Source organism: Nansenia antarctica (genome assembly GCF_963989245.1).
Source record: "Nansenia antarctica genome assembly, chromosome: 2".
NCBI classification, from domain to species: domain Eukaryota; kingdom Metazoa; phylum Chordata; class Actinopteri; order Argentiniformes; family Microstomatidae; genus Nansenia; species Nansenia antarctica.
In genome coordinates, this window is record NC_137675.1 from 80,356,861 (window position 1) to 80,501,039 (window position 144,179).

The window sequence follows — 144,179 nt, forward strand, 5'->3', positions numbered from 1 at the left end:
CCCTAAACTATTCTTTAAAAGCTAATATTATTCCAAAAATATATGAAAATACAAAGTGGTTCTCAAGTAGATTATTACAAAGTGCTCATCCCCTTTTCAAAAAGAGATTATTTCCCTTTCTACAGATCCCTCCATCTATGTTTGCCCTAATTGAGAATAAAATTACGGGAATCTCCAGCTTCCTGAAGGATGCCTTGAAGAACTGGCTGGTTCCAATTCTATCCACCTGAGGGCCGAGATGATATTCTTCAGCAAATAATATGGTTCAATTCCAATATTCTAATTCAGAGAAAACCATTTTACTGGAAACACATGTTTGAAAAAAATATTGTATTTATAAAAGACTTACCGTATTAGATGAAGATGGAAGGATTATGACCCATAAGCAATTTGCTAAGACATATGGTAGCATTTGCCCCATCCAAGACTATAATCAGTTGACTGCAGCCCTCCCCCCAAATGGAGGAAAATAATCAATAATGACACCCGAAATATAATTGTCTGCCACCCACACATAAAAAATTGGAAATGGCTAAAAGGGATTAAAATAAATAAACCAATCTATAATTTTTACACAACCTCAAAAGAGTTAGTGGCCATCCCATATCGATTACACAGATTCAGATTCAGATTCAGATAACGTTTATTGCCATTATGCATACACATATAGGAATTTGCTTCGACATTACAGTAAGTGCGTTTATACTTTTTTCACGTGTCAAAAAACAGGACAACACAGGACAGACAACAGTGCATAGGATAGTGCAATATAAAGTAAAGTGCAGTGCAGAGTTTTTACAGTGAGTCCAGTGCATATTCAGTCCTGGGCAGACTTGGGGGCGGGGGGGAGGGGGAAGCCAGAGTCATTTATCAGCCTGGCGGCTGAGGGGTAGAAACTGAGCCTGTGGCGGGCCTTCAGTGCCTTAGGCAGCCGCAACCTTCTTCCAGAGGGAAGCAGGGTGAGGAGGCCGTGGCCGGGGTGGAAGGGGTCTGCCATGATCTTCCTTGCCCTCCTCAGAGCCCTGGTGTCATGCAGGGAGTTGAGGGAGGGCAAGGGACAGCCGATCACCCTCTCTGCTGAACGTAACACCCGCTGCAACTTGGCCTTGTCCTTGGTCGTTGCAGCAGGGAACCAGGTGATGATGGAGTGGGTGAGGATGGACTCTATGATGGCCGTGTAAAACTGGACCATCATGGACCTCGGCAGCCTGAGTTTCCTCAGCTGCCGGAGGAAGAACATCCTCTTCTGGGCCTTCTTCGTGAGGGCCTCGGTGTTCCGCTCCCACTTGAGGTCCCGGGAGATGGTCATGCCTAGAAAGCGGCATGACTCCACGGAGGCCACCGGGGTACCTCCCAGCGTGATGGGAGGGGGCAGGGCTGCTTTCCTACGGAAGTCCACCACCATCTCCACTGTTTTCAGAGCATTGAGCTCCAGATTGTTTAAACTGCACCAGCTCTGCAGCCCCTCGATCTCACCCCTGTAGGCAGATTCGTCCCCCCCGGAGATGAGGCCCACCAGGGTGGTGTCGTCTGCAAACTTCAGGAGCTTGACCGAGGGGTGGCGGGAGACACAGCTGTTGGTATAAAGGGAGAATAGTGCTGGAGACAGGACGCAGCCCTGCGGGGAGCCCGTGCTGGTGGACCTGGAGCTGGAAATGCTCTTCCCCAGCTTCACCCGCTGAGACCTGTCAGTCAGGAAGTCCGTGATCCACCTGCAGGTGGAGTCCGGCACAATACATGGGAGAACCTGTTTGATTGTCCACTCCCATGGTACCAAGTTTTCAATCTCATTTATAAAACAACTGTCAATTCCCACATAAGATATTTTCAATTCAAGTTAATTTATAATTATTTAGCAACAAAAAAAAATGTTACATATCTGGGGCCTAGAAGAAACTAACCTATGTAGGTTCTGTGACGAGGAAATTGAATCCTCCCCCCATCTATTTTGGTATTGTCCTTGTGTAGCCTTATTTTGGACACAAGTACAAAAGCTTTATTCCAATAAAAATAAAACTCTTAAGTTGGACCTTGTGAAGGTTTTAATTGGTGATCTTGACGAGGAAAATAAAATGATAAATAATAAAACCATTTTATTAGGTAAAATATTTATATTCAAAACACAAAAAAAAGAATCCCTAAATATAAGTAGATTTAAAGAACTCCTTAAGCACAACTTTATTATAGAAACATACATTGCTGAAAAGAATGGAAATATGGAACAGCATTTGTGTGGGTGGGGCGCAGTCTCTATTGGAGAGGTCCTTGATATGTTCGCTTGACCTCGGTCGGAGTGCTATGTCGGGGACCTACATTTGTAAAAAAAAGTGTTGTTTGTTGTTGATTATGTTATTGATTATCTGGTGGTGTTTAAGGTAGTTATTATTATTATTATTATTATTATTATTATTATTATCCTTGTTTTATCCACTGTTGTCCTCCTACTCTAGTACTCCTGTCCTGAGGATGAGTCACAGTAGCACCCATCACCTGACAAATGTCCCTGTGGCCCTGTTCCTGCCTGTTTTAAATTTAAAATACATTGTTCTAGTTTAGCTATTTGGAAGTAAGAGATTATGTAAGAGTTAATGTGTGCTTGGTTTTAATACATGAATGTATTGTAAATGTACAATTTTGGAATGCAATTGCAAATTTCGCAAATGTTTAATATTGATATACTTTAGCTTTATTGTTTCATTCTTACTTGGCAGATTATAATAGTAAAAAAGGTATTAAGGTATTAAAGTGATAGGAAGTCACGTGACCTGCAGAAGAGATGGCTGCTTAGCGCGCTCGCTCCTGCCCTATTTCCCTTATTTCTTTTGAAACTACTCATAGTAAACTTTTATTTAATAATTCTGATACAGTAAATGTTATTTAACAACTGATAGCTCAAAATGCCGCACACAAGAAAGTCCAAGCCATCCTCTCCTGACCCAGAATCTTCTCAAGACGAAGTGGAGACAAACGAGCTAGCGAACATGCTGAGTAAGGCTATGGCGGACCAACGTCTTTTCATTGAAAACCAATTCTCTGGTATGAACGGCAAACTTGATGCAATCAAGACCGACCTAGCTAACTGTACAAAAGACGTGCAGAAACTCCGCGGTGAATGCACTGAACTTCGCAAAAAGATGGAGAAAGCTGAGGAAACTACAGTTGATAACAAGGCTAACCTCGAAGCTAAACTAGCTGATTTAGAGGATCGTAGCCAACGTGACAACATACGCATTATGGGAATACCTGAGGGAAACGAGGGTTCCAACGCGGTCCAATACATCACCTCCAATCTTCCCAAATGGTTCCCCAACTTGAGCGGAGAGACGTTAGAAGTCATGAGGGCACATCGTCTCCCTCTTCCCCGTAATGCCAATGCCAATGGCTCACGGACCCTCATTTGCAAGATGTTACGATTCACAGACCGCGACAGGATCCTCAAAGCTGCCCGGCTGACACCGCTCAACCTCGGCGAGAGGAGCATCCGCTTCTCCGCTGACTACAGCCAACACACCATCGCTCGGTGCCGACTCTTCTCTACTGCCATGGACATCGCGAAGAGGCGAGGGTTCCAATCTTTCCTCCTTTATCCGGCCAGGCTTAAAGTGATCCACGGTTCCCATCAGCGTGTCTTCGACTCGCATGCCGAAGCAGAGGACTTCCTCAACGCACAGAAGCCATTGGAGGCTGGGGACTGAACGCAACTTGGTGATCGTTCTCGCACACGCAGGAGTACAGGTTGGATGGTTGGTGTTAAACCACTGAGTGCTTGGTCATTTCTATTTAATTAGGCTAGTTATCCTTTTTTATTTTTTTTTTATTTCACTAACTGCCACATGTCAGGACATACGAAAGGGTAGTGTTAAAATTGCTTATGTTTCAAATCCCTGATTAGGTTGCTGAGTTAACATTACCATTAGGCCAATATAGCCTACTTGATGGTGATTTAAAGGACCGAAAATACAGCAATTATTAAGCCTATCATAGAAAATTATGCATCAGAATAATATAGTTGTTTTTTTATGGGATAGTTACCCAATACTGCCTATGTAGGCAACTGTTTTGGTTAAGGGAACGGGCTAGGTGACTGTGTTTATAGCCCCCGTTCTCAGCGTCAGGTGTCTAATCTTTTTTGGCGATATGGGGAATATGTTTGTATATTTTCTTTTTTCTTTTTCTTGTCACACGTTATTTGGTGGCATTTCTGGGTATTTTGGCGATATGGGTGGGGGGTGTTATAGTTCTTCTTGTTCTCACTATATTGATGTTCATTACAATGTACTGTCTTTGTTTACCAGACCCACAGGTCTACTCCTGTTGTTCATTTCTAGGGAGTGGGTAATTCCTACTGTTGCCCCTCTTTCTACACAGCCCAACTCTCATCTAGTATGACAAGTCTTCAAATAGCCAGCTGGAATGTGAATGGTTTAAATGGCTCGATCAAACGTGCGGCATGTCTAGATTACCTCTATAGGAAGAAGGTTGATATAGCATTTGTACAGGAGTCACATCTTAAAGCAGCTGATGTACGTCGTTTTGCTAACAGACACTACTGTATAGCAGCGTCGGCTTCATATAATTCCAAATCCCGTGGTTCTCTTATTGTAACAAAACGCTCCCTATCTATAAATGTCCTGGAGAAGTCTGGCAGTGCTGATGGGCGGGTCTCACTGATCAAAACCCCTCCTGCCTACACACAGACCCCGGGATCCACCCAGGCTGAGGAATCCAGTCTGGACATTGTCAGAGGCCTGACCGCACCTTCCTTTAGTCCTCCACAATCCCGCCATGCCGTGCCCGAGGCGGTGGAGGCCACACTCAAATTGGAGATTCAGATTCAGGGGCCGGTCACCCACCCCACCACCGCAGCCTCCCAGGCTCCTGACACCACCACCACCACCACCCTCCTCTCTGCGTCTCCTATGGCCTCTCAGCCCAGCAACCCGCAGTCAACCGGCATCAGGGACGCCGACAGGTCTGGTATGGTGAAGAGTACGCCAGAGAGCTGGGGATCTCCTTCGACCTCCTGTGGAACGTGAAGAGCTCCTCCAAACAGGTGAGCGGGGGGTCCCAGGCGTTCTCCTGCTCTCTGTGTCCGTTCTCCTACACCTCCCAGACGTTCCTCCACAAGCATGTGAAGAGATGCCACCATGAGGAGTACGTCAGACTGCTGAGGACAGGAGTGATCAGACCAGAGACGTCTTCCAGAGGCCCACAACCTCCCCCCACCACCACAGACACCCCCCTCGCTCCTTCCAGAGGCCCACACTGGAGAGAAGGCTTTTCACTGCTCCCAGTGTGGTAAGAACAGGGTTCGAGTTATGTGGGAGCCAATGGGAGCTGAGCTCCCATAAAGAAGGTCTGAGCTCCCATGATGTTACGGTCTCCTCCCTCCACTGCTGTCTTGTTCTGATTGTGTTGCAGGATGGCAGTGGGGAGAGGAGGCCTGATTGGCTGATGTAGCACACCTGTACCTATTTAGGTTGTGCATTGGGGATCAGTATCTCTCTCTCTCTCTCTCTCCATACAGGTTATCCTTTTTGTTACTCCTTTGTTAGTGGCAACCTTTTGTTCCTTAGTTTACACCTTACAACATTCCACATTACAGATCACTCACCCACACCCTACACAACTGATAAACTGACTATCACATCTCATTTCTCCATTACTTATATACTTTAGTTGTTAATAAAAGAATGATTTACCTTTACCCTCGACTTGTCTGCCTATTTTGTCACTTTCTCTGAGCCGGGTTAGTGACAAATGGGGGCTCGTCCGTCGGATTTAGTTGTTGTAGGACCTTTTGTTGTAGTTTGGTTAGCGCTCTTTGTTTCATTGTTTGATAGTTTCAGTGATTTGGGATTCTTTGGTAGGTTCTTTGTTAAATTGTTTGGTTTGTTGGTTCTTCGGTAGGTTCTTTGTTAAGCGCTAAACATTTGGGAGATAAGTTGGGTATGGTTTTGTTGATGCTGTGGCATCTTAGTTAACTTTCTGTTGTGATTTGTGCCAACAGTTATTTGTGTTTGTTTGTGTGCTGGGGGAGAGAGAGGACTACGGTTTGTCTCCAGCCACTTGCCCAGGCTAGAGACGCCATTTGCTCTGCTATCTGTTGGGACACCTAGGTAGGAGTGTGGTTGTTCCTTGTGCAGTGGTGAGAGATTTAGGAGCTGATGCCTTCTACCCCATGTTAGGCATAGCGGCGTATTTCCTTTGGGGAGTGCGTTGGGCTTTTGTTGTTTTTTTTATTATTTTTGTGTGGTAACCGTGGCTAGAGCAGTGGTCTCGGGGGCATCGCCGTAGCACGGGGGAGTGCGCCAGCGTGCTGGTTACTTGTTCCGTGTTAGCGGTATTGAGTGCGTAATTACCCACCACGAAGCCACACGAAGACTACGAAGACTAGGGTTGAGCTATCTAGGATTTGGGGAAGCTCCGTTGAATATCTCCATTGCTGCGCTCGGTGCGACTGCGACTGCTACTGTTTTGTGTGCTTCAACAGGTGGGGAGGCATTTGTTGTTATAGTAGTTACGTGCACATTAATCATGGCTTCTATTGTCGAAGAGTTCATGCAGAAACCATCAGTGGAGTTGTTAGAGAGATGTAGTAAGGACCAACTTTTGAAAATCGCGGATCTCCATAAGATTGAAATAAGTAAAACTGTTAGCCGTCTCAAGGAGACTTTAAGAACGGTCGTGATGGATAATCTGATTCAAGCTGGTATCCTGGAGGAATCTCTAACCCTTACGCCTGTCCCAACTCCCGTGAGTAGTAATTTGACTTTTGACCAACAGAAGGAGTTGTTGTTGTTGCAGCAAGAGCATGAGAAAAGCAGGCAAGAGCATGAGAAAAGTTTAGAAAATGCTAAATTAGAATTACAGTGGGAGCATCTTAAGTTAATTAAAGAGGGAAAAAATGTCGGGAGTTTTTCTCTCTATGATCCCGACCCCGCTAGGGAACGTGTGGGTCACCATTTTGATATTTCTACTAACCTAAAGCTTGTGCCTAAGTTCAATGAGCGAGACCTTGACTAGTTTTTTTTACTATTTGAGCGAGTGGCTGAGGTTAGACGTTGGTCTGATTCAGACCGCATCTTGCTCCTACAGAGCGTGATTACGGGTGGAGCCCAGGAGGCCTACTCTGCTCTAAGTAGGACTGACTGTAGGGACTATTCTTTAGTTAAAACTGCAATTTTGCGTGCTTATCAATTGGTTCCGGAAGCGTACCGCCAACGTTTTAGAACTGCAAAGCGGCGTAACGAGCAATCTCATGTTGATTTTGTCCGTAAGTTGACGCTACAGTTTGATCGGTGGTGCTCTGCCTCATATGTTACCAGCTATGAGGAGTTGTGTCAGTTAATTGTGTTAGAGCAGTTCAGAGATTCTGTTCCTGAGCACCTTGCTGTATATCTTGGTGAACGCGAGGTGTGTACAGCTTCTGAGGCAGCAGTGTTAGCTGATAAGTTTGTTTTAACGCACAACGGCAGGTTGGGGGAGCTACGTGCTCGTGACTGGGACCGCAGTGAGAGGCGGAGCTCATCTGGGTTTCGTCCTGTTAGTTTTGAGGCAAGGAATGAGACCCCGTCCTTTAAATTTGATAGAGGCTCACAAGGAAGAGGAGCCTGTCGCTACTGCCGGGGGGGAGGTCACTGGAAGAATGAGTGTCCTGTCCTTCAGGGCAAAACCAGGTTTTTTTCTGGTCCTGAGGTAAAAACGGTTGGGCTAGCAGTTACTGAAGATGCTTGGTCTACCCCCAGTTTGTCTTGTGTGCAGCCAGATGAGAAATCTCTGGTTGTTTCAAATTATGCACCTTTCATTACTAATGGTTTTGTGTCTATCCTTGGGAGTGGGGAAAAGGTTCCAGTTAGGATATTGCGTGACACTGGTGCGTCTGAATCTTTTGTCCTGAAATCTGCCCTGCCATTTTCCCAGCTATCTGATACAGGTGACAGTGTCTTGATTAGGGGAATTGGACTTAACACCTTGTCAGTCCCGTTGCATAAGATTGACCTCTTTTCAGACCTGGTACAGGGTGAAGTTGTTGTGGGGGTGCGGCCGTTGCTGCCTGTTAAAGGTGTGGAGGTTATTTTGGGGAATAATTTAGCGGGTGGACGCGTCTGGGGTGACATATCCCCACCGTTAGTTGTGAAACAGTGTTTCCCTGAGGTGGTTCCATCCTGTGCTGTGACACGTGCGCTGAGCCGTGCAAATGCTGTTCCTACACCTGACCCTGAAAAAAGGGTTACAAGCAAGGCGTGTGACCTTTTGTCAAAATGTCCTAGTGTAGTTACTCGAGATGACCTGGTGATGAAGCAGAGAGCTGACCCTGTTCTTAAAGTTCTATTTGAACAGCTTCTTACTGATGACGAGGTTGTTGCGGGTTACTACCTTGAGGATCAGCTGTTGGTGAGGAAGGGGGTTCCTAAAGGAGATTGTTCTATGGGTGATCCATTTGTTCAAATTGTTATTCCTCACTCTTTACGTGTGGAGGTGCCCAGCTCTCCTCCTGGTCCTGTGGTGGCAGCGCAGGAAGGTGGGGGTGTAGCTGGCCTTGGTTGTGTTTTTGTGGGAAGACTGATTAGATCGGAGTCTCTTGCTGACCTGCTGCTGTCTGGACTTTTGGAGCTGGTAGAATATGTGTTGACCTGGCAGCTCTTCTATTGGTTTTTATTTGATGGTGGCGGAGGCTTTTTCTGTTCTTTGAACCAGGGGGTTGTGGTTACATTCTTGTTTGACCCTGGTTGAGAGAGTGGTTATGGTTACCACATTTTTGATTTTTGATTTTGCCTGGTCATCAGCCTCTCCCTTTTTGTATCCTTCCCCTGGCTCTCTTCACCCTCTTAGGCTATGTCCACACCAATACGTTTTTTTGATAAACGTTTTTTGTATATAAAAATATCACCTTCCAGACGAGCACGTTTATAAAATATCTGCATCCAGATGCATACGTATGAACGCAATATAAACGCTGTCATTGAGCATTCCACACCAGTAGTCGGCGATATAATTTTAACCCCATAGCTCTGCTGGCCAATCAGACGCCAGGAAAAGCTAAAGCGGTTCTTCCGCGTTACATCCGCGAAATACAAAATTCCAATCGTAAACAACATGCCGCCTCTGGGAGCAAAGGAGTCGTTCATTTGGACAGACAGTGAAGTAGAAGTATTGTTGAGTTTAACTATTGAGTACAAAGTACAAAAAACATATGCAACCATTGACTGGGAGTCTTGCCATTTTCGCAGTGTTTGAAACTTTTTGTTGGACAGCTCCTATATTTGTAAATCCGTCAAGATGACATTTTATTTATTTTCTTACAATATTTTGTATGCACTGCAACATTACCCAGTGAAAAAACAAAATAAACATTCTTTATTGTACCTTTGAATTGTATGTCGTAATTATTATGTCGCAAATAATAAACAAAAATGTCTTCACTTACAGAAACAAGGGTGTGTAATAATCTACTGTGGCTCTCTACATTGTCTTTCTCTTATGCACCTCTCCTAGTAAGTAATGGCAAAAGCCCCCAAAAAGAATAGCAATGAACAATTTACATAAACACAGAACAGGACTTCTGTATAATATCTTCACTTACAGAAAAGACTAATCTAATGTTCTCTTAAGTGTCTTTCTCCTATGCAACTGTCCTAGTAAGTGTCATAGTGTTGTAGTGTAGTACTGATGTAATGTAGTGTTGTAATGTAGCGTTGCAGTGTAGTGTTGTATTGTATTGTAATGTAGTGAAGTGATGTACTGATTGACAGTGCATCTGTCTAGTGTAGGTCTGGCACTATGTGCAGTAGGAGGTTCTAATGTGAAGTCAGATGTTCTCCATGTCCATTTGTTGGTGTCGGTGGTAGTAGAGGAGCAACAGTACATTTTGCTGTAAAAGCCCAATCAAGCTCAATAGCTTCTGCAGCACGAACGCAACAACCCTGTAAGGCGCCGTTGTTGTTGGCTGGGTTAGCGCATGCGGGTTACAGACAACAGCTGCCTGCGCATCATCTACGCGCATGATGACGCGACGAATACAAAACACTCGTCTATCTCGTCCAGACGTCCAAAAAATATACAGCGTTTTTTAAGGATCTTCACTCTGGCAGGCGTTTTTAAACATCTTCGTTTTCAGAGGGCAAAAACTCGTTTGCGTCTGGACGAACCCCCCAAAACGAATAGAAAAATCCACGTTTGTCAAAAAAACGTATAGGTGTGGACAGGGCCTTAATCTGCTTCCATAGGCCGTGGTTGCTGAGGTGTGCGGTGTGGCCTGGGGGGGGGTGCTGTTGTGGTGAGTAGGTTGGTGGCTATGGGGATACCTTTATTTCGTAAATTTGAAGTTAATATTTAGAAATTATTTTGGGTCCTTTTTAGTCCCCAAATTTTATGGGGGGGGGTGTTACGGTCTCCTCCCTCCACTGCTGTCTTGTTCTGATTGTGTTGCAGGATGGCAGTGGGGAGAGGAGGCCTGATTGGCTGATGTAGCACACCTGTACTTATTTAGGTTGTGCATTGGGGATCAGTATCTCTCTCTCTCTCTCTCCATACAGGTTATCCTTTTTGTTACTCCTTTGTTAGTGGCAACCTTTTGTTCCTTAGTTTACACCTTACAACATTCCACATTACAGATCACTCACCCACACCCTACACAACTGATAAACTGACTATCACATCACATTTCTTCTTTACTTATAGTCTTTAGTTATTAATAAAAGAATAATTTACCTTTACCCTCGACTTGTCTCCCTATGTTGTCACTTTCTCTGAGCCGGGTTAGTGACACATGAAAGCAGTCAAATCATACATCTGTGGGGGTCGCTAATAATACATTACCACAACCATTATTTGATCAAAAATGTCAATGTAACCCAGGCAAACCTGCAGGTCTGTGGGGAGAGTCCTGGGCCTCTGTGCCTCCAGAGTGGAGCTCACTCTCACACCCAGCAAGATCTCTCTCATGGGAGCCTCACTTCTCTTCACACATGTGGCACGGCTACACAAGCTCTGACTGAATCAGAGCATGGCAGTGAAACTGGCCAGACTGGTAACAGGGACATGGAGAGGCAGCGCTTCATTGACAATCCACAAGCTCTCCTTAGTCCTAAAGAGCCCCCAGCCACCAGAGAGAGAGTTGTCCAGGGTTGTGAGTAGTGTGGCCTCCCTGCTGAGACTCTGCACAGTGCAGTGTCTGGACCTGACTGGGTGCTGCCTCCCTGGTCACTCTCTCTTCACCCTCCTTGGTCACCAAGGTCCTCTGACTTTGAAATTGTCTTCTGAGACAGAGAAGCTGTTGCTTGTAGTCATATACGAAGCACAAGACCAGGACCTGACTCAGTCGTTCCTGGAGAAGGTTGGTGGAGACCTGACCTCCTGCACTCTGGACTGGAAGGTCCTCCTCTACCTGCTGCAGTGTTCAACCCTCGACATCACTGTGGACCTCAGGAAGAACAGGCTTCTCGAGAAAGACATTACAGCCGGCCTACACGGTCAACAGAATCATTGACTGCCGGAAGGTGGGTAGGGGCCTCCAATTTCTGGTGGACTGGGAGGGTTATGGGCCTGAGGAGCGTACCTGGGTGCCTCGGCGGGATATACTGGATCCGAGCCTCATTACGGACTTTCGCCGGCTCCATCCCGAGGCACCCGGGTGAACTTCTGGTGCCGTTCGTCGGGGGGGGGGGCACTGTTACGAGGGGGGTCAGCGAGGATCACTCCCCAACGCCTCTGCTGGTTGAAGAGCGACATTACTCCAGCCCTGGACTAATTACGTTATGATTGTCACCTGTGAGTGTTTGTCTGTGTATTTAGGTGTGTCCCATTTCCTTGTTCCCTTGTCAGTTGTTCATGTTTGTTGACGTGATGAGAACCCTTGCATGTCATATGGAAAATACCGTGTCTGCTATTTTGACTCTGTCCGTTCTGTCCTGGAGGACTTAATTTACCTGTCGCTATTCCCAGGTATAGTGATTGTATTTAGTGTTTGTTATTTTCTTTGTATTTGCATTATTCTTGCGGTTAGCTGATGGAGCCTTGCTTGCTCCCCTTTACTTTTGGTTCTATATCCTTGCCCTGTTGTGACTGTTCATTGCCGCTCAGCAAAGAGAAACTTATTTTATCACTGTCTCGACCTCCTTTCATCCGAGCTGCACCGCACATGGGTCCAACACCATTCTACCTCTAGAACTTTATACCAAAACGTAACACCTGTTCCTGCCTCCGGACTGTTTTAAATTTAAAATACATTGTTCTAGTTTAGCTATTTGGAAGTAAGAGATTATGTAAGAGTTAATGTGTGCTTGGTTTTAATACATGAATGTATTGTAAATGTACAATTTTGGAATGCAATTGCAAATTTCGCAAATGTTTAATATTGATATACTTTAGCTTTATTGTTTCATTCTTACTTGGCAGATTATAATAGTAAAAAAGGTATTAAGGTATTAAAGTGATCTTACAGGATTTTTGTATATTTTCAGCCGCTAGTTAAATGAGCGCTCAGGGGCCAAAACGGGTCTGTGTGATAGAGAGCTGGGGATCTCCTTCGACCTCCTGTGGGACGTGAAGAGCTCCTCCAAACAGGTGAGCGGGGGGTCCCAGGCGTTCTCCTGCTCTCTGTGCCCGTTCTCCTACACCTCCCAGACGTTCCTCCACAAGCATGTGAAGAGATGCCACCATGAGGAGTACGTCAGACTGCTGAGGACAGGAGTGATCAGACCAGAGACGTCTTCCAGAGGCCCACAACCTCCCCCCACCACCACAGACACCCCCCTCGCTCCTTCCAGAGGCCCACAACCGCCCCCCACCACCTCAGACGCCCCCCAACCGCAAACAGAGACACAGACAAACCTGGACCTCACCACTGTGATCTGTGTGGGAGGGGCTTCACTACAAAGGGTAGTCTCAACAGACACCAGCCGGACCCGACACCATCAACCTCGGGCATGAACACACACCCGGGGCGGGAGCCTGAGGGACCGACCCAGGGTCTCCTACACGGAAGAGGAGGTACCGAAGGATGACCACTACCTCTACTGTGAGGAGTGCCAAGACTTCTTCCTTGAGGAGTGTGAGGTGCACGGCCCGCCCCCCTGGGGGCTGCAGACAGGGCCAGGCTCACCCTGCCCCCTGGCCTGGAGGTGAGGACCTCAGGCATCCCTGGAGCCGGCCTGGGGGTGTTCAGCTCTGGACCCAGCCTGGCTGTAGGAACACACTATGGCCCTTATGAAGGAGAGCTGATTGACCCGGAGCTGGCTGTGAAGAGTGGATACTCCTGGCTGATCTATAAGACCAACAAACCAAGAACGCCCAGTTCATAATCATCTCATGTAGACACAGGGATGACTATATTGATGCCAGGAGAGAGACCCACTCAAATTGGATGAGGTATGTGAACTGTGCCCGTACAGAGCAGGAGCAGAACTTGGTGGCGTTCCAGTGTAGAGGAACCATCATGTACCGCTGCTGTCAGCCTGTGGCTGCTGGGCAGGAGCTGCTGGTCTGGTATGGTGAAGAGTACGCCAGAGAGTTGGGTTGTGTAACTGGCCTGGGTGGGGGGGGGTGTAACTGGCCTGGGTGGGTGGGTGTGTGGGTTGTGTAACTGGCCTGGGTGTGTGGGTGTGTAACTAGCTTGGCTGGGTGGGTGTGTGGGTGTGTAACTGACCCAGTTTGAACCGGAGACCTCATGGATGCAGACGTCATACCAAGACGAGCCCATCCATGTAGTATGAGGTCTATATCTGAGCCATGAATTCCAAATCACACCGCTGTGGGTGGATGTGTGTGGGTGGGTGTGTATTTGTAAAGAATACTTAGCAGGAGTAGAGGGCCATTTCAATATGTTCTCTTTTGCATGGTATAGGCTGTCAGTTGTATAACTGCTTGAAATGATGATTCTTTTTTCTCTGACCAAGGATGCCCTTGAATTATCTGAGGATCATAAAGAGTTTCCCTGACAACGGTGATAACAGTATTCAGATGGAGAGGTAATCATATCAAATCACACTTGTTTTAGGGAGTCATTGCATTTATTCCTGATGCATACATGCGTTTAGAATACATTGATATTTTGTCATTGTTGATAATGCAGCACTGTCTTTTGTTAGTGAATTCTGTGTTTTCTTTCCTGTGTTTTTCCCCCTGTGTTTTGTATTTTAGGGTAGCAGTTCAGATATCTCGGAGGTCTGAGCAGGCAAATGTTTAATATTGATATACTTTAGCTTTATTGTTTCATTCTTACTTGGCAGATTATAATAGTAAAAAAGGTATTAAGGTATTAAAGTGATCTTACAGGATTTTTGTATATTTTCAGCCGCTAGTTAAATGAGCGCTCAGGGGCCAAAACGGGTCTGTGTGATAGAGCTGGGGATCTCCTTCGACCTCCTGTGGGACGTGAAGAGCTCCTCCAAACAGGTGAGCGGGGGGTCCCAGGCGTTCTCCTGCTCTCTGTGTCCGTTCTCCTACACCTCCCAGACGTTCCTCCACAAGCATGTGAAGAGATGCCACCATGAGGAGTACGTCAGACTGCTGAGGACAGGAGTGATCAGACCAGAGACGTCTTCCAGAGGCCCACAACCTCCCCCCACCACCACAGACACCCCCCTCGCTCCTTCCAGAGGCCCACAACCGCCCCCCACCACCTCAGACACCCCCCTGCCCCCCAACCGCAAACAGAGACAGACAAACCTGGACCTCACCACTGTGATCTGTGTGGGAGGGGCTTCACTACAAAGGGTAGTCTCAACAGACACCATCAACCTCGGGCATGAACACACACCCGGGGCGGGAGTCTGAGGGACCGACCCAGGGTCTCCTACACGGAACAGGAGGTACCGAAGGATGACCACTACCTCTACTGTGAGGAGTGCCAAGACTTCTTCCTTGAGGAGTGTGAGGTGCACGGCCCGCCCCCCTGGGGGCTGCAGACAGGGCCAGGCTCACCCTGCCCCCTGGCCTGGAGGTGAGGACCTCAGGCATCCCTGGAGCCGGCCTGGGGGTGTTCAGCTCTGGACCCAGCCTGGCTGTAGGAACACACTATGGCCCTTATGAAGGAGAGCTGACTGACCCGGAGCTGGCTGTGAAGAGTGGATACTCCTGGCTGATCTATAAGACCAACAAACCAAGAACGCCCAGTTCATAATCATCTCATGTAGACACAGGGATGACTATATTGATGCCAGGAGAGAGACCCACTCAAATTGGATGAGGTATGTGAACTGTGCCCGTACAGAGCAGGAGCAGAACTTGGTGGCGTTCCAGTATAGAGGAACCATCATGGACCGCTGCTGTCAGCCTGTGGCTGCTGGGCAGGAGCTGCTGGTCTGGTATGGTGAAGAGTACGCCAGAGAGTTGGGTTGTGTAACTGGCCTGGGTGGGGGGGGGGTGTAACTGGCCTGGGTGGGTGGGTGTGTGGGTTGTGTAACTGGCCTGGGTGTGTGGGTGTGTAACTAGCTTGGCTGGGTGGGTGTGTGGGTGTGTAACTGACCCAGTTTGAACCGGAGACCTCATGGATGCAGACGTCATACCAAGACGAGCCCATCCATGTAGTATGAGGTCTATATCTGAGCCATGAATTCCAAATCACACCGCTGTGGGTGGATGTGTGTGGGTGGGTGTGTATTTGTAAAGAATACTTAGCAGGAGTAGAGGGCCATTTCAATATGTTCTCTTTTGCATGGTATAGGCTGTCAGTTGTATAACTGCTTGAAATGATGATTCTTTTTTCTCTGACCAAGGATGCCCTTGAATTATCTGAGGATCATAACGAGTTTCCCTGACAACGGTGATAACAGTATTCAGATGGAGAGGTAATCATATCAAATCACACTTGTTTTAGGGAGTCATTGCATTTATTCTTGATGCATACATGCGTTTAGAATACATTGATATTTTGTCATTGTTGATAATGCAGCACTGTCTTTTGTTAGTGAATTCTGTGTTTTCTTTCCTGTGTTTTTTTCCCTGTGTTTTGTATTTTAGGGTAGCAGTTCATAGGGAATATTGCACTACGGTCATATATTTAGGTGCACGCACCGGAAACGGAATTGTATAGACTACTGTTATAATGTGTACACCTGCATTCGCCCTGCTCAGGACTTGTTTGATTATTGTCATTTTGCAGAGTTATTTCATTAAAGAAGCAAATGAACAAATGGAATATCGTTCTTATTTATAATCAAACAACGTGATGCAGTCAAGCAGACAAACCAACAAAGAAGACGCATGTATCCGCGAACGACTCACACGGACATCGGCAAATAACGCCACCCGGGAATCTGAATACGGACATGTCGTCAAAGAATAGAACTGGTAATTAACAGAATATTTTTTGGGGGGAGTAGCTGTACTAATGGCACCTGTAATAGTGGATTGCCCGATCGAGGGCTGTGACTATGTAGCCAGACATGAAGAGGCAGCAGTGGTAGTGGCCATGCTGAACATACATGCAACAACACACACTGCAGTCCCCAGAGCGCCGAGCAGTAACAGTAAAATGGAGAAACTCAGGCGCCCCTCTATAGCACTGGCCGGGACGGCAGAGACTTGGTCATACTTTGTAACCCGCTGGAGTGAATACAAGAGGGGCACTAAGCTGGTCGGACCCGACATCGTCACACAGCTCCTAGAGTGCTGCTAGGAGGATCTGAGGAAAGACCTCACTCGCGCTGCAGGCAGAAGCCTGGTAGACAGCGATGAGAGAGAGGTCCTCGCGGCCATGAAGGCGCTCGCCGTCCGTGCGGAAAACACCATGGTGGCTCGGGTGGCCCTATCTAACATGCGACAGGGACATGAGGAGCCCATCCGATCATTCCACGCCCGCTTGAAGGGGCAGGCAGACACATGCAAGTATGAGATGGACTGCACTAAGGCGGGGTGTGATCAAATCAACAACTTCAGAGGAAATACTACGTGACGTGATCGCCCGCGGCATCGCGGACCAAGAAATACAGCTCGACCTGCTTGGCGAAAAGAACCAGGACATGCCATTAAAGGACATGATAGAGTATATCGAAGCCAAGGAGTCCGGGAAACGCTCAGCATCGCGCCTACTCGACCCTCAGAGCACAGACATGATCAGTAGTTCATATAGGCGAGGGAAACGGCAGGACCTTCGCACCAAAGGGGCCGCCAGGTGGGAGACACCGAAGGCCAAGCCTGACGGAGCATGCGTTTACTGCGGCGGGATGGGCCACGGAAAAACGCCCATATGGCGCACCAGACGTGACGAGTGCCCCGGCTATGGCAAGACATGCCGGAAATGTAGCCGCCAGAATCACCTTGAGAAGGTCTGCCTGGGTAGCCGGCCGGCCAAACCCCCACCTGAGAAGACAGATGTGGTGGGCGACGAGCAGGCGGCAGCCTTCGTCGAGCTGTGCACGCTCACCGTGGCCAGCGCGGATGACAAGCTACACACACTTCCCCTCGCTCACCACCTATACGACGATATGTGTGACAAGTGGATGAAGCGTACATCCAACCCGCCGCCTTACATCAACCTCTCCCTCACCGTCGAACGTGAGGATTACAGAGCACTGGGATTTGACCTCCTGAAACGCACCCGCGCAGTGACCCTGCCTGCCATGGCCGACACGGGCTGCCTGATCGGTATCAAGGTCGCCCAACACATGGGGTTGAGTACGGAGGACCTCATTCCCGTATCCATGACCATGAGGGCGGCGAACAACGAGGGAATTCGAATTCTTGGTGCCGCGGTGGTCAGGTTCGCCGGTGACAGCAACGACGCTCGGAGGTTGGAGACACGCCAAATTGCATACGTGACGGACACTTCAGACCGCATATTCTTCTCCCGCTCAGCCTGCGTGGATCTGGGCATGATCTCTGACAGGTTCCCAACACTTGGGGAGGTGAATCTGGCGGCCTCAGAACTATGTGACTGCCCACGGCGTGCAGAGCCGCCAGCCAAATCAACCACGCTCCCCATGCCGGCGACCGAAGCTAACAGGGAAGCTCTACGCGAGCACTTACTCAAAACGTACGCCCAGAGCACATTCAATACGTGCCCTCACCAGCCCCTACCGAGGATGTCAGGCCCGCCGCTCCGTCTCATGCTTGATGAGAATGCGACACCAGTTGCCCATCACACCCCCATCCCCGTGGCCATACACTGGCAGGATGAGGTGAAGGCAGGCCTCGACCAGGACGTTCGCCTTGGCGTGTTAGAGGAGGTACCCGTCGGTACACCGGTGACGTGGTGTCACCGCATGGTGATCTGTGCCAAGAAGAACGGCAAACCACGCCGCACAGTCGACTTCCAAGCACTCAACAAGCATGCGTTCCGCGAAACCCACCACACACAGTCCCCTTTCCACCAGGCGAGACGTGTACCCAGCGGGAAACGCAAGACTGTGTTCGACGCGTGGAACGGTTATCACAGCGTCCCACTGCACGACGATGACCGCCACAAGACGACATTCATCACTCCATGGGGGCGCTACCGGTACCGTTCAGCCCCGCAAGGGTATATGGCGTCGGGAGACGGTTACTCACGAAGGTACGACGAAGTGGTTGCAGACATCGGCAGCAAGACCAAATGCGTGGATGACACACTGCTGTGGGCTGACACGATCGAGGAGAGTTACTTCCAGGCAATACAATGGCTGGATGTATGCGGCCGGAACGGAATCATCCTCAACCCGGAGAAGTTCGTCTTCGGCGCATCCACGGTGGACTTTGCAGGCTTCACGATCACCATGAACGACGTACGGCCATGCAGCCGCTATCTGGAGGCGATCCACGACTTCCCACGTCCACGCAATATCACTGACATCAGGTCATGGTTTGGACTGGTCAACCAAGTGGCCTACGCCTTCAGTATGGCTGAACGTATGCAGCCGTTCCGGAAGCTCCTGCAGAGTGGGGCACGCTTCGAATGGTCCCCGGAGTTGAAGGACATATTCTGCGAGTCGAAGGACACGATCGTCCAGGAGATCGAGCGTGGTGTGCGCATCTTTGATAAGGCCAAGCCGACGTGCCTCGCCACAGACTGGTCGAAGGAGGGCATTGGGTTCTGGTTGTTTCAGAAGCACTGCCGGTGCATGCCAGTCAGGCCCTTCTGCTGCACTGATGGATGGAAGATAACCCTGGTCGGCAGCAGGTTCACACATGCAGCGGAATCCAGATACGCACCTGTAGAGGGTGAGGCCCTCGCAGTCGCAGACGCCTTGGACAAGGCGCGCTACTTTGTGCTGGGCTGCAAGGACTTGATCATAGCGGTTGACCACAAGCCGCTGCTGAAACTCCTTACAGACAGAGCACTCGACGACGTACCCAACCCCCGCCTCAGGAACCTCAAGGAGAAGACCCTGCGTTATCGCTTCCGCATCGTACATGTCCCGGGCATGAAGAACAAGGCGGCGGATGCCATGTCACGCAGGCCGGTCGGCACCTCTCGACCACCGCTCATGAACCTTCCGGACGACAGCGCTGCCGCAGTGACCTACCTCTCGCCCAGCACGCACACTGACATCCTGTCTCTCCTACGCCAAACTGAGCCGGAGGACAGCGACGACATCGAGGATGGTGACCTGGCATGGTGCGCCGCGGGGCTGGAGTCATTGCGATCAGTGACATGGGACCGCGTCAGGGATGCCACCAGCAGTGACAGCGATATGCGTACGTTGGAGGAGATGGCGGTGGACGGCTTTCCCGAATCAAGGATCGGGATGCCAGTGACAATTCGTGGCTTCCACCAATACCGTGACCACATTACATCCACTGACGGGGTGGTCTTGTTCAAGGACAGGGTGGTCATACCGCCCTCACTCCGCGTTGAGGTACTGAGTGCCCTACACGCTGCCCACCAGGGCGTCTCGATGATGACCGCCCGCGCGGAGTCCTCTGTGTTCTGGCCAGGCATGTCAGCCGACATCAGCGCCGCTCGGAACAACTGCGAGCACTGCCACCGGATGGCGCCTTCACAACCTGGGGCACCGCCGACCCCGCCCATCCCGGCCGTTTACCCCTTCCAGGCGGTGTGCTCAGACTTTTTCATGCACAGAGGTGTACACTACCTCGTGACGGTGGACCGTTACTCGAACTGGCCGATCGTCTCGAGGTCATCGGGTGGCGCTCTCGACCTGATAAGCCACTTACGTCGCGCCTTCGCGACATACGGGACACCTGAGGAGCTCTCATCGGACGGGGGGCCTGAGTTCACCTCCGCCGAGACCAGGTCTTTCCTGCGCAGATGGGGGGTCCACCATCGCCTCTCATCAGTGGCTTTCCCCCACAGCAACTGCCGTGCAGAGATAGGAGTGAAAACGATGAAACGGCTGATCACTGACAACACTGGCCCGAAGGGTGAACTCGACACTGACGCCGTGCAGAGGGCGATACTGCAGTACCGCAACACGCCTGACCCGGACACCAAGATTTCCCCAGCGATGTGTGTGTTCGGCCGCCCGATACGCGATTTCATCCCGATCGCCCCCGGAAAATACAGGCCTCATGAAACTTGGCGTGAGACACTGACAGCGAGGGAGGAGGCCCTCCGCAAACGCCATATCCGCACAGCGGGCACCTGGGCGGAGCACACTAAACGCCTTCCGCCGCTCGTAGTTGGGGATTTGGTCCGTGTACAGAACCAGACAGGACCCCACCCCAACAAATGGGACAGGACGGGCTGCGTCGTGGAGGTGCGTCAGCACGATCAATACGTGATCAAGATTGACGGCTCGGGCAGGATCACACTTCGGTACAGGAGATTCCTGCGCAAGTTCTACCCGGTTCGCAATGACCAGCTTCCGCCCCGATCGATCTATGATGATCTGGCGATCCGCATCGCCAGGCCGGCGCCTATTGTTGCGCCGCGGCTGCCTGACCCCACAAGCGGCCCTGGAATACCCGTATCGGAGCCTGGGTCCGCCCCGCCGCTGGCGCTGCCATCAGCGGGCTCTCCCCGGCGTGGGACACACCCCACATCCGCCTCGCCTGTGACACCAGCTCGAGACTCGCCAGGGTGTGCCGTCCCCCAGATGTCGCTGCCGGCCCCTGGGGCCACAGTGGTCTCTTCCCCGCCAGTCCCGGTCACGTCGCTGCCGCCGCCGCCGTCAGGCCTACGCCGGTCCGCTAGGGCGACCTGCGTGCCTGCCTGGCACAGAGACTTTTCCATGGGTTGACATTACTAGGTTATATGGGCGTTGTGTTGTGTTGTGCACTTTGCTTGTTGATTCGTGATTTGTACGGACACTTGAGTTATTCTCTTCTTATAGGCTTGTTGTTGTTTCAGCCTTTATTGTTGTCGTGTTAAAGGCTCGGGGGGAGATAGGGAATATTGCACTACGGTCATATATTTAGGTGCACGCACCGGAAACGGAATTGGATAGACTACTGTTATAATGTGTACACCTGCATTCGCCCTGCTCAGGACTTGTTTGATTATTGTCATTTTGCAGAGTTATTTCATTAAAGAAGCAAATGAACAAATGGAATATCGTTCTTATTTAGTTCAGATATCTCGGAGGTCTGAGCAGACAAATGTTTAATATTGATATACTTTAGCTTTATTGTTTCATTCTTACTTGGCAGATTATAATAGTAAAAAAGGTATTAAGGTATTAAAATGATCTTACAGGATTTTTGTATATTTTCAGCCGCTAGTTAAATGAGCGCTCAGGGGCCAAAACGGGTCTGTGTGATAGAGAGCTGGGGATCTCCTTCGACCTCCTGTGGGACGTGAAGAGCTCCTCCAAACAGGTGAGCGGGGGGTTCCAGGCGTTCTCCTGCTCTCTGTGTCCGTTCTCCTACACCTCCCAGACGTTCCTCCACAAGCATGTGAAGAGATGCCACCATGAGGAGTACGTCAGACTGCTGAGGACAGGAGTGATCAGACCAGAGACGTCTTCCAGAGGCCCACAACCTCCCCCCACCACCACAGACACCCCCCTCGCTCCTTCCAGTGGCCCACAACCGCCCCCCACCACCTCAGACACCCCCCTGCCCCCCAACCGCAAACAGAGACACAGACAAACCTGGACCTCACCACTGTGATCTGTGTGGGAGGGGCTTCACTACAAAGGGTAGTCTCAACAGACACCAGCCGGACCCGACACCATCAACCTCGGGCATGAACACACACCCGGGGCGGGAGCCTGAGGGACCGACCCAGGGTCTCCTACACGGAACAGGAGGTACCGAAGGATGACCACTACCTCTACTGTGAGGAGTGCCAAGACTTCTTCCTTGAGGAGTGTGAGGTGCACGGCCCGCCCCCCTGGGGGCTGCAGACAGGGCCAGGCTCACCCTGCCCCCTGGCCTGGAGGTGAGGACCTCAGGCATCCCTGGAGCCGGCCTGGGGGTGTTCAGCTCTGGACCCAGCCTGGCTGTAGGAACACACTATGGCCCTTATGAAGCAGAGCTGACTAACCCGGAGCTGGCTGTGAAGAGTGGATACTCCTGGCTGATCTATAAGACCAACAAACCAAGAACGCCCAGTTCATAATCATCTCATGTAGACACAGGGATGACTATATTGATGCCAGGAGAGAGACCCACTCAAATTGGATGAGGTATGTGAACTGTGCCCGTACAGAGCAGGAGCAGAACTTGGTGGCGTTCCAGTATAGAGGAACCATCATGGACCGCTGCTGTCAGCCTGTGGCTGCTGGGCAGGAGCTGCTGGTCTGGTATGGTGAAGAGTACGCCAGAGAGTTGGGTTGTGTAACTGGCCTGGGTGGGGGGGGGGTGTAACTGGCCTGGGTAGGGGGGGTGTAACTGGCCTGGGTGGGTGGGTGTGTGGGTTGTGTAACTGGCCTGGGTGTGTGGGTGTGTAACTAGCTTGGCTGGGTGGGTGTGTAACTGACCCAGTTTGAACCGGAGACCTCATGGATGCAGACGTCATACCAAGATGAGCCCATCCATGTAGTACTACCATGTAGTATTACCATGGTCCATCCCAAAGTATGTAGACAATGTCACAATAACCCGGTTTTGTCAGGCATGTTCACAAGCAGGGCTGTGATTATGCAGCTTGTCTCTAACCCGGTCCTTTACCCTTACTTACAGACCAGCTCGCGAGACACGCTCTTGCTTTGATTACTTAATGTGTGTATTTTACATTTTATTGAATTGTATTTTTAAGGCAAGATTTTGTTATCATAATTTGTATTGCACACCTGCCAAAGAGAGAGTGTGTCTCCCTGGATAAATAAAGGTTCAACAAAAGAAAATACATTTAAAAACAAAAAACTGTTTTGTTTGCACTGCTTTAATTCCAAGCAAAGTGAATATGTGCCAAATATAATCCCTACGATGCCAAACAAAGTATTTCATGATGTTGTTATAACAACATGGTTATAACAACACGGTTATAACATGTCATGTAGGCCTTTTCAACAACATAAGCCCTGCTGTAGTGTTTGAAATATTATTTACCTGCCTCCACTTTGATCATTAATTAAACCACACACTAGCACATACACATGTACACACACATGTACACACACACACACACACACACACACACACACACACACACACACACACACACACTACTACACACTCCTGGCTGATCTATAAGACCAACAAACCAAGAACGCCCAGTTCATAATCATCTCATGTAGACACAGGGATGACTATATTGATGCCAGGAGAGAGACCCACTCAAATTGGATGAGGTATGTGAACTGTGCCCGTACAGAGCAGGAGCAGAACTTGGTGGCGTTCCAGTATAGAGGAACCATCATGTACCGCTGCTGTCAGCCTGTGGCTGCCAGGGACGCGGGAAGGGGGGTGCTGAGGGTGCTGCAGCACCCCCTAGCGGCAGGCAGAAGGAGCTCCTCCTGCCTGAATTTTAAAAATAAAAATATTATTCAAACAATAATTTAAAACAATATAATAACTATTGTTGCTTTTGGGAATAAAAATAAATGTGTTTTTTGTAATAAATGTAAAAATGTGTTTGTTAGTTTTAATGTTAGTGATCACATGGTCATATCTTGCTAGGGACTTGACATCCGAGTTAGCTAACTATCAGGTGCAGGTGCAACTTGGCGCAAAAACGAATCTCTGAGTTCTTTAGCAAAAATGCTAAATCAGCCAGAACAATTGAAGTGGAGTTGGAAGAAGATGCTGATGCAGGGGCAGGGCCTTCTTCCACTTTGCCCACAGACAGACCACCACCAGGCTGTTACCCCATCCAGTGTAGCAGCAGGACCTAGCAGGTCTGAGGCTTACGTTAGCCCTAGCCAACACAGACCAGGAGGAGACCAGGTGGTCCCGCCACCGCCACCCCCACCCCCGTTTGACGAGCCGTGTCTGGCTGTAGGAACACACTATGGCCCTTATGAAGGAGAGCTGACTGACCCGGAGCTGGCTGTGAAGAGTGGATACTCCTGGCTGATCTATAAGACCAACAAACCAAGTACGCCCAGTTCATAATCATCTCATGTAGACACAGGGATGACTATATTGATGACATCAAGGAGGCGCTTGGTAGAAAAATGTCCTGTGAGTCCTTGTTTATTGACCTTTCTAAAGCGTTCGATACTGTGGACCATCCTCTGCTACTTGGATCCTTGTCGAGGGCCGGCCTTGGATCCAATGCTATTGGGTGGTTCCAGAGTTATCCATCCCAGAGAACTCAGAAGGTTAAATATGGACATTTCTTGTCGGACCCCGTCTTCATCACAATAGGTGTTCCCCAAGGCTCTGTCCTGGGACCCTTACTTTTCTTGCTGTATATTAACAACATCTGTGACAACTTCAGCTTCTGCAAATACCATCTATATGCAGATGATACCGTTATCTATTCTTGCGCTGCCTCTGCTGAGGAAGCCCTCTCCAACTTGCAGGCAGACTTCAATGCCCTTCAACATGCTTTGTTTGGACTTAAACTCTGCCTCAACTCCTCAAAGACAAAGGCAATGTCTTTCACCTCCGGGAGGAAAAAGGCCAGTGCCTTTTGTTCTCCAGTCACTACACTGGATGGCATCGCTATACAGCCCGTCGACCACTACAAATACTTAGGCATTTGGCTTGACTCTCACCTCAACTTCAAACATCATGTTGATCTTCTCGCCATAAAGCTTAAGCGTACAGTGGGCTTCCTGTATAGATTTAAATCTTGCTTTTCCTTGGCTTCCAGAAAACGTCTCGTCTCCGCCCTTTTCCTTTCACAATTGGATTATGGTGATACAGTATATAGGTTTGCTTCTCTGTCCACTTTATCCAAGCTAGACCCCCTGTATCATTCGGTTCTAAGATACATCACCAATAGTGCCTTCAGGACCCATCACTGTACACTGTATAGTCTGGTTGGATGGCCATCTCTTTCTGTCAGAAGGCTCCAACACTGGTACACTCTTCTGTTTAAAATCATCTCTGGCTTCTTACCGAATTATCTGCGCCTGAAGTTCATCCCTATACCGAGTGGCTCGGGTCTCAGGTCTCGTAGATGGCTACAATACAAGGTGCCACTTATCATGAACAATGTTGGAAGGGCAAGCTTGTCTTATTATGGCCCTTGGTCTTGGAATGACCTACAGACTACTTTTAAATTAGAGGCCCTTATTTCCATAAGTATCTTCAAGCGTAGATTAAAGGATGTGGTCACCGCTCGCTGTACCTGCTTTGGTTAGACTTCTCAATGTTTTAATCACCTTGTAAATACCCCTACCATTGTTTGTCTATTGTATTGTTGCCACTGTCTTATGTCCTGTCTTGTTATCTGAACTGTTTTTTAAGCTACTATTTTGACCCTGTCTTGGCCAGGTCTCTCTTGTAAAAGGTTTTAATCTCAATGTGACTTCCTGGTCAAATAAAGGTAAAAAAAAAAAAAAGCCAACTGTATGTTGTAAGTAGCAACAAACGGCCAGTAAAAGAAAGTTGACCAAACAAACGTATGAAACGATAATGATGGGTCTTATCTACACAACATTTCGGATGGAGGTATTATTAGGCAGTGTAAACTTTCCACCTAGGACATAGCCTATAAGGCCTAACTAACATTAGGTGTCACCAAAGTTTTACATGAAAAATGTAACTGTTTTATTGATAACCAGGATAGCCTTTGATGGATCACATCAAGCTTTTAAGATTCCAACAAAAGGAAGTCCTCCACTGAGGAGCCAGAGACTGAGGAAAACAAAGCTAAGAAGAAGAAGAAGGATAGATGAGCTTCCGGTATGATGTAAGGTAGTACTGCGATCAGCTCTGTCCCATTTCTTTTTGGTAAAAATGAACTAATAAGGCTAACTCATCAACCTGGATGATTTAATAGAAATAGAAAATTACATTGACACAGCCTATATGGCCCTCAAGGAAGAACGGCAAGACAAAAGACTCCGTGATCAATTGTCTTCAACAAGTGATTCAGACAAGACGCGTCCGCTGGCCAAACACTCAATCATGGACGGCGTATTCACAGTAGAAGACAGGGATCGCCTTGCCAAAATAGAATCCCAACTTAAAAAACTGGACAAGTTAGACATGCTCGACTTGCTAATATCTGAACTCGAGGCTTTGAAGGTGGCAACAGAATTTAATAACAATTTGATCATGGAGTTGAAACAAACAAACACCGAGCTCCAGAAGGACGTAAAATCACTCAAATGCATCTCAACTACACTGCAGGCTGAAAACAAACAACTAAACGCTGCAATCCTCGATCTCAAGTGTAGGAGTATGCGAGAGAATATCGTAATTACTGGAGTGAAGGAAGATGAGTCGGAGGATTATGCAAAAACAGAAGACAAGGTTCAGAAGTTTCTTAAACACAATCTGAAAATGTCTGATGAATTGGTGGCGAAGATCAACTTCCAACGAGCACATCGCTTTGGCAAATGGTTGTCATTGTTGTGTGTCTAGTGTCCTATAACATGTCTGATGAACCTAGTGCTAGCTTAGGGTCTTAGGCACTTTTTTGTACTTTTAATACATTGTTGATTGAATCGCATGCAACATTTAGGTACATGTTTGCAATCTGTTTTGCACTTAACCCTCACAAATCCACGTGTATCAAAGACATTGTCATCATAATATGGGCATCTCAAGCACTGCATGACCTTGTTTTGCAGGGGTAGTGGTGGTCTAGTGGATAGTGAGTTGGACTTGTGATCGGAAGGTTGTGAGTTCAAATCCCGCCTGAAACCACACCACTACTAGTGTGCCCTTGAGTAAGGCACTTAGCCCTCAGTTACTCCAGGGGGAATGTCCCTGTAATTCGTAATTGTAAGTCGCTTTGGATAAAGGCGTCTGCTAAATGGCAAAATTAATTAAAACATTTAAAATTAATTAATTAATTAATTAAATTAAAAAGATTCCATCTAAGCCAAGGCCAATAGTTGCCAGGCTAACTCATTTCAAAATGAAGACGGCGATTCTGGAAAGAGGGCGCGAATTGAAAGGTACCCCATTCTCAGTAAATGATCAATACCCTCCCGAGGTAATGTCGAGACGACGCACTCTATTTCCAATCCAGAAAGATCTACACGCAAAGGGTATGAAAACTAAACTGGTGGTCGACAAGCTATATGTCAATGTGACGATCCACACTGGTACCACCAGTGGGCGCCATACATCTGTTGTCCTGTTGACCTTCTCTTTTGGTTCCAGATGGGCACAGGTGGAGGTGATCATCCTGATTGTCCCAGGAACTTTAAGAGGGGGTCAAATTGATGGACTCGTTCTCTTCCTGGTCAACCAGCAGCCTTTTTTGTTGTTACTATTTACTTTAAACATTATTTCCATTTAACATATTATTCTTTAATAAATCTCCTATTATTGTTACCCATGTGTCGTCTCCCTTTTTGTCACCTTGTCCTGAGCCAGGCAAGCGTAACAAATTGGGGGCTCGTCCGGGATTGAATTTGGTGAGCAATATTCTCTCCCTTTTCATAGTTGATATTCGGGATTGGATTGTTGGATTTGTCCAACTCTATATTGGGAGACCGCATGGTTATTGTTTATAGTTATTGGGTTTTGGTTGGATTGGATGTAATGTATTGTTTAGTATATTTGGTACGTTGGTTTGGGTGCTGGTGACGAGGGGGAGCTGGCCGTCCGACTGTGCTGACAAGGACGTAACTCTTGGTATTGGCTGTGATCTTCGGCTGGAGTTTGGTGAGTGCTGTGTTCTATGCAAAGCAGAGAAGGATAGGTAGGGCGGGTGGTTTAGATACCATCAGAGCTATACGTGAACCCCCGTGCTAGGAGTAGAAGCGCTTAACGCTTGTTTATTGTTTTCGTTTGTTATTTTTGGTGTGTTGAACGCGGGGGCGCCACCAGGCATTTGCTTGGTGGAAGAGTTGCATGTGAACGCACTGAAGACTAGCTGAGTGGTTAGTCAGTCATTACTGAGTTAGATGCGGGGCAGCTCTTACGAAGTATGTTAGTTACTTTTCTGTTTTGTATGTGTGCACAGTTACTCGTTTTAAATGGGCTGAAGATTATGGCTGATATGGGAGTAGTTTATAGGAGGAGTTTGTAATAGGAGGGGAGATTCCCGTTTGTTAGGGTTGGTTAATATTGGTTATTTGATTATATTGAGTTATGGATATTTTTGAGGAGTTTGTGGCAGCTCCGTCGGTCGATGGATTGTTACAGTTAACGAAGGAACAACTGTGGAAGGTTGTGGAACATTATGAGGTTAAGCTTGAGGTGGTGAAAGGCCGAGCAAAGAAACAGGACGTAGTAGAGGCTTTACAGACTACGTTAATTAATAGGGGCATACTAAAGGGTAAATTGTCTGTCCCTAAAATACCCGTTGGGGTTGCATCTGGGTCCACTGAGTTAACATTTGATCAACAGAAGGAATTGTTAGCATTACAGATGGAATCACAGACGCGAGAGCGTGAATTTCAGATGCAAGAGCGTGAATTTCAGACGCGAGAGCAGACGCGAGAGCGTGAGTTTCAGGCACAAGAGCGTGCGAGGGACAGGGAATTGGAGTTTGAAAAATTGGCTCATGAACGGGAGCGCCTTAGGTTGATTGCTGAGGGAAAGTTATCTGACGGTGGAGGTGGCGATTCGAGTAATTCTAAGAGGGATAATATGACTGTCATGGTTAGACTGTTGCCAAAGTTTAATGAAAAAGATCCTGATATATTCTTTTCACTGTTTGAGAGTGTTGCCGACGATAGGGACTGGTCTACTTCAGACCGCACCGCATTACTACAGAGTGTGCTTATTGGCCGAGCTCAGGAAGCTTATATTGCTCTTAATGGTAGAGAGAGGAAAGATTATGATACAGTTAAGGCCGCTATCCTTAGGGCTTATGAACTTGTTCCTGAAGCTTACAGACAGCGGTTTAGACAATGGAAGAAACATGACAAACAAACTCATGTTGAGGTTGTAAGAGAACTAACCAGCCATTTCAATCGTTGGTGCGTGGCGGTAGAGGTGAATACTCTGGAGGATCTGTCAAATTTGATTATTTTGGAACAGTTTAAAACCATTGTCCCTGATCGCATTGCCACTTATGTAAATGAACACAAGGTAAAAACAGCAGATCAAGCCGCGGTGTTGGCAGATGAATTTGTACTGACTAATAAGAGTCAGTTTGGTGAACATCGTTTTCGTAGCGAGGGGAGCCGTAGACATAATCCGAACGTGACTGACCTATTGGTAAATCGTACACAATTCCCTAACGAAGGTCCTGGTTATTCTGTCCCCTTTTCAAAGTCGGAGCATGGCAGTCAGAGTAGAGTAGATCCTAACTCGACATGCAATTATTGCCTTGAGAAGGGTCACTGGAAACAGGAGTGTCCTGTCCTAAAAGGAAAGAAAACCTACAGTGGGAAGGGGGGCTCTGTTAGACCGTTGGCTCTTGCAGTGCATGCTTGTGGGGCAGCAGCAAGAGTGTCTGGGGTTGCCGAGGGGTCTCCCTTTAAACCAGGGGTGATGGCATCCTCAGTATCCAGCCCACCTGCGGCTACTGAGTTGGCAGTGGCACTACAGGGCTCTGTCTCCATACAGATTAGCGAGGAGGATCCTGATTTTGGTCCGTTTATTACTACAGGTTTCGTTTCTCTGGTGGGTAGCCCACAGAAAGTGCCTGTCCAGATACTTCGTGATACAGGGGCTTCAGAATCTTTTATATTGGAATCGGTTTTAACATTCTCTCAGGAGTCAAGTGTGGGGACCAGCGTTTTGATTAGAGGGATGGGGATGCAGACTTTGTCTGTCCCCTTGCATGAAATTGAGCTTTACTCTGATCTGGTCCAGGGGGTAGTAACTATTGGTGTTCGACCCTCTCTGCCTGTGGTGGGTGTGGCAGTCATTTTAGGAAATAACCTGGCTGGAGGAAGAGTGTGGAGTGATGTGCCCCCACCTCTGGTTGTTAGTTCTGGGTTTACACGGCCAACAGGACCCGACCTAAGTGTGAAGGAGTTTCCTGAGGTTTTTACTGCCTGCGCCATGACTCGTGCTATGAGTTGCATGGACCCTAAAATTGATGATGGTAAAGAGTCTGATAAGTTCACTCCTGACAGTTCTGTTTCTCAGTTTCCTGATCTTCCGCCGCCTTTGTCTCGGAGTGAGTTGATTTTAGCCCAACAGGAGGATCCTGGGCTGAAGCTACTGCTCAGTGGGATTCAGCCTAAGGATGAGCTGGAGAGCTCTGAAAGTGGTTGTTTTCTCTTGGAGGATGTGTTGGTTCGTCAATGGCTTCCTCATAATGATTGTTCTGTGAGTGACCCAGTTTTCCAGGAAAAATTTACTGGTCCTTACTCTGTTGTACGACAGGGGTCTCCATCTCCATCCACTCCTGTGGTGGCAGCAGGGTGGGAGGAGGATGTGAGTGGGCCTGGAGACGGTGTTTTGCGTCCTCGGCTCAAGACCATGAGACATTGGCTGATTTATGTGATATTGTTTGAGTACTGTTTGGTTTCTGTTTGGCACTGGTTTGGGCTCTGCAGCACTTTGATGTTTATGTGGGAGGGGGGGGTCCCATCTAGTGGTCGTTTGTTCAGATCATAACCCCCTGACCTTTTTGCATTCTTTGCAGAGTCCGAGCCAGCGCCTTACCAGGTGAATCAATGCTGCCGGTCTAAAAATCTTGTCTTTAATCTCTCTTTCTCTTGCTCCTCCCTCCTTAAATAGAGCTTTTCCAGGTACCAGGAATTGCTGGAGGGTGGGCAGGTTGTAGGGGAGGTTGGGATTTGACGATTAGGCTGTGTGGCAGAGATCACCGTTTTCTTTGGCATAAATTATTGTTATTATTTGTATTTTTGATTAATCTCGTTAAGTTATGCGTTAATCTGGGAAACAGATTTGCAGAGGCCTTTTTGGTAGGCCTCTGTTTTAAGGGGGGGGATGTGACGATCCACACTGGTACCACCAGTGGGCGCCATACATCTGTTGTCCTGTTGACCTTCTCTTTTGGTTCCAGATGGGCACAGGTGGAGGTGATCATCCTGATTGTCCCAGGAACTTTAAGAGGGGGTCAAATTGATGGACTCGTTCTCTTCCTGGTCAACCAGCAGCCTTTTTGGTTGTTGTTACTATTTACTTTAAACATTATTTCCATTTAACATATTATTCTTTAATAAATCTCCTATTATTGTTACCCATGTGTCGTCTCCCTTTTTGTCACCTTGTCCTGAGCCAGGCAAGCGTAACAGTCAACAATCAACTCCATCGAGACCCCAGCATCAACTGGTTATAGTGAGAAACCTCTGTTCCTAGCCAACTGTAAGTTGTAAGTAGCAACAAACGGCCAGTAAAAGAAAGTTGACCAAACAAACGTATGAAACGATAATGATGGGTCTTATCTACACAACATTTCGGATGGAGGTATTATTAGGCAGTGTAAACTTTCCACCTAGGACATAGCCTATAAGGCCTAACTAACATTAGGTGTCACCAAAGTTTTACATGAAAAATGTAACTGTTTTATTGATAACCAGGATAGCCTTTGATGGATCACATCAAGCTTTTAAGATTCCAACAAAAGGAAGTCCTCCACTGAGGAGCCAGAGACTGAGGAAAACAAAGCTAAGAAGAAGAAGAGCCTGGAGCAGTTTGTGTACAGAGTGAAGGTCATGCTCACCCTCAACCACTGCCAGGACGCCTTCTGACTGGGCAACCTGAAGAACAGGGACCTGAAGGGTGAGGAGATCCTCTCTCAGCAGCCACAGGGCAGCGATGAAGAGGAGGAAGGCTCACAGCTGCCTCAGGATCAGGAGGAGGAGGCTCATGAGAGTGAATCTGGGGGGAGGAGGAATGACACCAGGGAGGAAGAGGAGGAAGATGAAGTTGTCACAGATGACTCTGATGACTAGTACAGCGTTGGAGAGGACTGTGGACTTTTCTCTCTAAGTCCTCATGGTCACAAGTTTTTCATGTTTTGCTAAATGAGAGCAATGTTGTCACTTTGTTTGTGAAACGTTTTCTAAAAGTGTTGCTGGTCTCGTTCCTTGGGGATTAATAAACTGAAACTTTTGTTGAGTTATCTTGAGCCTTTATGTAAACGAGTCTTGTTCCCATCGGCCTCGAGGCTGCAGGTATGATGGAGATATTGATATGATATTGATATGATATAGATCTGTATAGCAGAGCACGTTGTTCTTCATCCATCCACTAAAAGGATGGTTTCGACCTGTCTGTTTTTTTGTTCTTTGTTATTCATGTAAAAAAAGAAAAGAAAAAGAAAAGGTTTTTGCTGTTGCAGCTCGACAGCGCTAGAATCTTAAAACTGCTATCTATACCAAACTCTATTGAGAAAGCATTTTTTGTAAATAAATAGCTTTCCTATCCTATATAACATCGGGACCTCGTTCCGCCGAATCCGACGCCGGGAGGCTGAGTCGGGATTACCAGCGTTATTAGTTAGCTACCGCGGCTAACCAGCTAGCCACCTTTACACTTTTTAAACGGGCTTTTTTCTATTGAAAACTAAACTGGTGGTCGACAAGCTATATGTCAACAATCAACTCCATCGAGACCCCAGCATCAACTGGTTATAGTGAGAAACCTCTGTTCCTAGCCAACTGTAAGTTGTAAGTAGCAACAAACGGCCAGTAAAAGAAAGTTGACCAAACAAACGTATGAAACGATAATGATGGGTCTTATCTACATAACATTTCGGATGGAGGTATTATTAGGCAGTGTAAACTTTCCACCTAGGACATAGCCTATAAGGCCTAACTAACATTAGGTGTCACCAAAGTTTTACATGAAAAATGTAACTGTTTTATTGATAACCAGGATAGCCTTTGATGGATCACATCAAGCTTTTAAGATTCCAACAAAAGGAAGTCCTCCACTGAGGAGCCAGAGACTGAGGAAAACAAAGCTAAGAAGAAGAAGAGCCTGGAGCAGTTTGTGTACAGAGTGAAGGTCATGCTCACCCTCAACCACTGCCAGGACGCCTTCTGGCTGGGCAACCTGAAGAACAGGGACCTGAAGGGTGAGGAGATCCTCTCTCAGCAGCCACAGGGCAGCGATGAAGAGGAGGAAGGCTCACAGCTGCCTCAGGATCAGGAGGAGGAGGCTCATGAGTGAATCTGGGGGGAGGAGGAATGACACCAGGGAGGAAGAGGAGGAAGATGAAGTTGTCACAGATGACTCTGATGACTAGTACAGCGTTGGAGAGGACTGTGGACTTTTCTCTCTAAGTCCTCATGGTCACAAGTTTTTCATGTTTTGCTAAATGAGAGCAATGTTGTCACTTTGTTTGTGAAACGTTTTCTAAAAGTGTTGCTGGTCTCGTTCCTTGGGGATTAATAAACTGAAACTTTTGTTGAGTTATCTTGAGCCTTTATGTAAACGAGTCTTGTTCCCATCGGCCTCGAGGCTGCAGGTATGATGGAGATATTGATATGATATAGATCTGTATAGCAGAGCACGTTGTTCTTCGGTGAAATTAACAGAAGGTTCTCAAAACCAAACTGCTTAATAATGAAAGGCATACAGGCCCTACATCCTAAAAGCCATACCTTCCTGCAGGATGACCAGGTATTTGGCTTAAGTGAAACATATGGATGTGACCGTGAAGATCTTACTCATCAGCTTCACCAAGCTAGGAGAATTTTGAAAATTAAGGCAGAGAGTGGGGCTGTACAGTTGACAAGCACTTTAGACTTAACTGTGTTTTTAGAGCAATACCCAGAAGTTTTTCATGAGCTTTTCAGACTTTGCAAAATAGCTGTAACCCTTCCAGTCAGCAGCGCTGGCTGTGAGCGGAGCTTTTCAGCTCTAAAGCTCATTAAAAATCATTTGTGGACAACCATGCTAGACAGCAGGTGTAGCCATTTAGGTGTGCTAAGCATTGAATCAAGACGAGCTAAGGCATTGAACATGGATGACTTTATAAAAGTGTTTGCAAGCAAACACAAGAACAGGCGAATTAACCTGTTTTGAGTCAGTGCAATGTATGCACAGTGTACTGGTATTGTTAACATTCAAAAACATGTTGATTCTATTTCTGGACAAAAACTGCAAAAAAAAAAAAAAAGAAAATTGGAATATCACCTAACATACGTACGTAGGCCGATACACGTTACATTTTACAACATCTATTTATCAAATTAATAAATGAAATGAAAAAGTACATGTACTGTATATGTTAGTTTTTTTCTTTGCAGTTTTTGTCCAGAAATAGAATCAACATGTTTTTTAATGTTAACAATACCAGTACACTGGTATGTACTGGTATTGTTATCCAGTACACTTCAGTAGATGTGGCTTTGAATTTCTCGTAATCTGATTTCATTATTTGCCAAAACCAAGTTTACAATGGCAGCTTCCTGTACCCCGGTGAACATTTGGCATTTTTCCCCCACAGTAGAGTAAATTGTACAGGAAACTTGAAACTTTACAGTTAAGAGAAGCAATTAGAAAAAATTATAAGAAAAAGAAAGGAGAGGCAGCTATGTTAATGTAACATATGTTTAAGAATTATTGTTTTTCCTTGTACCTGTACAGTGTTTTTTGTTTTGTTTTGTGTTACAATTGGAGTGCCTGCATGTTATAGTGTACAAAATGTGCTGGTTTGTTTAAAGAATAAAAAACATACGAGTTTAATATTACATTTGTATGGAGCCACTCTGTTGTGTTGTGATTGGTAGCACTGGGACTTTTAAACAGGGATTGTAATTTTAGGGTGTGTTCTCACTAGAACATTTGCTTCACTTGGAATCAGAGTTTAGGATAAAATTCGCTTTGCTCTGCGTTGTTCGGAGCTGTGAGAACGCGCATTCGAAGTCACTCCCGGAGCAAACAACCAACACATGCTCCGGCGCTTGAAAAGGGTGGTTTCGCTCCGGTTAGAAACGACGCATCGAGGCTGTCCATAGGAAAACAACAGCGCATGCGTGTTGATCTGGATAAGAAAATTGTGCCACCCATGCATAACAAGGTGCCCCACCTGGGCCACCCCAGTGAAAAAGGTCTGGACACGCCACTGCACACAAGGTGCTTTTAAAGTGCAAAACTCACTCCACACACACCACACACTCAATGTGTAAGAGAGTCTCAACATTTGGAGAGACTTCATTTCCCCTCCCCCAACCATGTGCAAAGGCAATTTGTTTGTACAAAATTATTTGTGCAAACTACTGACAGGAATAATTAATGTAAAAGGTAGATATGGGTTCTGTCCCAACCTCTGTGATTTGAAGAAACACACAAGGTGCTTTTAAAGTGCAAAACTCACTCCACACACACCACACACTCAATGTGTAAGAGAGTCTCAACATTTGGAGACTTCATTTCCCCTCCCCCAACCATGTGCAAAGGCAATTTGTTTGTACAAAATTATTTGTGCAAACTACTGACAGGAATATTTAATTTAAAAGGTAGATATGGGTTCTGTCCCAACCTATCAAGAATGTTTTTAAAAAAAAGTCAAGCAAGACTGATATCATAAAAGGCTTAAAAGAAAGAAAAAGCTCCAACGTTCACAGCACACTGTGCCTTCATCAGAGAGAAATGAAGATTGAACCAGGAAGAGGAAGTTTAAATAGAAAAAGGAAAGGGAGAAGTTCAAAAAAAGGGAGGGGGGGGGAATCCACACCTGAAAACCAAGTAGTGACTAATTATAGCGTGATTTTGTCTAATAGAGTGGGGAAATGAAATGATAAGTGTGATTTGAAGAAACACACAAGGTGCTTTTAAAGTGCAAAACTCACTCCACACACACCACACTCAATGTGTAAGAGTCTCAACATTTGGAGAGACTTAATTTCCCCTCCCCCAACCATGTGCAAAGGCAATTTGTTTGTACAAAATGATTTGTGCAAAATACTGACAGGAATAATTAATTTAAAAGGTAGATATGGGTTCTGTCCCAACCTCTGTGATTTGAAGAAACACACAAGGTGCTTTTAAAGTGCAAAACTCACTCCACACACACCACACACTCAATGTGTAAGAGAGTCTCAACATTTGGAGAGACTTCATTTCCCCTCCCCCAACCATGTGCAAAGGCAATTTGTTTGTACAAAATTATTTGTGCAAACTACTGACAGGAATAATTAATTTAAAAGGTAGATATGGGTTCTGTCCCAACCTCTGTGATTTGAAGAAACACACAAGGTGCTTTTAAAGTGCAAAACTCACTCCACACACACAATGTGTAAGAGCGTCTCAACATTTGGAGACTTCATTTCCCCTCCCCCAACCATGTGCAAAGGCAATTTGTTTGTACACAATTATTTGTGCAAACTACTGACAGGAATAATTAATTTAAAAGGTAGATATGGGTTCTGTCCCAACCTATCAAGAATGTTTTTTTTTAAAAGTCAAGCAAGACTGATATCATAAAAGGCTTAAAAGAAAGAAAAAGCTCCAACGTTCACAGCACACTGTGCCTTCATCAGAGAGAATTGAAGATTGAACCAGGAAGAGGAAGTTTAAATAGAAAAAGGAAAGGGAGGAGTTCAAAAAAAGGGAGGGGGGGGAATCCACACCTGAAAACCAAGTAGCGACTAATTATAGCGTGATTTTGTCTAATAGAGTGGGGAAATGAAATGATAAGTGTGATTTGAAGAAACACACAAGGTGCTTTTAAAGTGCAAAACTCACTCCACACACACCACACTCAATGTGTAAGAGAGTCTCAACATTTGGAGAGACTTAATTTCCCCTCCCCCAACCATGTGCAAAGGCAATTTGTTTGTACAAAATTATTTGTGCAAACTACTGACAGGAATAATTAATTTAAAAGGTAGATATGGGTTCTGTCCCAACCTCTGTGATTTGAAGAAACACACACGGTGCTTTTAAAGTGCAAAACTCACTCCACACACACCACACACTCAATGTGTAAGAGAGTCTCAACATTTGGAGACTTCATTTCCCCTCCCCCAACCATGTGCAAAGGCAATTTGTTTGTACAAAATTATTTGTGCAAACTACTGACAGGGATAATTAATTTAAAAGGTAGATATGGGTTCTGTCCCAACCTATCAAGAATGTTAAAAAAAAAAAAAAAAAAGTCAAGCAAGACTGATATCATAAAAGGCTTAAAAGAAAGAAAAAATATACGGCGAATATACAGCGTTTTTAAACATCTTCGTTTTCAGAGGGCAAAAACTCGTTTGCGTCTGGACGAACCCCCCAAAACGAATATAAAAATCCACGTTTATCAAAAAAACTTATAGATGTGGACAGGGCCTGACAGCAGCCGTTTCGGTAAAGCTGTGCGTAAAGTACTAACTTTTGGTGAATTTTTGAGGATTTTACGGACACATGCACCACAATCAAGTAAAATAAACAACCAAATGTGTTTTTGTCTACGTTTTATTGTCACTAATATGAAAGAAAACATGTTTAGGAGGCAAAAGAGCACCTCATCTCAAAATCGAACGGAAAAAGGGAAAATTGCAGAGGGAGCCAGACTGTCAGTGGGGGATGGATGACGGGCTGATTACTAAAGACCTAAAAGGGACCGATGTGTACATCAACGAGGACTATCCAGATGCTGTTCGCCAAAAACGCAAAGAACTCATACCAGCGATGAAGGCTGCACGTGGGAGAGGAGAAATAGCATTCCTGCGCTATGATAAACTCATCGTCCACCCTGCATCCCGACACTCAAGCAAAGGAGCGGGAGGCAAAGACGAAAACGCAGCCAAGTTTGAAGGTTCGTAACTCAAACATCTCAGGCCTACTGGGCCTGCGATGATGTTAGATTCATTTTAGGTTACTGCTTAATATCATGGACTTGAACTCTTTAAATCTTCCAAACAAAGGCTTGGTGATTGCACATGTGAATATATGTAGTATCAAGAACAAGACTCATGAATTGAACTGCCTAGTGCAAGGTAATACCATTCACATACTGGCATTGTCTGAGACTCACCTTGACTCTTCCATTCAAGACTCGGCGGTATCATTAGAGGGTTACTCTCTGTTCAGGAGGGACAGAGACAAATATGGAGGGGGAGTGGCTATTTACATACAAAGTCATCTTCCTTCAAAATTGTGTGTGGAATTTATGTGTAATAATGTAGAAGCACTGTGGGTTCAAGTACATCTACCCCACTTGAAACCAATATTGGTGGGCTGCTGCTACAGGCCCCCTGGAGCACACTCTCAGTATTTGAATGATGTATGTGATATGATTGACAGAGTTGCTGATACAAAGAGTGAAATTTACTTGCTTGGAGACATGAATGTTGACTGGCTAGCTAGTAACTGCTCCTTGAAGAATAAGTTGTCATCACTAATTAGTGCTTGTAATTTGTCACAAATAGTCTCTATGCCAACAAGAATCTTTACCAATCATGCAGGATATACTTCTTCAACATGCATTGATCATATTTACACCAATGTCTCTGAGCACTGTTCAAAGCCAGTTTCTTTGCCAGTAGGATTCAGTGATCATAACATGGTTGCTACTGCAAGAAAATCAAAGATTCCAAAAGCAAGCCCTAAAATTGTTTTCAAAAGGACATACAAAAGTTTTAATGAAGACAATTTCATACATGATGTTGGAAATTTAGATTGGAATGATGTGTACACTGCTGATGACCCAGAGATTTCTTTAAATGTTTTCATGAATGTTTTTATGGAACTAGTTAATAGACATGCCCCCATGAAAAAGTTCACAGTGAAATCCAGAACTGCCCCTTGGATTGATGAGGGTATGAAATGTTTAATGAAACAAAGGGATGAAGCTAAAAGGGTGTCAGTAAAATCTTGTTTACTAGATGACAGACTAAATTATTGTAGATTGAGAAATCTGGTAACTAAATTGAACAAAACCAAAAAGAAGGAATATTATAAGCAAAGAATAAGTGATGTTAGACATGATGGTAAACAACTTTGGAACACTCTGAATGAAATCATGGGAAGAAGGAAAAATGGGTGTGCTTCATTTGTTGAAGCCAATGGGATGTTCCTAACAAAACCACTAGATATTGCTAATTACTTTAATAATTTTTTTGTAAGTAAAACTGACAAATTGAGACAGAACATGTGCTGCACCAATTCCAACACTTGTAAACTAATAAGCAACGAAATAATGAAGGGTAAGAACTGTTCATTTGAATTTCAATGTGTTGACACTGAGGAGGTTAGGAAGTTGCTGGAGTCCCTCCCTGCTTATGGTTCGGCGGGTACTGACAACCTAGACAGTAAGATATTGAAGATAGCCGCTAATCACATTTCTGGGCCTATAGGTCATATATTAAATAGATGTATATTAAGTGGAATGTGTCCTGGATTGTGGAAAGAGGGTAAAATTATACCACTGCTAAAGGATAGTAGAACAACTTTCAGTGGACCTAACAGTCGTCCTATAAGTATTCTTCCTGTACTCAGCAAAGTCATGGAAAGGATTATTTATGTTCAGATTCAGGACTATTTCACGTCAAATGGACTAACCACCAAATACCAACATGCGTACAGGCAAGGCCATTCTACCTCAACTGCGCTCACACAGATGACCGATGACTGGTTAGGAGAAATTGATAACTCAAAGGTAGTGGCTGCAGTGTTGCTAGACTTCAGTGCTGCTTTTGACGTCATTGATCATGAGCTGTTAATTAGAAAGCTCACGTGTTACAGGTTCACACCTCCTGCCATTACCCTAATTAAAAGCTATCTCTTTGCAAGAACACAGAGAGTGTACTATAATGGCAGCTTATCGAATAGTAGCAAATTAGCTTGTGGTGTGCCTCAAGGAAGTTGTCTTGGACCACTCCTCTTCTCTATTTTCACTAATGATTTGCCTTATGCTATAAAAAGTTATTGTATTGTGATGTATGCCGATGACTCTACAATTTATTATGCAGCAAATACGTATAACGAACTCAATCAAGTTCTTTCAGAAGAATTAGAAATGGTGCATGAATGGATTACATTGAACAAGCTTGTTTTGAATATATCCAATACTCAGAGTATTGTTTTTGGGTCTAGGCACAAACTGGCTTCTATGCCTAAATTGAATCTATATATAGCCAAGGAACCCATCGAACAAGTGAAGAAAGTAAAGTTACTTGGTTTGGTCATTGATAACAACCTGTCATGGTCAGAGCATATAAACAGAATCATTCAGAAAATGGGTGTTGGCATTCACATCACAAGACAATGTGCACCATATGTACCATCTCATATCCTGGAACAAGTCTGTAGATCACTAGTTTTAACTCACCTGGATTACTGCTCAGTGGTGTGGGCCTCGGCCTCAAAAACAGAACTATCTAGATTACAAGTAGCTCAGAACAGGGCTGCTAGGCTCGTTCTGGGTTGCTCTTCTAGAACTAGCATTCATAAAATGCAGTCTAGCCTATCGTGGCTTAATGTGGAGAAAAGGCTAGCCTCAGGCACAGTGACATTTCTTAGCAATACACTGCGAACACACAAACCTGAGTTCCTGCAAGATCACATAGTATTTTGTAATACTGTTCATAGCCATAATACCAGGAAGGCCGGCAATGGTGACATTATGAAAGCCCACCCAAGAACAATTTTTTTGAAAAGAACAGTGCTTTATAGAGCTAGTACAATTTGGAATGGATTACCTCTTGATATCCGCCAAGAAAAAAGTAAAAGGTTATTCAAAAAGAGACTGAAGAGGCACCTATTAAGTGGCTGATGACAGGTAGCTGTTTTATTTCACTTTGTTTATTTTGGTTGATTCCTTTTTTCATAGAAGAGATGACTGCGTTAGGATCATGTCTTTATAGGTCTTTATATTTTAATGGATTAATAATATTTGCCCTTTTTGTAAATTTTTATTTATTTTAGTTTATTTTGTTGTATTTACTACTGTATCGGGGGGATAGTGTGTGGATGTCGCGGAGGGTCACGCATTGTCCCTTTAATGTATTATATGTTGTATTAATGTATTAGGTGTTTGTCTGTTGATTATATGTGGACCCCAGGAAGATTAGCAAACTGCTACGGCATAAGCTAATGGGGATCCTTTTAAATAAACAAATAAACAAATTACGGACAGGTGTCAGTGATCAGACTCGTTATCCTGCTGGTCTATTTAACCTGTGTGTGTTTGTTCCCCCGGGAGAGTGAAGGAGACGGGGGAAACCTGCTTAGGTGTTGGAGAGAGACAGAGAGAACGAGAGAGAGCTGTACTTGTTCTTTATTATTTAGAAAAGACTCGCTCAGCACGTCAGTGACGTTGCTGAGCCGTGCTGTACGCCAATTAAAAACATATTTACAGCCGTTCCTCTGTGCCTAGAGACTCCTACAACAACTGAGTTGATTCAGTGAAGTCCAATGCCAGTTGAGCATCATTGAACTTATAGTAACATGACATCAATTCTACTTCTGAGTAAAACCTGCCAAGAAAGATGGCTCATTAAAATGTTTGAGATTTCTTCTCAAGGCCACATGAGATTTGTTATTTTCTAAGCGAATGCTTCTGATACCCACCTAATTCAAAATACGAAATAAACCTAATTCAAATACTCCACTGGCTACAATTTTGTCAACTTTATTGCTGAAAATCAGATCAATCAATCAACACTTTGAGCTGTCCTTGAAATCAGGCCTAGTGGGTCTCAACTAACAATTGAGGTTCGGTTTAGGTTCCCATGAACATCTGAGATTGAATTAAACTAATTTAAGTTAAAATCACCAGTTATAATAAGCTCATCGCCTGTATATTGGGCAAGTAGATCCCCAAGTGCTTCAACAGAATCCTTTCCAGCAGATGGAGAACAAACAAGATAGCCTGATAAGGCAATATCAGTGTCAGATATACTGATTCTTTTGAGCCATGATTCACTCGAAACAAGAATATCTGGGTCGGTTTGTAGTACAAATATTTAAACCTGATCTAACTTTTGATATAAATGTCACGAGATGAAACGGGACCTAATAATAGGATGGGAAGTTCGCAGGCATGTTGATTAGACACAGCTGAAGTGGGTTAGCTGATGAGCGAACTAGTCATGGGATTGGCTGTTGTACCCTTTAAAAAAAAACTGGGTTTAGGTGAGGGGAAAAGGATTACGTGTGTTGATGTGAATGGACTGTTGGTGATGTTCGTGAGGCGTGAACTGTGAGTGAGTGAGTGTGAGTGAGTGGCTAGTATTAGTGCCACACTAACCAGTGTTACGACCCCATATGTGTTCTAGTGGATACGGGGTGTAACAATTAAATAAAACCGGGGGGACAAGAATCAGAGGAGAAGGGAAATAAAATAAACAAGATGTATTGTACAAAGGTAACACAAACAGGTTTCCGTGAAACTCTTACCTGAAAACTACTCTATAAAAAAGGAGAGTGAATGAATCTACACTATTAATAATAAAGAATAAAGTAAATTAACAGGCCTTGTGGCAATCTAATCTAAGTAACCAATCAAATACAACTAAGACTAAACGACTATGAACCTAAGATTAATAAACACAAAGTACAAAACTAGGATACAAAACTACAGCTGTAACTAACAAAAGAAACCAACACAAAACAACTATAAAGTTGTTGTCTGGCCCACTGGCACCAACTGAGTGTCTCTCCCAGGCTTGTATCCTCCCTCCACCCTTGATTGAGGATTGAGTAGTGATGGCGAGATCAGTGGTGTACCGCAAAATCCCGAGGCCCACCCGCAAGGTGGCGCCGGGGGCCCTTTCGCAACGGAGGTTAACTCAAACGGATGTTGCGGTACATTTATTTTAAGGCTGCATATAGCCTACTACAGCATAGACCGTTAGTTAACCCTAACCCTACTACAGCATAGATAGACCCTATGGTTGGCCTGGACAGCTATCAGCTACAGCGCGCTGCCCGTTTGTTCAGAATGACACTGTGTGTGTGACTGTGCGGACATATCCATACACAAACGGCAATAAGAACAGACCGACAGGCTACACACCCCCCCCGAGTTAATTTGATTCATAGATTAATACATATCTCTAATACTATCAAATAATAGACCATTCTTTACTTAGAGATGACTCCATAGACCCTGACACTGGAGTGCAGCTGTTATGTGTATTGAGATTATAATGTAGACTGTGTGGAGAATGAATGGACTTTATTGTAAGAAGGAGTCCTTGAAATGTTCTCAAAACATTCACACAAGAGACGTTCACTTCAGAACCCCAACTCAAATGTAAAAGTGCTACAGATTTATTATTTTATACAGATTTAGTTTGTTGATGAAATCAATTCACACATGGATTATAACAGACTAAAAGTGGATTATAATTATAATATTATAGTATAACACACTTTACATCTCTTCTCTTCTTGTTGTTGTTCTTCTGTGTTATGCTGGACTTCCTGTACCTCTGCCTCCTCTCCTCCCTTCACTGTTACCAAGGTTCTTACCTTTAACAAAGACCAAAACGTCCTCCTCCTGACATTAGTTTGTGCGAAGTCCTTCACTATGTAACATAGTATAGTTTGTTAAATCCATTTGACGTGCGCGCAGGCTTTCAATGCTGAGAATCGCTAGTCTGGAGGGTGTGTCCTGGGACATGGTGCTTCTCAGATAGCTTTTGATAATTTTTAGTTTTGAAAACGATCTCTCGGCCGGGTCAGCCTGCATGCCAGCTGCAGTAACACTGTCCTCCACAGCGGTGCAACAGGTGCATCCACGACGTTCGTCCCTGACCCAGTGCTAATACCATCCCTGCCCGCGTTAGTCGCAGAAGCTGCATTGAGTCGGTTTGTGAGAAAATATTAAATTTTGTTACAGTTTCACTGCATTTTGTTACATTTTATATTGCTCTTGCCGTTTTTGCGCACCACTGAGGTACTTTCGCTTGCTAATTTTTCTGCAGGGTCTTCTGTCTCGCTGCCTAATTTTTTTTCTAATCTAATAAAAAAGTTTGTATTGTAGTGCCGAGAGACTGGAGTCGGAGGCGGCGTATCAAATGACAAAGCTAAACGTTTAATGAAGAACATGAACGATTGTCAACAACACACTCAAGCAGTAACTGAATAAACAACTCGGGTACCACGCACTTAACTGTCCGTGCGGAACAATACTCCCAACCCACCGTGGGTGAATTATGTCAACCCACCACAGTATCCAATGTTAGGGCCCCCCCCCCGCGGTGCGTCGCTTGCGGGCCCGTCTCCTACGCCACTGTTCATTCCTCAAAAGCCAAGTCAATGAAAGTGTCAGTGTCATCAAAATGAAAAGTCCTGACACCATTGTTTATGAACAAGATAGTCAAATGGCTTTGTCATGTTTTCATTATGACAGTTCACTCTGTAAGTGTTTTCCAATGCAAAAAAGTCAAATCTTGGTGACACTACCTGAAAATGCTCAAGACAGTACTATACACTATTTGCACAGCCATTTGAAATCTACAGTGGGTTACACATTACTGTATTTAGTGAGGTAAATGAGTACAAGACACTGAATACGTATGTTTCACATTTTTACTGCATATGCTCTTTGCAATTCTAATTTGTTCACAGCATTGTGCAAAAGAAAAATACAAACTTATTTACAACAAACATAAGAAACACCCTTTGGGTAGAGCTGTGCACAACTGTAAACAATATTGCAGTACATATTGGAACTGAATTGGAACATACAACATGGACAGTACTGTAAATCATTCATTCACATCCAGACGTTCCTGTCTGTCTGGCCACATATTTTCATCGACATCACAGCGAATATCATCCCTGGCAATGCAGCGAGGAAAGTACCTCCTTGAGTGGCGAATCCACCCTCTGCAGGACTGTGCTGTGATGTCATCACATGCTGCATCCATGGCCGCTAGCAAGGCCATTTGGGTATGTGGATGCCGGTCATATACCTTCCACCTCCAGGCAGAGAAAAACTCCTATTGGATTCAGGAATGGGGAGTAGGGAGGGAGATATTCCACCAGCATCCTTTCATGTGCTGCAAACAGATCTGAGTGGTGAAAACGCACATTATCCCATACAACAACATACTTGTTCAGATGGTCTCCATTTAGACCCCTCTCATTCTCAGGGATTGTCCCTGTAAAGAATGTCTAAAAAAGTCAGCAGATGTGTGTTATATGGACCAAGACAGGGTGAGGATGCCGTTTTCTGAGATGGCTGCACACATTGTAATATTCCCTCCTCGTTGGCCTCGGACATCAATGGTTGCTCTCTGTCCAATGCGATTTCTTCCACGCCTTCTACCTTTTGCCAGATTGAAACCCGCCTCATCAACGTATATGAATGTGTGCAGCGGTTCCCTGGCCTCCAGCTCCAGTACACGCTTTATCCCAGAATAGAGAGAGAGAAAAAAACTATAAAAACTTTTCCTGTGTAACATAATGCATATTGGACAACATATTGTACTGTCAGGTAAGTGCACTGCATGGCACTACACAAAGTAACCAGTTTACAGCACTGGACATTAGAGTATGCATAGAACACATAAATGTTTTACCTGTACATACTGGTGACGGATCTCCTTCACTCTGTCGCTGTTCCGTTCAAATTGTACAATTGTTTCATGCGCATTTCATTTCTCCTGAGCACTCTGTCAATTGTAGCGATTGAAACGGATTCAATATTCCCAAAGATATTGTCATCCTCTATAACAGCGCTTTGTATCTCTCTCAACCTTATGGCATTGTTTGCAATCACCATTGCACAAATGGATTCCTCTTGTTGTGGAGTAAAAAGGGGCCCTTTTCCACCTCTGCGAGGTTGTCTTGCCTTGTCTTGTTTATGTGTTGCAGAGTAAAATTACAGTAATGTACAGTAAACATGATATATACTGCTTTAACCCATATTACTGTAGTGTACAATAACAGTGCTTCCCACTTGTAAAATGCTGCAGTACAGTACCATACTGTAAATATGGCAAATATTTACTGTAACACTACTTTACACTACAGTAAATCTGTGCTGCAGTAAAGCTGTAAGTCTAAATGTAAAATGTAAAAAGTGACAAGTTCTTGTCCCACTGTAAGCTTCATGTATGACACAATGACAGTAGTGCAGTGCAGATTGTTTAGTGCTGAATTACTGTCCAATATACACACCTGTTTTCCCGACAAAATGTTTGAATAATTGAATTTACAGTGGTTCTCCCAACATTTGGCTGCACCCTTCGACCTGCCTCAGCCATTGTGAGGCCGTGATTGACAACATGGTCCACAATTGTAGCCCAGGAATCTGCCTATGTACCTGGCCTCTTCTTCCTCTTCCCCTGTTTTGTCCCCTCCCCACATCCTCGCCCCTCTTCCACGATGCTGACCTTCTATTTCTGTGTCACAGTATTGTCAAAATGGTACACATCCTGCTGTCCTCCTGGAGTGCCCCCTCTGGTGTACGGGGGAGACGAGCGCGTGGTGTGTTGAAAACATAACCTTTGTGTTCATTAAAACCCTCTCTGTAACACAGCAGGGATGATGTAACCACCTCCCTCACAGTCATCATCCTGGTACTACGTTCTGGGAGAGAAACACACTGCGGTCGTCCTCTGCCTGCTGGTTGTGCTGCTGGTTGTGCTGCTGGTTCCTGTAGGTAATATTGATGTGATCTGGCAGAGGGGAGAAGAGGCTTGCGATCCGGCTGGCCTCAGCTGAACCAGCAGTGAGCGCTAGCAGTCTGTGACGCGCACGCCTACACATGTACATACACACACACACGTGCACGTGCGCGCACACACACACAACCACACATACACTTGCACACGCACATGCTTAGGGCAATGCTTAGGGCAAGCTAGCTCCTCAACAATGCAACAATCAACAATTAAACAAATACACACACACACACACACACAGGTCCAAGGCTGCCACTCATCCTAATGCTCTCTACCGATTCCAGGAAATCTTGCTCTGGCTCGACCCGTCATTTGAGGGTTTGGGTTAACACTGGAATGGAACTGGAAGAAACATACAAATTAAACTTCTCATTCTACAATGTTAACATAGCAAAGTTTGACATGACTACCACGTGTACATTTGGAACACAGTTAAAGACAGTCACGAGCACATGTCGTGACCACATACTGGCGCAAAGTGCTGCTGCACGAGGCAAGAGACCAGACGTAGCTAGCTAACTAACAACCACTTTGTACTTCATACATTAGCTAATGGAGTCATCGTTGCTTCTGTAGTCTACAGTTAAAATGCATTGCTTTAGATGTATTAATTACTAACTGGCTAATATTATTGAACATTTAAACATCGCGTTAGAACAGGCGGCCTGTCTAAACTAGCTCGCTAAAATCACAACTGGCAACTGGACTTGAAACCATCTCGTGTGGTTTCTCAATTAAAAGCTTATATTCTTTAACTCATTGACTGCCAAAGACGCCAATTGGCGTCTTATAGAATAGTAACGTTGACTGCCAAAGACGCCAATTGGCGTCTTATAGAAAAATTTCAGACTTGGGTGTAATGTATTTCGGTCCCAGATGGGGGCAGTAGTTCGATAAAAGCCTGGAGAAGGAAGTGGCTTGCTGTGGGTTGTAGTAATGGCGAAACGGATCAGGGTATGTGCCAAACGCGGCGCGGAGCATTGCGGCGCGGAGCATTGCGGAGCATTGCGGAGCATCGCGCGACTCTTCAAACAGTTCAGAGTCGGATGATACAGAAAAAGTGCAGAAAAAAATAATAAAAAAAAAAGTTCTGCAGAAAAAGCTTGTTTTCTCTGTTTATTGGTCAAAATCAGGTGTTTTTGCTGAAACCACCCTATGTTCTACGGCCGATTTCTAAACACTCAAAGAGGCTAGAAACAAACTTTCTTTTTCTGATGAAAGAAGAGAGTCTAAAGTTTTGGTAGATATGTTCAATGTTTATGTAGTCCGAAAAGTCAATATTTGGTGGGTCTTCAAAGTTCAGCGAAAATGCCCCAAAAGTCTGGCAGTGTGGAGCTCTCCGCTCTGAACATGGCTGGCAGTCAGAGTTAATTACTTTGACAGTGACTATCTGGCAGCATGTAAGGTCATAAACATCGTGTAGCTAGCTCTATTTTCTCACAGAACGCCTTAGATGTACTTACATAGAACTTGACTTCTTTCAACTCTCAACTGTCTGCGAGACGAACTGTGTCAGGTTATTTGTAGAGCTTCTCACCCTGAGTATCACTGCGCACGTCATACAATTCTCCTATCATTCATTGGTTCACAGAATACTGAATTCTATAAATATGTTGGATGGCGGGGGTGACCCTGAGGCTTTTCAGGCACTGAAATCTAGACTTCAGTTGCCCAAAACACATCTAAATTCTTGCCCTTGTTTTGTTGTGGGCATGGTTGAAGGCCCTCTCTGCATGGGTTGCTGGTTCTGGGTAGGGAGTCAGCAAGTGTGGCATACAGGGATAGCCTGTCTCCAAGCAGAACTCCATTAAACTGCCCTATAGAATAGAAGTATTGGTTACATATGCATGACATTCTTCAGCTTCAAATACATTAAATGAAACTTGGAAAGTAATTCTCTTGCCTTGTGTAAACCTGTGTGCTAGTGATGATGCTCGAAAGATTCTGGAATCATGGACAGAGCCAGGCCATTTGGCTTCAATGTTAGAAATCAGGCAATTTGCCTCGCAGATCATCTGATGGCATAGAGGGAGACCTTCAATGATGTGGCACACTTTGCTTGGCAGATACATTGTTATGCATAACTGAGTGTTCACATCAAAACTAATTTCATCTATTAGCACAGATGTGCACATTTGATCCAAAAGCAGTTATTACTATTCTGCCTGACAGTGTATGGACATACCTGTATATTTATACTATGGAAAGATTTCCGATTGATATAGTCTGCCTCCACAGGTCCAGATGGGGCCTTGATGCGCACATGGGTGCAGTCTATTGCGCCTAGAACATTGGGGAAGCCTGGAGGAGAGGATCAAGTTAATACAGACGCTTGTCCTGTAGGCTACTTTACATCTATTTTAACACGCATCACATACCTGCAATAGAATAAAACTCCTGCTGGATTCTTCGTGTTTCCAGGTGACCAGGGAAAAGGATTAAGTCCACGAGGCAATGCTTTAGGGCAAGGTACACCCTTCGTACTTCCCGGCATACCGTTGCCTTAGCGAGACCTTCTGCGTCTCCAACTGTGTACAAAGATGCCCCACATGCGAAAAAACGCAAGCCTATGCAGACAGACTGAACTGTGGTCAATGCATGGCTGCGGTGTGTGTGCCTCCTAATTTGTGGCTCCAGCAAACTACATAAATAAACTATGGTTGACCTGCTGAACCTATACCTCTCCCACAGGTACTCATCAGGAAAGGCCAGTGGATTGGTTCTGTCCCTGAAGAGTCTTGGAGCTGGTGGAAAGAATTCTCTTCTGATGATCTGCGCCTCTAAATGCACAGGGTTGATGAGAAATGGACATGCCATAGTTGTCTAGCCTATAGGTATATGAGCAGGCTCTGCTTATATAGCATAGGCCCATGTCAATTAATTAATTAACTAATTAAGCTATTAACCTACATGACACTGTGGCAGAGCAAAGTCATTCCTTTAGCAAGAGATTAGTGGTTATGCTGCATATGTTTCATGTCTTTTGTGTTTTGTGTCTTTTTTTCCTTATATTGTGACTTTCTTTTGTTATCTATATCTATCTATCTGTCGCACAATACCAAACAAAACCAACAGTAACACCAGATTTGCATGGAAAGTGTAAAGCGATCAACTTCTCCAGAATTGATTTAATTGAGTCGTCACTTTCAAGCGAGTTCGTTTAATCTCAACGAGACGTCCTTGATATAACTTCTAAGATAAAATGATCCAATCATATTTGGCACCACTACTGAACTGTTCTTTAAGAGAATATTTATTCGAGCACATCAGCAAACAATAGCATCAGCAAGCAATAGCATTTCATTCCATGGAAAGGGGTCTTATCTAGCTTCACCTCCGCAGGCCAGTATAGCTGGTTAACTGCAGAAGCTTCACCGGACAAGAGCCCCGTTTCGCCTTGGTGCATAGTCTTTATACATTTTCCTTAACATTTAGGAATGGGCTGTCCCTCGGGTAGGTTTTATGGTAAGCGTCTGTTTTATATCGGTATGTGGCTTTCGACTTCTTTCGGTGTCCGTGCGAGTGTGTTATCTTCTTCTTCTGACCCCCCGGTCGTTTGTCATGATTCATGATTTGTCATTTGGTGAGTGTTCGGACACTCTGTCGGCAACGGTATCCTGAGCAGCCTAGTCTTGCGCGACGTTAGATACACACACATTCTAATGTTTTTTAAGGAACCAGTAAGCATATGCACACAGTTATGTTTTTAGGATGCACAGATATTTTGATAGTTATTTTGGGTGTATTCTACGTGCGTTCTAAAGCACTAATTGGCCAGTTATTTAATCTTCAAACACATTCCCTCCTGACCAGGTCTGTAGGTCCTATGTCCTTATCAGGGTCGCTTGTGTAAACATCACTGTTGCCAGGCCCACAGACTCCCATGACTTGGGATTCGATTAACAAGTTAAAATACAGTATAGAAGAATAGACTTATCATTAATCATTAGTTATGATAGTATAAAATGAGTATAGGAAAATAGAATATCATAACAGCAGGTACAAAATGGTTGTTAGTACATAGGTAAAAATAAGCAATCTACAGGCGGTTTGAACCACAACACTTTCTCCCAGTCAGGAGCCCCTTCCCCCCATGTCGCTCAAAAGCAGAACCTCTCTTTTATGGTTCTGTGAGACTTCAACTGACCTCAGTCACATATTATTTAAATGAACACACAGTACTTGATTTATCATTTCTAGTTATTTTAATACAAATCCCTAACAAATCCCCCCTTGGTCATAAACAAAATTATGACCATCACAGAGAATTTGTAGCCGGACTTGGTGAGATGGGTCTAAGACAGACCGCAAATGCCTTTATTTACACCATTCCATCACAAACCTCCATAATCACAACATCTCTTCAACCCCTACGTCACGATCCTACGTCACGATCCCCCTCTAACAGCGACTGCTGCTGTTCAGCAATAAGCATTTGTAATTGTATCTGTGTCCCAGCATCAACCTTGGTTAGGGCTGTAGTAATCAGTCGCTGGGCCAGGCCTCTAATGCAAGGGATAATACAGCAGCCAAACAGGATCAACACTGTGGCAGAGATGATGAGGGCAGTGAGCATAGACAGACAGATTTTTCCATTTAACAAAAACAGAGTCGACACAGTCACCAATAACATAACATAACATAACTCCAGAGTTTGCATACACCTCTTATAACATTCTAGGGGTAGTGGTGGTCTAGTGGACTTGTGATCGGAAGGTTGTGAGTTCAAATCCCCCCTGAAACCACACCACTACTAGTGTGCCCTTGAGTAAGGCACTTAGCCCTCAGTTACTCCAGGGGGAATGTCCCTGTAATTCGTAATTGTAAGTCGCTTTGGATTAAAAGCGTCTGCTAAATGGCAAAATTATTAAATTAAATTATTAAATTAACATCCTCACCCCCATCCACCAAATCTCTCATTATCAGTGCCCAAGTGTCTCGCACCGGCCCATGAGCCTCAGCACCAATAACATTCATTAGACCTGCATGGGCCACTATTCTTCCGTCATGCGCTCTCCACAACCCGTAGCCCTTTTCAGAGGACCAGCTTTGCGTCGCCCCCCTTGTTACCCACACTGACCTTTCTTGGGGGGAGGCGGCCCCCCTGTATTTCCTCTATAGTCTGTACCAGGGGTAGGTAACCTTTTTGATATGAAGTGCCATTTTTAAATGTTCTTGTTAGTCAGTGTGCCAACCACAATATCAACATTAATTATGACTCGACATCAAACCAAACCAAACAGACCAACAGATCTGCAATTTTATTCCACAACATGAACAACAATTTTCAGCAAAGAGCTATGTATGCAAAGCCATGTATGCTAAATAAACCTAAAAATGTAACTAACTGAAACTCGAACAAAATTACCAACATAACATCTAAGACAACTAAACGTTGTGATGCGTAGCACAACTTTAAGCAAATTGGAGCGCTCAATTTCTACCAAAGTTGCTAACTGCGCTCCCTATGGTTATCATTTTAATAAGTAGGCCTAACTGGAGGGTGATTATACAAGGGTCTTACTTGTATGAATTATAATTTATATTTATATAATTATTTGGTTGTTACTTAAATTACTTACAATGAGGTTAAAGTAGAGGTTATTTTGTGGTCAAATCAACTCAAATTAACTCTCTGTTTTGGTTGGAAGTTACTTTGAGGTGATTTGAGGTCCCTGTAATTCGTAATTGTAAGTCGCTTTGGATTAAAAGCGTCTGCTAAATGGCAAAATCAAATAAAAATAATGTAATAAAATAAAATAAAATAAATATTAAAATGATTATTATAATTATAATTATTTGGCCACGAATGTTGAACTTTTGTGTTCCCTATCACTCCCACTGTTTTGGAGTAGCGGTGGCTAAATGCATGTGTGCAGACGGATGCTATTGTTTTGACAGGCCATTTTCACATAGGGGGGGTTGATGTGGGCCTCAGTCAATACCACTAGATGGCAGCATTACCAAACCCATGTGAATGACATCACCTCAAACCTCTCTGTGTGAAGCATGACACCTCCAGAGACTGGGAGCCAGACTGCTACCACAGTGCTTGTGTTGCTGCCTCCCTAAGTATGTGGGGGCAGAAATCATATCATTTAGCTCCAATATGAATGCAAGTATATGCATCATGTTGAGAATGGTACACATTGCCCATAGAGGTTGCAATATCTATATATTTCATGGGTTGTACATCCTTTTACATGTCCACTATCTGAACGGAATCAGGACAGTTCAGGCTACACCTTAGTTTTTCTCTATCGCTAAAACACTAAACCCCATTCTCTGAACCAAATTCTCAGTGGCCTAAACTCATTTGTCGAATCAAACACTCTTTTGGCCAAACCTTCAACACTGTTCAGGTACTTAGACACAATTTGCAAAACTCATCCGCTCTTTGTTGCCAAACCTTAAACACATTCTTAGTCACTAAACACATTTCACACTGTGATACACTTGTGTTGCAAAATTGTGAACACTGGCAGCAGAATGTGAACACAAGTCCAACACAGTTGTCATCTGTTACACACAACAACTCAACATTTAACACACGTTTCTAATGATGTGATCAGACCAATTGGGCAGGGTAAAAGTCAGTTCAGAGTGCACAGGTGGCACATGTGCATCCATCTACAATGGACGGAAATATACAGAGAGGCAGAGGAGGAAGAGTTCTGCACTTTTCTCCCAACAACAAGAAGCACTCATTGTTGACATGGTCCTTCAAAATAATGCCATCCGACTCTGTGAAATCCAGCAGAGAGTGATTGAAGACAATGTCAACTTTGATGGTGTCTTCACATGCAACAGACAAGTGTACAGAGTACCCTTTGATCGCAACTCTGCAAGAGTTCTAAGATATCAGCATGTGCAAGTAAGTGTAACCTACACACACTTTCAGCACTGATGCTTCCAGTACAATTCTATGCTCCAGTACAATTCTATGCTCCAGTACAATTCTATGCTCATAGGCCTACTGTTACTGTAGGCTAGTAGTTGCAGTTGCTACGTTTACGGTACTGTAAACTAGGATATTCTTCATACTGAAATGTCACTTTGTGCCGAAACAAGAAACCAGAGCAACATTTTTGTTCAAGCATTGAATCGTATTAAAGTTCACAATATTAACATTTTCGAATCTTGAACGTAACTCTACTGTCGACTCCCAGGTCCACTAATCGATCCATTGCAGACAGAGCAGCGGGACATCGAACTCTCACCAACTTGACAGGGTCAGACATGGCTTAATCGAGCATGGAAATTAGTTTGTTTCTGCAGATGACCTTCTTTACACATCTTCCGCTGTCATTTTCAGTCGATTGGGGGACAAATGTCAAATTGATTATCACGAACGGTGACTATATTTCTAAACATATGCTAGAATGATACTATAGGCCTGACAGTAATCGAACAATAAGAACCCAGTGTTCTATAATGCTGGTCCGGTCATTAATTAAGAATGGGTCACAGTGTAGCTGGATTGACTAGCTACACCGGTGTTACATTGTAACATTGCAAAATAGCTTCTTTTAAATGTTCAGTATGCATGCCATTACTCCATTGCAAGGCACATTATCGTTGCAAGGGAAGTGACTAATGCACGCGCCCTTTTCTCTTTGGTTGAAAATGATTGCATTTGCATTGAGGAGGTTGACTCTGTGTGGGGTAAGCGGAACATAACATCAGTCTAATAGTGATATTGATCTGCCTGTTAGCTTGAGTAGTTAAAACAAAGAAGGTCTGGATCCTCTCGGCTATTATTTGGAATCAGATGTACCACATCAAAGCCCTAATGAGACATGCATTACTGCCACAATGCCCTATCAACAACACTATCTTTCCTATTCCCAGGGTCCCACACGGCGATCTCTGCAGCAGGTGGTCCGAGTGTCCAACTGCCCAGTGAATAGACAATGTGTTTACACCAGCTCCTACATGACACAAGCTTCCTCAGTTCTACTGCTCCCCAGACTTCCCTCCAACAGGCTGCTGAGCCACAGACCACTGAACTGCTCTGCCGCTCGTCCCTGCCAGGGTCAGCCTGGGGCCCCAGAGAGAGTGGACACGGAGAGGGACCAGAAACGCCTCAGTATGAAAGTCCTCACTCAGGCGCCCAAGCCCGCACTGTACCTGGGCTTATCTGGCCTCATTCCATTCCTAGCCGCCCCTGTCTTTATGGCCGTGACACAGTCCTACTACCCTGAGGTGGCCTATGCACAGGTGGTCTACGGGGCCTGCATCGTGTCCTTCCTGGGCGGGGCCCGCTGGGGGTTTGCCCTGCCTGAAGGAAGCCCGGCCCAGCCTGACTGGATGAACCTGGGCAACAGGGTGGTGCCCTCCCTATTGGCCTGGATGGCGTTGCTGTGCAGGGACAACATCACAGAGGGAGCCCTGCTGGTCGTCATGGGACTGGGCCTCTCCCTGCACTACGACCTGGTCCTGCTGCCCGGATACCCTGGCTGGTTCAAAGCCATGCGGACTATCCTCACTCTTGTGGCTACCTTCTCCTTAGTGGCCACACTGACACTGAAGAAGATGTGTCCAGAAAAAAATATCAAGGCGCTTGAGAATTGACAAGCTATAGTGGCTAGGGAGCTTTCAATAATGACAAAGACCAGACTTTAGTAGCTGTATTTAAGTTGCACTGCAGTGAGATCTCAAAAATCATTGTGACTGAAAAATACAGTGTTTCTCATTGGTTTGGCTGCAAAGGCTCACCTGAGCCCAATACGCCACACTTCTGTAAAAATGGATTATGTAAAATAAAGATATAATAAAGACAGAGAGACATTTCATAGATATGTGTTTTCATTTAATCAATGTGCTACTGATGACATTGAAGTACATCAATGTGTGAGGGCTAAAATATAAATTAACTTTGTTATCTAGTGATGTTGCTGAATGAAGGGGATAAAAGCTAATAATTCCAACCTCAGTGTTTTAAAACAGTGTTTACTGACTAAAAAGGCACACATATTTACAGTTATACAATGGCTGCATTTCAGCCAACGAGCATTGCATTTGAACATAAATACTGAGTAACCAGTACCAATTAATGCCACTTTTAAAACATTTCAACATCAGTGACTGTTTTTACAGAAGACGTAGCCTCAAATGCACAGCAAAGCATTTTCAATAACAATTTCACATGAGGACCATATAATGTAGCTTAAAGTAGCTTCATGTCAAGTAAGTGGGGTACAAGGTTTAATACGTCTCAGTGTAAACAACTTAGAGTAATAAGCCCCTCAAACACATTGCCATCTACTTTCAGTCCAAAATGTAACGGATAACCCACTTGAAATTTAGAAAACAGTTTTGGTGTTAATTGCACTGTGAGAGATTAAAGGTGGGTCAAAATAATATATAAGTCAAAGTGCACAGGTCGATCAGTTCATATCATGTCAGAGAAAAGAGTGACATTCTCATGAACATCTTGGAGCACCACTGTATGACGAAATGGTGCAATGAGACTTCTCTCTGTCAATTGAGAGCCATATCTTCACTCATTGAAATTAGGCTACATCCTGAAAGTGCCACAGTTCAGACACACTTGCTAAAAGATCACAGTGCACAATAGAAGCAATTTACCTTGCAATCAAGACACACTGACACACCTCAGTGTAACTGACAGAGTGCTAGGTTGCCATTTTGGCTCAGTGTTCAATGTACAATGTCTAGTTCAGCAATATCAGCAACAAACAATCAAACATTCTGTAAATCCACCATCTCAAAGCCTACGGAAACAAGTGCTATTTGACTTTGAAAAGCAAATTCCTCTACCAAGAAAAAGGTCCTCCGTTTGTGCTCTGTAAGATGCTGAGCATAATGTCTTGTACATGATCAAGTTTCCACTGTAGCTCACACTTCACTGGCTGGCTGAGGGTACGATGTGTGTGGTCATGGATATGGGAGGTGGGCAAGTAGATTCTACTGTGGCGTCCTGCCACTGTACAACATCTAAATCCATTGCTGGTGAAGGCCATGTTTCAAGCGAAATAGTAATAATGTGTTGGAGGAGGACTCTTCTGTGATATGGCTCTGGATGGAAACAGTGGACCTGTCTCTCAGAGGACGGCCACCCCTCCATCACAGCGGCTGGTGATCATGTTGCCGATCTCAGTCCAGGTGTCCAGGTGGGGGTCATAGATCTCCACTGAGTCCAGTGAAAAGTCTCCGCTGGTGGCCCGCCCCCCAACAGCGTAGAGCAGACCATTTACGGCTGATACGGACACCCCCGCCCGCGCCACCGCCATAGGTGCCACCTCCACCCACTTCTCCTGTGGAAGGAAAGACACATTATGGTTAAAAGACACAGTCACAGTCTTTGTACTAGTCAATAATACATGCTCATCTATTGCGATTCATAGAAAAAAAACATCTTTGACATAAATATCTCAGCTCTCTAACCTTTTAGTCTATCTTTTAGTCAATTGGGTAGACTCTGCGGCTTTATCTAAGTATACAGGCACCACCCTCCCCTCTATAGGCGACCATCATTTAGCATGGGCCAAGTCAGTTAACATGTATTTTGTGAAGTATCCCCTTCATGTTATTGTTCAGTCAAAGGTCAATGTCCAATACACTAACTAATTGTACTAATTGTGAAGCCTTCTGTGTGAGCAGAGACAGACACCAGACAAGAGACAGACAGGCTCCAACCTCCTCAGGACAGTACTTCTCCACCGTCTCCAGGGAGCCCAGCGCCTTGTTCCAGCCTCCCACGGCGTAGATGCAGTTGTTGAGGCAGGCCACGCCCACGTAGGCCCGTCGTGTAGCCATGACAGGCAGGGCGCTCCAGCGGTGGGAGATGGGGTCGTACATCTCGGCCGAGCGCAGCTCCATCCTCTTGTCACTGAGACCCCCGATCACTTAGATGAACCCTGCAGAGCGATCAAAGGCCACACAGATCTAGTTGGTTCAGAGGACCTTCCTAACAATAACATTACAATAACATTACGAGTGTTCATTAAGATCAAAGGGTAAATATGGTGTGAATATGGTATTACATTTTGCTTGTACATGTACTATATATATATACATTTCTTCTTATTCTTCTTATTTTATTTGTTTTTAATTATCACTGAATAAGCATGCTAGTCTCTAAATCATAGGTTCCTTAGTGATCTCTGGGAGAGCCTAACCCTGTAACTCGCAGCAGCCAAAATAGAATCGTGGAACCGCCATGTTTCCGATGATCTCCCACTTGTTCTCTGCCGGGTCGTAGCGCTCCATCGTTTTCCCAATCTCCGATCCAACCACCTGCAAGAGCACAGTAGTGAGGTCACATGATACTCTATTCACATCTACTTCCATGTACTGCATGTCCCAAGTGACAGGCTGGTGTTTACCTAGTGCGTAGAGCGCCCCGTGACAGGGGCAGACGCCAACTCCACAGCGTGGGAAATTCAAAGAGGCTACTGCCGCCCACTGCTTGGTCACTGGGTCATATCTCTCTGTGCAGTCGAATATCATGGAGTCCTCCCTGCCTGGGCAATAGCAAACGGAAAACACAATTATATTATGTCAAATGGAAATTCCACTGTGAAATATCGACATGTCAAACATGTATGCATACAGTATGACTGTGATTGCATTATGGCACTTGTACATCGTTTTTGTTTTTACTCATGAACTTGAAGGACCACCATCTGTTGATTTCCACACTGTATAACGAAGTTGTTCTACTTCTACCTCTCACAGACAGACAGACAGACTGAGTGCACTGTCTCACCTCCAACCACGTAGACCATGCCCTCCAGCACGGCCACACCCAGCCCACTGCAGGCCTGATGCAGGGAGGACACAGTGGTCCAGTATTGACTGAAGGAGTCAAAGCGCTCCACACAGCTGAGGGCTCTCCCGTCACACCAACGGACGCCCTGCAGCCGAGTGTAGAAACCAGACGTGACGTGAGAGTGTTTTTACTACGCAAACGTAGGGAGATGAGGGCTGTATTGAAACTTGATAATCAAATGATTTTACAGGAACAACAAAGAGGTCTCCCCGCCACTTTTTTTGGTAAACAGCTGAGGGATGGGGCTGGAGAAATTTAACACATCTCAAATTAATAGACTGAGCTATGTATGCTTGGGCTCAAGAATTAATGGCTACAAATGTTTATTTTATTTTTTTATTTAACCTTTATTTAACCAGGCAAACATGTAAGAACAAATTCTTATTTGCAAATGCAGCCTGACCAAAAAGCAGTGGCTCTTTGGGGGGGGGGGGGGAGCTAGAAATAAAACAAGGTTAAGTAATACAATAAACAATAAAACAATGGCAAATACAGATGCATTAAAATACTAACAGTCAGAGAGAGGGGAGAGAGACAGAGGAGGTAGGGGTGAGGAAGAGCGGAGGTGAGGGATAGCAGGGGTAGTGGAGCAGGGGTACTTAAAATGAGGCAGTGATGGGTTATGGGATGGGTGAGAGACGGTGATCAACAGGTGCATTGATCGACTATGGTTCGCTGCAGGATTTGTTTGAAAGCAGTGAGTGAGGTGAGGGCGGTGAGTTTGAGGGTGTTTTGTAATGTTAACAAATCATTAATTTAAATGTCCAAAAATGTATATACCAATCCCAGACTGCCCCTTTAAAGTTTACCACAGAGGCTTACCTATGGCATAAAGATATTTCCTGGCTTTTCTTCTGGGCCTCATCCTAGCAGGCTGTAACAGACTGTACATCTTATATTCCTTGGGAGACTTGGTCACCTCTGTGTATTCCCTCAGCAGAGTCTGCAGTGCCACCCGCAGGCTGAAGTCAGAAATGCCTGCAAGGAGAAATTAAATGACTAGTCAGTCAGTTTAATGCATGGAATCATCCAGTGCTGTCAAGTCGTGAGTCGTCAAGGTGAGCTCCAGGCTTCTCTGTGTACTGCCTCTGAACTGTACTGTAGGTCTCAACTACCTTCGATGTACTTGAAGTCTCTGTGGGGAGAGCAGAGGGAAGCGTACAGGATCCAGCACCTCCACCACATGCTTCTTCCTCTTGGCCACGTCCTGCAGCAGCCAGTCCATGGCTGCCGTGAACACCTGGTACTCGTCCTCAATCCTCAGCTCCTCGCTGCGCAACAGCTTCACCAGTTGGTCCTTCGACAGGCCCCAGAACTCATCAGACACACACACCTAGACAGACAGAGTTTCTTTGAGTTTCTTCTTTGAGTTTTTATGTGTTGGCTTGAACGTTTTTTTACTGATTTAAAGATGCGTTAAAGATTCGTTTCTGTCATAGCTACATACAAAGTAGATTAAAATTAGTGGTAAGGAGATAGATCCTTGGAGAAGTCATTTAGGAACTTAAATATAAATTAAAAAATAATAGAAAAGGAAGATAAAGGGAAAGAGAGGGATGAGGAAGGAAAGAGAATGTTGCACCTGCAGGAAGTGGACATGGATGTAGTTCTCAGTGAACTCCAGCATGTCCAGACAGGCGATCTGCTCCAGGAACTGGTAGACACCAACGCAGTTAGATGGGTCCATGTGGCCCTTGAGGAACTCTCCACAGATGGACACCACCTCACTCAGCTGCAGCATGTCTGCTGCCACCATCAGCTCCTGCATGTTCTCCACTGTCACGTTGATCATACCTGGGGGGGGGGGGGCAAGCAGCTCAGACATCAATCAAAATAAGCATCACCTAGGCTATATAACATGGTGGTGCAATTCATGTGTATTAGCTTTCTGAACATTGTCTGTTGACTGAGAATAATAGCTAAAGAAAGGACCTTAAATACATAAACACACTAGTGTAATGAATGAACTAATGTCCTATGCATGAATGATACAAACAATATATCTTTCTCTTTCGACTTCTAATCGTTGTGTAGATACTGTCTGTGTATGGAGAGCATGTATCCTGTCAGGACCTGTGTAGACAAACTCCAGCAGGACCTCGAAGACTTCGGCCTCCACTCCCAGGATCTGGACCTCCTTGTCAGCCTCACTCATCCCCCCGGAGAAGAGGGCAGAGAAGTAGGGGCTGCTGGCAGCCAGGACCAACCTGTGCACACTGAAGACCCGTCCACCCACCCTCAGCCTCACGTCACAGAAATCTGTGCGGAGCCTCATCTTGTTCATTTGGGCCAGTATGAGTCGAGCATAGCGGTCAGAGGCATAGAGAGCCTGCTCAGGGGACCCCAGAGTCCCCACAGCAGCAGCGGTGTCACCATGGCTGCTACTCCAAGAGATGGAGGTAGAGGCAGGTGGGGAACGAGGTGGACCCATTAAGGACATGGTGACTCAGTCACAGAGACAGGGGCTGTGGTGTGTCCACCCGCCTACAGCTTCATGGCACAAGATTCTCTAAGCAGACACGTCATCTGACTCTAGGGCAAAAAGGAAGACACACATGACTTGTGACTGACACACTTTCAAAAGTCATAAATTAAATTATAGTAATACATGGAGCAAAGATGTGGTGCTATTGTTTAATCGTGACTTCAGCTTGAGTGTTTGTATATACAAGACATTGTGAGGGATATGTGCTTGTCCCTATTTATTTATTTTATACTTTATTGCAGGGTTGTACATTACATTTCAAGTTCATTTCATACACTTTACAAGTTTTCTTCACTTGTCTAAGTTCATCCTGCATCATTATTATTATTATTATTTTAAAGAGAACAAAAAATAAAAAGATAAAGAGTAAAGAATAGAGAGAAAATACAGAAAAAGAAGAGAAATTATAGGGATAGAGATAGAAAAGTAAGAGATAAAAGGAGGGGGTGGGAGGGGTGGGATCGGTGAGGGGGGGGGGGGAGGTTCTTCCTACTCATTCATTCGGTCCATTTACTCCAGTTCATAGTGAATTGCTCTTCACGGTTTCCCACTTTATAAGTAATTCTTTCCATTTCTTTTATCTCTTCAACAGTTTTTTTCCAATTATTAACAGATGGTGGGTTTAAGTCCAACCATTTACGTGTAATTTGCTTTAAAGCTGCAATACGTAATATAGTGTACAAATATTTATCTCCCTCCCTGTGTATATCTAATGGAATAAGACCGAGTATAATATTGACTGGATGTATAGGATTTTGTAAGGTAAATGTATTTTTTATTTTTACTTGAACTGCCTCCCAAAACCTTTTCAATTTAGGGCATGTATAAAAAATGTGTGTGATTGGCTTCTTGTTCCGTACATTTCCTCCAGCATTCTGCATTGCCTGTTGGCCTATATTTTGACAACATTTTCGGTGTTAGGAAGATCTTCATATTTATTTTCCAAGCAAATTCTTTCCAGAATTTTGATTGTGTTGTCTTAAATATTCTTTTGCATGCTTCTTTCCAATCTTCTTCCGTAATTGTTATTGCTAATTCGTTTTCCCATTTTTCTTTAGTGTTATCTTCTTGTATCTTGATTTCTTGCATGATTTTGTAAAGTTTTGAGATTTTTGTCTTTTCGCTGTTTCTATTTTTGCTCAGATATTCCATCAGTATATGTGATCTTTGTTCCTGTCTCCTCTGTTGTGTTATAAGGTAGCTTCTAATTTGTAAGTACTTAAAGAAATGGCTATTACTTATATTACATTTATTAACTAAGGTTTCAAATGAGTCTATCATGTCATTTGTAACCATCTGTGAGTACACCTGTAGTCCCTTCCTAGCCCATTCTTCTAATATGTTGTCTGTTTTATTAGGTAAAAAGTCTGGATCACTGGCTCTCTCTCAAATAAATACATTTGTCATCACATTTATACATTTTACGAATAGTTTTCCAATTTATGAGGGTATTTTCTATGCATCTGTTATTTCCACTATATTTTTGAATAGGTAGTGTTCCTATTGATATTGATATTACTTGTTTTTCTATGTCTTTCCATTTGGTTTGAACCGAGTTATTCATCCATTTCATTATTGTATCTATTTGAGTTGCATGGAAATAGGACTTTAGATCAGGGAAATTAAACCCTCCTTTTTCTCTGGTTTGAGTTAGTATACTAAGTTTTTTCCGTTTACTTTTGTAGTTCCAAATGAAATTTGAGAGCATTGTATTCCATTTTTTGAAGCTACCATGTGGAATGGGAACTGGTAATGTTTGAAATAAAAACAGAAACTGTGGGAGGATCATCATTTTGACGCTTTCTACTCTACTCATTAAGGATTCAGGTGTTATCTTCCATCTATTAAGATCTTCTCGTATTTTATTTTCAAGGGCTTGATAGTTGTCAATGTATAATGTTGTTATATCTCCGGTGAGGTAGATTCCTAAATATTTGATTTTCTTTGCATCCCATTTCAACTTATATTTTTCCTTAATTTCCGAATCTATCTGTTCTCCAATTGTTAATACTTCACACTTACTTTCATTTAGTTTATAACCAGAGTGTTTACTATATTCTGTAATTGCTTCCATTAGGCTTGGTAAGGATTGGGTTGGTGATGTTAAATAAACGACCACGTCATCTGCATATAATGCCAGTTTATGCTGTTCCTCTTTTATCGTTATGCCTTTGATGGTATTATTTTTCCTTACACTTTCTGCTAGTCCTTCCATGCATATAGCAAATATAACTGCTGAGAGTGGGTCTCCTTGTCTTGTACCTTTATAGATTGGAAATCTTCTGGATATTGTGCCATTTACTTTTACTCTTGACACTGGATTTTTATACATTCCTTGAAGCCATTTATTAAAATTCTCATGAAATCCAAAGCTTCTTACAATTTCAAACATGAATGGCCATAGCACTCTGTCAAATGCTTTTTCTGCATCCAGTGTCGAGTAGAAGGTTTGCACCATTATTTTGTGCATAGTCCATTATATTTAACGTCCTCCTTATATTATCTGACAGCAGCCTACCTGGTATAAAACCACATTGGTCGCTGTCTATTATATCTGGCACGATGTCCTTTAACCTATTGGCAATAATAGCTGTTACTATTTTATGGTCCGTATTCAGTAGCGATATTGGCCTGTAAGACGAACATTCAGTAGCGTCCTTACCTTCTTTATGTATAACCGTTATTATAGATGAATTCCAAGTAGTTGCCCAATTTCCCGTTTGTAATACATACTTATATGCTTGTAAAAGTAGTGGTATCAATTGTTTTTTTAAAGTTTTATAAAATTCATTAGTATATCCATCATCACCTGGTGTTTTAAACTATTGTGTTCACACTCTTTTTATAGACGGTTCAGTATGTAAAACATATTGATTTGGTTGAAGGACTATTTCCTATGTGATGTAGAATAATGTTATCATTATTACTCGCTGTATGATCCCAAGACAGTCTTGACCGCTGCATAGTTCAAACTATCGAGATCTGATTGATTCCAGGAAATGCTTTATGGTGTCACCTCTGGTCTCTCTAGATATGGCTTCCTCCAGCAGTCTCCTGTCTGAGGAGCAGTTCCTGTGTTCTGTCTGTCTGGATGTGTTCACTGACCCTGTCTCTATTCAATGTGGACACAACTTCTGCATGGTCTGTATCAGAAAGTACTGGGACAGCAATGACCTGTGTCAGTGTCCAATGTGTAAAAAAGCATTTGATAAGAGACCAGATCTCTGTCAATACTTTCATCTCTGAGATGGCCGCTCAGTTTAGGAAGTCAGTTGAAGTGAAGGCAGCCAGCAGCCCAGCCCCAGACACACCTGTCAAACCTAGAGAAGTGTCTTGTGACGTCTGCACTGGGACGAAGCTCAAGGCTCTGAAGTCCTGCCTGGTGTGTCTGACCTCTTACTGTGATGTTTTAGGAAATGAGGGTTTCTCCTCAGGGAGGTTTTACTATGAAGTGGAGGTGAAGGAGAAGACTGAGTGGGATGTAGGAGTGGCCAGAGAGTCCATCAACAGGAAGGGGCAGATCACACTGGACCCTAGGAATGGATACTGGACTGTCTGGTTGAGGAATGGAAATGAGTACCAGGCTAAAGCTAGACCTGCTGTCCCCCTGTCCCTGAGAGAGACGCCCCAGAAGGTGGGGGTGTTTGTGGATTATGAGGAGGGCCAGGTCTCCTTTTATGATGTGGAGGCCAGGTCTCTGATCTACTCTTTCACTGGCTGCACCTTCACTGAGAAACTCTATCCATTCTTCAGCCCTGAGCTGAATGATGGTGGTAAAAACTCTGCCCCTCTGATCATCTCTCCTGTCAATCACACTGACTGATTTTTAACCTTCAACTCTGACCAAGCAGTAAAATAAGCATTTAGAACTATCTTTATCTGTTGTCACTCATTAGGGAAGGTTATGGTATAATTTACCACAGAGTAATTTCTGATCTGGTTATCGTTTGTTATCATATTATTTGTGCTATCAGTGTATCTGCTAGAGATGGTGAATATGCAGCAGCAATGTCAGATATAGCCCAGCCTCTCCAGCCTCATAAGAAGATAATATGACTCTATGTACATGAGACTGTTTGACTTCTCAGGGTGTTCACATTATTATAAATCAGATGCTCTTAACATACTGTATTTTCATTATTAGCTAGTTATCATTGTAATGTTTAAGTATTTTGGCGATTTTGAGTGTAATGAATACTGGGTGTGTATAATTGAGGATGTTCAGACAATTAAATTCACTTGGATTGATCAGATCCATTGATCACATTAATAATCAGTGTAGTCCAGGTCCCAGAGCTTTAGAACGGTGATGGTGAGGTAGCAGACTGGCTGTCTGGCTTATTAAAACAAAAACACAAGTTGTCCTTCAGTCTCTGCATGTGTCGTAATTACATTTAACAGAATGTACGTTTGATAATAATGTTATTGATTTAATGGCTTGCAAAGGGAATCGAATATGCTTAAAAACTGTTTAATAAGGGTGACTGTGATGGTAATATGAGAGAGATAGATCTTCTCTATGTGATATTATACGTTTGTCTAATGGTCTGTTTCTGTGGTGGTTTTATCATCACTGCATATCAAACATCAACACCTGATGAATAAAGTCCCTGTTACCTGACACCTGTGAATGAGTGAGCGATTCATTTATCACAGAGGTGAATAAAGTCGCCCACATTGTCAACATCCTAGACTGCCAAGGGAGACTTTATTCACCAAAAATGCATCAATTATGACACTTCATTTTGTAGCCAATCAAAGTGTTGTTGCTAGGTAGATACCACATAAAACTCTGGACACTCTAGTCTTCATTCCGTCCTCTAGTAGAGGCTGTTAGACCAAAATATAGCGCGTTGACTTCAGTTCATGCAACACATGTCCCCTTTGGCATGCAAGTACCTTAGGGTCATAGAAAAACTTTTATCCAAAGACACAAGTGAGATCTGCTTTTTTTTCAAAATGGCCGCCAACAATACATCAGAGCCCATTGGCAATTACCACACCCCATATTTGCTACTGTTATAGCTATAATTACAAATTTGGTGTCAAACTGTACATTTGTGGGGTCAGGGAATCCTGGTACAGAGTCAAGGAGCTCTCACCAGGTAAGACTCACAGAAACACCTTCACACATCCTGGTACAGAGTCAAGGAGCTCTCTCACCAGGTAAGACTCACAGAAACACCTTCACACATCCTGGTACAGAGTCAAGGAGCTCACTTACCAGGTAAGACTCACAGAAACACCTTCACACATCCTGGTACAGAGTCCTGGTACCTTTGTGACTTTGTGGTTTTATTGTCCATGAATTATATGAATTATTGTCCATGCATAAAAATGTTTCAGAAGATATTTTGTGACAGCACAAGCTGGCCTTTGTAAATAGTAGGCCTAATGGTAATTGGGAAATTACTCCATGGAAATCTACTGTTACATTATGTGTAAAAATGAATAGACCATGCATACATCCAATACATACATGTTAAAATCATTTATAAGATGAACAATCCATTACAGACTGCACTTATATAGCGTCTTTATCCAAAGCGCTTTACAACGGCCTCATTCACCCATTCACACACCAATGGCGGCCAAGCTACCATGCAAGGCGCCGGCCCGCTCACTGGGAGCAATTTGGGGTTCAGTGTCTTGCCCAAGGACACTTCGACACGTGGCCAGCCGGAGACTGACCCACAGATACACCAGTCTTGCGATCATTGGGCACCGCCTCTATACCTCCTGAGCCACACCTTTGTATTCTGAAATATTTGTTTCACACACATTATATACAATTCTAGATTAAAAAAAGGTTCAAGGCAGGGATGCAAACTGGTGATGGCCCAAAAAGGTGACACTATTTTTCTCACTAAGACAATTATCAATGTGTGGATAACATTTTTGTTGACGGGGTTGTGGTGGATAGCGCTAGCACTAATGGTGGTCTCAGCGGCGGCCCTAACCTTAACACCCGCATAATTATGTTGAAAACAGGTTGCTTACTGTGACTGTGTCCTCCACACTGTCTAGAATGTTATCTAGCTGCATGAAGTTAAAAGTTATTTCAACAGCAGCGGAGTTGAGTAAACAGGAAGATTAGTTAGAAGAATAGTCATCATGTGACTTGGATGAGACGTAGACCCCCCCCCCCACCCCAAACATTTTTTTTGCAGATCTACACGATTCACGTGGATGACCTATTTTGAAGTAAAAACGGCTAATTTAGCAGAAAGGTGACAAGTTTGCACCCCTGACAGTAGAAGACAGGGATCGCCTTGCCAAAATAGAATCCCAACTTAAAAAACTGGACAAGTTAGACATGCTCGACTTGCTAATATCTGAACTCGAGGCTTTGAAGGTGGCAACAGAATTTAATAACAATTTGATCATGGAGTTGAAACAAACAAACACCGAGCTCCAGAAGGACGTAAAATCACTCAAATGCATCTCAACTACACTGCAGGCTGAAAACAAACAACTAAACGTTGCAATCCTCGATCTCAAGTGTAGGAGTATGCGAGAGAATATCGTAATTACTGGAGTGAAGGAAGATGAGTCGGAGGATTATGCAAAAACAGAAGACAAGGTTCAGAAGTTTCTTAAACACAATCTGAAAATGTCTGATGAATTGGTGGCGAAGATCAACTTCCAACGAGCACATCGCTTTGGCAAAAAGATTCCATCTAAGCCAAGGCCAATAGTTGCCAGGCTAACTCATTTCAAAATGAAGACGGCGATTCTGGAAAGAGGGCGCGAATTGAAAGGTACCCCATTCTCAGTAAATGATCAATACCCTCCCGAGGTAATGTCGAGACGACGCATTCTATTTCCAATCCAGAAAGATCTACGCGCAAAGGGTATGAAAACTAAACTGGTGGTCGACAAGCTATATGTCAACAATCAACTCCATCGAGACCCCAGCATCAACTGGTTATAGTGAGAAACCTCTGTTCCTAGCCAACTGTAAGTTGTAAGTAGCAACAAACGGCCAGTAAAAGAAAGTTGACCAAACAAACGTATGAAACGATAATGATGGGTCTTATCTACACAACATTTCGGATGGAGGTATTATTAGGCAGTGTAAACTTTCCACCTAGGACATAGCCTATAAGGATAGGCTGTCACCAAAGTTTTACATGAAAAATGTAACTGTTTTATTGATAACCAGGATAGCCTTTGATGGATCACATCAAGCTTTTAAGATTCCAACAAAAGGAAGTCCTCCACTGAGGAGCCAGAGACTGAGGAAAACAAAGCTAAGAAGAAGGATAGATGAGCTTCCGGTATGATGTAAGGTAGTACTGCGATCAGCTCTGTCCCATTTATTTTTGGTAAAAATGAACTAATAAGGCTAACTCATCAACCTGGATGATCTAATAGAAATAGAAAATTACATTGACACAGCCTATATGGCCCTCAAGGAAGAACGGCAAGACAAAAGAGTAGTCAACTTGTTGAGTGGGATGCTCTTCTTCCTTTGCCTAGCCAACATGTGCAAAGGCAATTTGTTTGTACAAAATTATTGGTGCAAACTACTGACAGGAATAATTAATTTAAAAGGTAGATATGGGTTCTGTCCCAACCTCTGTGATTTGAAGAAACACACAAGGTGCTTTTAAAGTGCAAAACTCACTCCACACACACAATGTGTAAGAGAGTCTCAACATTTGGAGAGACTTCATTTCCCCTCCCCCAACCATGTGCAAAGGCAATTTGTTTGTACAAAATTATTTGTGCAAACTACTGGCAGGAATAATTATGTTAAAAGGTAGATATGGGTTCTGTCCCAACCTCTGTGATTTTAAGAAACACACACGGTGCTTTTAAAGTGCAAAACTCACTCCACACACACCACACACTCAATGTGTAAGAGAGTCTCAACAATTGGAGACTTCATTTCCCCTCCCCCAACCATGTGCAAAGGCAATTTGTTTGTACAAAATTATTTGTGCAAACTACTGACAGGAATAATTAATTTAAAAGGTAGATATGGGTTCTGTCCCAACCTATCAAGAATGTTTTTTTTTAAAAGTCAAGCAAGACTGATATCATAAAAGGCTTAAAAGAAAGAAAAAGCTCCAACGTTCACAGCACACTGTGCCTTCATCAGAGAGAATTGAAGATTGAACCAGGAAGAGGAAGTTTAAATAGAAAAAGGAAAGGGAGGAGTTCAAAAAAAGGGAGGGGGGGGGAATCCACACCTGAAAACCAAGTAGCGACTAATTATAGCGTGATTTTGTCTAATAGAGTAGGGAAATGAAATGATAAGTGTGATTTGAAGAAACACACAAGGTGCTTTTAAAGTGCAAAACTCACTCCACACACACCACACTCAATGTGTAAGAGAGTCTCAACATTTGGAGACTTCATTTCCCCTCCCCCAACCATGTGCAAAGGCAATTTGTTTGTACAAAATTATTTGTGCAAACTACTGACAGGAATAATTAATTTAAAAGGTAGATATGGGTTCTGTCCCAACCTCTGTGATTTGAAGAAACACACAAGGTGCTTTTAAAGTGCAAAACTCACTCCACACACACTCAATGTGTAAGAGAGTCTCAACATTTGGAGAGACTTCATTTCCCCTCCCCCAACCATGTGCAAAGGCAATTTGTTTGTACAAAATTATTTGTGCAAACTACTGACAGGAATAATTAATTTAAAAGGTAGATATGGGTTCTGTCCCAACCTATCAAGAATGTTTTTTAAAAAAAGTCAAGCAAGACTGATATCATAAAAGGCTTAAAAGAAAGAAAAAGCTCCAACGTTCACAGCACACTGTGCTTTCATCAGAGAGAATTGAAGATTGAACCAGGAAGAGGAAGTTTAAATAGAAAAAGGAAAGGGAGGAGTTCAAAAAAAGGGAGGGGGGGGGAATCCACACCTGAAAACCAAGTAGCGACTAATTATAGTGTGATTTTGTCTAATAGAGTAGGGAAATGAAATGATAAGTGTGATTTGAAGAAACACACAAGGTGCTTTTAAAGTGCAAAACTCACTCCACACACACTCAATGTGTAAGAGAGTCTCAACATTTGGAGAGACTTAATTTCCCCTCCCCCAACCATGTGCAAAGGCAATTTGTTTGTACAAAATTATTTGTGCAAACTACTGACAGGAATAATTAATTTAAAAGGTAGATATGGGTTCTGTCCCAACCTCTGTGATTTGAAGAAACACACAAGGTGCTTTTAAAGTGCAAAACTCACTCCACACACACCACACACTCAATGTGGAAGAGAGTCTCAACATTTGGAGACTTCATTTCCCCTCCCCCAACCATGTGCAAAGGCAATTTGTTTGTACAAAATTATTTGTGCAAACTACTGACAGGAATAATTAATTTAAAAGGTAGATATGGGTTCTGTCCCAACCTCTGTGATTTGAAGAAACACACAAGGTGCTTTTAAAGTGCAAAACTCACTCCCCACATGTAAGGCGATCAACTTCTCCAGAATCGATTTAATTGAGTCGTCACTTACAAGCGAGTTCGTTTAATCTCAACGAGATGTCCTTGATATCACTTCTTAAGATTAAATGATCCAATCAAATATTAGGCACCACTACTGAACTGTTCATTAAGATAATATGTATTCAAGCACATCAGCAAGCAATAATAGTTCATTTCCATGGAAAAGTGGTCCCATCTAGTTTCACCCCCGCAGGCCAGTATCAGCTAGCCGTCAACAGGTTAACTGCAGAAGCTTCACCAAACAAGAACCCCGTTTAGCCTTGGTACATAGTCTTTATACATTTTATTTAACATTTGGGGCTGGGCTGTCCCTCCCCCCCTATCTGGTAGTTTTTTAATTGTCAGCATAAAATCTGTTGCAGCTGTGAGCAAGTGTTTTAGTTAGTTATGTGGCCTTCAACTCCTCTCTGTGTGGGTGCGAGAGTGTACTGTGTGTTATCTTCTTCTTCTGGCCTCCCTCTGTGTCCCTCTGCAGTCACACCCCCTGTCTGGGGCTCGTTAATTACATATGCACACACAGCTATGTATTTAAGAAACAGGTAAGCATATGCACACAGTTATGTTTTTAGGATGTACAGACATTTTTATACAGTTACCTTGGGTATATTCTACTTGCGTTCTAAAGCACTGATTGGCCAGTTATTTGATCATCAAACCCATTCCCTGGGGTCATGACTAGGTCAGTAGGCTATGTTCTTATCAAAATAGCTTGTGAAAACATAACTATTGAAGTTACACAGAGTCAGGATTCGATTTACAAGTTAAAATATAGTATAGAAGAATAGACTTATCATTAATAATTAGTTATGAAAGTATAAAATCAGTACAGAAAAATAGAATATCATAACAGCAGGTATAAAATGGTTGTTAGCACATAGGTAAAAATAAGTAATTTACAGGCGGTTTGAATCATAAAACTTTCTTTTAGTCAGGAGCTTGTCTTCTTCTTGTCGCTCAAAAACAGAACCTCTCTTTTGGCTTCGCGTGACCTTCCTATTGTTCTCAACTGACCTCAGTCACATATCATTTAAATGAGCACATAGTACATGATTTATCACTTTTAGTTATTTTAATAACAAATTCCCAACAAATCCCCCCTTGGTCATTAAACAAAATTATGACCATTACAGAGAATTTGTAGCCAGACATGGTGAGATGGGTCGTAGACCGCAAATGCCTTTATTTACACCATTCCTTCACAAACCTCCATAATCACAACATATCTTCAACTCCTGTATCATGATCCATGATCTCCTCACCCTCTAACAGCGACTGCTGCTGCTCAGCAATAAGCATTTGTAATTGCATCTGTGTTCCAGCATCAACCTTGGTTAGGGCCGTAGTAATTAGTCGCTGGGCCAGGCCTCTAATGCAAGGGACAATACAGCAGCCAAACAGGATCAACACCGTGGCAGAGATGAGGAGGGCAGTGAGCATAGACATAGCCAGATTTATACATTTACCAAAAACAGAGTCGAACCAATCACCAATAACAGTGCTAACTCCAGCGTTTGCATACACCTCTTGTTAACATCCTCATCACCATCTACCAAATTTCTCATTATCAGCGCCCAAGTGTCTCGTACCGACCCATGAGTGGGACCATGTGCCTCAGCACCAATAACATCCATTAGACCTGCACGGGCCACTATTCTTCCGTCATGCGCTCTCCACAACCCGTAGCCCTTTTCAGAGGACCAGCTTTGCGTCACCCCCCTTGTTACCCACACTGACCTTTCTTGGGGGGGGCGGCCCCCTGTATGTCATCTATAGTCTGTACAGAGCATTTAGGTTTGTCTAGCTGGATTGAAACAATCTGATGTTCTCTGGGGACATATCAATGGACTGCACTTACATACCGCCTTTATCCAAAGCGCTTCAATGGCTTCTCATCTACACATTCACACACCAAGCCATACAAGGTGCCATACAAGGCGCCGGCCCGCTCACTGGGAGCAATTTGGGTTTCAGTGTCTTGCCCAAGGACCCTCTGACATGTGGCCTTCCGGGGCTCGAACCGCCGATCTGCCAACCTTGCGATCATTAGATGGCGGCTCTACCTCCTAAATCACAGCCACCCCCTCCTGATTTAGCGGCTGCATCTGCAGCATCATTTCCTTTATCTTCGTCTGTGTCGGCTTTCGAGTGTCCCTTCAGCGGTGCCTCCAATCTAAAGGCAGATATCTATGGGGTGAGCCCCCACCTTTCCAAACATGTCTGCTACAGGTTTGCTGAAATTGCCTGGCAGGCACGCATTCTAAGGAAGGAAAACAAGTTGCAAGGCATTTGGACAAGAAACTGTAAAGTGATGATTAGGCCCAATGGATCTCCTGAAACCTCCAAAGGGATTATGGTGAGAGAACAAATAATGACTGTGCAATACCTGAACAGACAATGACTCAAATCTGAGTGGAAATACTTGAACAGACAATGACTGTCAAAATGGGAATGGACAAGGATTATTCATTTCCACTCAACGATATAAATGATGATGAGTTTGGAGAAATGGGATCACTGGACTGTGTGGATTATAATCCAGCTGCACCTAAAAACTATGAAGAGTCGAACTTTGAAAACCTTTGACTTTACAGAGCACAAAATGTATGACATTGAGAACAACATCGACCCAGAGAACCACTTCTACAACAATAATAACCGTCTGCAACTTTGAATATTACACAGAGGAACAATTCAAAAGTAATATAATAATGGATGATAATTTATCAATAATACACTTCAACAGTAGAAGTCTTTATAGAAACTTTATGAAAACTAAGGACTATTTGAGACAGTTCACCAAGTTCAGCATCATTGCTGTATCGGAGACATGGCTCAGTAAAGAAAAAGAAGCCGATGTGGAACTTGAGGACTATGAACTATTTACCTCCAACAGAACAAACAAGAAGGGAGGAGGAGTTGCCTTGTATGTAAATAATGACTTTGACTGTAAAATAGTAAAAAAGATGTCAATAACAATAGAAAACATTATGGATTGTGTCACTGTAGAAATCAATATGGAGAAATCTAAGAGCATAATAATAAGCTGTGTATATAAAACTCCAGGATCCCGTCTTTTTTTTTTTATATACTTTTTTTTTTCTCCACATTTTATGGACAACAAACATCAACAGCAGAAAAAGAAAAAACATACATACATACACAAGGTCATGGGGTCAGCAAATACAGCATATAAACATACAATCAGTACAAAGAATCGCCATCTTCATTGGCTAAATAATCGCACCATTTTTCCCATCGTTTTTCCCCCAACTCTTTCTGAAGCCTTAAAGAGAAGGTCATTTGTTCCATTAAATGCAAATGCTCAACTGTTTTAACAAAGAGACCGACAGTAGGACAGCTTTTCTGAAGCCAACATTTTGTGATGGCCTTTTTACCTGCCACCAGTAAAAAAATTAGGAGGTAGGTATCATTTCTGCTTAGCTCATCAGGGATGAGTCCAAGATAAAAAGATGTAAAAGACATACTAATGCTAAACCCCAGGGTTCTTGAAATGATCTTTGCAACTTCCGTCCAAAATGTCTGGATAGGAGGACAAGACCAGAAAACATGTCCGTGATCAACCATGGTCTCTCCACATTCCCTCCAGCAACCAAGCTCAGTACCAGTTTGTTTAGACTTTTGTTTAGGGGTGATAAAAAAGTGAATTAAGTTTTTCCAACAAAAGTCTCTCCAGGTTAGGGAGTTGGTGGAGGATGACTGTACCTCCCATGCATTCAACCACATGTCCTCTGATATTTCCAAGTCCAGGTCCTTTTCCCATCGCTGTCTCACATAGTCTGTCGTGACCTTATTCAATGACATAATGCCCTGATACAACCTACTTATGAGGCCTTTAGTGTTTCCTGAGTTATAAGCCTCAATAAAAATATTAACAACCATGGGTGGATCTCGTGGATTAGAACCTTTTACCTCTTTACAAAAGTAATCACGGAGCTGTAAATACCTGAAAAAGTCTGTCCTATGACTCCTATCCAACCCATATGTTTGACATAAATCATCAAAACAGGCAAGCTCCCGTTGCTTAACTATCTTGCATAAGGAGGTGATACCTAAACAGGCCCATCGCCTATATCTACCATCTTGTGATGCCGGCATAAAATCAGGATCATATGCCGGCCATCTAAGCAGTTTGATCTCTTTTTGGAGTTGGAAACGTTTAACCACTTCTACCCAGACCTTAAGTGATAAGTTCACCCATTGGCTCGTTGTCTGCAATAGTTCTTTTTCCCTGCCGGCACAGCCAAGCAACGCCTGCACGGGTGCATCTATTAGTGACAACTCTATAGTCTTCCACCTGGCTTCGTATGAAGGATTACACCAATATACAAGGGGTCTCAATTGTGCTGACAAATAATAATCCCTGTTAAGTATCTGATATGTGACAAGTCCCAACAAAGATTATACTTTGCAGAGAGTTCCAGTGAGGGGGTATAATTGAATGTCATGACCTGAGTTGTACATGTAGATCATATCATGTGCATCATACACACTTCCTCAACCTCCTCCCTCCCTCCCTCCCTCCCTCCATCCCTCCAGCCCAACCCCCTATCCTGGCCACGTCGTGGAAAGGAGAGAGGAGGAGCACAGGCCCTGAACACTGTGGGGTTATTTGGTCCTGGACATCCAATCTCTTTCAGCTTAATCAACAGCAGTGGAGGTGATTGGGACACCGTGGGGGAGGATGGGGGGATGGAGGGGGAAAGGTAGGAGGATGGAGGGGGAGGGAAATAGGACAAAAACAATGAAGATTCCAACATAGCTAGGAAGACTGGCTGTCCCCGGATGAAATGATGCAAATGTTGTTGTTGTTGTTTTTGTTTGTTGCCCATTGTTTATTGTGAAGGAAAGACTTAAGTAGACTTAATCATGCTGTGCTGCAGTAAAAATATTAAAACATACATTTTGAACAGCTGAGCCGGCAAAGTTCTGACACACAGAAATAAATAAAGAACTTCAAAAAGCAAACGGGCAGTTGAAGTGAAGTGGCATCTTGCACTATGTACATAGAAACTCTGACAACACTTCGCATACACATACAGATGCACACAGACACATACAGATGCGCGCACACACACACACACACACACACACACACACACACACACACACACACACACACACACATTCAGCCTTTTACGGTACTCAAGATTCTTCCGACATGATTTTCAGATGGTTTAAATAAATGAGAAACCAGGTTATAGCACATTTTGGTTAATGATATAGGTGTATAAAGCACAAGTTAGTAAGTAAGTCCGTAGTAGAGTGTTATCGAGAGCCAGTGCGAAGGCACATCATGTTTTGTTTTATATATTAGCATATTAGCATTAGCGAACACTAATGCTAAACATCAGTCTGAGCGGGTTAAAGGTTATAGTGCATACATCAGCTCAGATAAGGTGGGAGATAGAGCTGGTGGAAGGAGATATAGGAGGGTTGTTGTTAATGCATACCAGGCAGCTAAAGGGACAGCCCCTGCCTACCTGAAGGAAATGGTAACCCCCCTAACCCCTGCCCGCTCACTCCGTTCCTCCACCTCGGCTGGCCGACTGGCCCCACCTCCTCTACACAGCAGTCGGGCTGCCCGATCACGTCTCTTCACAACACTGGCTCCCCGCTGGTGGAATGAGCTCCCCACGGCTGTCAGAACGGCAGAGTCACTACCCATCTTCCGTCGTAGACGGAAGACCCATCTCTTCAGGTTACATCTTAAATGCTCCTCCTGAGACATCTTCTGACCCTCACCACTACGTCTCCTAAAGACACCCGCTTTCCCCTCTACTGTGTCCCTAATAACTTCTATTGCCCCCCTTGTACTGTTTCTCAGTTTCTCCAGTAATATAAAAAATAAAAAAAAGGTTTTGTAGAAGGCGATAATAGGGAGAAGGTTTTTCCTTCTATCAGTGGCCCCGGGCCCGAGCTAGAGTACTCTTCCTGCAACGAATAGTGGACTGCTGATTCACATGCTTAGTATTCAAATGTATTGATTGTAAGTCGCTTTGGAATAAGGCATCTGCTAAATGCCAAAAATGTAAATGTAAATGTAATGCTGCAGAAGCTGCATCCAGCTATATCAGTCTAGCACTGCCTCTGAGGTAAATGGTTCTGGATGAGGCGAGAGATAGCTTAGCATAGCGTGACTTTCAGAGCTTAAGTATGAAGTATGGTGAACTGAGGGAGGAAGAGAGGGGAGCGATGGGGAGCTAACGTTGAACTTATATTCAGCAGTATAGGTAATCTATTCCAAGTGGAGCACCACCTGCAGAAGTGGCCATGATGACACCCCCTAGAGGGAGGGTGAGAGTTGAGGTCAAAGTTCAGCGGGTGCTGCTGAGTTTGAACAGCGTCAGCCTCTCAGCCGTTGGGACTGTTCTCCTCCAATGAAACTTGAGGAGATACCAGAGAGAGGCTAGGGCTTTGTAAACGGCGAACCAACCGCCTGCCACCACCGAGAAGGGAAGCACAAGGAGGGAAAGATAGCGGCCGCCACTAAAAGGAGGAACTCTCTCGTTGTCGGCGGCGAATCACATCAGTCTTTCTCTTCGGTAGGGTCAAACAGGGTTTCCCAGGGGACTCCACAGGGTTGGAATGTAGGTGGGGACGACGACGACAAAGTAAGTTATTCACTGCAACTTTGAGTACTGATGACTTTTTCAAGTGTTGTCTTGCTTCTATGTGTTGTTATGTGGGTTCAAACTTCTGATTCATGTTGAGGAGGGACGGCGGGGTCAGAGGATCTGATTGGCGAAAAAGGCCTTGGTCTGTCCGCAGGTGGGGTTGACGCACAAGGGGCAGCGCAGGGTGAGCTGGCGGGAGCACGGCTCGTTGGACTTCAGGTGAGATTGGACCAGGTCGGCCAGAGCCTGGGGAGGAAAGAGACAGAGGTTTACACTCACACACAGGTCTACAGAACACAGAGACAGAGGTTTACACTCACACACAGGTCTACAGAACACAGAGACAGAGGTTTACACTCACACACAGGTCTACAGAACACAGAGACAGAGGTTTACACTCACACACAGGTCCACAGAACACACAGACAGATGTTTACACTCACACACAGGTCTACAGAACACAGACAGAGGTTTACACTCACACACAGGTCTACAGAACACACAGACAGAGGTTTACACTCACACACAGGTCTTCTACAGAACAGACAGACAGAGGTTTACACTCACACACAGGTCTTCTACAGAACAGACAGACAGATGTTTACACTCACACACAGGTCTACAGAACACAGAGACAGAGGTTTACACTCACACACAGGTCTACAGAACACACAGACAGATGTTTACACTCACACACAGGTCTACAGAACACAGACAGAGGTTTACACTCACACACAGGTCTACAGAACACACAGACAGATGTTTACACTCACACACAGGTCTACAGAACACAGACAGAGGTTTACACTCACACACAGGTCTTCTACAGAACACACAGACAGAGGTTTACACTCACACACAGGTCTACAGAACACAGACAGATGTTTACACTCACACACAGGTCTACAGAACACAGAGACAGAGGTTTACACTCACACACAGGTCTACAGAACACAGAGACAGATGTTTACACTCACACACAGGTCTACAGAACACACAGACAGAGGTTTACACTCACACACAGGTCTACAGAACACAGAGACAGATGTTTACACTCACACACAGGTCTACAGAACACACAGACAGAGGTTTACACTCACACACAGGTCTACAGAACACACAGACAGAGGTTTACACTCACACACAGGTCTACAGAACACAGACAGATGTTTACACTCACACACAGGTCTACAGAACACAGACAGATGTTTACACTCACACACAGGTCTTCTACAGAACACACAGACAGATGTTTACACTCACACACAGGTCTACAGAACACACAGACAGAGGTTTACACTCACACACAGGTCTACAGAACACACAGACAGAGGTTTACACTCACACACAGGTCTACAGAACACAGACAGAGGTTTACACTCATACACAGGTCTACAGAACACACAGACAGAGGTTTACACTCACACACAGGGGCCTACACATGATAAGAAATGTATTATTTAATTAATTTTTTCGAACAGTATATTTTTTTTATCGTTAGACTAATCAATAAATTAGTCGTTAGACTAATCGAAAAAATAATCGCTAGATTAATCGTTAGAAAAATAGTCGTTTGGGACAGCCCTAGCTATACAATACATACAATATAAGCAGGGGTGCACATAACTTTTTGGGGCCAGTGCTCAGAGGAGCACCTAGGGATGCTGCTTGGTGCTCCCCGAGCTCGCGAGTCACGACCCGTCCCACAGGATGGATGAAAAAGGGATACATGGATAACTTATATTAGCAAAACGACATTTGTTCATAAATAAAGATGAACGAACAAATGATTGTGTGCAAAACAAAAGAAACAAATGCAAAATCAAATGACTGCTCTTTAAGCATGAACGTCTGTCAGACTCCTTTAAACCGCCGTAAAATGCCGTAACATCATGGTACTATAGAACCACAAAGGCCCATAAAACAAGACTCCAGACAGCCCAAAATAAACTGGTTAGGCTTCTGCTAGGCCTCAACCCTAGGACACATCTAACCGCTGCTCATTTTTTGAGCCTTGATTGGCTACGAGTAGTTGACAGAGTGCAGCAGCTTGCACTGGGCCTAGTCTTCAAGATACGCTACACCACAAAGACACCCAAGTACCTGTCAACATACTTCCAAAAAGTGAACAACGTCCACACTTACAACACCAGAGGAAGCTCCACGAACCACGTTCAACCGCGTTGCACCACAAACAAGGGTTTAAACTCGTTTACAAACTATGCAGTAAAGATGTGGAACGCCCTTCCTATAATCTTAAAGGAGTGTAAAACACTGCCCACCTTCAAAACCACTCTCAAAAAACATTTACAGGAGGCTGCAATCCGTAACTGGACCCTCTAAAACAAAAATCAGATTAAAAGACCTGAACTACCCACTGTACATACTTTGTGTTTTGTCCCCCGCCCCCACCTGTGGTGTATGTCCCCACCTGTCCTACCCGCTGTACATACCTTATGTTTTGTTGTATTGTTCTTCCCATGATGGATGTATGTTTATCTTGTAGATAGTAATAGTTATTTGTCTGTATTATCTTGTAGATAGTACTAGTTTTTCTGTCTGTCTTACATGTAACGATGAATTGAGAATCAAGGACCCCAATTGAAATAAGCCAGTGGCTTTCTTGGGTTTTTATCCTGTTAGTTGACCTTGTATGTAATATGTACTTTCATGTACCTACTTCTGCAAATCTTCTAATAAAGTTTTCAATCAATCAATCAAAAAACACAATGAAATCAACTGACATCTCTTTAAGCACTAACTGAATGTCTGTTCTTTAAACACAATGAAATCAACTGACATCTCTTTAAGCACTGCTCTGTTCTGTAAACACTGAAATCAACTTTTCAACAAAAAGTTACAGCCTAAGCATTTATTTATGCTACAAGCTTGATCATCATCATCACTGCTCTCTTGACTGCTGTTAATACTGTCCTCAATTTCAACCATGGTAGAGGATGTTGTAGGCTATCACTTTAAATAGCTCATTATTTTGATTGTGCAACAAAGTCTTTTTTTTCTAATAGAATTCCCAACCATATTCCCTGGGTCAGGGGTCTAGGTGCGATAATGAAGCTGTAAAACAAACGTCTGAACGTTTGAAAGCTTCAGAGAAAAGAAACGTGAAGTCCCTTGGTGTTGTTTTTCCTTTTAGCGACGAGTCGTTCGGGACTGAATTTTCACGTGCGGCGTGATAACCATGCGATACGCGGAATGAAAGTACGAGTTACGATACTTTCTGAATGTTTTCGTGAGGGGAGTCGCCGTGGTCGTCGTCGGTCGACTGTTGTGATGGATTACTCGTCGGGCCTTCGGCTGAGGGGACGGCAAATAGTTACTTAGTGGGGCTTGCAGTGATGCAGCAGTCAGCAGTCAGATTTTGAGGAAGTAAATTCCTCTCCCAGCGCTTCCAGCTGTTGGTGCGCAAGAGCGCGTTCATGCCGCTGATCTGCTGCGCAGCATGCATTTTGGCGACGCATGCGCACTGGCGCACCAGTTATGTGCACCCCTGATTATAACCCCCATGGCGGGCCACCTAGGATAGGATAAAACACTTAAGTATGCATAATGGACCGATTCTATTGGCCGGGGATACGGGCGGAGGTGCGCCGGTGGTGCGCCTCCTGCCGCGAATGCCAGCGAGCCAACCCCCCGGCCGTCCCGCGGGCGCCGTTACACCCTCTCCCCCTGGTCGAGGCCCCGTTTCACCGTATTGGAATGGACATTATCGGCCCATTAGAGCGATGTGCACAAGGCTATCGGTTTGTGTTAGTTTTGGTCGATTATCACACACACCTCCCTACTCACCATCACACACACACACACACACATACACACACCATCACACACACCTCCCTCTCCAGTAGTGCACCTGTTAGTGTGTAATGTGTTTGACAGTTTAGTCTGGATAGACCCCGTCAGCTAGAGCAGTGGTCTTCAACCAGGGGTCCGCGACCCCTAGGGGGTCCGCAGAGGTACTGCAGGGGGTCCGCCAATTTCTATTATGACAATTACTCACCAAATTGACAATTGTTCACCAAAATAATTTGTGAGAATTAAAAAATATAACAAAAATGATATTGAGTAAAGTACAAGCATTAATAGGCAATAATACACTACTTTTGACAAAAACTATTTACAAAATAAATGATTCCCATGATGCAGAGTCTAACATAACGTTAGCTAAAAAAACAACAACACCTGTCTAGCAAGCTAGGTGTTGGTTAAAATGGTGCAGTTCGGTCTTTGTTGTGAAATTAACGTTAATCAATAACGGGAAATTATATATTTTTATCAATCATAAACACATATAGGCTAATAACCCCATATTATTTATTATAGTTATATATATATATATATTATTATATATAAATAATAAGGTGGAATAAAAGGTGAATTAAGTAAATATAAAAGTTATTATAGGCCTTAAACGTTTCTAAATTATGTACAACTTATTTTTTATATTTTGTGAGTTTAGAATGATAAGGTTCTATCTCTGTTTAGGACAGTTCAGAGATATTGAGCGTCAACGTTTTTACATTCCATTATGTTTTGTGAGATGGAACCTTTGTATTTTATTACTATAACTCAAAAATGTTTTGGGCAAAATGGAGATAGAACCTTATAATTCTAACGTCACGATTTCCTGTCTCTAACGTGTGCTCCTGTCTGTCTCTCCCCCAGCTATGAAAATGGAGTCCTCTACCATGGAGGACGTCACGTCCCTCCTGTCCAACCAGTCGTCCGACATCCCCTGCGCCCCGGTGGAGAACACGGTGGAGAACATGCTTTTCGGAGGCTACTACATCCTGGTGTTCCTCCTGGCCCTCAACGGCAACAGCCTGGCCCTGTGGATCTTCTCCCGCCAGCGCGGCACTTCCTCCCCAGCCAACGTCTTCCTGCTCCACCTGGCCGTGGCCGACCTCTCCTACGTGATCATCCTCCCCCTGCGGGCGACCTATCACCTGACGGGCGGCCACTGGCCCTTCGGAGAGATCCCCTGCCGATTGGCCGGCTTCCTGTTCTACGTCAACATGTACGCCAGCCTCTACTTCCTGGCCTGCGTGGCGGGTGACCGCTACCTAGCCGTGGTCCACGCCGTGAGGTCGCTGAAGGTTCGCCGCGCTCGCTACGCCCACGTGATCAGCTTCTCCCTGTGGGCCTTGGTCTCCGTCGCCATGGCGCCCCTGCTGGTGACCAGTCAGACGGCGGAGGTGGACGGTGTGACGGTGTGTCTGCAGCTGTACCGTGAGAAGGCTTCCCGCAAGGCCCTGGTCTCTCTGGCCGTGGCGTTCACCCCGCCCTTCCTGGCGACGCTCTCCTGCTACCTGCTGATCATCCACAGCCTGCGGAGAGGCTCCAGGCTGGAGCCGGCGCTCAAACTACGCGCCCTGCGCACCATCGGTCTAGTCATGCTCATCTACGTGCTCTGCTTCCTGCCCTACCACGCCAGCCGGGCCACCTTCATCCTGGGCTACAGCCATCCAGGCATCTCCTGCCAGACCAAGAGGGGTCTGGCGCTGGCTAACAGACTCACCTCCTCCCTGACCTGCCTCAACGGAGCGCTGGACCCCCTGGTCTACCCTTCAGGCCCAGATGGTGGTGGTCCGGGCTGAGAAGGAGGTCCTTCTGGCTGAGAAGGAGACCCTTCAGGCCCAGATGGTGGTGGTCCGGGCTGAGAAGGAGACCCTGTCCCTGAACTTCAGGGAAATAAACGAACAGTTTTACTCGTCCTTTCAGAAGTTCCAGCGGGTGGCCAGAGAGGACGAGTGGGCCCACCAGCTCCGGCCCAGGCTGCTGACCGGGGAGGCGCAGCTCGCGCTGGCTAGTCTCCCGGCGGCCAGCCAGGCCGACTACCCGACACAGACAGAGTGGTCAGAGGGCCATCTGGGACCGGCTCGGGCTGAGCCCCGGAAGAGCACCGGCGCCGGTTCCGTGCCCGGACCACTGGAGGCCGTCGGGAGGCCGTTCCTGTACGGCGCGGAGGTGGCTGCAGCCCGAGGAGAGATCGGCGGCGGAGGTGGTGGAGCAGGTCGCCCTGGAGAGGTTCGTGGGTTCGTTCCTACCACCACCGGCCCGCCAACCTCACCACCGCCATCGGGCTGGCCGAGAACCACCTGCCCTCTCCAGACCTGGGGGGCGGGGGCCGTCGGGGCACAATTCTCTCACGTCGTTGCAACAACATTTTGGATTTCATGTTTTACAGTTTCAACCGTAATTAATCATATATATATATATATATCTTTGTTCCACCGTGTCATACTGAAAAAGTGGTGGATCAGGTCTGAAGACGAGTGGGCTGACACTTGTAATGACTGGTGTGTTTGGCCAGAGGGCAGTAAAGTCAAGCCTAGAGAGGGAATCCAACTTGAGGGTTTTTAATGGGCTTCTGTTCTGTTACCACCCAAGCACTTAACGACCACAAGGGGTTATGATGTTGTTTTTTATAGGAATTGAATGGTGTTGGTCTGGCCTTTTCCACACATAGGGGCGTGAGGTACGGCCAGACGCGGCGCTCCCCCATATTTTACGTTGGTTAGGGACAGACTATATAGAGTGAGTCGTGACACTCGCAGGGAAGAGGAGATCACCCAGTTACTGGTTCCCCGGGGCCGCCGGGAATCGATATTCCAGGCGGCACATTATAACCCCCATGGCGGGCCACCTAGGATAGGATAAAACACTTAAGTATGCATAATGGACCGATTCTATTGGCCGGGGATACGGGCGGAGGTGCGCCGGTGGTGCGCCTCCTGCCGCGAATGCCAGCGAGCCAACCCCCCGGCCGTCCCGCGGGCGCCGTTACACCCTCTCCCCCTGGTCGAGGCCCCGTTTCACCGTATTGGAATGGACATTATCGGCCCATTAGAGCGATGTGCACAAGGCTATCGGTTTGTGTTAGTTTTGGTCGATTATCACACACACCTCCCTACTCACCATCACACACACACACACACATACACACACCATCACACACACCTCCCTCTCCAGTAGTGCACCTGTTAGTGTGTAATGTGTTTGACAGTTTAGTCTGGATAGACCCCGTCAGCTAGAGCAGTGGTCTTCAACCAGGGGTCCGCGACCCCTAGGGGGTCCGCAGAGGTACTGCAGGGGGTCCGCCAATTTCTATTATGACAATTACTCACCAAATTGACAATTGTTCACCAAAATAATTTGTGAGAATTAAAAAATATAACAAAAATGATATTGAGTAAAGTACAAGCATTAATAGGCAATAATACACTACTTTTGACAAAAACTATTTACAAAATAAATGATTCCCATGATGCAGAGTCTAACATAACGTTAGCTAAAAAAACAACAACACCTGTCTAGCAAGCTAGGTGTTGGTTAAAATGGTGCAGTTCGGTCTTTGTTGTGAAATTAACGTTAATCAATAACGGGAAATTATATATTTTTATCAATCATAAACACATATAGGCTAATAACCCCATATTATTTATTATATAAATAATAAGGTGGAATAAAAGGTGAATTAAGTAAATATAAAAGTTATTATAGGCCTTAAACGTTTCTAAATTATGTACAACTTATTTTTTATATTTTGTGAGTTTAGAATGATAAGGTTCTATCTCTGTTTAGGACAGTTCAGAGATATTGAGCGTCAACGTTTTTACATTCCATTATGTTTTGTGAGATGGAACCTTTGTATTTTATTACTATAACTCAAAAATGTTTTGGGCAAAATGGAGATAGAACCTTATAATTCTAACGTCACGATTTCCTGTCTCTAACGTGTGCTCCTGTCTGTCTCTCCCCCAGCTATGAAAATGGAGTCCTCTACCATGGAGGACGTCACGTCCCTCCTGTCCAACCAGTCGTCCGACATCCCCTGCGCCCCGGTGGAGAACACGGTGGAGAACATGCTTTTCGGAGGCTACTACATCCTGGTGTTCCTCCTGGCCCTCAACGGCAACAGCCTGGCCCTGTGGATCTTCTCCCGCCAGCGCGGCACTTCCTCCCCAGCCAACGTCTTCCTGCTCCACCTGGCCGTGGCCGACCTCTCCTACGTGATCATCCTCCCCCTGCGGGCGACCTATCACCTGACGGGCGGCCACTGGCCCTTCGGAGAGATCCCCTGCCGATTGGCCGGCTTCCTGTTCTACGTCAACATGTACGCCAGCCTCTACTTCCTGGCCTGCGTGGCGGGTGACCGCTACCTAGCCGTGGTCCACGCCGTGAGGTCGCTGAAGGTTCGCCGCGCTCGCTACGCCCACGTGATCAGCTTCTCCCTGTGGGCCTTGGTCTCCGTCGCCATGGCGCCCCTGCTGGTGACCAGTCAGACGGCGGAGGTGGACGGTGTGACGGTGTGTCTGCAGCTGTACCGTGAGAAGGCTTCCCGCAAGGCCCTGGTCTCTCTGGCCGTGGCGTTCACCCCGCCCTTCCTGGCGACGCTCTCCTGCTACCTGCTGATCATCCACAGCCTGCGGAGAGGCTCCAGGCTGGAGCCGGCGCTCAAACTACGCGCCCTGCGCACCATCGGTCTAGTCATGCTCATCTACGTGCTCTGCTTCCTGCCCTACCACGCCAGCCGGGCCACCTTCATCCTGGGCTACAGCCATCCAGGCATCTCCTGCCAGACCAAGAGGGGTCTGGCGCTGGCTAACAGACTCACCTCCTCCCTGACCTGCCTCAACGGAGCGCTGGACCCCCTGGTCTACCCTTCAGGCCCAGATGGTGGTGGTCCGGGCTGAGAAGGAGGTCCTTCTGGCTGAGAAGGAGACCCTTCAGGCCCAGATGGTGGTGGTCCGGGCTGAGAAGGAGACCCTGTCCCTGAACTTCAGGGAAATAAACGAACAGTTTTACTCGTCCTTTCAGAAGTTCCAGCGGGTGGCCAGAGAGGACGAGTGGGCCCACCAGCTCCGGCCCAGGCTGCTGACCGGGGAGGCGCAGCTCGCGCTGGCTAGTCTCCCGGCGGCCAGCCAGGCCGACTACCCGACACAGACAGAGTGGTCAGAGGGCCATCTGGGACCGGCTCGGGCTGAGCCCCGGAAGAGCACCGGCGCCGGTTCCGTGCCCGGACCACTGGAGGCCGTCGGGAGGCCGTTCCTGTACGGCGCGGAGGTGGCTGCAGCCCGAGGAGAGATCGGCGGCGGAGGTGGTGGAGCAGGTCGCCCTGGAGAGGTTCGTGGGTTCGTTCCTACCACCACCGGCCCGCCAACCTCACCACCGCCATCGGGCTGGCCGAGAACCACCTGCCCTCTCCAGACCTGGGGGGCGGGGGCCGTCGGGGCACAATTCTCTCACGTCGTTGCAACAACATTTTGGATTTCATGTTTTACAGTTTCAACCGTAATTAATCATATATATATATATATCTTTGTTCCACCGTGTCATACTGAAAAAGTGGTGGATCAGGTCTGAAGACGAGTGGGCTGACACTTGTAATGACTGGTGTGTTTGGCCAGAGGGCAGTAAAGTCAAGCCTAGAGAGGGAATCCAACTTGAGGGTTTTTAATGGGCTTCTGTTCTGTTACCACCCAAGCACTTAACGACCACAAGGGGTTATGATGTTGTTTTTTATAGGAATTGAATGGTGTTGGTCTGGCCTTTTCCACACATAGGGGCGTGAGGTACGGCCAGACGCGGCGCTCCCCCATATTTTACGTTGGTTAGGGACAGACTATATAGAGTGAGTCGTGACACTCGCAGGGAAGAGGAGATCACCCAGTTACTGGTTCCCCGGGGCCGCCGGGAATCGATATTCCAGGCGGCACATTATAACCCCCATGGCGGGCCACCTAGGATAGGATAAAACACTTAAGTATGCATAATGGACCGATTCTATTGGCCGGGGATACGGGCGGAGGTGCGCCGGTGGTGCGCCTCCTGCCGCGAATGCCAGCGAGCCAACCCCCCGGCCGTCCCGCGGGCGCCGTTACACCCTCTCCCCCTGGTCGAGGCCCCGTTTCACCGTATTGGAATGGACATTATCGGCCCATTAGAGCGATGTGCACAAGGCTATCGGTTTGTGTTAGTTTTGGTCGATTATCACACACACCTCCCTACTCACCATCACACACACACACACACACATACACACACCATCACACACACCTCCCTCTCCAGTAGTGCACCTGTTAGTGTGTAATGTGTTTGACAGTTTAGTCTGGATAGACCCCGTCAGCTAGAGCAGTGGTCTTCAACCAGGGGTCCGCGACCCCTAGGGGGTCCGCAGAGGTACTGCAGGGGGTCCGCCAATTTCTATTATGACAATTACTCACCAAATTGACAATTGTTCACCAAAATAATTTGTGAGAATTAAAAAATATAACAAAAATGATATTGAGTAAAGTACAAGCATTAATAGGCAATAATACACTACTTTTGACAAAAACTATTTACAAAATAAATGATTCCCATGATGCAGAGTCTAACATAACGTTAGCTAAAAAAACAACAACACCTGTCTAGCAAGCTAGGTGTTGGTTAAAATGGTGCAGTTCGGTCTTTGTTGTGAAATTAACGTTAATCAATAACGGGAAATTATATATTTTTATCAATCATAAACACATATAGGCTAATAACCCCATATTATTTATTATATAAATAATAAGGTGGAATAAAAGGTGAATTAAGTAAATATAAAAGTTATTATAGGCCTTAAACGTTTCTAAATTATGTACAACTTATTTTTTATATTTTGTGAGTTTAGAATGATAAGGTTCTATCTCTGTTTAGGACAGTTCAGAGATATTGAGCGTCAACGTTTTTACATTCCATTATGTTTTGTGAGATGGAACCTTTGTATTTTATTACTATAACTCAAAAATGTTTTGGGCAAAATGGAGATAGAACCTTATAATTCTAACGTCACGATTTCCTGTCTCTAACGTGTGCTCCTGTCTGTCTCTCCCCCAGCTATGAAAATGGAGTCCTCTACCATGGAGGACGTCACGTCCCTCCTGTCCAACCAGTCGTCCGACATCCCCTGCGCCCCGGTGGAGAACACGGTGGAGAACATGCTTTTCGGAGGCTACTACATCCTGGTGTTCCTCCTGGCCCTCAACGGCAACAGCCTGGCCCTGTGGATCTTCTCCCGCCAGCGCGGCACTTCCTCCCCAGCCAACGTCTTCCTGCTCCACCTGGCCGTGGCCGACCTCTCCTACGTGATCATCCTCCCCCTGCGGGCGACCTATCACCTGACGGGCGGCCACTGGCCCTTCGGAGAGATCCCCTGCCGATTGGCCGGCTTCCTGTTCTACGTCAACATGTACGCCAGCCTCTACTTCCTGGCCTGCGTGGCGGGTGACCGCTACCTAGCCGTGGTCCACGCCGTGAGGTCGCTGAAGGTTCGCCGCGCTCGCTACGCCCACGTGATCAGCTTCTCCCTGTGGGCCTTGGTCTCCGTCGCCATGGCGCCCCTGCTGGTGACCAGTCAGACGGCGGAGGTGGACGGTGTGACGGTGTGTCTGCAGCTGTACCGTGAGAAGGCTTCCCGCAAGGCCCTGGTCTCTCTGGCCGTGGCGTTCACCCCGCCCTTCCTGGCGACGCTCTCCTGCTACCTGCTGATCATCCACAGCCTGCGGAGAGGCTCCAGGCTGGAGCCGGCGCTCAAACTACGCGCCCTGCGCACCATCGGTCTAGTCATGCTCATCTACGTGCTCTGCTTCCTGCCCTACCACGCCAGCCGGGCCACCTTCATCCTGGGCTACAGCCATCCAGGCATCTCCTGCCAGACCAAGAGGGGTCTGGCGCTGGCTAACAGACTCACCTCCTCCCTGACCTGCCTCAACGGAGCGCTGGACCCCCTGGTCTACCCTTCAGGCCCAGATGGTGGTGGTCCGGGCTGAGAAGGAGGTCCTTCTGGCTGAGAAGGAGACCCTTCAGGCCCAGATGGTGGTGGTCCGGGCTGAGAAGGAGACCCTGTCCCTGAACTTCAGGGAAATAAACGAACAGTTTTACTCGTCCTTTCAGAAGTTCCAGCGGGTGGCCAGAGAGGACGAGTGGGCCCACCAGCTCCGGCCCAGGCTGCTGACCGGGGAGGCGCAGCTCGCGCTGGCTAGTCTCCCGGCGGCCAGCCAGGCCGACTACCCGACACAGACAGAGTGGTCAGAGGGCCATCTGGGACCGGCTCGGGCTGAGCCCCGGAAGAGCACCGGCGCCGGTTCCGTGCCCGGACCACTGGAGGCCGTCGGGAGGCCGTTCCTGTACGGCGCGGAGGTGGCTGCAGCCCGAGGAGAGATCGGCGGCGGAGGTGGTGGAGCAGGTCGCCCTGGAGAGGTTCGTGGGTTCGTTCCTACCACCACCGGCCCGCCAACCTCACCACCGCCATCGGGCTGGCCGAGAACCACCTGCCCTCTCCAGACCTGGGGGGCGGGGGCCGTCGGGGCACAATTCTCTCACGTCGTTGCAACAACATTTTGGATTTCATGTTTTACAGTTTCAACCGTAATTAATCATATATATATATATATCTTTGTTCCACCGTGTCATACTGAAAAAGTGGTGGATCAGGTCTGAAGACGAGTGGGCTGACACTTGTAATGACTGGTGTGTTTGGCCAGAGGGCAGTAAAGTCAAGCCTAGAGAGGGAATCCAACTTGAGGGTTTTTAATGGGCTTCTGTTCTGTTACCACCCAAGCACTTAACGACCACAAGGGGTTATGATGTTGTTTTTTATAGGAATTGAATGGTGTTGGTCTGGCCTTTTCCACACATAGGGGCGTGAGGTACGGCCAGACGCGGCGCTCCCCCATATTTTACGTTGGTTAGGGACAGACTATATAGAGTGAGTCGTGACACTCGCAGGGAAGAGGAGATCACCCAGTTACTGGTTCCCCGGGGCCGCCGGGAATCGATATTCCAGGCGGCACATTATAACCCCCATGGCGGGCCACCTAGGATAGGATAAAACACTTAAGTATGCATAATGGACCGATTCTATTGGCCGGGGATACGGGCGGAGGTGCGCCGGTGGTGCGCCTCCTGCCGCGAATGCCAGCGAGCCAACCCCCCGGCCGTCCCGCGGGCGCCGTTACACCCTCTCCCCCTGGTCGAGGCCCCGTTTCACCGTATTGGAATGGACATTATCGGCCCATTAGAGCGATGTGCACAAGGCTATCGGTTTGTGTTAGTTTTGGTCGATTATCACACACACCTCCCTACTCACCATCACACACACACACACATACACACACACATACACACACCATCACACACACCTCCCTCTCCAGTAGTGCACCTGTTAGTGTGTAATGTGTTTGACAGTTTAGTCTGGATAGACCCCGTCAGCTAGAGCAGTGGTCTTCAACCAGGGGTCCGCGACCCCTAGGGGGTCCGCAGAGGTACTGCAGGGGGTCCGCCAATTTCTATTATGACAATTACTCACCAAATTGACAATTGTTCACCAAAATAATTTGTGAGAATTAAAAAATATAACAAAAATGATATTGAGTAAAGTACAAGCATTAATAGGCAATAATACACTACTTTTGACAAAAACTATTTACAAAATAAATGATTCCCATGATGCAGAGTCTAACATAACGTTAGCTAAAAAAACAACAACACCTGTCTAGCAAGCTAGGTGTTGGTTAAAATGGTGCAGTTCGGTCTTTGTTGTGAAATTAACGTTAATCAATAACGGGAAATTATATATTTTTATCAATCATAAACACATATAGGCTAATAACCCCATATTATTTCCGTGCCCGGACCACTGGAGGCCGTCGGGAGGCCGTTCCTGTACGGCGCGGAGGTGGCTGCAGCCCGAGGAGAGATCGGCGGCGGAGGTGGTGGAGCAGGTCGCCCTGGAGAGGTTCGTGGGTTCGTTCCTACCACCACCGGCCCGCCAACCTCACCACCGCCATCGGGCTGGCCGAGAACCACCTGCCCTCTCCAGACCTGGGGGGCGGGGGCCGTCGGGGCACAATTCTCTCACGTCGTTGCAACAACATTTTGGATTTCATGTTTTACAGTTTCAACCGTAATTAATCATATATATATATATATCTTTGTTCCACCGTGTCATACTGAAAAAGTGGTGGATCAGGTCTGAAGACGAGTGGGCTGACACTTGTAATGACTGGTGTGTTTGGCCAGAGGGCAGTAAAGTCAAGCCTAGAGAGGGAATCCAACTTGAGGGTTTTTAATGGGCTTCTGTTCTGTTACCACCCAAGCACTTAACGACCACAAGGGGTTATGATGTTGTTTTTTATAGGAATTGAATGGTGTTGGTCTGGCCTTTTCCACACATAGGGGCGTGAGGTACGGCCAGACGCGGCGCTCCCCCATATTTTACGTTGGTTAGGGACAGACTATATAGAGTGAGTCGTGACACTCGCAGGGAAGAGGAGATCACCCAGTTACTGGTTCCCCGGGGCCGCCGGGAATCGATATTCCAGGCGGCACATTATAACCCCCATGGCGGGCCACCTAGGATAGGATAAAACACTTAAGTATGCATAATGGACCGATTCTATTGGCCGGGGATACGGGCGGAGGTGCGCCGGTGGTGCGCCTCCTGCCGCGAATGCCAGCGAGCCAACCCCCCGGCCGTCCCGCGGGCGCCGTTACACCCTCTCCCCCTGGTCGAGGCCCCGTTTCACCGTATTGGAATGGACATTATCGGCCCATTAGAGCGATGTGCACAAGGCTATCGGTTTGTGTTAGTTTTGGTCGATTATCACACACACCTCCCTACTCACCATCACACACACACACACATACACACACCATCACACACACCTCCCTCTCCAGTAGTGCACCTGTTAGTGTGTAATGTGTTTGACAGTTTAGTCTGGATAGACCCCGTCAGCTAGAGCAGTGGTCTTCAACCAGGGGTCCGCGGCCCCTAGGGGGTCCGCAGAGGTACTGCAGGGGGTCCGCCAATTTCTATTATGACAATTACTCACCAAATTGACAATTGTTCACCAAAATAATTTGTGAGAATTAAAAAATATAACAAAAATGATATTGAGTAAAGTACAAGCATTAATAGGCAATAATACACTACTTTTGACAAAAACTATTTACAAAATAAATGATTCCCATGATGCAGAGTCTAACATAACGTTAGCTAAAAAAACAACAACACCTGTCTAGCAAGCTAGGTGTTGGTTAAAATGGTGCAGTTCGGTCTTTGTTGTGAAATTAACGTTAATCAATAACGGGAAATTATATATTTTTATCAATCATAAACACATATAGGCTAATAACCCCATATTATTTATTATATAAATAATAAGGTGGAATAAAAGGTGAATTAAGTAAATATAAAAGTTATTATAGGCCTTAAACGTTTCTAAATTATGTACAACTTATTTTTTATATTTTGTGAGTTTAGAATGATAAGGTTCTATCTCTGTTTAGGACAGTTCAGAGATATTGAGCGTCAACGTTTTTACATTCCATTATGTTTTGTGAGATGGAACCTTTGTATTTTATTACTATAACTCAAAAATGTTTTGGGCAAAATGGAGATAGAACCTTATAATTCTAACGTCACGATTTCCTGTCTCTAACGTGTGCTCCTGTCTGTCTCTCCCCCAGCTATGAAAATGGAGTCCTCTACCATGGAGGACGTCACGTCCCTCCTGTCCAACCAGTCGTCCGACATCCCCTGCGCCCCGGTGGAGAACACGGTGGAGAACATGCTTTTCGGAGGCTACTACATCCTGGTGTTCCTCCTGGCCCTCAACGGCAACAGCCTGGCCCTGTGGATCTTCTCCCGCCAGCGCGGCACTTCCTCCCCAGCCAACGTCTTCCTGCTCCACCTGGCCGTGGCCGACCTCTCCTACGTGATCATCCTCCCCCTGCGGGCGACCTATCACCTGACGGGCGGCCACTGGCCCTTCGGAGAGATCCCCTGCCGATTGGCCGGCTTCCTGTTCTACGTCAACATGTACGCCAGCCTCTACTTCCTGGCCTGCGTGGCGGGTGACCGCTACCTAGCCGTGGTCCACGCCGTGAGGTCGCTGAAGGTTCGCCGCGCTCGCTACGCCCACGTGATCAGCTTCTCCCTGTGGGCCTTGGTCTCCGTCGCCATGGCGCCCCTGCTGGTGACCAGTCAGACGGCGGAGGTGGACGGTGTGACGGTGTGTCTGCAGCTGTACCGTGAGAAGGCTTCCCGCAAGGCCCTGGTCTCTCTGGCCGTGGCGTTCACCCCGCCCTTCCTGGCGACGCTCTCCTGCTACCTGCTGATCATCCACAGCCTGCGGAGAGGCTCCAGGCTGGAGCCGGCGCTCAAACTACGCGCCCTGCGCACCATCGGTCTAGTCATGCTCATCTACGTGCTCTGCTTCCTGCCCTACCACGCCAGCCGGGCCACCTTCATCCTGGGCTACAGCCATCCAGGCATCTCCTGCCAGACCAAGAGGGGTCTGGCGCTGGCTAACAGACTCACCTCCTCCCTGACCTGCCTCAACGGAGCGCTGGACCCCCTGGTCTACCCTTCAGGCCCAGATGGTGGTGGTCCGGGCTGAGAAGGAGGTCCTTCTGGCTGAGAAGGAGACCCTTCAGGCCCAGATGGTGGTGGTCCGGGCTGAGAAGGAGACCCTGTCCCTGAACTTCAGGGAAATAAACGAACAGTTTTACTCGTCCTTTCAGAAGTTCCAGCGGGTGGCCAGAGAGGACGAGTGGGCCCACCAGCTCCGGCCCAGGCTGCTGACCGGGGAGGCGCAGCTCGCGCTGGCTAGTCTCCCGGCGGCCAGCCAGGCCGACTACCCGACACAGACAGAGTGGTCAGAGGGCCATCTGGGACCGGCTCGGGCTGAGCCCCGGAAGAGCACCGGCGCCGGTTCCGTGCCCGGACCACTGGAGGCCGTCGGGAGGCCGTTCCTGTACGGCGCGGAGGTGGCTGCAGCCCGAGGAGAGATCGGCGGCGGAGGTGGTGGAGCAGGTCGCCCTGGAGAGGTTCGTGGGTTCGTTCCTACCACCACCGGCCCGCCAACCTCACCACCGCCATCGGGCTGGCCGAGAACCACCTGCCCTCTCCAGACCTGGGGGGCGGGGGCCGTCGGGGCACAATTCTCTCACGTCGTTGCAACAACATTTTGGATTTCATGTTTTACAGTTTCAACCGTAATTAATCATATATATATATATATCTTTGTTCCACCGTGTCATACTGAAAAAGTGGTGGATCAGGTCTGAAGACGAGTGGGCTGACACTTGTAATGACTGGTGTGTTTGGCCAGAGGGCAGTAAAGTCAAGCCTAGAGAGGGAATCCAACTTGAGGGTTTTTAATGGGCTTCTGTTCTGTTACCACCCAAGCACTTAACGACCACAAGGGGTTATGATGTTGTTTTTTATAGGAATTGAATGGTGTTGGTCTGGCCTTTTCCACACATAGGGGCGTGAGGTACGGCCAGACGCGGCGCTCCCCCATATTTTACGTTGGTTAGGGACAGACTATATAGAGTGAGTCGTGACACTCGCAGGGAAGAGGAGATCACCCAGTTACTGGTTCCCCGGGGCCGCCGGGAATCGATATTCCAGGCGGCACATTATAACCCCCATGGCGGGCCACCTAGGATAGGATAAAACACTTAAGTATGCATAATGGACCGATTCTATTGGCCGGGGATACGGGCGGAGGTGCGCCGGTGGTGCGCCTCCTGCCGCGAATGCCAGCGAGCCAACCCCCCGGCCGTCCCGCGGGCGCCGTTACACCCTCTCCCCCTGGTCGAGGCCCCGTTTCACCGTATTGGAATGGACATTATCGGCCCATTAGAGCGATGTGCACAAGGCTATCGGTTTGTGTTAGTTTTGGTCGATTACACAACCCGGTACCTCGAGGCAATTCCCCCGGAAAGAGACATTTATCAGCCAGTGTGTATGCAATAAACTGTTCTTATACCCGCCAGTACTATTGTCCGTCTCCCTCTGTGACCAAACCTGTTACACATACATTCTAAATATTCCATTTGATGTCATAATGCAGTTAATGGAAGTTCTAGATTGCACAGTAAAATTCTAGAATGATAATCTAGTTTTCCAACCCTGTACCAGTGGTAAATGAGTCCACAACCCCCTTCCTCTCATGGTAAATTGCTTCCATGTTCTAAGAATGTTGCATACATTCTAAATATTCCATTTGATGTCATAATGCACTCAAGCAGACATTATACATTGCAGTTAATGGAAGTTCTAGATTGCACAGTAACATTCTAGAATGATCTGCAGAAATATTTTACTCCTGAAAATTAGTGACATTTCTTTAGAGTCTACCTGACGCCAGAGGTCAAATCTGAAGTGGATGAAGTTTACAGTCTATAGAAACACTGTAGAAAGTGTCATGCTTTAGTCATAAAATGCACAATTGTTATGCCTATCAGCCTCACTATATACAGGTGCAACTCCAAAAAATAGAATATCGTGCAAAAGTTCATTCATTTAAGTAATTCAACTTAAAGGGTTAAACTTAAATATTATATAGACTCACTGCATTGTACATATGCATGATTATACTTTTCAGAGGGCTGACATTTCTGTATTTAAAATCCTTTTCTTATTGATTTCATGTAATATTAAAATTTCTGAGATATTTAATTTGGGGTTTTCATAAGCTGTGAGCCATAATCATCACATTTATAACAAATAAAGGCTTTAAATATCTCGCTTTGCATGTAATGAGTCTATATAATATCTAAGTTTAACTCTTTAAGTTGAATTACTGAAATAAATGAACTTTAGCATGATATTCTAATTTTTTAAGTTGCACCTGTAAGTTCCCATTCCGTGCATCATATGCAGGTTAGGTTCTCACTGATCTCTGTGTGAGTGACACAGACACAGTTGAGTGACAGACACACAGTTGAGTGACAGTTGAGTGACAGACACAGTTGAGTGACAGTTGAGTGACACAGACACAGTTGAGTGACAGTTGAGTGACACAGACACAGTTGAGTGACACAGACACAGTTGAGTGACAGACACACAGTTGAGTCCACAACCCCCTTCCTCTCATGGTAAATTGCTTCCATGTTCTAAGAATGTTGCATACGTTCTAAATGTTCCATTTGATGTCATAATTGGGTCGGCCCAGGATGGAACCCTCCAGGCTTGTCACAGTGTGCAAGTTCTCATTTCACATCATGTGACTCACTGTGGTTTGCCAGCGGATAATTTTCTTCTTCTCTAATTTGTGCAAGACTTCCTGTCCACCGCGGCCGTGAACATGACAAGGCCTTCTGAGCTGCTACAGCTACAGTTACTGAACAGAGAGAGAGACAAAGAGAGAGTGGCGATGGGGGGGCTTCTCTAATGTGTGTGTGTGTGTGTGTGTATATATATACCATGTGTGTGTGTGTGTGTGTCATACTACAGTCTGTAAAGGGATGGTGATATGAAATGAAGAGGCTTTGAAAGTTCAAACCACTTGAGTAGTTGAGTTATATTTAGATATGCTCTAAAAACTACAAAAACATTCTTAATCTCAGCACTTTGTGAGATCAATGAATATGACAGCTTCATTTGTCTGAATCGAAAAAGGGACGTCACAATTATAACATAATCGATTGAATAAAACATTTGTAAACTCACTTTTGTGACTATTTGTTCTGTTATACAGTAGAAGATATTATTTAACTCTACTTATTGATACTACATTACACCTGTATGCACACTAATCTGAGTTTATCTAATTTCCTGTATTCATTCAAAGCAGCATCATTTCCTATTCATTATACATCGCTAAGATCCAATGGAAGATATGGCAGCGTAGTCCCTTAACATGTCAACCTTTCACATGACTTCCCTTTTCAGACCAGAGGACTCCACTTCCTTCAAACCTAACACACACACACACACACACAGGCTAACGTTCAGCCACACAATGTCTCCATTTAATCTGACAGTCCAGCATGACAGTGGTTGAGAGATTCGTTTTTTCCCCTGAGTATCGCAGTTAATAATTAAAACAGTGAAAGAAGAGGTGTGTCTGATCAGGAGGCTAGCCTCATTTCTTTCCACTTGTTGCTGTGTGTTGCTGTGTGTCTCAGGGTGCTCACATTATTATAAATCAGATGCTCTTAACATACTGTATTTTCATTATTAGCTAGTTATCATTGTAATGTTTAAGTATTTTGGCGATTTTGAGTGTAATGAATACTGGGTGTGTATAATTGAGGATGTTCAGACAATTAAATTCACTTGGATTGATCAGATCCATTGATCACATTAATAATCAGTGTAGTCCAGGTCCCAGAGCTTTAGAACGGTGATGGTGAGGTAGCAGACTGGCTGTCTGGCTTATTAAAACAAAAACACAAGTTGTCCTTCAGTCTCTGCATGTGTCGTAATTACATTTAACAGAATGTACGTTTGATAAATGTTATTGATTTAATGGCTTGCAAAGGGAATCGAATATGCTTAAAAACTGTTTAATAAGGGTGACTGTGATGGTAATATGAGAGAGATAGATCTTCTCTATGTGATATTATACGTTTGTCTAATGGTCTGTTTCTGTGGTGGTTTTATCATCACTGCATATCAAACATCAACACCTGATGAATAAAGTCCCTGTTACCTGACACCTGTGAATGAGTGAGTGATTCATTTATCACAGAGGTGAATAAAGTCGCCCACATTGTCAACATCCTAGACTGCCAAGGGAGACTTTATTCACCAAAAATGCATCAATTATGACACTTCATTTTGTAGCCAATCAAAGTGTTGTTGCTAGGTAGATACCACATAAAACACTGGACACTCTAGTCTTCATTCCGTCCTCTAGTAGAGGCTGTTAGACCAAAATATAGCGCGTTGACTTCAGTTCATGCAACACATGTCCTGTTTGGCATGCAAGTACCTTAGGGTCATAGAAAAACTTTTATCCAAAGACACAAGTGAGATCTGCTTTTTTTTCAAAATGGCCGCCAACAATACATCAGAACCCATTGGCAATTACCACACCCCATATATTTGCTACTGTTATAGCTATAATTACAAATTTGGTGTCAAACTGTACATTTGTGGGGTCAGGGAATCCTGGTACAGAGTCAAGGAGCTCTCTCACCAGGTAAGACTCACAGAAACACCTTCACACATCCTGGTACAGAGTCAAGGAGCTCTCTCACCAGGTAAGACTCACAGAAACACCTTCACACATCCTGGTACAGAGTCCTGGTACCTTTGTGACTTTGTGGTTTTATTGTCCATGAATTATATGAATTATTGTCCATGCATAAAAATGTTTCAGAAGATCTTTTGTGACAGCACAAGCTGGCCTTTGTAAATAGTAGGCCTAATGGTAATTGGGAAATTACTCCATGGAAATCTACTGTTACATTATGTGTAAAAATGAATAGACCATGCATACATCCAATACATACATGTTAAAATCATTTATAAGATGAAAAATCCATTACAGACTGCACTTATATAGCGTCTTTATCCAAAGCGCTTTACAACGGCCTCTCATTCACCCATTCACACACCAATGGCGGCCAAGTTACCATGCAAGGCGCCGGCCCGCTCACTGGGAGCAATTTGGGGTTCAGTGTCTTGCCCAAGGACACTTCGACACGTGGCCAGCCGGAGACTGACCCGCAGATACACCAGTCTTGCGATCATTGGGCACCGCCTCTATACCTCCTGAGCCACACCTTTGTATTCTGAAATATTTGTTTCACACACATTATATACAATTCTAGATTAAAAAAAGGTTCAAGGCAGGGATGCAAACTGGTGATGGCCCAAAAAGGTGAGACTATTTTTCTCACTAAGACAATTATCAATGTGTGGATAACATTTTTGTTGACGGGGTTGTGGTGGATAGCGCTAGCACTAATGGTGGTCTCAGCGGCGGCCCTAACCTTAACACCCGCATAATTATGTTGAAAACAGGTTGCTTACTGTGACTGTCCTCCACACTGTCTAGAATTGTATCTAGCTGCATGAAGCCAAAAGTTATTTCAACAGCAGCGGAGTTTAGCAGACAGCAAGATTAGTTAGAAGAATAGTCATCATGTGACTTGGATGAGACGTAGACCCCCCCCCACCCCAAATATTTTTTTTGCAGATCTACACGATTCACGTGGATGACCTATTTTGAAGTAAAAACGGCTAATTTAGCAGAAAGGTGACAAGTTTGCACCCCTGACAGTAGAAGACAGGGATCGCCTTGCCAAAATAGAATCCCAACTTAAAAAACTGGACAAGTTAGACATGCTCGACTTGCTAATATCTGAACTCGAGGCTTTGAAGGTGGCAACAGAATTTAATAACAATTTGATCATGGAGTTGAAACAAACAAACACCGAGCTCCAGAAGGACGTAAAATCACTCAAATGCATCTCAACTACACTGCAGGCTGAAAACAAACAACTAAACGTTGCAATCCTCGATCTCAAGTGTAGGAGTATGCGAGAATATCGTAATTACTGGAGTGAAGGAAGATGAGTCGGAGGATTATGCAAAAACAGAAGACAAAAGTTTCTTAAACACAATCTGAAAATGTCTGATGAATTGGTGGCGAAGATCAACTTCCAACGAGCACATCGCTTTGGCAAAAAGATTCCATCGAAGCCAAGGCCAATAGTTGCCAGGCTAACTCATTTCAAAATGAAGACGGCGATTCTGGAAAGAGGGCGCGAATTGAAAGGTACCCCATTCTCAGTAAATGATCAATACCCTCCCGAGGTAATGTCGAGACGACGCATTCTATTTCCAATCCAGAAAGATCTACGCGCAAAGGGTATGAAAACTAAACTGGTGGTCGACAAGCTATATGTCAACAATCAACTCCATCGAGACCCCAGCATCAACTGGTTATAGTGAGAAACCTCTGTTCCTAGCCAACTGTAAGTTGTAAGTAGCAACAAACGGCCAGTAAAAGAAAGTTGACCAAACAAACGTATGAAACGATAATGATGGGTCTTATCTACACAACATTTCGGATGGAGGTATTATTAGGCAGTGTAAACTTTCCACCTAGGACATAGCCTATAAGGCCTAACTAACATTAGGTGTCACCAAAGTTTTACATGAAAAATGTAACTGTTTTATTGATAACCAGGATAGCCTTTGATGGATCACATCAAGCTTTTAAGATTCCAACAAAAGGAAGTCCTCCACTGAGGAGCCAGAGACTGAGGAAAACAAAGCTAAGAAGAAGAAGAGCCTGGAGCAGTTTGTGTACAGAGTGAAGGTCATGCTCACCCTCAACCACTGCCAGGACGCCTTCTGGCTGGGCAACCTGAAGAACAGGGACCTGAAGGGTGAGGAGATCCTCTCTCAGCAGCCACAGGGCAGCGATGAAGAGGAGGAAGGCTCACAGCTGCCTCAGGATCAGGAGGAGGAGGCTCATGAGAGTGAATCTGGGGGGAGGAGGAATGACACCAGGGAGGAAGAGGAGGATGATGAAGTTGTCACAGATGACTCTGATGACTAGTACAGCGTTGGAGAGGACTGTGGACTTTTCTCTCTAAGTCCTCATGGTCACAAGTTTTTCATGTTTTGCTAAATGAGAGCAATGTTGTCACTTTGTTTGTGAAACGTTTTCTAAAAGTGTTGCTGGTCTCGTTCCTTGGGGATTAATAAACTGAAACTTTTGTTGAGTTATCTTGAGCCTTTATGTAAACGAGTCTTGTTCCCATCGGCCTCGAGGCTGCAGGTATGATGGAGATATTGATATGATATTGATATGATATAGATCTGTATAGCAGAGCACGTTGTTCTTCGGTGAAATTAACAGAAGGTTCTCAAAACCAAACTGCTTAATAATGAAAAGCATACAGGCCCTACATCCTAAAAGCCATACCTTCCTGCAGGATGACCAGGTATTTGGCTTAAGTGAAACATATGGATGTGACCGTGAAGATCTTACTCATCAGCTTCACCAAGCTAGGAGAATTTTGAAAATGAAAGCAGAGAGTGGGGTTGTACAGTTGACAAGCACTTTAGACTTAACTGTGTTTTTAGAGCAATACCCAGAAGTTTTTCATGAGCTTTTCAGACTTTGCAAAATAGCTGTAACCCTTCCAGTCAGCAGCGCTGGCTGTGAGCGGAGCTTTTCAGCTCTGAAGCTCATTAAAAATAATTTGTGGACAACCATGCTAGACAGCAGGCTAAGCCATTTAGGTGTGCTAAGCATTGAATCAAGACGAGCTAAGGCATTGAACATGGATGACTTTATAAAAGTGTTTGCAAGCAAACACAAGAACAGGCGAATTAACCTGTTTTGAGTCAGTGCAATGTATGCACAGTGTACTGGTATTGTTAACATTCAAAACATGTTGATTCTATTTCTGGACAAAAACTGCTAAATACATTTAAAAAAATAAAAAAGCAGAAAATTGGAATATCACCTAACATACGTAGGCCGATACACGTTACATTTTACAACATCTATTTATCAAATTAATAAATGAAATGAAAAAATACATGTACTGTATATGTTAGTTTTTTTCTTTGCAGTTTTTGTCCAGAAATAGAATCAACATGTTTTTTCATGTTAACAATACCAGTACACTGGTATGTACTGGTATTGTTATCCAGTACACTTCAGTAGATGTGGCTTTGAATTTCTCGTAATCTGATTTCATTATTTGCCAAAACCAAGTTTACAATGGCAGCTTCCTGTACCCCGGTGAACATTTGGCATTTTTTCCCCCACAGTAGAGTAAATTGTACAGGAAACTTGAAACTTTACAGTTAAGAGAAGCAATTAGAAAAAATTGTAAGAAAAAGAAAGGAGAGGCAGCTAGTCCCAGTGCGCACCAGACTAGCGAAATAAGGTCCGTCCGTCTGGCCCTTATTTCCACTGAATATAGCCGTTCTATTGATTGGACCGGTACGTCCCCCACATATGAGCGAACGTGTAGTTGTGAAAATGTAAATGAAACATGCATGTAATATCAGTACTGCACTTCTGGTTGAATACTAAACTGCATGTTGTTGTATATAGTTGAATACAAGTGAATCTAGTTCGTCAGAGATCTTTCCACGTTTGTTTGCGCTATTATTCCAATACAGCAGGTGGCGCTGTTGCAATTCTTCTACCGTCATATATAGGAGGAGTACTGGTCGGACAGCGAACACAACTTCCTGGACCCCAACATCGGCGGCTGAAAATGATGAAACACCCGATCAACTTCCGGTTCAGCGACAAGTGTTCTCAATCGGACAAGAAACGGTTTCATGTGGTAAGAGTTCCCCAATCGAGAGTGAGTGTCAGCGGTGAAGCTGACGGCAGCTCGCGAGCAGGAGGTGACGAGTCGGATTGTTTGACACGTTTCTGCGGCTGGACAGGAGTTGCTAGAGGGAAGTGACGGTGTAGGAAGGGTATGATGGACTGGACAGGAGTTGCTAGAGGGAAGTGACGGTGTAGGAAGGGTATGATGGAGTCGGAGGAGGAGGGGGGTGAGCACGTGGGTCGCAACAAGCGGAAAAAACAGGAAAGAGAGGATCAGGTTGGATCAAATGCTATGAGAAAAGATGAAGAGTTTAAGGTGTTTGTTTCTCTGGAGAAAGAGGGAGCAACATTTGATGGGTGGAGTCCTATGCAAATAACTAAAACTGTGTATAAGGAAATCGGGGAGGTGAGGAGTGTTAGGAAGTTAAGAAATGGTTCATTGTTGGTGGAGTGCAAGGATGAGGAACAGCTAAAGAAAGCAGTCAAGGTAACTGTATTGAACGGTCAGAAAGTAAGAAGTGTAAAAGTTCGAAAAGGAAGCAGAGGAGTTATAACCGGTATCCCTGTTAAAGTTTCAGTAGAAGAGGTGAAAGCTAACATTAAAAATGTAAAGGTGAGCGAAGCGAGGAGATTGAAGACTAAAAGAGATGGGATTCTTTGCGATAGTCTATCAATTTTGCTTACTTTTGAGGAAGAACGCCTCCCAGAGAGAGTGTTCATTGGCTACATGAGCTACGAAGTGAAGGTGTACATACCTCCCCCGTTACGGTGCTACAAGTGTCAAAGATTCGGGCATATAGCGGCAGTGTGCAAAGGGAAGATAAGATGCAGTAAATGTGGAGGAGAACACAAATATGAGGAATGCAGGGAGGGGGCAAATCAAAAATGTTGTAATTGTGGTGGCAATCACAGTGCAGCATATGGGGGGTGTGAGGTATTCAAACGCATGAGAGAAGTTCAAAAGGTTAAAGCTGAGCAAGGGCTGTCTTATGCAGAAGCAGTTAAGCAAATCCCCAAACCAGTTATTGTGGCAAAGGAAGGGAATAACATGAAGGGAGGAGAAAGTAGGCCTACAGCGCCGTGTGGAAAAAGTCAGGATGACACATTGATTGTAAAGAAAATTGATTTTGTGCTTTTTATTGCTGATGTTATCAATGGAGCTGCCCAAATACATAGTAGAACAGATAGAATTAAGATTATAGTTAAGTCTGCCAGAAAGTACTTAAATGCGCAAGGGATGGAGTGGGGAGATGTAGTAGATGCGCTTAATGAATCAGGTACTAGTAGTGTCGAGGAATCATCTCAATCAAAGACATGTTCAGACATATAATAATGGTATTAACTATCCTCCAATGGAATGCAAGGAGTTTGATTTCTAATGGGCAGGAATTTAAAAAGTATGTTGAAGATCTGGAGGTTATGCCAAATGTAATATGTGTACAAGAATCCTGGCTGATTCCTAAACTAGATTTTGTGATAGCAGGATATGTGTCAGTTAGACGGGACAGAGATACCGGTAGGGGTGGGGGGGTCATCACCTTTATTCAGAGTGGCATACAGTACAGGGAGGTGAGGAAAGGAGATGACTTGGAGTTTATCATTATTGAGGTGTGGTCGAAGGAGGGTAAAATCCTGATCAGTAATTTCTATAACCCATGTAGACAGTTAGAAATTAAACAACTGGAAGGTATTTGGAAGGATCTGTCTGGGAAAACAATCTGGTGTGGGGATTTTAATGCGCATAACACACTATGGGGAGATAGGGATGATGCTAATGGGACTATTATAGAGGAGTTCATGGGAGAGGAGGGTCTAGTGTGTCTTATCTATTCTAGTTGCAGACCCATCGTTATCACCAGAGGGACTGAATCAGTCTTAGACTTAACCATAGTATCCAGGAATGTGGCAGATAAATGTGAGTGGAAAGTTCTTGCAGGGAATACCATTGGAAGTGATCATTACCCCATCAGGGTTCGGGTGGGGGTGGAACTGGGAAAGGATTGTGAAATAAGAGGAGGGAGATGGATACTATAGAAAGCGGATTGGGGGAAGTTTGCAGAAGTAAGTGAAGAGTGGTTGTCCTTGGTCGATGGGAGTAGGGGCATTGAAGAGGTATGCAGCGAAATTAACGCAGGTATAGTGGCTGCAGCAGGGGAGGCGATACCGAAATCAGGGCCAAGGCAAATGAATAGAAGAGTACCGTGGTGGTCAAAAGAATGCAAAGATGCTGTTAAAATAAGGAATGGAGCATTTAGGAGACTGAAGAATCTCCATAACTTTCAGCTACTGACTGAATATAAGAGAGCACAGGCACTAGTAAGGAGAGCTGTTAGGAAGGCAAAGAGGGAGCACTGGAGAAAGTTCTGTGACTCTGTGGGACGTACTACTCCAATAGGGCAGGTGTGGGGAATGGTTAAAAATATGAAAGGGATAGGGAGGAAATATGGGTATCCTATGCTTATTGAAGGTGATGATGTTATTGTTACAAGCAAAGAGAAAGCTGAAGTCATTGCTAGAACATTGGTTAGGGTACATAGCTCTGACAACTTAAGTCTGGAAGAGAAGAAAGGGAGGGAAGAGACTATGTTAAGGTATCCTGATGTAGATGTGAGGGTGGATGGAGTAGAGGGCAGCTTGGATGCATTGTTCACTAGAGCGGAACTACTTAAGGTGCTGAGGAAGTTAAAGAAATCTGCTCCAGGGAGGGACTCTATCTGTTATATCATGTTGGAGAAGCTGAGTGATAAAGGGAAAGATGTTCTGTTGATGCTGTGCAACAAAATTTGGGTAGAGGGAGTAATTCCCCTAGGGTGGAAAGAGTCCTTAATTGTGCCAATTAGAAAACCAGGTAAAGATCCCCACAATCCAAGCAGCTATAGGCCAATTGCATTAACCTCCCAGGTGGGAAAAACTATGGAGAAAATGATAAATGACAGGTTAACCTACTGGGTGGAATCAAAAAATCTGCTACAGAGTTACCAGAGTGGATTTAGAAGAGGGAGAGGTACTATGGACCCTGTTATATGCTTGGAGGATGACATTAGAAGAGCTCAAGTAAACAAAGAGGTAGTGGTAGCAGTCTTTTTTGATATTGAGAAAGCATATGATATGATGTGGACAAAGGGACTGTTGATAAAATTGCAGGAAATGGGGGTTGGGGGCAGAATGTTCAGGTGGATTAAGGATTTTTTGTATGAAAGGAGCCTGAGGGTTAAAATTGATGGGGAGGTCAGTGCTAGATATATAGCAGAGAATGGAACCCCCCAGGGAAGCATTGTAAGCCCCTTATTGTTCGATATTATGATAGATCATTGTGGGGAACATGGCGCGTTCTGGCCTGCAGAAGGAGCTAGACTGCCGTGGAGGGGAATGATGGGCTGATTACGGACAGGTGTCAGTGATCAGACTCATTATGATGGGCTGATTACGGACAGGTGTCAGTGATCAGACTCATTGTTCCACTGGTCTATTTAACCTGTGTGTGTTTGTTCCCTCGAGAGATGAGTAGGGCAGGAAGTACCTGCCGCACGGAGACACGGAGAGACCGAGAGAGAGAGAGCCGCGGTGAGGACGCACGAGACCCCGAAAGGGGGTGAGGTGCAGGGAGCCGGACGGACGGAGCGGGTCCCGAAAGGGAGGACTAGCGGGGCGAGAGCGAGGGCTCAGCCGGGAGCGGAATATCGGGGCGAGAGCGAGGGCTCTGCCAGCAGCGGACGGAGCGGGTCCCGAAAGGGAGGACTAGCGGGGCGAGAGCGAGGGCTCAGCCAGGAGCGGAATATCGGGGCGAGAGCGAGGGCTCTGCCAGCAGCGGACGGAGCGGGTCCCGAAAGGGAGGACTAGCGGGGCGGGAGCGAGGGCTCTGCCGGGAGCGGAATAGCGGGGCGGGAGCGAGGGCTCCGCCGGACGGAGCGGGTCCCGAAAGGGAGAGACAGCGGGAGGGGGAAAAAGACTCGCTCAGCACGTCAGTGACGGTGCTGAGCTGTGCTGAACTAAATAAAGACCAATTCTGTACCATTCCTCTGTGTCAACCTCCCTCTGTGCCTAGAAACTGCTACATCTGGCGCCCAACGTGGGGCACAGAGAGGGGGTCGGCACACACGCCCAGAGGACCATGGACTCATCGGTCCAGGTGGTGGCGCACCTGGCCCGGATGCTACAGGCGCAGGAGGTGATGGCGGCGGAGTTGATGCGGGGACAGGCGGAGCAGCGGGCCATGCTCCGCGAGCTACTGGACCGCACCGAGCCACCGGTTCGGGCCCGGAGGAGGGGGGTGCGGGACGCGCCGGAGGCCATTCTCGACCCCTTCCCCGACAACCACCTGCCTCGACCGCAGGTTCCAGCCCCGGGCCCAGCCCCGGGCCCGCGCCCTACCCCGACCCCGGCTCCGCGCCAACGGGCCGGCGGGGCGCGGCCTGGGGTACGGCCTGGGGTGGAGCCGCGGCGGGAGCCACCAACGCCAGCCCGGAGGACGGGGCGGGACACCGGGGGGAGGAACACACACGGGGGGCCAACCTCCACCCCACAGACGGCCCCACGAGCGGTAGAGGAGGGATGCTGGCGATGCGGACAGCCTGGCCACCTCCGCCGGGAATGCCCCGAGATGGAGGTGGGTCAGGTAATCCGCGTCGTCGGCAGTCCGACCCCTCCCCCGCGTCCAGGACAGGCGTTTTACATCCCAGTAAGGGTACAACGCGAGACGCACCAGGCGCTGTTGGATTCTGGTTGCGGACAGACCATGATCCACCAGCGCCTGGTTCGACCCGGGGCATTGTTAGAGGCATCGCGGGTTGGGATACTGTGTATACATGGGGATTGTCACCAGTATCCGGTGGTCCCCATCGAAATCCGTTATGGGGGGAAAAAGTATAGTATCAAGGCGGCGGTTAGTCCGAGCCTCACGCACCCCCTAATTTTGGGTTTAGATTGGGCTGGGTTTCCGCAGGTATTAGGGGAAACCACGGGGGTGCGTGCACGACCGACAGGGAAATGTGAGGCGTGCGCAGTGCTCTGCGCTGATGCGAGGGCGTCCGACGCTGCCGAGGAGCCGGAGGAGGCGGTGGGTCCGGCACCCGCAGATCCGCCGCCTGCGTTCCCTCCAGTAGCCGACTTCCCCCTCGAGCAGTCTCGCGACGCCACTCTACGCTCCGCCTATGACCAGGTGATCAGTATTGATGGTGTGCTGGTACGGCCAGACGCTGTGCGCGCCCACCCGTATTTTGTATTGATTAGGGACAGACTGTATAGAGTGAGTCGTGACACTCGCAGGGACGAGGAAACGACCCAGTTGTTGGTACCTAGGAGCCGCCGGAAAGCTATATTTCAGGCGGCGCATTATAACCCGATGGCAGGCCAACCTAGGATACGACAAAACACTCAACCGGATAATGGCTCGATTTTATTGGCCGGGGATTCGGGCAGAGGTGCATCTGTGGTGTGCATCCTGCCGCGAGTGCCAATTAGTCAATCCCCCGGCCGTGCCCAGGGCACCGTTGTGCCCCCTTCCCCTGGTAGAGGCACCATTCGACCGGATTGGGATGGATATAATCGGGCCATTTGAACGTTGCTCACAGGGCTATCGGTTCGTGTTAGTCCTCATAGACTACGCGACTCGATACCCCGAGGCAATACCGCTTCGTACTATCTCTGCAAAGAGTGTAGCACAGGCGTTATTCCAGGTCATCTCCCGGGTGGGGATCCCGAAAGAGATCCTCACCGACCAAGGCACTAACTTTGTCACGAACACTTAGGGAACTTTACGGGTTGTTATACATTAAGGCGGTCCGAACGAGCGTGTACCACCCAGCTACCGACGGGCTGTGTGAGCGGTTCAATCGGACGCTTAAGTCAATGATCCGTAAGTTCATTCACGAAGATAGTCGTAATTGGCATAAGTGGTTAGACCCTCTGTTGTTCGCAGTGCGGGAAGTACCCCAGGCTTCCACGGGGTTTTCCCCCTTTGAGCTCCTATACGGGCGCAAGCCACGGGGCGTCCTAGACCTGATTAAAGAAAGCTGGGAGGAAGGGTCTAGTGACAGTAAGAATGAAATACAATACGTCCTGGACCTACGAGCAAAGCTCCACGCACTGGGGGTTATGTCACGGGAGCATTTGCTCGAGGCCCAGGAGCGGCAGAAACGGCTGTACGACAGAGGGACTAGACTACGCAATTTCGCACCGGGAGACAAAGTCCTCGTATTACTGCCCACGTCTAGCTCGAAATTACTCGCCAAGTGGCAAGGGCCGTTCGTGGTCACACGGCGAATTGGGGATGTAGACTACGAGGTAGTGCGGTCGGATAGAGGGGATTGCACGCAAATATACCACATTAACCTATTAAAAAAATGGAACGACGTGGTCCCTGTTTCCCTGGTGACGCTACTTCCCGAGCAGGATGAGTTCGGGCCGGAGGTCCCAAAAACGAGTACTAGCGCCCCGGCCTGCGTAGGCGACCATCTCTCGGTGAACCAGCGGGCGGACGTTGATCGATTGCAACATAGGTTCGCAGATGTGTTCTCCCCTATACCCGGTCGTACTCGCCTCATAGAGCATCAGATAGTTACGCCACCGGGGGTTACGGTACGTACGCGGCCATACAGGCTGCCGGCTCACAGACGAGACGTGGTGAGCCGGGAATTAGACTCTATGCTAAAACTGGGCGTGGTCGAGGAGTCGCATAGCGACTGGTGCAGCCCCATCGTGCTGGTGACAAAGCGCGATGGGTCTGTACGGTTCTGTGTGGACTATAGACGGGTGAACGTGGTGTCTAAATTCGATGCCTACCCTATGCCCCGGGTCGACGAGCTCCTGGACCGGCTTGGCACGGCTAAATATTACACAACATTGGATTGCACGAAGGGGTACTGGCAGATACCATTATCGTCGGCAGCCCGGGAAAAAACGGCATTCTCTACCCCGCGGGGGTTATTCCAGTTCACCGCGCTTCCGTTCGGGTTGTTTGGGGCCCCGGCCACGTTTCAGCGGCTGATGGATCGTATTCTGCGGCCGCACTCTGCGTATGCTGCGGCGTACGTAGATGACATTGTCGTCTATGCGGACACCTGGCCGCAGCATATGCAGAGGGTGGCGGCGGTATTACAGTCGCTGAGGCAGGCGGGGCTGACGGCGAACCCGGCGAAGTGCGTGATCGGGCGGGGGGAGATCCGGTATCTGGGGTACATCCTGGGCGGTGGGGAGGTGCGACCGCAGGTGGACAAAACCACTGCGATCGCCGCCGCCCCGCGGCCCAGGACCCGGAAGGACGTGAGGCGGTTCCTGGGACTGGCCAGCTACTACCGGCAGTTTGTGCCGGGGTTCTCGGAGCTGGCCAGCCCCCTTACCGACCTCACCCGGAAGGGGGCCCCGGATCCGGTCCAATGGAGTGAGCGGTGCCAAGTAGCGTTCGATGGGATTAAGAACGCCCTCTGTGGGGAGACAGTCTTGTATGCTCCTAACTTTAACATTCCTTTTTCTCTGCAGACAGACGCGTCGGATAGAGGGCTGGGGGCGGTGCTGACCCAGCAGGTGGAGGGATTCGACCGTCCGGTGCTGTACCTGAGCCGAAAGCTGTCGGAGCGGGAGGGCAGGTACAGCACGGTGGAGAAGGAGTGTCTGGCCATTCGGTGGGCGGTCGGCGCCCTCCGGTACTACCTGCTGGGGCGCGCGTTCACCCTCTACTCCGACCATGCTCCCCTACAGTGGCTCCACCGCATGAAGGACACCAACGCGAGGATCACCCGGTGGTACCTCGCGTTGCAGCCCTTCAACTTCACGGTGGTTCACAGGCCGGGGACGCAGATGGTCGTGGCCGACTTCCTCTCCCGTGATGGGGGGGGGGGAGTAGGCTATCGGCCGGTTGTATCCCCGGCCTCGAAACTGGCGGTGGGGATGTGTGGGGAACATGGCGCGTTCTGGCCTGCAGAGGGAGCTAGACTGCCGTGGAGGGGAATGATGGGCTGATTACGGACAGGTGTCAGTGATCAGACTCATTATGATGGGCTGATTACGGACAGGTGTCAGTGATCAGACTCATTGTTCCACTGGTCTATTTAACCTGTGTGTGTTTGTTCCCTCGAGAGATGAGTAGGGCAGGAAGTACCTGCCGCACGGAGACACGGAGAGACCGAGAGAGAGAGAGCCGCGGCGAGGACGCACGAGACCCCGAAAGGGGGTGAGGTGCAGGGAGCCGGACGGACGGAGCAGGTCCCGAAAGGGAGGACTAGCGGGGCGAGAGCGAGGGCTCAGCCGGGAGCGGAATATCGGGGCGAGAGCGAGGGCTCTGCCAGCAGCGGACGGAGCGGGTCCCGAAAGGGAGGACTAGCGGGGCGAGAGCGAGGGCTCAGCCAGGAGCGGAATATCGGGGCGAGAGCGAGGGCTCTGCCAGCAGCGGACGGAGCGGGTCCCGAAAGGGAGGACTAGCAGGGCGGGAGCGAGGGCTCTGCCGGGAGCGGAATAGCGGGGCGGGAGCGAGGGCTCCGCCGGACGGAGCGGGTCCCGAAAGGGAGAGACAGCGGGAGGGGGAAAAAGACTCGCTCAGCACGTCAGTGACGGTGCTGAGCTGTGCTGAACTAAATAAAGACCAATTCTGTACCATTCCTCTGTGTCAACCTCCCTCTGTGCCTAGAAACTGCTACAATCATATTTTTTAAAATGTACAGGGAACTGACGGAGTGGCTTTGTTTGCTGATGATGGTGCTATGTGGAAGAAGGGGAGGAATGTAGGTTTTATTGTTAAGAAAATGCAGAAGGCAGTTAATGAAGTCCAGCAATGGGCTGTACAGTGGGGATTTCGGTAGAGAAGACCAAGGTTATGTTTTTCTCAAGGGGGAACATTGGTCCTGAATTTAAAATTCAGTTGGCAGGCAGAGAGTTGGAAAGAGTTGAGGTTTTTAAATACCTCGGGATGTGGTTTGATAAGAGGTTAACTTGGGCCTTCCACATACAGGAGATGGAGGCTAAATGCAAGAAAGTTTTAAATATAATGAGGTGCTTGTGTGGAGTTGAGTGGGGTGCGTCTGGGTCTGCATTGAGAGCAATCTACACTGGCATGATGAGATCAGTATTTGATTATGGCTGTGTGGTTTGTGTCAGCGTCTAAATCCACATTAAGGAAACTTGATATGTTGCACAATCAAGCTCTGCGCATTTGTAGTGGATTAGCTAAAACTTCTCCGATAGCAGCAATCCAGGTAGAGGTGGGCGAGATGCCTTTGCATTTGAGAAGAGACCAGCTTGCTCTGGTATATTGGGCTAACCTCAAGGGACACAGTGGGGACCATATTGCACAGCCAGTCCTGAGGGATTGCCAAGAGAGGCTGTATGAGGGAGGGGAAAGCTTTGGGTGGACAATCCAACAAAGTTGTAAATATGAGCATAAGCAATTTTAATATTAGCCCCACGGTGGCATTCCCTGCAGTCCCCCCCTGGACATTTGAAGAGGTGACAGTAGATCTAGGACTGCTTGAAGCAAAACAGGAAGGGGGAATAGATAAATGGAGGGTACAGGAATACATTAGGGAACAGTATAATCAGAGGTTGATTATCTTTACAGATGCATCAAAAAGGAGTGATGGGAGGGTGGGAGTAGCTCATGTGATACCGGAAATGGGTCTGGCTATAACAAAGAGGCTGACTGATAATTTGGCGGTTTACACAGCAGAACTTTTAGCCATATGGTTTGCCCTGTTATGGGTTGAAAGTGTTGGGTGTAACAGGCAAGCAGTAATAGCATCTGACTCCAGCTCTGCTCTTTTAAGTATGCAAAATGCATACTCAGCATCCAGGATGGATATTATTTTAGAAATTTTACAATTAGCAAGTGGGATGTTAAAAGCAGGTTTTAAATTTTCTTTCCTGTGGGTGCCAGCTCACATAGGGGTGGAGGGAAATGAGTTGGCTGACACCTATGCCAAGAAAGCAGTAGAAAAAGAGAGAGTGGAGGTGGAAATTAAATACAGTAAGGCAGAGGTAAAAAGTATTATAAAAGCAAAATCGTATGAGAAATGGCAGTATATTTGGAACAGTGGGACCTCTGGGAGACACCTATTTTATTTTCAACCAAAAGTGAGGGTGGATAATAGTACATGCAGGTCCAGGCGTGAAGAGGTGGTGCTGGCCAGGTTAAGGATTGGACATACCAATTTAAATAGTACCCTGTTTTTAATAAACAAGCATGCAGATGGCAACTGTGAGCAGTGTCTATGGAATAAACCAGAAACAGTGGAACATGTTTTAATACACTGCCAAAAGTACCATAACGAAAGGCGTAGGTTTATTGCTCAGGTGGAGGAAAATAAAGAAGTATTTGAGATGAAATATATTTTACAGAGAAGGGAAGGGAAGATTTTAAAGTTGTTGTTTTTCTTTTTAAGGGAAACAGGGCTTTTAAAAAGAATTTAAGTTAGTAAAGCAAGTCCTGTGCCACACTCCAGTCCAGCGGTGGCGGTAATACACCATTTGGTTGTCAACCGCCAATTGAAAAAAGAAGAAGAAGAAGAAGAAGGTTCAGCGACAACAGTCCTTCTGGTTTCTCCTCCGAAGGTCGAAACACGCAGAGAGACCTGAAACTGAATAACTTAAGACTCGTTTTAACTGAGGAGCCAGAGACTGAGGAAAACAAAGCTAAGAAGAAGAAGAGCCTGGAGCAGTTTGTGTACAGAGTGAAGGTCATGCTCACCCTCAACCACTGCCAGGACGCCTTCTGGCTGGGCAACCTGAAGAACAGGGACCTGAAGGGTGAGGAGATCCTCTCTCAGCAGCCACAGGGCAGCGATGAAGAGGAGGAAGGCTCACAGCTGCCTCAGGATCAGGAGGAGGAGGCTCATGAGTGAATCTGGGGGGAGGAGGAATGACACCAGGGAGGAAGATGAAGTTGTCACAGATGACTCTGATGACTAGTACAGCGTTGGAGAGGACTGTGGACTTTTCTCTCTAAGTCCTCATGGTCACAAGTTTTTCATGTTTTGCTAAATGAGAGCAATGTTGTCACTTTGTTTGTGAAACGTTTTCTAAAAGTGTTGCTGGTCTCGTTCCTTGGGGATTAATAAACTGAAACTTTTGTTGAGTTATCTTGAGCCTTTATGTAAACGAGTCTTGTTCCCATCGGCCTCGAGGCTGCAGGTATGATGGAGATATTGATATGATATTGATATGATATAGATCTGCATAGCAGAGCACGTTGTTCTTCGGTGAAATTAACAGAAGGTTCTCAAAACCAAACTGCTTAATAATGAAAGGCATACAGGCCCTACATCCTAAAAGCCATACCTTCCTGCAGGATGACCAGGTATTTGGCTTAAGTGAAACATATGGATGTGACCGTGAAGATCTTACTCATCAGCTTCACCAAGCTAGGAGAATTTTGAAAATGAAGGCAGAGAGTGGGGTTGTACAGTTGACAAGCACTTTAGACTTAACTGTGTTTTTAGAGCAATACCCAGAAGTTTTTCATGAGCTTTTCAGACTTTGCAAAATAGCTGTAACCATGGGCGTCACCACCATATATTTGGGGGGGGACGTGTCCCCCCCACCTTTGAAACAAGGTCGTTTGGACCCCCCCACATTTGCCATCAAAAATATGTTGCATGACTGGTCAGCGTTATTTTCATTGCTTCACAATCAAATCCGTTCCACTTTATGAGTAGGGGATTGCCCATATCCAGAAGTCCACTCCGCGTTTTACTTCTGTTTTTAACACGGCAGCAGCATCCGACACGCACGCAGATTCAAAACATTCAGACTGAGGCAAGACGTTAGATCATCCACCAAGATGGATATAAGGAAAACATTTTCTAAGAAGATAAAAGTAAGTCAAAGTCATCCAAGTTTTCCCGTGAGTGGCCAAACAGCAACATTGCGTTCTCCCAAGGTCAAACACAGCCAGCTTTTCTGATAAGAATGTTAGCACCTTATGAGACATTCTCTGTATTAGCAATATAATTAGCATAGCCTACTAGCAACCAAATACGAGCTAGATCAGCTATATGGCACTAGCAGTTTTGTTAGGCATTACTAGTGCGGTTAGACATGTTTAAATGCAGAACAGACACAGGCGAAATGTCATCAAAAGCACAGAATGGCGACAAACACCTCACAGTGCTTACCTGTCCTGTCATTATTGCATCTCCTGCCCGTGTTCATTGCCCTGAGCATTTGCACTATTTAATTTGGCCATTGCACCCACCCAAAGAATCAATTTTGCATCTGATTGCTTGAGCTAGGGTTAAAAAATAAGAAGAAAACACCTGTTCCATTTATTTTTCTATTTCTAAAATGCTTGTGATTGTATTTTTTGTATTGATGATTGTATTTCTATGTCAAATGTTCTATTAGAGAAAAACAATATGAACAAGTGCTCAATGCATCCCCATTTCTCCTGATATAGGTGGTTGAGAGTGAGAGTGAGTCAGAGGCAGGGGCAGCAGGCAGGGGCAGTGGAGACTCTAATTCACTCTTTGATTTTGTTTGTTTGTTATAGTTGTATGTTCTGCAATGCACTGAAGAGGGCTAAGTTTGATTGTAATAGGCTCTGAGTATTACCTCATTCTTTTCTAATTCACTCTTTGATTCTTTTTGAATCTTCATATTTAATAAAGTACCTAAAAAGTGCCACGTGTCAGTGTCAGGCCTCTGTGAGTTAAACCAAAACATAATAGTAGTCAGTAATTGCAGACCATGCCAGCTCCAAGGAAAAACAAAGAAAGAGGGAGATTATTTTGGGTGTAAAACGCACCAGAATGCAGGAAATTGAATCTACTATTTAAAAAAATTCGGGGGGGGGGACCCCCAGACCCCCCGAAAAATAAGTGTCCCCCCCACATTCAAAAAGCTGCTGACGCCCATGGCTGTAACCCTTCCAGTCAGCAGCGCTGGCTGTGAGCGGAGCTTTTCAGCTCTAAAGCTCATTAAAAATCATTTGTGGACAACCATGCTAGACAGCAGGCTAAGCCATTTAGGTGTGCTAAGCATTGAATCAAGACGAGCTAAGGCATTGAACATGGATGACTTTATAAAAGTGTTTGCAAGCAAACACAAGAACAGGCGAATTAACCTGTTTTGAGTCAGTGCAATGTATGCACAGTGTACTGGTATTGTTAACATTCAAAAACATGTTGATTCTATTTCTGGACAAAAACTGCAAAAAAAAAAAAAAAAAAAGGAGCAGAAAATTGGAATATCACCTAACATACGTACGTAGGCCGATACACGTTACATTTTACAACATCTATTTATCAAATTAATAAATGAAATGAAAAAATACATGTACTGTATATGTTAGTTTTTTTCTTTGCAGTTTTTGTCCAGAAATAGAATCAACATGTTTTTTAATGTTAACAATACCAGTACACTGGTATGTACCGTGGGTATGTACTGGTATTGTTATCCAGTACACTTCAGTAGATGTGGCTTTGAATTTCTCGTAATCTGATTTCATTATTTGCCAAAACCAAGTTTACAATGGCAGCTTCCTGTACCCCGGTGAACATTTGGCATTTTCCCCCCACAGTAGAGTAAATTGTACAGGAAACTTGAAACTTTACAGTTAAGAGAAGCAATTAGAAAAAATTATAAGAAAAAGAAAGGAGAGGCAGCTATGTTAATGTAACATATGTTTAAGAATTATTGTTTTTCCTTGTACCTGTACAGTGTTTTTTGTTTTGTTTTGTGTTACAATGGGAGTGCCTGCATGTTATAGTGTACAAAATGTGCTGGTTTGTTTAAAGAATAAAAAACATCCGAGTAACATTACATTTGTATGGAGCCACTCTGTTGTGTTGTGATTGGTAGCACTGGGACTTTTAAACAGGGATTGTAATTTTAGGGTGTGTTCTCACTAGAACATTTGCTTCACTTGGAATCAAAGTTTAGGATAAAATTCGCTTTGCTCTGCGTTGTTTGGAGCTGTGAGAACGCGCATTCGAAGTCACTCCCGGAGCAAACAACCAACACATGCTCCGGCGCTTGAAAAGGGTGGTTTCGCTCCCGTTAGAAACGACGCATCGAGGCTGTCCATAGGAAAACAACAGCGCATGCGTGTTGATCTGGATAAGAAAATTGTGCCACCCATGCATAACAAGGTGCCCCACCTGGGCCACCCCAGTGAAAAAGGTCTGGACACGCCACTGCACACAAGGTGCTTTTAAAGTGCAAAACTCACTCCACACACACCACACACTCAATGTGTAAGAGAGTCTTGTGGTGATTCACATTAAGAGACATTCACCAAGAAGGGTTTGTACCTTTAAGAGTGGGGGTTAAAGGGGCAAGGGTTTCCGGTTCCGGGTGAAGTTATTGTGGTTGTCACTGAGAGTGTATGTTAGCATGTAGCAGAAGTGAGTGAAGTAAACATCCTCGACTCCAACCTACGTCTGTCGTCTCTTTGTTGCACTTCCCACATTGGTGACCCTGACGAAAGCGAACGAGATGTCTGTCAACGATAACGCCGGTAACGCCGCCGCGTTGCCCATAGCGCCCGCACCGGACTATGCTAACATATACGCTGCAACCGTCAAGCTGCCCGACTTTTGGCAGCAGAACCCACGGCCGTGGTTTCACCACATAGAAGCCCAATTCCGGCTGAGAGGGATAACGCAGGATGGGACTAAATATTTCCATGTGGTGTCTGCGTTAGATGCCTCGACAACGGCACGCGCGATGATGCTGTTAGAGGATCCACCGGCTGTCGGCATGTACGGTGCATTGAAGACATTCCTGCTGAAACTTTATGAGCTGTCAGAATTAGAGAAAGCAGACCGCCTGCTGTCACTCAATGGCCTCGGCGACGGCAAACCGTCGGAGTTGATGGAGAGAATGTTGTCTGTGCTGGGATCAGCTGATCCCTCGTTCTTGTTTACACACATTTTCCTGCGGCAGCTCCCGGCGCCTGTGCGCACAGCACTGGCCAGTTCCCCCCTCTCCTCCACCAAGGATTATCGTTCTCTGGCTGCGGAGGCCGACAGGGTGTACCTCGCTAACCGGCAGCAGTTTATCCATGCGCTGCTGCCCCACCCAGACCACTTGACCCCACCTCCACCCCTGGAGGACTATACAGACACCGCGGCCGCGGTGACGGCCCGCCGCCAAGCCGACGACGGGCTCTGTTACTACCATGCAAGGTTTGGGTCCAAGGCCAAGCAGTGTCGCAAGCCATGCAGTTTCAGGGTACAGGGAAACGCCAGGGCCGGCGCTCATTAGCGGCTATGGGCGCCGGCCGTGACTGCAAGCTGTTGTTCGTCGCCGACTCCTTATCTGGCCGGCGGTTGCTGGTCGACTCAGGCGCTCAACGCAGCATCCTGCCAGCGCAGGCAGTGGACACCATGGCCGGCGGACACGGCCCCCAGATGGACGCCGCTAATGGCACACCCATACGAACATTTGGCATCAGGTATGTGGAAGTGTGTTTTGGCGGGCGCCGTTTCGGCTGGGACTTTGTTATGGCTGCTGTATCCACGCCACTTCTGGGCGCGGACTTCCTCTGTGCTTTTAACCTGCTGGTGGATATTAAGAACTGTCGCCTGATCGATGCCCTCTCTTTTGCTTCGTACCCCTGTACGCTGGGGGGGGCGGGAGCGCTTTGCCTGGCAAACACGCTGGCCACCGGGGATCCATATCAACGCCTGCTCGCCGGTTTCCCTGACCTCACTACACCCACGTTCTCAGCGGAGGTGGCTAAGCACGGCGTAGAGCACCATATCACCACCGTGGGCCCCCCAGTCTATGCCCGGGCCCGACGCCTCGACGCGGCCAAGCTTGCAATCGCCAGAGGGGAGTTTTCGACCATGGAGCGACTCGGCATCGTGCGCCGCTCAAAGAGCCCGTGGGCTTCCCCCCTACATATGGTGACTAAGGCCGACGGGGGTTGGCGCCCCTGCGGCGATTTCCGTCGCCTGAATAACGCCACAACCCCCGACCGGTACCCCGTTCCACACATACAGGACTTCTCTGCCCACCTGGCGGGGGCCGTCATTTTTTCCAAGGTGGACCTGGTGCGCGGGTACCACCAGGTGCCGGTCCATCCGCAGGATGTGCCAAAGACGGCTGTCATCACACCCTTTGGACTTTTCGAGTTTCTGCGAATGCCTTTTGGCCTCAAAGGGGCGGCGCAGACGTTTCAGCGCCTGATGGACTCTGTGCTCCGAGACATGCCATTCATGTTTGTTTACCTGGATGACATTCTGGTGGCCAGCGCGTCCATGGAGGAGCACATGACACATCTCCGGCAGTTGTTTGAGCGGCTCAGGGCCCACGGCCTCATTGTAAACCCAGCCAAGTGCCAGTTCGGGCAGTCATCCATCACCTTCCTCGGACACCATGTCGCTCCGCAGGGAGCCGCCCCTCTTCCCGCCAGAGTGGAGGCCATCACCAGTTTCCCCCGTCCCCGCACGATACAGTCTCTACAAGAGTTCCTGGGCATGGTGAATTTTTACAACCGTTTTATTCCCCATGCCGCCCACCTCATGCGTCCCTTGTATGAGACCCTGCGGGGAAAAGGGCCCAAGGACGTGTTGGACTGGTCCCCGGAGATGGACAAGGCTTTCGGGGCTGCTAAGAACGCGCTGGCTAACGCTGCTCTACTGGCGCACCCGTCTCCCACAGCCCCGGTCGCCCTCACGACGGACGCCTCTGACTATGCAGTGGGGGCGGTGTGCGAGCAGTGGGTGAACGGGGCTTGGCAGCCGCTGGCCTTCTTCAGCAAACAGCTCCGCGACAACGAGCGCAAGTACAGCACCTTTGACAGGGAACTGCTGGGTCTTTTCCTGGCCACCAGACACTTTAGATTCCTGTTAGAGGGCCGCCAGTTCACCGCCTTCGTGGACCACAAGCCACTGACATTCTCCATGGCCAAGACCTCGGAGCCATGGTCTGGGCGTCAGCAGCGTCAGCTCTCGGCGATCTCCGAGTTCACCACGGACATCCAGCACTTGGCGGGCAAGGACAACTTCGTCGCCGACTGCCTCTCACGGGCGGTCGTCGGGTCTGTTCACTTAGGACTCGACCAAGCCGCAGACTCTGACATTCAGGCCTACCGGGTCGCTCCTACTGCACTGCAGCTGGAGGACGTGGTGTTCGACGCGGCCAAAGCCACTCTCCTCTGCGACGTCTCCACCGGCCAACCACGTCCTATGGTGCCGGCTGCCTGGCGGCGCAGGGTTTTCAACACCATCCACGGCCTTTCCCACCCGGGGGTGAAAGCCTCGGCTAAATTGGTGGGGATTAAGTTTGTTTGGCCTGGCCTCCGGAGGGACGTTAGAACCTGGGCTGGCTCGTGTGTGGCATGTCAGCGCGCTAAGGTGCACCGCCATACCAAAGCCCCTTTGGCACCGTTTGTGGTGCCAGAGAGGCGTTTTGACCACGTGCATGTGGACCTGGTAGGCCCCCTGCCCCCGTCTCACGGATATACCTACCTCCTCACCATGGTGGACCGGACCACCAGGTGGCCAGAAGCTGTTCCCCTGGCCTCTACTACGGCAGCGGAGGTGGCCCGGGCGTTCATTGGGTGCTGGGTGGCCCGCTTTGGCACACCAGGTGACATCACGAGCGACAGGGGCCCCCAGTTCACCTCGGAGCTCTGGACTACGGTTGCTGAGCACCTGGGGGTGAAGATCCACCGCACTACGGCGTACCACCCGCAGGGCAATGGACTTTGTGAGCGGTTCCATCGGGACATGAAGGCCGCTCTTCGGGCCAGCCTGATGGACAGTGGCTGGGTGGACCGCCTCCCGTGGGTCATGCTCGGTCTTCGCTCTGCCCCCAAAGAGGATCTCCAGGCCTCGTCCGCCGAGCTGGTGTATGGCCAGCCACTGCGGGTTCCTGGGGAGTTTCTTCCAGAGGCTGCAGCTCCCTGGTCGGCCGCCTCTCATAGAACTGTGTTCCGGGGCATTGTGAATGACCTCGTCCCCATTCCGACATCACGTCACTGCCTCCCCCAGTCCTACGTCCCCAGGGACCTGCCATTGGCTAAGTACGTTTTCATCCGACACGACAGCCATCGGGCTCCACTGCGGCCCCCCTACGACGGGCCCTTCCGTGTCCTGGAGGCGGGCGCTAAGCACTTTGTGGTGGACATGGGGGGCAGGTCAGAGCGGGTCGCTATAGACCGTCTCAAGCCTGCTCACTTGAACATTGACGAGCCAGTTCAGTTGGCCCTACCCCCGCGGCGGGGGCGGCCCCCTACCCCAACCTCTGTCCCTACCCCAACCTCTGTCCCTACCCCAACCTCTGTCCCTACCCCAACCTCTGTCCCAGCTCCAGTTCCAGTTCCAGTTCCAGCTCCAGTTCCAGTTCTCACCCTTAATCCCCCTCCTGCAAAGCGCAGCCGTTTCGGCCGCTTGATCCGCCCCCCGCCACGTTAACTGTAGTACTGTTCATGGATTGCCTGTTCAGTTGGACTTTTAATGGTTATCTTGGTTTTTTGTACCTTCTGGGTTGGTGAATTCTGGGGGGGCCTGTGTGGTGATTCACATTAAGAGACATTCACCAAGAAGGGTTTGTACCTTTAAGAGTGGGGGTTAAAGGGGCAAGGGTTTCCGGTTCCGGGTGAAGTTATTGTGGTTGTCACTGAGAGTGTATGTTAGCATGTAGCAGAAGTGAGTGAAGTAAACATCCTCGACTCCAACCTACGTCTGTCGTCTCTTTGTTGCACTTCCCACAGTCTCAACATTTGGAGAGACTTCATTTCCCCTCCCCCAACCATGTGCAAAGGCAATTTGTTTGTACAAAATTATTTGTGCAAACTACTGACAAGAATAATTAATTTAAAAGGTAGATATGGGTTCTGTCCCAACCTCTGTGATTTGAAGAAACACACAAGGTGCTTTTAAAGTGCAAAACTCACTCCACACACACCACACACTCAATGTGTAAGAGAGTCTCAACATTTGGAGACTTCATTTCCCCTCCCCCAACCATGTGCAAAGGCAATTTGTTTGTACAAAATTATTTGTGCAAACTACTGACAGGAATATTTAATTTAAAAGGTAGATATGGGTTCTGTCCCAACCTATCAAGAATGTTTTTTAAAAAAAGTCAAGCAAGACTGATATCATAAAAGGCTTAAAAGAAAGAAAAAGCTCCAACGTTCACAGCACACTGTGCCTTCATCAGAGAGAATTGAAGATTGAACCAGGAAGAGGACGTTTAAATAGAAAAAGGAAAGGGAGGAGTTCAAAAAAAGGGAAGGGGGGGAATCCACACCTGAAAACCAAGTAGCGACTAATTATAGCGTGATTTTGTCTAATAGAGTGGGGAAATGAAATGATAAGTGTGATTTGAAGAAACACACAAGGTGCTTTTAAAGTGCAAAACTCACTCCACACACACCACACACACAATGTGTAAGAGTCTCAACATTTGGAGAGACTTAATTTCCCCTCCCCCAACCATGTGCAAAGGCAATTTGTTTGTGCAAAATACTGACAGGAATAATTAATTTAAAAGGTAGATATGGGTTCTGTCCCAACCTCTGTGATTTGAAGAAACACACAAGGTGCTTTTAAAGTGCAAAACTCACTCCACACACACTCAATGTGTAAGAGTCTCAACATTTGGAGAGACTTCATTTCCCCTCCCCCAACCATGTGCAAAGGCAATTTGTTTGTACAAAATTATTTGTGCAAACTACTGACAGGAATAATTAATTTAAAAGGTAGATATGGGTTCTGTCCCAACCTCTGTGATTTGAAGAAACACACAAGGTGCTTTTAAAGTGCAAAACTCACTCCACACACACTCAATGTGGAAGAGAGTCTCAACATTTGGAGACTTCATTTCCCCTCCCCCAACCATGTGCAAAGGCAATTTGTTTGTACAAAATTATTTGTGCAAACTACTGACAGGAATAATTAATTTAAAAGGTAGATATGGGTTCTGTCCCAACCTCTGTGATTTGAAGAAACACACACGGTGCTTTTAAAGTGCAAAACTCACTCCACACACACCACCCACTCAATGTGTAAGAGAGTCTCAACATTTGGAGAGACTTATTTCCCCTCCCCCAACCATGTGCAAAGGCAATGTGTTTGTACAAAATTATTTGTGCAAACTACTGACAGGAATAATTAATTTAAAAGGTAGATATGGGTTCTGTCCCAACCTCTGTGATTTGAAGAAACACACAAGGTGCTTTTAAAGTGCAAAACTCACTCCACACACACCACACACTCAATGTGTAAGAGAGTCTCAACATTTGGAGACTTCATTTCCCCTCCCCCAACCATGTGCAAAGGCAATTTGTTTGTACAAAATTATTTGTGCAAACTACTGACAGGAATAATTAATTTAAAAGGTAGATATGGGTTCTGTCCCAACCTATCAAGAATGTTTTTTAAAAAAAGTCAAGCAAGACTGATATCATAAAAGGCTTAAAAGAAAGAAAAAGCTCCAACGTTCACAGCACACTGTGCCTTCATCAGAGAGAATTGAAGATTGAACCAGGAAGAGGAAGTTTAAATAGAAAAAGGAAAGGGAGGAGTTCAAAAAAAGGGAGGGGGGGGGGATCCACACCTGAAAACCAAGTAGCGACTAATTATAGCGTGATTTTGTCTAATAGAGTGGGGAAATGAAATGATAAGTGTGATTTGAAGAAACACACAAGGTGCTTTTAAAGTGCAAAACTCACTCCACACACACCACACACACAATGTGTAAGAGAGTCTCAACATTTGGAGAGACTTAATTTCCCCTCCCCCAACCATGTGCAAAGGCAATTTGTTTGTACAAAATGATTTGTGCAAAATACTGACAGGAATAATTAATTTAAAAGGTAGATATGGGTTCTGTCCCAACCTCTGTGATTTGAAGAAACACACAAGGTGCTTTTAAAGTGCAAAACTCACTCCACACACACTCAATGTGGAAGAGAGTCTCAACATTTGGAGAGACTTCATTTCCCCTCCCCCAACCATGTGCAAAGGCAATTTGTTTGTACACAATTATTTGTGCAAACTACTGACAGGAATAATTAATTTAAAAGGTAGATATGGGTTCTGTCCCAACCTCTGTGATTTGAAGAAACACACAAGGTGCTTTTAAAGTGCAAAACTCACTCCACACACACCACACACTCAATGTGTAAGAGAGTCTCAACATTTGGAGAGACTTCATTTCCCCTCCCCCAACCATGTGCAAAGGCAATGTGTTTGTACAAAATTATTTGTGCAAACTACTGACAGGAATAATTAATTTAAAAGGTAGATATGGGTTCTGTCCCAACCTATCAAGAATGTTTTTAAAAAAAAGTCAAGCAAGACTGATATCATAAAAGGCTTAAAAGAAAGAAAAAGCTCCAACGTTCACAGCACACTGTGCCTTCATCAGAGAGAATTGAAGATTGAACCAGGAAGAGGAAGTTTAAATAGAAAAAGGAAAGGGAGGAGTTCAAAAAAAGGGAGGGGGGGGGGGGGGGGAATCCACACCTGAAAACCAAGTAGCGACTAATTATAGCGTGATTTTGTCTAATAGAGTGGGGAAATGAAATGATAAGTGTGATTTGAAGAAACACACAAGGTGCTTTTAAAGTGCAAAACTCACTCCACACACACCACACACACAATGTGTAAGAGAGTCTCAACATTTGGAGAGACTTAATTTCCCCTCCCCCAACCATGTGCAAAGGCAATTTGTTTGTACAAAATTATTTGTGCAAACTACTGACAGGAATAATTAATTTAAAAGGTAGATATGGGTTCTGTCCCAACCTCTGTGATTTGAAGAAACACACACGGTGCTTTTAAAGTGCAAAACTCACTCCACACACACTCAATGTGTAAGAGTCTCAACATTTGGAGAGACTTCATTTCCCCTCCCCCAACCATGTGCAAAGGCAATTTGTTTGTACAAAATTATTTGTGCAAACTACTGACAGGAATAATTAATTTAAAAGGTAGATATGGGTTCTGTCCCAACCTATCAAGAATGTTTTTTAAAAAAAGTCAAGCAAGACTGATATCATAAAAGGCTTAAAAGAAAGAAAAAGCTCCAACGTTCACAGCACACTGTGCCTTCATCAGAGAGAATTGAAGATTGAACCAGGAAGAGGACGTTTAAATAGAAAAAGGAAAGGGAGGAGTTCAAAAAAAGGGAAGGGGGGGAATCCACACCTGAAAACCAAGTAGCGACTAATTATAGCGTGATTTTGTCTAATAGAGTGGGGAAATGAAATGATAAGTGTGATTTGAAGAAACACACAAGGTGCTTTTAAAGTGCAAAACTCACTCCACACACACCACACACACAATGTGTAAGAGTCTCAACATTTGGAGAGACTTAATTTCCCCTCCCCCAACCATGTGCAAAGGCAATTTGTTTGTGCAAAATACTGACAGGAATAATTAATTTAAAAGGTAGATATGGGTTCTGTCCCAACCTCTGTGATTTGAAGAAACACACAAGGTGCTTTTAAAGTGCAAAACTCACTCCACACACACTCAATGTGTAAGAGTCTCAACATTTGGAGAGACTTCATTTCCCCTCCCCCAACCATGTGCAAAGGCAATTTGTTTGTACAAAATTATTTGTGCAAACTACTGACAGGAATAATTAATTTAAAAGGTAGATATGGGTTCTGTCCCAACCTCTGTGATTTGAAGAAACACACAAGGTGCTTTTAAAGTGCAAAACTCACTCCACACACACTCAATGTGGAAGAGAGTCTCAACATTTGGAGACTTCATTTCCCCTCCCCCAACCATGTGCAAAGGCAATTTGTTTGTACAAAATTATTTGTGCAAACTACTGACAGGAATAATTAATTTAAAAGGTAGATATGGGTTCTGTCCCAACCTCTGTGATTTGAAGAAACACACACGGTGCTTTTAAAGTGCAAAACTCACTCCACACACACCACCCACTCAATGTGTAAGAGAGTCTCAACATTTGGAGAGACTTATTTCCCCTCCCCCAACCATGTGCAAAGGCAATGTGTTTGTACAAAATTATTTGTGCAAACTACTGACAGGAATAATTAATTTAAAAGGTAGATATGGGTTCTGTCCCAACCTCTGTGATTTGAAGAAACACACAAGGTGCTTTTAAAGTGCAAAACTCACTCCACACACACCACACACTCAATGTGTAAGAGAGTCTCAACATTTGGAGACTTCATTTCCCCTCCCCCAACCATGTGCAAAGGCAATTTGTTTGTACAAAATTATTTGTGCAAACTACTGACAGGAATAATTAATTTAAAAGGTAGATATGGGTTCTGTCCCAACCTATCAAGAATGTTTTTTAAAAAAAGTCAAGCAAGACTGATATCATAAAAGGCTTAAAAGAAAGAAAAAGCTCCAACGTTCACAGCACACTGTGCCTTCATCAGAGAGAATTGAAGATTGAACCAGGAAGAGGAAGTTTAAATAGAAAAAGGAAAGGGAGGAGTTCAAAAAAAGGGAGGGGGGGGGAATCCACACCTGAAAACCAAGTAGCGACTAATTATAGCGTGATTTTGTCTAATAGAGTGGGGAAATGAAATGATAAGTGTGATTTGAAGAAACACACAAGGTGCTTTTAAAGTGCAAAACTCACTCCACACACACCACACACACAATGTGTAAGAGAGTCTCAACATTTGGAGAGACTTAATTTCCCCTCCCCCAACCATGTGCAAAGGCAATTTGTTTGTACAAAATGATTTGTGCAAAATACTGACAGGAATAATTAATTTAAAAGGTAGATATGGGTTCTGTCCCAACCTCTGTGATTTGAAGAAACACACAAGGTGCTTTTAAAGTGCAAAACTCACTCCACACACACTCAATGTGTAAGAGAGTCTCAACATTTGGAGAGACTTCATTTCCCCTCCCCCAACCATGTGCAAAGGCAATTTGTTTGTACACAATTATTTGTGCAAACTACTGACAGGAATAATTAATTTAAAAGGTAGATATGGGTTCTGTCCCAACCTCTGTGATTTGAAGAAACACACAAGGTGCTTTTAAAGTGCAAAACTCACTCCACACACACTCAATGTGGAAGAGAGTCTCAACATTTGGAGAGACTTCATTTCCCCTCCCCCAACCATGTGCAAAGGCAATTTGTTTGTACACAATTATTTGTGCAAACTACTGACAGGAATAATTAATTTAAAAGGTAGATATGGGTTCTGTCCCAACCTCTGTGATTTGAAGAAACACACAAGGTGCTTTTAAAGTGCAAAACTCACTCCACACACACCACACACTCAATGTGTAAGAGAGTCTCAACATTTGGAGAGACTTCATTTCCCCTCCCCCAACCATGTGCAAAGGCAATGTGTTTGTACAAAATTATTTGTGCAAACTACTGACAGGAATAATTAATTTAAAAGGTAGATATGGGTTCTGTCCCAACCTATCAAGAATGTTTTTAAAAAAAAGTCAAGCAAGACTGATATCATAAAAGGCTTAAAAGAAAGAAAAAGCTCCAACGTTCACAGCACACTGTGCCTTCATCAGAGAGAATTGAAGATTGAACCAGGAAGAGGAAGTTTAAATAGAAAAAGGAAAGGGAGGAGTTCAAAAAAAATGGAGGGCGGGGCGGGGGGAATCCACACCTGAAAACCAAGTAGCGACTAATTATAGCGTGATTTTGTCTAATAGAGTGGGGAAATGAAATGATAAGTGTGATTTGAAGAAACACACAAGGTGCTTTTAAAGTGCAAAACTCACTCCACACACACCACACACACAATGTGTAAGAGAGTCTCAACATTTGGAGAGACTTAATTTCCCCTCCCCCAACCATGTGCAAAGGCAATTTGTTTGTACAAAATGATTTGTGCAAAATACTGACAGGAATAATTAATTTAAAAGGTAGATATGGGTTCTGTCCCAACCTCTGTGATTTGAAGAAACACACAAGGTGCTTTTAAAGTGCAAAACTCACTCCACACACACTCAATGTGTAAGAGAGTCTCAACATTTGGAGAGACTTCATTTCCCCTCCCCCAACCATGTGCAAAGGCAATTTGTTTGTACACAATTATTTGTGCAAACTACTGACAGGAATAATTAATGTAAAAGGTAGATATGGGTTCTGTCCCAACCTCTGTGATATGAAGAAACACACAAGGTGCTTTTAAAGTGCAAAACTCACTCCACACACACTCAATGTGGAAGAGAGTCTCAACATTTGGAGACTTCATTTCCCCTCCCCCAACCATGTGCAAAGGCAATTTGTTTGTACAAAATTATTTGTGCAAACTACTGACAGGAATAATTAATTTAAAAGGTAGATATGGGTTCTGTCCCAACCTCTGTGATTTGAAGAAACACACACGGTGCTTTTAAAGTGCAAAACTCACTCCACACACACCACACACTCAATGTGTAAGAGAGTCTCAACATTTGGAGACTTCATTTCCCCTCCCCCAACCATGTGCAAAGGCAATTTGTTTGTACAAAATTATTTGTGCAAACTACTGACAGGAATAATTAATTTAAAAGGTAGATATGGGTTCTGTCCCAACCTATCAAGAATGTTTTTAAAAAAAAGTCAAGCAAGACTGATATCATAAAAGGCTTAAAAGAAAGAAAAAGCTCCAACGTTCACAGCACACTGTGCCTTCATCAGAGAGAATTGAAGATTGAACCAGGAAGAGGAAGTTTAAATAGAAAAAGGAAAGGGAGGAGTTCAAAAAAAGGGAGGGGGGGGGGAATCCACACCTGAAAACCAAGTAGCGACTAATTATAGCGTGATTTTGTCTAATAGAGTGGGGAAATGAAATGATAAGTGTGATTTGAAGAAACACACAAGGTGCTTTTAAAGTGCAAAACTCACTCCACACACACCACACACACAATGTGTAAGAGAGTCTCAACATTTGGAGAGACTTAATTTCCCCTCCCCCAACCATGTGCAAAGGCAATTTGTTTGTACAAAATGATTTGTGCAAAATACTGACAGGAATAATTAATTTAAAAGGTAGATATGGGTTCTGTCCCAACCTCTGTGATTTGAAGAAACACACAAGGTGCTTTTAAAGTGCAAAACTCACTCCACACACACTCAATGTGTAAGAGTCTCAACATTTGGAGAGACTTCATTTCCCCTCCCCCAACCATGTGCAAAGGCAATTTGTTTGTACACAATTATTTGTGCAAACTACTGACAGGAATAATTAATTTAAAAGGTAGATATGGGTTCTGTCCCAACCTATCAAGAATGTTTTTTTTTAAAAGTCAAGCAAGACTGATATCATAAAAGGCTTAAAAGAAAGAAAAAGCTCCAACGTTCACAGCACACTGTGCCTTCATCAGAGAGAATTGAAGATTGAACCAGGAAGAGGAAGTTTGAATAGAAAAAGGAAAGGGAGGAGTTCAAAAAAAGGGAGGGGGGGGAAATCCACACCTGAAAATCAAGTAGCGACTAATTATAGCGTGATTTTGTCTAATAGAGTGGGGAAATGAAATGATAAGTGTGATTTGAAGAAACACACAAGGTGCTTTTAAAGTGCAAAACTCACTCCACACACACCACACTCAATGTGTAAGAGTCTCAACATTTGGAGAGACTTAATTTCCCCTCCCCCAACCATGTGCAAAGGCAATTTGTTTGTACAAAATTATTTGTGCAAACTACTGACAGGAATAATTAATTTAAAAGGTAGATATGGGTTCTGTCCCAACCTCTGTGATTTGAAGAAACACACACGGTGCTTTTAAAGTGCAAAACTCACTCCACACACACCACACACTCAATGTGTAAGAGAGTCTCAACATTTGGAGACTTCATTTCCCCTCCCCCAACCATGTGCAAAGGCAATTTGTTTGTACAAAATTATTTGTGCAAACTACTGACAGGGATAATTAATTTAAAAGGTAGATATGGGTTCTGTCCCAACCTATCAAGAATGTTTAAAAAAAAAAAAGTCAAGCAAGACTGATATCATAAAAGGCTTAAAAGAAAGAAAAAGCTCCAACATTTGGAATGGAATGGACTTTATTTGTCATTGCTACAGTACAGGTACCAAACAACGAAATTTAGGATTTACACAGCTGTTCCCTATAAGTACTAAAATAAAAGTGTACATACAAATGTATTTACAAACATAAAGAAACACCAGTGTGGTCGCCCCCCGAGCTGCGCGGACTAAGCGCGCGGCCATCTTGGATTTACAGCACACTGTGCATTCATCAGGGAGAATTGAAGATTGAACCAGGAAGAGGAAGTTTAAATAGAAAAAGGAAAGGGAGGAGTTCAAAAAAAGGGAGGGGGGGGAATCCACACCTGAAAACCAAGTAGCGACTAATTATAGCGTGATTTTGTCTAATAGAGTGGGGAAATGAAATGATAATTTGAAAAAATCAAATAATGATGTTAAGGGGTCCCAGATCCACAAACCACATTTTTTTTTACTACATTTGTTAGGGATTTGTATTAAAATAACTAGAAGTGATAAATCAAGTACTGTGTGTTCATTTAAATAATATGTGAATGAGGTCAGTTGAAGTCTCACAGAACCATAAAAGAGAGGTTCTGCTTTTGAGCGACATGGGGGGAAGGGGCTCCTGACTGGGAGAAAGTGCTGTAGATTGTTTATTTTTACCTATGTACTAACAACCATTTTGTACCTGCTGTTATGATATTCTATTTTACTATACTCATTTTATACTATCATAACTAATGATTAATGATACGTGTGATTTGAAGAAACACACAAGGTGCTTTTAAAGTGCAAAACTCACTCCACACACACCACACTCAATGTGTAAGAGAGTCTCAACATTTGGAGAGACTTCATTTCCCCTCCCCCAACCATGTGCAAAGGCAATTTGTTTGTACAAAATTATTTGTGCAAACTACTGACAGGAATAATTAATTTAAAAGGTAGATATGGGTTCTGTCCCAACCTCTGTGATTTGAAGAAACACACAAGGTGCTTTTAAAGTGCAAAACTCACTCCCCACATGTAAGGCGATCAACTTCTCCAGAATCGATTTAATTGAGTCGTCACTTACAAGCGAGTTCGTTTAATCTCAACGAGACGTCCTTGATATCACTTCTTAAGATAAAATGATCCAATCAAATATTAGGCACCACTACTGAACTGTTCATTAAGATAATATTTATTCAAGCACATCAGCAAGCAATAATAGTTCATTTCCATGGAAAAGTGGTCCCATCTAGTTTCACCCCCGCAGGCCAGTATCAGCTAGCCGTCAACAGGTTAACTGCAGAAGCTTCACCAAACAAGAACCCCGTTTAGCCTTGGTACATAGTCTTTATACATTTTATTTAACATTTGGGGCTGGGCTGTCCCTCCCCGCCTATCTGGTAGTTTTTTAATTGTCAGCATAAAATCTGTTGCAGCTGTGAGCAAGTGTTTTAGTTAGTTATGTGGCCTTCAACTCCTCTCTGTGTGGGTGCGAGAGTGTACTGTGTGTTATCTTCTTCTTCTGGCCTCCCTCTGTGTCCCTCTGCAGTCACACCCCCTGTCTGGGGCTCGTTAATTACATATGCACACACAGCTATGTATTTAAGAAACAGGTAAGCATATGCACAGAGTTATGTTTTTAGGATGTACAGACATTTTTATACAGTTACCTTGGGTATATTCTACTTGCGTTCTAAAGCACTGATTGGCCAGTTATTTGATCATCAAACCCATTCCCTGGGGTCATGACTAGGTCAGTAGGCTATGTTCTTATCAAAATAGCTTGTGAAAACATAACTATTGAAGTTACACAGAGTCAGGATTCGATTTACAAGTTAAAATATAGTATAGAAGAATAGACTTATCATTAATAATTAGTTATGAAAGTATAAAATCAGTACAGAAAAATAGAATATCATAACAGCAGGTATAAAATGGTTGTTAGCACATAGGTAAAAATAAGTAATTTACAGGCGGTTTGAATCATAAAACTTTCTTTTAGTCAGGAGCTTGTCTTCTTCTTGTCGCTCAAAAACAGAACCTCTCTTTTGGCTTTGCGTGACCTTCCTATTGTTCTCAACTGACCTCAGTCACATATCATTTAAATGAGCACATAGTACATTATTTATCACTTTTAGTTATTTTAATAACAAATTCCCAACAAATCCCCCCTTGGTCATTAAACAAAATTATGACCATTACAGAGAATTTGTAGCCAGACATGGTGAGATGGGTCGTAGACCGCAAATGCCTTTATTTACACCATTCCTTCACAAAACTCCATAATCACAACATATCTTCAACTCCTGTATCATGATCCATGATCTCCTCACCCTCTAACAGCGACTGCTGCTGCTCAGCAATAAGCATTTGTAATTGCATCTGTGTTCCAGCATCAACCTTGGTTATGGCCGTAGTAATTAGTCGCTGGGCCAGGCCTCTAATGCAAGGGACAATACAGCAGCCAAACAGGATCAACACCGTGGCAGAGATGAGGAGGGCAGTGAGCATAGACATAGCCAGATTTATACATTTACCAAAAACAGAGTCGAACCAATCACCAATAACAGTGCTAACTCCAGCGTTTGCATACACCTCTTGTAAACATCCTCATCACCATCTACCAAATTTCTCATTATCAGCGCCCAAGTGTCTCGCACCGACCCATGAGTGGGACCATGTGCCTCAGCACCAATAACATTCATTAGACCTGCACGGGCCACTATTCTTCCGTCATGCGCTCTCCACAACCCGTAGCCCTTTTCAGAGGACCAGCTTTGCGTCACCCCCCTTGTTACCCACACTGACCTTTCTTGGGGGGGGGCGGCCCCCTGTATGTCATCTATAGTCTGTACAGAGCATTTAGGTTTGTCTAGCTGGATTGAAACAATCTGATGTTCTCTGGGGACATATCAATGGACTGCACTTACATACCGCCTTTATCCAAAGCGCTTCAATGGCTTCTCATCTACACATTCACACACCAAGCCATACAAGGTGCCATACAAGGCGCCGGCCCGCTCACTGGGAGCAATTTGGGTTTCAGTGTCTTGCCCAAGGACCCTCTGACATGTGGCCTTCCGGGGCTCGAACCGCCGATCTGCCAACCTTGCGATCATTAGATGGCGGCTCTACCTCCTAAATCACAGCCACCCCCTCCTGATTTAGCGGCTGCATCTGCAGCATCATTTCCTTTATCTTCGTCTGTGTCGGCTTTCGAGTGTCCCTTCAGCGGTGCCTCCAATCTAAAGGCAGATATCTATGGGGTGAGCCCCCACCTTTCCAAACATGTCTGCTACAGGTTTGCTGAAATTGCCTGGCAGGCACGCATTCTAAGGAAGGAAAACAAGTTGCAAGGCATTTGGACAAGAAACTGTAAAGTGATGATTAGGCCCAATGGATCTCCTGAAACCTCCAAAGGGATTATGGTGAGAGAACAAATAATGACTGTGCAATACCTGAACAGACAATGACTCAAATCTGAGTGGAAATACTTGAACAGACAATGACTGTCAAAATGGGAATGGACAAGGATTATTCATTTCCACTCAACGATATAAATGATGATGAGTTTGGAGAAATGGGATCACTGGACTGTGTGGATTATAATCCAGCTGCACCTAAAAACTATGAAGAGTCGAACTTTGAAAACCTTTGACTTTACAGAGCACAAAATGTATGACATTGAGAACAACATCGACCCAGAGAACCACTTCTACAACAATAATAACCGTCTGCAACTTTGAATATTACACAGAGGAACAATTCAAAAGTAATATAATAATGGATGATAATTTATCAATAATACACTTCAACAGTAGAAGTCTTTATAGAAACTTTACGAAAACTAAGGACTATTTGAGACAGTTCACCAAGTTCAGCATCATTGCTGTATCGGAGACATGGCTCAGTAAAGAAAAAGAAGCCGATGTGGAACTTGAGGACTATGAACTATTTACCTCCAACAGAACAAACAAGAAGGGAGGAGGAGTTGCCTTGTATGTAAATAATGACTTTGACTGTAAAATAGTAAAAAAGATGTCAATAACAATAGAAAACATTATGGATTGTGTCACTGTAGAAATCAATATGGAGAAATCTAAGAGCATAATAATAAGCTGTGTATATAAAACTCCAGGATCCTGTCTTTTTTTTTTTTATATATACTTTTTTTTTTCTCCACATTTTATGGACAACAAACATCAACAGCAGAAAAAGAAAAAAACATACATACATACACAAGGTCATGGGGTCAGCAAATACAGCATATAAACATACAATCAGTACAAAGAATCGCCATCTTCATTGGCTAAATAATCGCACCATTTTTCCCATCGTTTTTCCCCCAACTCTTTCTGAAGCCTTAAAGAGAAGGTCATTTGTTCCATTAAATGCAAATGCTCAACTGTTTTAACAAAGAGACCGACAGTAGGACAGCTTTTCTGAAGCCAACATTTTGTGATGGCCTTTTTACCTGCCACCAGTAAAAAAAATTAGGAGGTAGGTATCATTTCTGCTTAGCTCATCAGGGATGAGTCCAAGATAAAAAGATGTAAAAGACATACTAATGCTAAACCCCAGGGTTCTTGAAATGATCTTTGCAACTTCCGTCCAAAATGTCTGGATAGGAGGACAAGACCAGAAAACATGTCCGTGATCAACCATGGTCTCTCCACATTCCCTCCAGCAACCAAGCTCAGTACCAGTTTGTTTAGACTTTTGTTTAGGGGTGATAAAAAAGTGAATTAAGTTTTTCCAACAAAAGTCTCTCCAGGTTAGGGAGTTGGTGGAGGATGACTGTACCTCCCATGCATTCAACCACATGTCCTCTGATATTTCCAAGTCCAGGTCCTTTTCCCATCGCTGTCTCACATAGTCTGTCGTGACCTTATTCAATGACATAATGCCCTGATACAACCTACTTATGAGGCCTTTAGTGTTTCCTGAGTTATAAGCCTCAATAAAAATATTAACAACCATGGGTGGATCTCGTGGATTAGAACCTTTTACCTCTTTACAAAAGTAATCACGGAGCTGTAAATACCTGAAAAAGTCTGTCCTATCTAGTGTTGTTCCGATACCGATACTAGTATCGGCATGGCCACCGATACGCACAAAAATGCTGGTATCGGTATCGGCGAGTACTTTACTATTGTTTCTTTTTTTTTTTTTTTTTTTTTTTTACTTAAGTTTTACAAAAACTTTACGGGCTGGTTTCACAGACAAGGATTAAGCCTAATCCTAGACTAAAAAGCATGTTCAATAGAGATTTTACATTGAAAGTGTGATTTAGTCCAGGACTAGGCTTAAGCCTTGTCTGTGGAACTGGCCCTACGAGTTTTACAAAGGTTTTGAGTAGTGCCAGACTAAGTGTTAGCAATAATTTTACATCGAGGTGAGTATGCGGCTCAAAAAACATGTTTTTTTGTTTTCTTTTTTCAAACGCCGTGGTATCGGATCGGTACTCGGTATCGGCAAGTACTGCACGGTCAGGTATCGGTATCGGTATCGGGATCAAAAAATGGTATCGGAACAACACTAGTCCTATCCAACCCATATGTTTGACATAAATCATCAAAACAGGCAAGCTCCCGTTGCTTAACTATCTTGCATAAGGAGGTGATACCTAAACAGGCCCATCGCCTATATCTACCATCTTGTGATGCCGGCATAAAATCAGGATCATATGCCGGCCATCTAAGCAGTTTGATCTCTTTTTGGAGTTGGAAACGTTTAACCACTTCTACCCAGACCTTAAGTGATAAGTTCACCCATTGGCTCGTTGTCTGCAATAGTTCTTTTTCCCTGCCGGCACAGCCAAGCAACGCCTGCACGGGTGCATCTATTAGTGACAACTCTATAGTCTTCCACCTGGCTTCGTATGAAGGATTACACCAATATACAAGGGGTCTCAATTGTGCTGACAAATAATAATCCCTGTTAAGTATCTGATATGTGACAAGTCCCAACAAAGATTATACTTTGCAGAGAGTTCCAGTGAGGGGGTATAATTGAATGTCATGACCTGAGTTGTACATGTAGATCATATCATGTGCATCATACACACTTCCTCAACCTCCTCCCTCCCTCCCTCCCTCCCTCCATCCCTCCAGCCCAACCCCCTATCCTGGCCACGTCGTGGAAAGGAGAGAGGAGGAGCACAGGCCCTGAACACTGTGGGGTTATTTGGTCCTGGACATCCAATCTCTTTCAGCTTAATCAACAGCAGTGGAGGTGATTGGGACACTGTGGGGGAGGATGGGGGGATGGAGGGGGAAAGGTAGGAGGATGGAGGGGGAGGGAAATAGGACAAGAACAATGAAGATTCCAACATAGCTAGGAAGACTGGCTGTCCCCGGATGAAATGATGCAAATGTTGTTGTTGTTTTTTTTGTTTGTTGCCCATTGTTTATTGTGAAGGAAAGACTTAAGTAGACTTAATCATGCTGTGCTGCAGTAAAAATATTAAAACATACATTTTGAACAGCTGAGCCGGCAAAGTTCTGACACACAGAAATAAATAAAGAACTTCAAAAAGCAAACGGGCAGTTGAAGTGAAGTGGCATCTCGCACTATGTACATAGAAACTCTGACAACACGTCGCATACACATACAGATGCACACAGACACATACAGATGCACACACGCACACGCGCACGCGCACACACACACACACACACACACACACACACACACACACACTCAGCCTTTTACGGTACTCAAGATTCTTCCGACATGATTTTCAGATGGTTTAAATAAATGAGAAACCAGGTTATAGCACATTTTGGTTAATGATATAGGTGTATAAAGCACAAGTTAGTAAGTAAGTCCGTAGTAGAGTGTTATCGAGAGCCAGTGCGAAGGCACATCATGTTTTGTTTCATATATTAGCATATTAGCATTAGCGAACACTAATGCTAAACATCAGTCTGAGCGGGTTAAAGGTTATAGTGCATACATCAGCTCAGATAAGTAGGGAGATAGAGCTGGTGGAAGGAGATATAGGAGGGTTGTTGTTAATGCTGCAGAAGCTGCATCCAGCTATATCAGTCTAGCACTGCCTCTGAGGTAAATGGTTCTGGATGAGGCGAGAGATAGCTTAGCATAGCGTGACTTTCAGAGCTTAAGTATGAAGTATGGTGAACTGAGGGAGGAAGAGAGGGGAGCGATGGGGAGCTAACGTTGAACTTATATTCAGCAGTATAGGTAATCTATTCCAAGTGGAGCACCACCTGCAGAAGTGGCCATGATGACACCCCCTAGAGGGAGGGTGAGAGTTGAGAGGTCAAAGTTCAGCGGGTGCTGCTGAGTTTGAACAGCGTCAGCCTCTCAGCCGTTGGGACTGTTCTCCTCCAATGAAACTTGAGGAGATACCAGAGAGAGGCTGGGGCTTTGTAAACGGCGAACCAACCGCCTGCCACCACCGAGAAGGGAAGCACAAGGAGGGAAAGATAGCGGCCGCCACTAAAAGGAGGAACTCTCTCGTTGTCGGCGGCGAATCACATCAGTCTTTCTCTTCGGTAGGGTCAAACAGGGTTTCCCAGGGGACTCCACAGGGTTGGAATGTAGGTGAGGACGAAGACGACAAAGTAAGTTATTCACTGCAACTTTGAGTACTGATGACTTTTTCAAGTGTTGTCTTGCTTCTATGTGTTGTTATGTGGGTTCAAACTTCTGATTCATGTTGAGGAGGGACGGCGGGGTCAGAGGATCTGATTGGCGAAAAAGGCCTTGGTCTGTCCGCAGGTGGGGTTGACGCACAAGGGGCAGCGCAGGGTGAGCTGGCGGGAGCACGGCTCGTTGGACTTCAGGTGAGATTGGACCAGGTCGGCCAGAGCCTGGGGAGGAAAGAGACAGAGGTTTACACTCACACACAGGTCTACAGAACACACAGACAGAGGTTTACACTCACACACAGGTCTACAGAACACAGAGACAGAGGTTTACACTCACACACAGGTCTACAGAACACAGACAGAGGTTTACACTCACACACAGGTCTACAGAACACACAGACAGAGGTTTACACTCACACACAGGTCTACAGAACACACAGACAGAGGTTTACACTCACACACAGGTCTACAGAACACAGACAGATGTTTACACTCACACACAGGTCTACAGAACACACAGACAGAGGTTTACACTCACACACAGGTCTACAGAACACAGAGACAGAGGTTTACACTCACACACAGGTCTACAGAACACACAGACAGAGGTTTACACTCACACACAGGCAGGGGTGAAAGTGGTTTGAGTTTCTTACAGGAACTATAGGCTACTACCCTAACCTTCATCGTTTCATATTGTTCTCCTCCTGACCCCCAGCTTCATGCATCCCTGAACACACACATCGTGGTGTTGGTGTCGAAATGAGAAACACTTTGGGGCTGCCAAGTTTCACCAAAAGTTTGGAGTGAGAGTTTTTGGTGGTGGAGCGACCCAAAACTGTGCACGTTTTGGTAGCGGCGGCCCCTCTCTCCCACACAATTATTTGTGCTAGTTTCCTGCAATTTTAAACCAGCACAAGAAATGAAAATAATTGGAACATTTGATAAAACAAGAGAAATTCAGATAATATATCTTAAGTCTTAATAAACAAATACAGTAGCCTACAGAGTCTAAAACAAAATTGGGCCTCATCAAGTGAACTCAACCCCTTGGTCAGCAGCAGAAAGACCCTTGGTCATCATCTTATATACAGTGCATTGCTCATAGATGGCTATCATGTTATACAGTACATACCAGGGTTTTTCCTGGGTCAGAATCAAGCCTTGGAGGTTGATGTTGTACGTGCGCAGTGCGCCCAAATTTTCTTTGAGGGACCCCCAATTGTTGTATTTGTATTGTAAATTGTAATTATTAATAATAATAATAATAATAATAATACGATGCGATTTGAAAGTACCAGTAGGCTACCAGATACGTATGCACATATTTTGCTACCAGGGTTGCCAGATGGAATTGACAATTTCCAGCCCAACCAGTCTAAAAGCTGCCGAATCCACCCGTCCAGTGTGACCAAAAGTAGCCCGATTCATCAGAGCAATTGCGCGTCATCTCCCTGTCATCAGAATGTCCACGCCCCTTTTTGGGTGATAGAAGCGGAGAAGTTTGACTGGTGGTCAATGGGAATTTCTGGTCTTCGCTACTTTAATCCGATAAAATAAGAAAACCGTAGTGCTTTTTAGATATTAGGGGCACAAATCCGATGGCCAGTTAGGCAAACTATTATATAGTGTCGTTGCCGATCAATGATCGACGTCGTTATATAGAGAAAATTAACGAAATAGGGGTTGATTCATCAGAGCAGTCATACGTCATCTCCCTGTCATCAGGGATTTGTAGTTCTTCATTCCTAACACATCATGAGATTTATTATATCAAGTGAATCGATAAATCAATATAAAACACTGTTTTGGTTCTGTGGGTGAATCTGATGTTGGGTATAAAGGTATTTTCAGGCTTATACTCTTTGCAGCTCAGCTTTTACTCAACACTCACATTTTCTCAGTAACCAGTATTCTCCACAACGGTTGACACTGCACGAGAAACAAATAAGGAACATACTGTAATCAGTTTTACGGTACCAAGTCAGTTACTGTACTCTTATTTACGATAACACGATTAGTATAGTTAAATAAAATACATAATTATTGATTGTGAAATATACTGTACATTAATTTAATAGTGAAAAAAATAATAAAAATAGGCCTACCTGGAGTGAATCAGTTGGTACATATTGTGTTATTAAAGCTTATCTGAATAATGGCCGATGTTACACACTGACACACAAGACGTCTACTTACTTGAGTGTCTCCAGTTTCCAGCGTGGGTCCTCCAGTCCAGCAGAGAGCTGCTCTATAACTGAGTCTCCTGGGTGATTGTAGCTCAGATCCAGATTTTTCAGGTGTGCAGGGTTTGACCTCAGAGACAAGACCAGAGAATCACAGCCTCCATGTCTGACTCCACAGCTGGACAGCCTGCATGCCGAGAGATAATCATGATTTCAGAAACACACTGCTGCCCTCTTGTGGTGAGAAGTAAGAATGGCCTCTGTATCCAGTTTTCAGACAAGGTTTTACCTCAGTGTCTCCAGTTTACAGAGAGGGTTCCCCAGCCCAGCAGAGAGCACTGTCACCCCGGAATCCTGCAGTTCATTGTCGCTCAGTTCCAGCTCTCTTATTTTAGAGGGGCTCGACCTGAGAATTGAGACTAGATCTTCACAGCATCTCTCTGTGAGAGTGCATCCATTAAGCCTTGAAAAAAAGATTTATAAAAAAAAACACAATGATGAATGAATGAATGAATGGACTTTATTGTCATTGCTACAGTACAGGTACCAAACAACGAAACTTAGGATCAGGACTGCAAACAAAACTGCACGTGGACCATATAGTTGTTAACAACTAGCAATGCTGATAATAATAACCTGACACGTGGTTATCTGAATAATGAGTCAAATTCAAATATCCATGTTCTTACAGAGCTTTTCTGGAGGCTCTGACCACCGGCAGTAGCTTGAGAAGACTCTCCTCTGATCCGCCGTAATCCTTCAGGTCAAACACCTCCAGCCTGTCTTCTGATGTCAGCAACACGGAGACCAGGGCTGACCACTGCTCCTCAGTCAGGTATTCAGTGGAGAAACTCCCTGAGTTCAGGTAGCTCCGCATCTCGTCCACTAGAGAATGGTCTAAAAGAGAACAAACGGAATCTTAAGGATAACCCAGGGTGCGTTCGTAAGTTCACTCTGAGGGCGCCGGAGCGCACACTGGTTTCAACGTCATAAAGGGACCAAGTAATTATATTGGACAAGAGGCATTCCATGAGTGCTGGTCACATTTCCAGAGCGAATTTACGAACACAGCCATAATCAAATACTAGACAAACGGACATGATGAACTTTTGTTTGCGTAAGGTTAGAGATACATGCACATAATGGATTCTGATATAGCAAAGACAATTGCAGACCATATATATATATATATATATTATATATATATATTGTACAATATATAATTGTTTCATTATTTTTATTGTTGCTATAATGTCTTGCAATTCTTAGGTATGTAAAAGCTGAATACACAATTTAACATCAGTGATCTACCACTCTTATAAATAAATACTCTTAATATTTATTATTCTAGATGACTTGTCCAGACAGACAGGAAATGGGTGTTAAGTGAAAAACATACAGTCAAACAGCAACAAAACTTTATCAGAGACAAACGTAAAATACTTCTCAAACAAACTTGATTAACTGTTTGCATAATGACTGGAGATACATGCAGATAATGGATTCCGGTATGTATACCGGATGGTGTACCTGCTTCACAGTCTGGCTTCAGCTTGTCCGCTAGGTGGATGTTGCCCATCTTCGTCAGGATCGCCCGTGTGATCGTCACAGCTCCGTCCTCCGTGTACTTCTTCACCATCAGGTCCAGCGTGTCCTGTCTGTCAGCGTCCTCCAGCCTGCTCACAGCGATGGCAGTGAAGCCGACCAGCACCTCCTGACTCAGGTACCACTGGAACGTCTTCAGCTCGCTGCGGACAAGATCCTCCAGAATGGGCAACAGCTGATCAGAGGTCTTTGTTGTCATTGTTGATCACTAAACAGGACAACAGAGCATGTTGACAAAGGACGGATGTCGTTTTCACAACATATTCATTATCTCCAGTACCTTTCAGGTGTCTACCTGAAAACAGCAATGTTCAAAATGTTATGTCATAAAAAAATGTCATGTGTCATATTCCTCATATAGTAGCAAGCACCGGGGTAGATTTGCTTGCCCTAAGCAGGGAAACCAAACTCACAACCTACTGCATGTGTGCTATACATGCAAAGTGATTACAATGTCTGTGTATATAACGTAGAACATAGTCGTTTTCACATAGACACTGGTATGCTGCTGGAGATAATGAATGAGGTTAACACATGGTGAAGTGTCCCTTTAATGAATTCATGTTAATGTCCTACATCATGGTAAGTGTTATTCAGAGTAATTGAAATGTGTTTACAGTGTGGCTATGAGTCAGGAGAATGGAATGAGGAACCTATCCCATGCATTACAATGAGCCCGATTTATTTTTTAACTACCACTATTGGATTGTTCAATTTGTCTCGTCTTATTTGACTCTTACAACTATTGTCACTTGTCTTATTTGTCTCACTGGTCTCTTATAACTACCGCCACTTTATTTATCTTGTTGCTGCAATGTCAAGGAACTGAAGCCTAAGGATTTGTATAATGGGATGTAACAATAAACTTGAGATGAACAGGCGAACGTATTATGGTCAACGTAACTAACACACACACACACACACACACACACACACACACACTCTCTCTCTCTCTCGATCTCCGTACTTACTTTACTCTCTCTCTCTTCTATTTAAATCAGCTTTTATTTTCTTCTGATCAATGCAAAGTGGCAAAACGGGAGCATGCCTATGTTCCCCGGGTCCTATGTTCCCCGGGTTCTATGTTCCCCGCTTCCCCGCTTCCGAAAAAGGGTTCTATGGGGAACATAGGACCCGGGGAACATAGGGATGACCCCGGCAAAACAGTCTTTCCCTCCAAACCTTTTCTCCTGTACTTTTTACTTTCTCTTTCTCTTTCAGCTGTACTACTCGACTCCTCCCCAGGAAGGAAGACAAACAGGATAGAGTTTCTGAATCACAACATTTTTGTTTTCTGTAACCTGTAGTGCCGAGAGACGGGAGTCGGAGGCGGCGTATCAAATGTCACAGCTAGACGTTTATTAACCGACATGAACAAGTTGCTACCACACACCTAAAACAGGAACTAAAACTGAGTACCACCCACTTAACCCTCCGTACGGAACAATACTCCCAACTATTAGTTCCGGGGGTGAATTATGTTAACCCACCACACAAGCCCCCCCAGAATTCACCCATAGTCAAAATCCCTGTGTCGGGGAGGGACGACGATCCGACCCCGGCGGGTGCGGGACGCAGGGGCATCCGGGGCAGGGGCAGGGGCAGGGCCAGCCGGGGCCGGGGCAGGGGGAACCGGGACAGGGGCAGGGGCAGGGGCAGCTGAAGGCACCGCGACCGGGGGCGGGGGGTGGGGCATGGGGGGGCGGCCACGGCGTGGGGTCTGAGCCAGTTCCAATGGCCGGGAAACGTCCACGTGAGCGGACTTGATCCTATCAATGGAGACCGTCTCGTGTCTACCACCAACGTCCACCACCAGGGTCTTGTCCCCGTGTTGTAGGACCTTGAACGGGCCATCGTAAGGGGGCGTAGGGGGCCGCGGTGGGCGTCGTGGCGAATGAAGACAAAGTCTGACGAGCGCAGCTCGGTGGGGACCCGGAAAGCAGGGGTACCTCAGCGGCTTCCAGTAGGGAGGAGCGCTGCCTGGCTGCAGACCAGGGGACAGTGGCATCCGGGATGAAATCCCCGGGGACTCGTAGGGTTTGGCCGTACACGAGTTCGGCAGACGAGGACTGCAAGTCCTCTTTGGGGGCACATCTGAGGCCAAGCATGACCCACGGAAGTTTGTCCACCCAGTTGCCGTCCGTCAAACTCGCGCGTAGGGCCGCCTTCATTGAGCGGTGGAACCGCTCGCACAAACCGTTAGCCTGGGGGTGATAGGCAGTAGTGCGGTGCAGCTTTACCCCCAAACCACCAGCTACAGCGTTCCACAGTTCCGAGGTAAACTGCGAGCCACGGTCAGAGGACAGGTCAGAAGGGGTCCCAAAGCGCGCGACCCACGTGCCGATGAACGCACGGGCCACGTCGGAAGACGCCGTCGAGGAGAGGGGAACGGCTTCGGGCCAGCGGGTCGTCCTGTCCACCATGGTGAAAAGGTAGGTGAAGCCGTGAGAGGCGGGCAGTGGTCCCACAAGGTCGACGTTGACGTGGTCGAACCTCCTCTCAGGAACAGTGAAGGGCTCAAAAGGGGCTCTGGTATGGCGGTGTACTTTGGCGCGTTGACAGGCCACGCACGTGTCGACCCAGCCCCTTACCTCCTTCTTGAGTCCCTGCCATACGAACTTCTCAGAAACCAATTTTACGGATGGTTTCCTGCTGGGGTGGGAGAGGTTGTGTACAGCCTCAAAAACGGGCCGGCGCCAGTTCACAGGGACTAGCGGCCGCGGCTGGCCCGTAGAGAAGTCGCACAGCAGTTTTGCGCCTGAGTCACCGACTGCGACATCCTCCAAGCGTAGTCCTGTGTCCGCGTTCTTGAGGGACTGGACCCCGTGATCGGAGTCCTGGTCCGCACTCATGCGGAGGTAGTCGAGACCCAGTTGAACGGCCCCGACGACCGCTCTGGAGAGACAGTCCGCGACCACGTTGGACTTGCCAGCGATGTGTTGGATGTCTGTGGTGTACTCAGATATGTACGAGAGCTGGCGCTGCTGGCGGGCAGACCAAGGCTCGGCCACCTTGGACATGGAGAACGTGAGGGGTTTGTGATCCACGAACGCCGTGAACTCACGGCCTTCCAGCAGGAACCGGAAGTGGCGGACTGCCAAAAAGAGGCCAAGGAGCTCCCTGTCGAACGCGCTGTATTTGCGCTCTCTGGGCGTCAACTGATGGCTGAAAAAGGCGAGCGGCTGCCAGGCACCTGCGACCCATTGTTCGTGCACCGCGCCGACGGCGTAGTCCGACGCATCGGTGGTGATGGCAATAGGGGACTTGGGTGACGGGTGGGCCAACATGGCGGCCTGGCTTAGGGCGGTCTTGGTGGCAATGAAGGCGGCTTCCCTCTCGGCCGTCCAGTCGATGGCCTGGTTGGGGGATTTGTCCTTCATAGCCTCGTACAGCGGGTGCATGGTGTGGGCTGCACGGTGGATGAACCGGTGATAAAAAGTCACCATTCCGAGAAACTCTCGGAGCGCTCGAGCTGTGTGTGGGCGGGGGAAGGCGGAAACGGCCTCCACCTTCGATGGGAGGGGGGCGGCCCCATCTTTGTTGATGAGATGCCCAAGGAATCGGATGGAGGGTAACCCGAACAGACACTTCGCC

The 144,179-nt window shown here is 45.7% G+C and overlaps 5 protein-coding genes and 1 pseudogene across 6 annotated transcripts; 5 read left to right on the forward strand and 1 right to left on the reverse strand.

Annotated features, from left to right (window-relative positions):
- Window positions 1–54,159: 54,159 nt before the first annotated feature.
- On the forward strand, window positions 54,160–55,424 carry LOC308151703 (transmembrane protein 69-like; the record flags this gene model as incomplete). The annotated part of the gene is made up of 2 exons (XM_080524621.1): window positions 54,160–54,204; window positions 54,702–55,424. Exon 2 carries the CDS (start codon window positions 54,786–54,788, stop codon window positions 55,422–55,424), a length of 639 nt encoding a protein of 212 aa, XP_080380747.1. The 5' UTR covers window positions 54,160–54,204; window positions 54,702–54,785.
- Window positions 55,425–56,917: 1,493 nt separating this feature from the next.
- On the reverse strand, window positions 56,918–61,087 carry LOC308150709 (actin-binding protein IPP-like; annotated as a pseudogene). The gene is made up of 9 exons: window positions 60,721–61,087; window positions 60,230–60,441; window positions 59,763–59,980; window positions 59,460–59,625; window positions 58,577–58,742; window positions 58,161–58,331; window positions 57,995–58,112; window positions 57,513–57,733; window positions 56,918–57,130 (listed from the first exon to the last, which is right to left on the reverse strand). The product of its transcript is annotated as an actin-binding protein IPP-like (transcript).
- Window positions 61,088–81,927: 20,840 nt separating this feature from the next.
- Window positions 81,928–85,024, forward strand: LOC308150710 (uracil nucleotide/cysteinyl leukotriene receptor-like; the record flags this gene model as incomplete). Its single annotated transcript, XM_080523512.1, has 3 exons — window positions 81,928–82,812; window positions 82,976–83,281; window positions 85,019–85,024. 3 exons carry the CDS (start codon window positions 81,928–81,930, stop codon window positions 85,022–85,024), a joined length of 1,197 nt encoding a protein of 398 aa, XP_080379638.1.
- A 2-nt stretch (window positions 85,025–85,026) lies between these two features.
- On the forward strand, window positions 85,027–88,123 carry LOC308150711 (uracil nucleotide/cysteinyl leukotriene receptor-like; the record flags this gene model as incomplete). Its single annotated transcript, XM_080523513.1, has 3 exons — window positions 85,027–85,911; window positions 86,075–86,380; window positions 88,118–88,123. The coding sequence occupies 3 exons, from the start codon at window positions 85,027–85,029 to the stop codon at window positions 88,121–88,123; spliced, it is 1,197 nt and encodes a 398-aa protein (XP_080379639.1).
- Window positions 88,124–88,125: 2 nt separating this feature from the next.
- Window positions 88,126–92,755, forward strand: LOC308150713 (uracil nucleotide/cysteinyl leukotriene receptor-like; the record flags this gene model as incomplete). Its single annotated transcript, XM_080523515.1, has 3 exons — window positions 88,126–89,010; window positions 89,174–89,479; window positions 92,750–92,755. The coding sequence occupies 3 exons, from the start codon at window positions 88,126–88,128 to the stop codon at window positions 92,753–92,755; spliced, it is 1,197 nt and encodes a 398-aa protein (XP_080379641.1).
- A 2-nt stretch (window positions 92,756–92,757) lies between these two features.
- LOC308150714 (uracil nucleotide/cysteinyl leukotriene receptor-like) lies at window positions 92,758–100,593 on the forward strand (the record flags this gene model as incomplete). Its single annotated transcript, XM_080523516.1, has 3 exons — window positions 92,758–93,642; window positions 93,806–94,119; window positions 100,266–100,593. The coding sequence occupies 3 exons, from the start codon at window positions 92,758–92,760 to the stop codon at window positions 100,591–100,593; spliced, it is 1,527 nt and encodes a 508-aa protein (XP_080379642.1).
- Between the last annotated feature and the right edge of the window lie 43,586 nt (window positions 100,594–144,179).